Source organism: Balearica regulorum, chromosome 1, assembly GCF_011004875.1.
Source record: "Balearica regulorum gibbericeps isolate bBalReg1 chromosome 1, bBalReg1.pri, whole genome shotgun sequence".
Classification (NCBI taxonomy): Eukaryota; Metazoa; Chordata; class Aves; order Gruiformes; family Gruidae; genus Balearica; species Balearica regulorum.
This window is the reverse complement of record NC_046184.1, coordinates 187043463-187158942: the sequence shown is the minus strand read 5'-3', so window position 1 is coordinate 187158942 and position 115480 is coordinate 187043463. Positions and strand designations below refer to the sequence as shown.

The following is a 115480-nucleotide window of genomic DNA, read 5'->3' as shown; positions in this document are numbered from 1 at the left end:
AAAAATACTTCTGCCTGTTCTGCATCACTGATATCTATTTTGCCTGCCATTTCAAGTGATGGGCCTAAAACGTCATCATTGTTCCTAATAATTGAATCCTTTCATATTGTCCTTGGCTGTCATCTGCAGATTTTTTTTCTGAAATCTTTACTTACCTATTTTCAACACTTCTTCCTTCTATGGATTGTTCTTTTTTGTTCACTATAGAAATTATGTCTTTTCAACAACTGGTTTCCTTCTGCCACTGAATCATGACTAATGTTTAGTCCCTCCTTGAAAAAGGGGGAAATTTGATGTTTTTTCATCTAAATAAACTTCTCTGAAATAAATTCCAATATTTATTTTAATTTTTCTACCTATATTCTACCTCCTATACACTTATCTTGTCATTTACCCCTGCTTCAGGAATGTAATTTTCAGGATAACCAATACACATACACTACCGATGGCCAGCGTACCGTGCTTGCCTATATTGAACATAATCAGATCACGATCACTGGCCCTGAGGCAACCACAGCTTTCCACTGCAGCCATCAATTCTTTTTTATGAACAAAGACTGTAACATAAAGACTGAGCCAACAGCTAAATTAAAGTCACAGAGATTATATTAACTCCAGAAGTTCCTACCTTTTGAATATCTGATTTTGCAACAAAAACCACGATGTTCTTCTAAAATAATGCTTAAGGAAGGAGGTAGGAGAGCAGAGAAATAGTTTTTCTACTTTTCCTTTTTTAAAACTCCTGAACATCTTGATTCCCTGCCCTCTGATTTTACCTTCAGCACCAGGGCTGGAGCTGCCTGGCTTACCAAGGGGCAGAGGTCTGTAGGATGTCGTAGAGTGTTTGGCATGTGGTTGTCTTCTCAGTGGCCCTGGCCTGGAGAGGATGGGCAGGCGAGAGTCAAAACTATCCACGGACTATAAAAAGTCATGGATTTCCCCTGGGCTTTGCAGGGGATCATGTACGAGCAGCCACACGTTTTCCTCCTCAGCCTTTCTCAAATTTGACGACTTCCGCTCTCAGCCCTCCCGGCCTCATCTCTTCCCATTTCTGGTTCCTTATCCGGTCCCAGCCTCCTACATTTTCTCACCCAACCCAAATCTTCGCTCATTTCCGTCATCTTCCCCTTCCCCTATCCTTGTCCTAAATTGCTCCCACATGTCTCCAAGTTCTAGCCCTGATCTTTCCTATATTTAAACCGAACAACTTCTCTCTCCTCACTACCACCAGCCAGAAAAAGAGGAATATTGAGAGGCCAGGAAAAACAGGACCCAAGGCCGTGGTAGCCCAGAGTTGCAATTACACAGTCCAGAAGGAATGGTGTCCGGCTCAGACTCTCCAAGGTATTTAGCTCACAGCTGTGGCAGAGATCTGCAAAGCATATGCTAACTGCTTATTTTTCCCCTAAAAGGTCTATAACTTGGCCATGTTTGGGTTCATTTTTCTGGAGATACAAAATATACAAAAGTCGTCTACGGTTAAGTTTCATGTCCCTCCTATAAAGCAGGGGATCCAACCAGAGTTCCTAAATGAAAGACAGAAATTAATATCATGAAACAATACATATTTTCTAGCCACATTCTTGGAAGTGACTGAACTGTTCTATTTATGCACTTAAATTTCAGTTAAATTAGCAGATGCCCAGAAGGGAAATTTTCATTCCCAATTGTTACCATTTGGCAAAGTTATAAGCAACAGAGAACAGGAGTTCATCATGGAAAGCATTGGACAAGCAACAATAGACAGTGCCACTACTATTACAAATATTTTTATTTTTAGATTTCCTATAAAATCTTTATTAAATATGCAAAAGATTTGTTTTACTTCTATTTTCCACTGCATTTACATAGGACTTTTGACTGAACACTCTGGGGAATCAATGACAGCTAATAGCACCAATAAAGTGCAAACCAGCTGCTGAGATAAATACAAGCCGAGGAGCTTTTGAAGGCAGCTTTATAATAACAGAGAGGATGTTACAAAATGGGACTTACTGATTAAAAATCCTTAAAGAAAAGATAAAATGCACCAGAAAGTTAAGGGAAATAAAGCTTCAATTCCTTTTAGTTGAGTTTATATATCACTCCCCACTACGGTAACCGAGAATCTATTTTAATGCATATAAGAAAATGAGTAACAGTGAGAATACTTTAAGGATGTGAACAAAAAGAGTAAATGGGGAATAGGAAATAAGAGAAACTTGTAGAAATGATCAACCTGGGACAAAGCATTGTACCCTACGATTTATATTAAAGTAATTACACAGATGGACAGAAATCCAGCAGTGAGAAGAAAAGAAGGAATGGGAAGTTGGCTTTCTAGGTTCCAGTAATCACTAAATAATAAAAGCATTAAGTTGCAGCAGATGTGCACCAATACAGCACTCTTACGTGCTCAAGTGCATCGGAGCTGGGCTTCTTCGGCCAACTGAGAATTGCACCGGTCATGGCCAAGTGCAGCCCTGGCCCCATTTTCTGCAAGCTGAGCACAAGCGACTTTGTTTTTCCAGTTGCAGCTCCTCTCTTTCCCAAATCCTAAACAACATCAGTAACAAAAAACTCACACAGTGTCACTGGTTCTTCTGTCCGTCTCTTTGGAAACACTGTTTAGTTCTTTTAAACCTTTCTTCTCATAGAAGCTGTAACTCTTCCAGAAGAGTAAAGGTACTCTCAGCAGATTCTTTCAGTATGAAAATCTGACAATGGTGTATTGAACAAGCTCTCTGATGTAATTTTATCTGAAAATAGCTGGATAAACTCCTGGAAGAGAAATGCACCAATGGTTAGGAAATATATATTTATAATATTTATTTAAAAAGGTTATTATGCATGTAATATATAAAACTTTCCCTTTCAGGAAGTCTCTGAGTTAGAAATAGCCAGATTATTGACAAGAAATATCATTTATGCTTGCCTAGCAGCAAACAGTGAGCATCCTGATTCAGCTTTGTTGTTGTGTTTACAAAGCACCTCGGTCTCCTAAGCAAGGAATCGTCAAGGTTACAGGAATATTTGCCAGTGTGCACAACAGTATTTCCACTATATTTTACTGGAGTTTGAAGTAAAGTTTGTTTCTGCTGTTTGGGCTTGTTGTTATTGTTTTCTAACACCGTATCACACAGGGCGCTCTGCTTCCTCCCATGGTCTGAACCATCAATGAATATATATCTAGACTGGCTATTCAAAAGTACCAGTTTCTGAGCATGTTATTGTGCCTTCCTTGTAAAATCACTTCCTAAGTGGAATACAAATCCAGGGCTAGAGCTGAAGCATCTTTTCAGGCACCCACAATCTCAAGAATACTTAGCAGGTTAGTCTTGTCTGGATTTTATGTACTATATTTATCTACCTCTGGAATTTATCTATCTTTTTCCTTTACCCCACACCATAATATTTGAGTTCTTGACAGCATCTCAGTGAGTACGGGAATTCTCATTTTACAGACAGGAATCTGGAAGAGCAAGACCAAGATACTGTAATAAGAGGCTGTAAGTAGGAATTAGATAATAATTTCTGTATTTTGTTCCATCTGTCCTGAAATGACTTCTCCAAAGACACAGAATAAGTGGCAGAACCCAGCTCTGACATGTTCCACCCTGATGTTGTAGTGACCAGCTTCCCTTAAAGCATATGCAGTTGGCAGTGTCCTAACATTGCATTTCCATGTAGGCTGACAGTGTTTGAGGGTGCTCAGCTTCAGGAATGTTTGGGAAGAAACCTCTTTTGAAAGAGTGTTGATTTGTCAAAACCAAAAAATTTTCCTCAGGAAAGAAAAAAAGGAGTGGGGCAGGAAGAAAATTTGCAATCTGGCCTGCCTCAGAATAGCTGGTCCGAAGTGGTTGAATAATTCAGTTTGGAACAACAGTCGGAACTCTACTGTGCTTGAGTCAGAAGCAAGAGATCTCCCACATCAGCAGTGAGAAGATGCCCTGGGTTTATGAGCATCTTACATGGATGTAGGCATGTTTGAAAGTAAATTCTCTCCTTTGCAGAAGGAGAAAGCTATTCCCTGCCCAACTCTACTGCAGCCACTCAGTAGGATTTGCAAATCCCACTCAAGGATCAAAGTAATTTGACTTGGGCTGGCTGCTGCCGTAGCCGGGCGATTGCAGGCACCTAAGCTATTCTTAGCACTTCAGCACTTCTATTCAAGGTCAATTCGGTGCATCTGCATTGCACTCATGGCTCTGAATGCAGTGTAGGCATATGCTCCAAAAGTGGGTCATAGCAAGATGATGAAAGCTAAATCATACAGCAATTATGCTCAGGATCTAATCTGTCGCGTTAAGACTCTCAGTGCCCTTTGACACTTAATATGAGAATCTTTAAGCACAAACAGGAGGTATTCAAGTATAATAGCAAAGACTGTGCAATACTAGTTCAAAGAGGTTTGTGCTTTATGTAGTCCCAGAGCAATTATTTTTAGGTTAAACTTTGGGAAACAATTCTATCTGCAGCTATTAGCAAAGGCCAAGTGTCTAGTTTGACAAAAAAAAAAAAAAATCATAACTGGGGACAAGTCTGTAGCAACGCTCTGTTTTGCTGAACGTGCCTATACAGATCAGCCCCCTGGCAGAGCCGCTGCTTACCAGGGCTGCAGGACATCCTCTGGTATGAGGTGGTGCCCTTCCACTACTTGGCTACCCCAGCGACACAAGGATGTGATAGTCCACAACATCCCTCCCTGCAATAACAACTCCTTTCTCACTACATTTCCCCCTCCAGGCTCCCGGCAGCGTGGACGTCCACGAGCGGAACGCCTCCTGCAGAAGAGAGAGGTCGGAGAACAGGACTTTGAACGCGGCAGAACTGCAGGGCACAGTTTAGAGCGTACAAGGAGGGAGACATCTAGAGATAGCAGTTTAGCTCTGAGTCATTACTGCCAAAACACATGGAAACAATGTTTAACATTTGTATTTCCATAATATTTAATTGCACTGTCTGGGCCTTTTATCAGTAATGTAGATTATAAATACAGATAGAGTCAGAACAATAGAAATGTGAGGCTGGGTACTGATAATCTCCTGTTAATTTTTAACAGAGACAGCAACATAGCATTTAATTCCTCAATGAAAATGACTCACAACCCATTTGTTTCCAACAAGGCACTTTAAAAGATCTAATAGAAATAGATGTTCCAACATTCAGCATCTTGCGAAAGCTGAATTATGCGCATGCTTGGTCATAGCTGAATGCATTAGAATTTGAAATGCTGGCAGAAATTTGGCAATTTAAAAGCAGTCATTTTCTATCATCCTTTGGATACTTGGATCTATATATTTTTAATAAGTGCTGTTATTGCAAAGTTATGAGGTGGAACTGATTAGGCTCTTCTTTACATGTTACTATTGATAAAAATTTCCTTCGAATGCCAGCTGTCAGGTGCTTTGAGAAAAATACCCAATTTTTGTTTGCCTTCAGTGGAAATATCAGGTAGACACAAGCAAGAAATAGACAGAGAAAATAATGTTGATGTCGTTGCTGGCCAGAATCAACAATATTGCTTCCAGCTCAGAGACCTAGAACATCATTTCCGTATTCCTGTCTATGCAAAAGTTAACAGTGGTTCAATAACCCTTAGTAATAAAGAATGTAATTCCTGTATTGTTTTTTGTACGCCACGCTGTAGGATGGGGAAAGGCCATAAAAGGGTTATTTTCATTATTGCTCAGCACATTTTTTCAAGGTCCAAGACAGCCATAAACTTGCTTGTTGTGATGATCTCCATATTGCACAAAAAGTTTAGCTTGAAACTTAAGCTAAAGCATCCCAGAAGAAATAGTTTCAGTAGTTCAAGGATCTTCGAAACCTTAAGTTAATCAAACATGCAAGGCACATAAAATACTGCCCTACTAGGATCAGATGCAAATAAAGAGATTTAAGGAAGGAAATTATAAATTTAAAGAGAACTAAAGGCTTTATTCATCAAGCAGAAATTTTGGTGAGATTCCACTGCAATACAATGCGTCTGTGGAAAATTTGCCACACACCACATGAATCAAGTACTGCCAGAAAGGAAAAGAGCAGCTTCAAGTCCATCTCGCAGTTGCATGCAGCTTTCCAACTCTTTGTCTTTCTTACAGCAGTACTGTATGCCAACCTCGCATGTCTCCGATGGGCAGCAACAGACCGGTGTTTTATTACCTTCTGAGTCTCGTAAGGCAAGTCAGCTGCAAGGAAAGCAGGACGTGTTGCCCTCTGCGGAGCTGAGCCTGAGCCGCGGTGCACCTCCTCTCCTCTGGGGATTAGGGATTTGCCCCCAGAGTTATCTGTGCAGCCATGAAAGAAAACAGACTGAAGTTTATAGTAATCTTTCTTTCCCTTTCATTTTTTGAGGCAAGGAAGTCAGTATGTGTTTGGACTGGAAGAGAAGACAGGAAAAAAAATGGTTTAGGGAAGAACAAAGAGCTGTCAGGTTAGGGGAGAAAGGTGCCACCTGCTTAGCACCTCCACACACGCCGATGCCACGCGAGGGACCAACATTGCTGGCTGGAATAGCTTGTAGCTCCCCTAACAGATTCATTTCATCAGTGGAGTTTGGGATTTTTTTTTTTTAACCTGGATTTTTATAACACATTAAAATTTCCAAACATGTAGTTAAAACTACCTTAGCTTAGCATTACATATACAGGACAGAAAGAAAGAGAGGAACAGTCTGTGTTGATTAACAACCAGTTTAATGTTTCTTGGACCAAAGGCATTGATCTGTAGTAAACATTGCTGCATTTATAATTCATAAGCACAGGGAGTGCCAAGTGCCACTACGAGGACAGAGGTAAGATTGATTAGGTGCCTTGGCTGTGAGTTTCCATACAGTACCAGGTTTTGTTTAGGTTGTTTTCTGGTAAGTTCTTTACTCTGAATTTTCTTGGTTTGCTGTGTACACTTGTGCCATAAGGAAATTATTTCTGTCTTTCGTTTCAACCCTTGATAACCTATTTGTATTCCCAACCATCACCCCAAATGTCTCTATTCCTTACTTTTATGTTTGGCTTCAGTTTTCAAAGCAATTTTCAGTTTTATGTTCAAATACCAATGACCCTGCTTAGAATAGCTTCAGCAGGCTGAATTTTGGCTACGGACTTCCTCTGGCTGAAGGCTGCCCTGTGAACATTTGCTAGCAGCAGGAGGAAGCATCACCTCCCCTGCACTAAGGATGGCCAGACAGGCCGTGAAAGGCTTTCTGAGCCTTGTTCACCCTTTGGGGTTTTTTCAAAAACATGCAGAAAGTAGGAAAAGTGAACCAGTTGCTTTGTTTTATTGAAACATTTCTGAACTCGAGGAGGTTTACAATTACACATGAGAGCTACCGCCAGCTGGCAGCTCTAGTTTTATCCCAGGGTCTCATGCCTGCGGGAGGAGTGACCCCACGAGAGCTCCCACAGCACTTGGTGGGGCTGAAGGGGGTGAGCAGCGATGCGTGGAGGCAGGGCTATACTTCAACCTCCAGCACCTCCCACCAGAAGATTTCTTGCTAGGCTCCAGGATGTTTCCAGCTCCAAGCACCGAGACCACTTCCAGCAGCAAGTTGTCCCTTGTAGGCAATGCGTTAGCTGGGAAATCAAAGATGGTTCCTTGTAATGTGTTGGCACTGCCAGGAAAAAAAATCCTTCTTGCACTGTGTGTTTCGCATACATAGAAATTTCTATATTATAATTTTATATATATATAATTTATATATTGCATAGCAATAAAATCTCAGAACTGAGAAACTTGAGCTGTAGCTTGATCAAAAAAAAGCTTGAACTTTTCTGAAGCTGCATTTGAACCTGATTTCTTCTTTTTTTTTTTTTTTTCTTTAATTAAGTCTTTCTTGAACCAGAACTGAAACCAGGACTAAAAAATCATGTCTAGATATTGGTTCAAATCACTGGTTCAGTGACGAATGATGTGGTACAACAGATAATTTTGCCTTTTACTTGCCCTTTGCCCCGCCTCTCTAAAGCCAACCACAAGTTAATTCAACAAGCTCAGATGTACTGATACGCTTATTAAATCATTATATGCCCATGTTGAAACAACTTCAGTCACAGCTGAAGCTGAATCGAGGATTCATACCTAAATTTTGCAGGCTGCTATGGGAACATATTATCATCTGCTCAACAAACACATAAAAAGTGAGAATGTGCCATGATACTATTATGCCTTTGTCAGATAAAAGGACTATCTGGATGTCGGATAACTAAAGGGCTCAGTTGTCCCCTCAGTTCCACTAATTAAACTCTACTGACCTCCATGAATTTACATTACTATAGACATAAACTAAACTGGATCTATAATCATTTTAGCAGAGGGGTCGATTGGTTACAACAGGTCATGTCCCAGCTCATCCACTGAAAGCCACCTTTCTCACAGCCTGCATTGCCCGTCATTGCTTCTTCACCCTCAAAAGCTCCACCACTGAAGTGTGCAAGTTTAGAGGCCGCTGAAAACATGCTCCGGTCTATGAGATACAGTGAAAAATGGTATAAAGAAATGCCAGATCATAAATGATAAAGCTAATTTTTGTCCAATCCCTCCTTTTAAAACTCAGTACTTTTGACTGTTTTGGCTTATTTCGTACTAGAATGTTCCTGAAGTTCACTCATCAAGAGCTCCTTTTTTTTCCCTACTGTTAGCTGCATATGGCTAAAGCTCAAGAATTTGGGTCTTTATTTACATTTGTTAAGTGGCAGAACAGCACAGATCTAATCTTATCTAATCTTAGCTCAGTACAAATTAAGATTTTCTTGTTGAAAACCCCTAAATTTTGCAAGCTACTGCAGAAACATATTTTCCTCTGCTTGGCAAAGCCACAAAAAGTGAAAATTGGGCCACTGCTGGAGAATAGGAGCAGAATGCAAAGGCTGGGCTCCCTCATACTACATCATTATATATACACCAAGTGACAGATCCAGAGGAGACACAAATGTCTAAAACTGGCCTTTGGCAGAATTTGTCACCCAAATCTGGAGCAGCAAGGCTGGAAATAACTGGTCAGTCCCCACGCATCCTGGGAGGATCCCAGCCTACAGAGGCTGTCTGCAATTTCAAAACTTCCTTGGCTGACTGAAGTGTTGCATCTGGAGGTGAACAGCAGCTGTGCGTTTTGGTTGGGCTGAACCAAACAGGCCTTTCCTATGGAAGCCTGACACACTTCCCCTGAAAGGGGATTGGGAGTGAATGCACAAGCAGCCAAACCATCTGTCCAGTGATGGCAGGAACGTGGCAGGGACATAGCAGCAGCCAGAAGTCTCTGTCTATGCCGAAAGCAGGGCAGAAGCTTTTGATGGGTCTTTGTTGCAAGACCAGGGCCACATCTACCTCTGTGCTCTGTGCCTGGGAGCGCGCGAGAGACTGGGGACAAATCAATGTCACCTGATTTGACATCTTCATAGAGACGCCTATATCTGAAGTGGCACCTCTATAAGCAAAGGAGAAAATAAAGCACTTCTAAGACACAGGTGATCTCATTTTATATGCTGCCATCTGCTTTGTCCCAGTTCTCTCTCTCTCTCTCTCTCTCTCTGTAGCTTTCACCATCCCTTTAGCTCTGCCTAGCAGGGTAGCCAGAGCTTCAGGGTTTCCCTGCTTTCATAGAGGGCCCAATAGTGATCATGGTAAGAACACAAAATAAATCCTGAAACAACTTCCTTATACCTGTTGCCATTTGAAGGGTCCAGTAATTTATTGATAGCTTCCAGTGCCACCTATCCCACCCCACCATCCTTGTTGTCCTACATCCCTTCACCCTTTGCATTTTTTTATCTGGCTGGAGTTTTTACCTTCTGTAGCTGCCGATGTCTAGTGAGAGCCAGTTGTGATTTAAGCAATTGCTGGCAACCTGGGTTTTATCTTGTGAGGGTGTCTTTTGTTACTCCCTTCCCAGATTATCTCTTCCCCATCTTACATTAATATTGCCTACCTTGAGCAGTGACTTGGATGAAATTGCAAGAAAAGCTCTTGCCTTTGCCTGTTAAACCCACCTCCTCTATTGTGGGTCATTTGTAAATGAGAAATGAGAGATAAGAGAGGTTTGGTGCTCTCTGAAGACCAAGGTACTGCCAGGCTGTTCCTAAAGTGGCCTGGGAAAATGCATGTATGCACGTTTATGGAGGGCTTAGCACGTTGCTGTCCCTACGTTGGCTCCCTCTTCCACCTGGTAATTAATTTCAAGAGCCCAGTAAAGAATTGACACAAAGCCTAAACAGAGTCCATTTTCCCGGTTACCCAATAAACTTGCCCCATATTCTGCTCTGCTCTATGAACCCTCCCCAATCAACCCTTCCATTGCCCTGTGCTGTGCCCCCCACCCCCCCCCCCCCCACCCCCCCCCCCAGCCCTGGCAGCGGCTCCCACACAGCCAGAAGCTCTGTGCAATGTTTTTGCCCCCATATCCCTTTGATTCCCCCATCACATGGGTGCATCCCCATGGCTCCTGGGGCTCTGCACCCTCCACCCCAGGGCTGGCGAAGGGATAGGAGGGCAACCACAGTGTCACAGCCAGCTGCTCCCCCTTCCAACTGAAGAAAGCATCCAAGAGGCATTTTCAGCTCCTCTTCTTCCCAAATGAGGTGATGAAGGGGAAGGGGAGCAATGAGGACCACCTATGAGAGGACAGGGAGGAAGGTTGCTTTTGGCTCCTGGAGGGGTCTCTACTCTCCCTCCTGGTGGGACCCTATGCTTTCTGGCAGGAGAGGGTAGGGACATGGGAGGCTCAGGAGGAGAGCAGGGTGGTGGAAATCTGAGGGAAGAGTCTTTCCTCCAACAGGGTCAAAAATGTATTGACACTAAGTGATCCTCAGACCTATTTAAACATTTTATCTTCCCTCCATCGAGCACTGATACACTGTGGTCTTGTATCAGGTAGAAACGGTGCCTTTTATAGACACGGTTGTGAATTGATGGGAAAAGCTGTGGTCTTCACCAAGCTCTTGGTGGGGCTTGTATGCACTCAGACACCACAGATGTCCCACTGCAAAGGGGTGCAGGATGTGGCCCTTCCCAAGGACCTTTCAGACCCAGCCCTATGGCCATGCCTCATCCTGTACTGGCAGGGTACTGACTTCAGTGGGGTGATGCCGGTGGCTAGAGCACCCCATCGGTCCTTCGCCACAATGAGTGCCTCTACACAGCCATCCTGAGCTGCTGCGGCTGAGAGCTGACATATCAAGCAGCACAAAGGCCAGGTTTGCCCTTGGGGTAGGCACTGAAATCAGGGCACTTCCCCGCTCCCCCTGCCCTTATCCTCCATCAGCTGTACACTCCCTCTCAAGCTGCTTCTCCTCCCATGCTGCACACTCAGAGAGGCTCAGGGCTCCCTGGCACTGGCTGATTTTGATCTGGCTCTTCCAGTTTTGTTACATTCCCACCAGAAGCACAATAATCGCAGCAGGTATTTTAGCAAGATCTGTCGCATAGGTCACATAGGTTGGTGAACCATGCATCTGCAAGTCCTGCTGGGCAGCTACTGCATCTGTAGCAGGGTAGGAGAAAGCCATTCTGGGTCTCACAGCTGCTATGCAATTCATTTGCATACAGCTTTCATTCTCTTTGGACCATACCCTGGTGGCTACACTTAAGCAAAACTTTGTCTGAAGCCGATGGGAGTTTTCCCTGTAGAAAGCAGGATTTTTCCATAGCTTTCTAACCCATTTCAAAGCAAACCTTTATCTAGCCCAGGCTGAACTAGACTGGTCTGGTTAGGGAAATCCTGACTCTATTTGTCCCTCTAAAGAGCATTCCTGCCTACCTTCTCATCCCAGAAAAAAGGTGCTTCCTTCACCTCTGGGCATACAGGAGTGATCTTATGAAACTAACAGCAAAAAACTCCAAAAAGTTGGCTTTGTCTCCCTCTTTTTTTTTTTTTAATTTCTTTCTCCCCAAATAAAGAAAGATGGACTCGTTTGCAGTCATAGGGTTTCCTGGACAAAAACACAAGCACTCCAAGCATGTCCTTGCTGACCCATAGTTGCAGAACCTGCTCCCCTGATCAGATTAGGGCTGTGCTGGCTGCTGGGATGGAGGGCAGGATTAGGACATACTGGAAGGCTTCCAGGCAATGTTCTCTTCTTGGAGACAGGCCACTGTGACTGAGGCACTGCTTGTTTGTCAGAAAGAATCAGCTCTGCAGGCGTCATCCCACAGCAGCCACGGCATAGGTCCTCCACCAAAAGGGATGAAGGTGAAATGGCCTACTTTATCAATCAGGAGAGAAACATGCGTTGCAAATGGCCGTAGCTGCATGGACATGACATCTCAGAAATAGCTCTAGTACACCCAGGCTGCATCTGAACCATGGAGTGGTTGTTCTCTGTGGTGTAGCCTTCAGACCTGCCATGGTTCAGCCTGTTAGCCTGGTTGGAGCCCATCTTCCCCTGCACGCGTGCCCAGCGGAAACCACGACATGGGAGAGGTGGGGCAATAGGGAGAGCAGATGCCCACCCTCACTGCGGCTCACCACGCAGTCAGCAGGCAGGGGCCACCGGGGAGGGATGCTGGATTTGAAGGGCGAAGTCTGAAAGATGATGGTGCACAGAGAGACAAAATGAGCCTGTAGTAATCTGCTACAAGAATAAAAATCATTCCTTCTCCCCCTACCCAGCACACATGCTGCCGAGGGCTCAGGAATAACAGCCTTGCTCCTTCCAGCTCAGGGCTAGAGAGGAGGCCAGGATTGCCATTTAAGGGAGGGTTTTTGGTGCTCCCCGCTAATGCACCTACCAGAATGCCTCTTATCATCTTTTGCTAAGACTGACATAGAGCCCATCTGCTGGCTCTGTCTGTGCAGAAGAGTTTACTTCGACACATCAGAGGTGTTCGACAGCCGGCAACTGCAGAGCTGCCCCCAGGAACCCATCGGTGCCTCGAAGGCCCTCCTCCAGTGCAGCTCCCCAAAGCAGTCCCTACACCGCAAGCCGGCACTGCCGCTTCCCCACCCCCCTCACACACAGCTCCTGATTCACTTGCTCACGAGCGGATTCATGTTTTCCTGCTATTTTTACACACAACAGTCATCCTGGTTGTGTGCTGGGGTGCATGATGCACACTATCATGACCTGACATCTTTCCCCATATATGTGCATACTTGGCTAGACCATGAGTCAAGGCAAGCAAAATCACATGGGATGCTCTTTTGAGTGTCAAGCATGCATTCAACACTCTCATCTATTGGGACGTTCTATTAGGATAAGCTTATGTGTGTGTTCACAAGTCATTATATGATATATTATATCTGGATGAACCAGACATTCAAATTAATTTAAATGAATTTATCCATATGGTACTGCAAACCCCAGTCACAGGAAGAAAACAATGCATAGAAAGATCACATCCAAAGTTTTCAGCAGTGACCCCAGATCTTGGGTGCCTACCATGCAAGTTTTTCCTCTTCTGTTTGATATTTCTTTGTTTCCTTTTTCTGCTTGCATTGAGGACTCTGCTATTTACTGTATTTTGCATATAAAGCTCCAATTCATGTCAGTAGAAGTTCTGCTTGCAGATAAGGGAGGAATATTAAATAGATCTGCAGTGCAGAGAGAGATGATATTTTAGTTCCTTTCATGCATTTTAGTTAGAAAATAATACTGTAGTTGGTTGGTGCCTTTAACTTCCAGAGATTTCGAAATACTCTGCTCCATACCCATGCAGAAAACTTCCCACCACCCAACTGAGGCTCCACTTGGTGTGGCAATCAGCAGCTAAATGACAACCTGCCTTCAGGAAATGACACTGGAAAGAAAAATCAGCACAATACAGGTGAGCTAGAGTCTTACCCAAATATACAAGATCTTCCATGTCTGTATGAAACAGGATTGCTTGGAGCCAGCACTCCCAAGGGCACAGAAGCAGAGTACAACAGTTCATTTCAGGTAGAGGTTTGTAGAGATGATCGAATGCTTTTTGCTATTATGGGCAATAAGCATGGAAGCATTTATCAAATGACTTTTTTTCAGATCTCCAGAGTCCTGCACTGAATATACCAGGGAGTAATTCAGATGTTTTTCAAGTGCTGAAATGGAAATAGCAGTGGACTTCCATTCGAATAGAAGATGAATGTGCATTTCCAACCCCCCTCACTGCTGACTGCTGCCTTAGTGCAATTTATTTGAACTGGACTTTGCCTGGAGCAGTGGGGATGTGCTTTTAAACAGTATCGCCTTAAGACTACCTTCACCTTGGCCTTACAAAATGTACTTTGTATGCCTAGTTGTGGAAATCTTGTGCTAAGAAGCCAGCTCCACCATAATGAGTAGTCAGATCTGGTTTTGTCCTCAAAACTCATTTCAGGAAGTAATCTGGGGTTTTTCATGCCTGCTCCCACTCACAGCAGGACATTCTTGTCCCCTTTGAAAAGCAGAAAATCAGAGGAAAGCAGCGTTTTGGTGATAAGTGTACGCTGGCAGGAACACTGCTGTAAAACTTGCAACAAAGGCTTTAAGAAGCCAGTGCGGTGCCATAGCAATTAGATTCACAGCATCTATCAAATTATAATTCTGGCAGCACTAAGGGTGAGAGCACTTGTCACACAGGGCCAGCACTTCTTCCAACCTCTCTGAACAATTTTTTGCCAGTGCAGTTTGACTGGTTACGGAAAGGGACCTTCATATGGGCAAAGCTACTCCCTTAGAAAGCCAAGACAAATATTTACAGGTGTGCTGCATTAGTTGCCTGCATCTGTCCTTCTGTCCTCCTAACCCTTAGCTTTTATTACTGTCATCGAACAAGAATAGGACACGAAAGCTTGGGAGCCAGAGAGGGGAGAAATGGCACTGTCTGCTGGCGGGGCGAGGAGATGGGCAGTGAGAAGGCAACCATGGCTGTGCAGGAGAAGACGTGATGTAGGCTATAACCTGCGTGGATGCAGAAATGGCAACACAAGAAGGACAGCTGCCACAGCACTGGTTCCCAGGGGGGTCTTCAATGCCCTCGCCCTTCTCCCTGACACACCGACCCCTCCAGCAGCCCGATGGGGCCAGGAGAGCGCTGCCCGCCTTGTCCCTGAGGCCCAGGGGGGCAGGTAACAGTGCAAAGGGCTGAAGAAGAGGAGGAAGCTGTGGCTGCGGCGGGGAAGGAGAAGCTGGTAAGGGTACTGGGGATTGCCAGCAATGCCACAGCAGCTCCCCAGGATCTCTGTGCTGGTGGCTTCTCTTCCCTTTTTGGGCCGCCTTAGCATAGTTCTGCAACTGGCTGTTTCTGTGCAGCTACGTCCTCAAGAGAACTCCGAGCAAACAACAGTGAAAACGAAAAAGCAGGTGCAAAAAAAAAATGGGAAGGAGTTAGGAGTGGTGCAAGTGCTCAGCATCTGACACCACCGGGAAAGAAAAGGGAGCAAGAGGAGAGGAATTGAGAAGAGCATGATGCTGTCACAGGGTGTTGTGACACTTCTGGAAAAAATATGTTGCCCAGCATGGACCAGGCAAGGGCTCGATGAAGGACTACATCGGAAGGTTTCTACTTCTGAGGAGTTTTTTGAGTTTAGCAACGTTGTCAGACTCAGGATTTTAAACCACATGTATCAGATCCTTGAGTAGTAGGAAACTTGCTTGAAAACTGTGAAAGGTTTTTCTTTGTTTTGTTTTTTTTGTTTTGGTTTTTTTTTTAATAAATGGTAGGTTCTTTCCATTTGCCTTCTGGTTTCTGAGCCTTTAGGGCCTATTTAATTTGCATTTTCAAGTCTTCTTGCATAATAGTTCAAGCCTTTTAAAAAGGTCTTTTAAAATAAATCCTCTGATTTTCTCAGAATCAAATCATTCCAGTAGTGGCAAAATGCCAAGCATTGTGATGGTAGTGATAAATTAGGAAGCTGGGGAAAATTAAATTTAATAGGAGTTTTCTGATAAAAACAAGTAATTAACAGAGTAATTACATCAATCATTTTAATATGCTTTTGATCAGGATGCTATTGTATGTGCTGTAAAGTGTGGTCTGGTAATGTTGCAGAAATGGCAATATGCTATCAAGAAAATTGACTGTATTAATGTATGTATAGATGCCTAGTATTCTGAAATTTGGAAGTTAATCATAGGCTGAAGAACATCAGATATACTGATCTGATGAACTTCTCATATGGCCTTTTTTAATTAATTCACTTATTTCAATTTGAGACTCCCTGTAAGAAGGTATCAGGCAGGAGTTGGAGGGTTTATATAGGGAACGGTTGTGTGAACTCAGTCTACATGTCTTACAGACCTCTGAGAAATAATCTAATAAGCAAGCAACCATTCTTGGCTGGTTTGGGTTTGGGGTTTTTTCATTTTTCAGATGAAACATTTTCTTCCCCCCCCCCCCCCCCCCTTTCCTCTCGAAGCAAAGGAAAGCAAACCCCTTTGTTCAACTACAGGACAAGTCTCTGCCCTGGTGCAGTTATCTGAGGATGCTGAAGGAGATAAATTCCAGAATTATGTGGTGTCTTACAGGCAACCATGGGCACAGCCCATTGATTTGGGGGGAATCAGAGAGCTAGAAAGGAGTAGGGGACAAACGCTGTCAGACATGATATCCCCTGACCCTGACTATCAGCTCTAAGCAGAAAATCAGTGGTGGAGTTATTCCATCCCAACAAACAGATACTTCTGCTTTAACTCAGCTCTGGCCACAGCCCCAAATGATGTTGGCACCAGTTTTATCGATTGCAAGCGAAAAAAAAAATAATTCCAGGGAACAGGGAAGGAAAGAGAGAGTAGGGGAAAAGCCAGTGGAGCCACCAGTGTTAGTGGGAGGATGGCAGAGCAGGAGGGCAAACCGGGGCTCACAGAAATCATTTGGGTAAGGGAGGGTGAGCTCCCTCCTACACTGCCTGGGGATGCGAGAGGGCTGGTAACACCCAAAAGAAAGGAGGCACTGGGAGACCTGGACTGCGACGCATGTTTTTAGAGGGATGCCTGGGGGTTAGTGGTGAAGAGGACTCAATGTCACACCTGGAAGTGTGACAGTCTGACTGCCCTTCTTTAAAGCTGGGCTGGCTGGAAAGGAGATAACTGAGTTATGTGGCCTGTTTGCAAAATGAGTGAGATGAATGAGCCTGGGCTGCAGTGGAAAAGGAGATTTAAATAATTTGTGGTAAGATGGAGGTTTTTCCTCCCAGAAGTTCAGGACATAAAGGTAAAACAGGGCCTAGTGTTAAGAGTCACTGGGAAAGCTGGCCATCCATCCGAGCTGCAGTCCAAAAGGGAGTCTTCAATGCCAGTGGGAAGAACGTTTCTCTGCTGGGTTTTGGTGTTGTTGTTGTAGTTGGTTTGTTTGTTTGTTTGTTTGTTTAAAAATAGGGAATTTTTTATGGACTCTATTCTTCACTGACGTCTTTCAGTATCACACAGAAACATATGCAGAATCTAATCCAGGGATATTGTAGATCAAAGTGCTGCCCCAGCTGCTGCATCGTATCAGATACGGCTTTTGTAGCAGGACTCCATTTGGTTTTCCCTTTTTAGATATTCGGCTTCAATAAAAAAAAAGATCAAGAAAAAATAATTGAGTAAAGTGCTGCTATTGAAATGAAAACTTCCTCGTCAGCTCACATGCCAAGAGATACCCAGCAATCAGCATGGGTGAGTGCAGCATCTCTTTACCTTCAGAGAAAAAAAGCACTGCCATCTCTCCCTGCTAACTACCCACATACCTTCCCTCCGACTTTGAGAGCTACCTGTGTAACCATGCTACAGTGTCTGTACCATTTAGCATAACATCAAAGGGGATTTTAGGGATTTGAAAACGTGAGTGTAAGAAATGGTCTATACCTTGTTTGATCATGTTGCTGGTAGGATGCATCATTGGGCCACTGAGCTGTTTGAAACTTCACTGAGAGCAGTTGTATTAATCAGATGATGGAGAATGTCCAATATCTTGGACATTCCTGCAGCTTCCCTGTTTCACTGCAGTTAGTTTAATTCTGGTGTTGCTAGGATATATCATCTTAGAGAACATAAACCCCACAAAGCCCTCGCTGATGAGGATTAGAAGAGCCTGTCTACCAGTGGATTATGTATATGAATGAAGAATAAAATTAAACATAAAATGCTTCATTTCTGGTTAAAGTGATGTAATTCTGTGGATGCAGAGATGAAATGATCAGACTAGCTTTATCTGTTGTTCACCCCCAAATGATAATGCTCTGCTCCAGCTGTTCTCTCAAGACACATCTCTGCAGAAAAGCAGCAGTTGTTTAGGGAACACCACAGACTTCTCCGTCATCTGATTAAATGCAGACAAATCCAAAGTAAATGTAACTAGTCACCACTTCAGCTAGTCACCCTCACTTCCCATTTATTCGGTGGTGAGAACCACATGCTTTTAGAGAGTGAGGCATCTCACCCTAAGATAGGTCAGAAATTGTGCCATCGGAGTGCCCATCACTCTCCACGAGCTGGAAGGGATGCCTGGGAAGCCTAACTCCGATGGAGACATCTGGGTTTTGCCCCATGAGCTTTTTAGAAACAGAGATCACCAGGCCTTTCAGATGCTGCAGCTCGGGGCATGCCTCAGAGGCCGAATCAAACAGATGGGGCTTGACTCGCCTGCACTTGCAGCTGCCCAGCTGCAGGCTGGAGCCACGCTGGAGCGGTCCAGCTTCGTTTGCAGGGCACTCTGCCAACCCCTCCCAGCCCCACAGGGTAGGATGCTGCAGAAGCTGTGCTCACTCACCAGCCCCTACCTAGCAGCATCAGTAGAACAAATACATAGACACTGCCCCATATTTACATATAAACATACACACATATAGACATACATACGTACATACATATATATATAAAACCCAGCAATATAGGACCTGTATGTATTTGTGTGTAGATGCATGCATGTATGTGTATAAACTGGTCCTATATTGTTTTATTCATCAGATTCCGGTATCTGCAATTTTATGATAATTTCTTCTCTAAGCATTAAATATGCCACCAGAGGAAACGTACCTATATCCATTGGGCCTTTTATTTGCTTCCTAATACCACCTAACTGCTCAAACATTAAAATGTTGGATTCCAGCAACCAGCCTTGGACTTGGAATCTGTATATGGATTGATCTAGCTCAAGCAACCAGGGTCCAGCAGGAGTTGAAGCTGCTACTCAGTGGAGTGTAAATGTACACACATAGTCATGCTCATACCAAAGTGAATAGGATTAAATTACTGGATTGCCACACAGATTGGTCAAACCCCATCATATTTAATCCATGAAAAAGTCAAGTAAATTGCTTGTAAACCTAGCAGGAATACTGTGCATATCCAAGTCATGTGTTTAGCCTGGGCTTAACTCCAAATTTTCCTTCCCAGCAAAACTCTCCCATCTGTGGCACTCCTAGTATTTGGGGGCAAAGTCAGAAAGTGAAGTAAACCTTAGTGATAGAGGCCTGATAATATGCTACAGATATTTGTGCCTAAATCCTACACATCCTTGTGTCTAAAACACCACTCACTGAGCAAATCTTAGACACAGGGAGCGAAGAACTGGAAACCCATTAGATTTGGTGACTGAGCACTAACTGAATCCCCAGTTGTTTCTCTGCTGTGCACTGCAATATCTAACTCTGCATCAAAATGATGTGCTGTTTGATTTTGACTTTGATTTCGACTTTGATTTTGGCCTTTGACCTAGACTGTGACCTGGATCATTTCTTTTCCATTTACTGCCTTGACCGTGATCTGTTTGGGAACTGCAGGAATCATGGAATATGCCTAATATTCACCTTTTTATGTGACATATGTGCCCTACTAATTCACTGCCACACTGACGGCCACATGCCTGTGCATGGGCACTCTTCCAAAAGACCATGCATTTGTTCCCTGTGAATGTTCAGGATATTTCAGAGCCTCTAAGATCCCAGATGGCACTTTTTTTTAGCCTGTGCACCAAAAAAACAAATTACAGATACAGAATTCTACTTCTTGTTTTCTTCTGAGCTTCAGTTTTATTTCCTAATTCCTCAAACTCATTAATGTTGCAAGTTTGAGAACTTAATGGTCATGCAACTCTCCATCCCTCTGGTCTTGCCCTACACAGCTACACCAGAAGTCTGCATATTACTTATAGCATTAAATAGCATGAGAATCTCACATGGTTTGGGTTCTTTGGTTCACCCAGTCATTTCTATAGAGCAACCCTCATCTCTTTCACAAGCCCGCATTTCAGTTCTTCCTGAGGACCTTGTACTCTTCAGGCCATTACAGGGAGATACTGGCATGCTGACAGGTTGCAGCAAAGCCCAGTAGTTTTTGGCAAACCTAAACCCAAGTTGAGCTGGCCAAGCCAGAAAAACCTGGTGTGCTTCCTCACACCTCGTCCATGCACACTTATAGTGTGCATCAGGCTTAGCAGCAAGGACCCACATGCAAAAGAGAGCTCAGATTAAGGTATCTACAAATCCTAGCTATGCTTAGCAGGAAATGTCACGATGCTTCCTAGAAAGACCGGGTCTTTCTCATCACCATGTGACAGGCTACCAGGACAGTAATAGGAGTAGCTATTCAGAGCATTCCCAGGGCATCCGTACATGCAGGGGTACACCCTCGTCCGTGTTAAAGGACTTCACAAAGTCCAAGCTTTTTCCATCAAACCAAGCTGAAGATTGTAAGAAATCTGTGCCTGAGTACTACCAACATCTGTCTCTCTTGGGAAAAAGAATAGTGTGAGGTGAGTCTGGCTCTAATGAAGATAGTTTTCACAGATTCACAGATTCGCAGATTGGTAGGAGTTGGAAGGGACCTTTGGAGATCATCTAGTCCAACCCCCCTGCTAAAGCAGGATCACCTACAGGATTGCATCCCGGCGGGTTTTGAATATCTCCATTATGGAGAAGGAGACTCCACAACCTCTCTGGGCAGCCTGGTCCAGTGCTCGGTCACCCTCAAAGTGAAGAAGTTTATCTTCATGTTCAGATGGAACTTCCTGTGTTCCAGTTTGTGCCTGTCGCCCCTTGTCCTGTCACTGGGCACCACTGAAAAGAGTCTGACCCCTTCCTCCGGACATCCACCCTTTAGATATTTATAAACATTGATAAGATCCCATCTCAGTCTTCTCTTCTCCAAGCTAAACAAACCCAGCTCTCTCAGCCTTTCCTCATACGAGAGATGCTCCAGGCCCCTCATCATCTTTGTAGGCCTCCGCTGGACTCTCTCCAGTAGTTCCCTGTCTTTCTTGAACTGGGGAGCCCAGAACTGGACATGATTTGCTGGACAGAGAGCCATTTCCTTTCACAGTAACTGGAGTTTTCAGTCAGGACTGAACTGAAGACAGTTGATGAAATCCTGGGACAAATGGCTCTCTTTTGGACAGGCCAAGTTGGAGACAAGTCTTGCAACACTTGAGAACCTTCGCTGTGGTTATGGCAAATGAAAAACTGTCCTGTGTGCTACTGCACAAACTGGCTTAAGGGTTGCTCGTTCTCATCCATCTAGCTCTGCTCAGCACAGTGAAGGGAAGACTCATTTCAGGCTCATTAGCAGATGTCCTTGAGGTGTTTGAGTCTGGTGCCTCAAGACAAAGGAAGAGGTTTGCAGATCAAAGTAGAGCTTTGATCATCCAGGACATTATTTTTATGAGCTGGGCTAAAAATACCACAAATTCCACAGATTCAAGCATAATGAATAGGACATGGAGCAATAGGTGGCATAGTTCGAGACTCAATTTCTAAATTCAGAGGTGGCTTTCTCAATTTGATGGCTGCTGGGTGGCATGATTTATGGCTTTGCCTGTAGGAGGTAACCCTACTGTTAATAGGAAGTGACCTACTGGTTAAGAGCAGGGTGCCTGTGTCCCATGGTCCTCCTTCCCACATCCTGGCTTTTGCTGCCTGTATTATGTGTCAGATCATGACTTCAAAGGTTAATAGGAAACTCTGTTGGTAGAGCTATGAACCCAGTACTGGCATGAGAGCAATGTATTGTGTTGGGGAGCAACAGGAGTCCGGCTTTCCCCAGTAGATGAAGCCAATGGCACACACGAGATAAGTGATCTCTAGGTGATCCTGCTTTAGCAGGGGGATTGGACTAGATGATCTCCAGAGGTCCCTTCCAACCCCTACCAATCTGTGATTCTGTGATTCCGTGACTGGTTTTCTGCAGGGCGGTCCATGTGGGCTGCCAGAGTTGGCAAAAGGCCATGAGGGAGGTTGTAAAAAGGCAGGTTTTTTTTTTTTCCTTTCCAGGACTGTTTCATGTTACAGAAGATATAATAAGGACACACAGTCTTATTTGGGTGAACTCATTGAATGAGCCAGAACAGAAGGCACACGGGGGAATGGCGTATCATTGATGGACAAACTGATCCCAGTGCTGGTGTGGAACATATATTTTTCCCACACTGCTTTCTTTTTGCCCTAAAATGATACTGTTTTTTGTCGGGGGAAATGCTGACAAATTTCAGCTGTATAGGCTGTGATATACCTGCTGTTATCCTCCAATCATGTTACCAGTTATAGCTATCTCTTCATTAGACAGACACATACATACACATAGACACACACCCTTATGACTTGTTTTTGCAACAGCACTGTTGCTGGGCCGACTTTGTCCTTTGTCAAGTGCTTTTTCTTGTGAATGTTGCCCATCTTTCCTGGGGTGTAATGAGCCCAAAGAGTTTTAACAGGAGTGATCACAGAGAATTATTAACAAGAGAAATACTAACTGCAGTGGAGTGTATTGCTGTAGGAGCCTCACAATACTTCAGCAATGGACTCCAAGGTCATTGAGAGACAAGATCTGTCAGCATGAAGAGATGTTGGCATTTTGTTCTGACCGTTCGCTGGGTTCTGTAAGTACCCATCATTCAGCATTCATAGCTTTGACTATATATATATATTTAAATCACCCTGACAGATGCGAAGACTGGAGGCCAAGCTTTCAGCCATGTCTCAGCAACTTTAGATCAGTAAAAACTATCTGAGTAGTTGCCGAGACAGACGTGTTTGCAGCGTGACTGCTGCTAGTGACAGGGCTATACAGGTCTGATTTGCCACAGTTCTTCCACTTGAAGACAATGAGGGATGTTGAAAAGTTTGGCAGAAATCTAGTAACTGCAAACATAGCTTGGAAAGGGTGGGAACCACTGACCCAGTTTTATGTATGTCCAGATAATTACCCACAGGAAAAATTCACACTGAGAACAAGCTCTTTTTTAAAAAAAGCTTGAGTTACTCTGGAAAACAATTTAAAAAAAAATAATTGAGCGGGATTTCTTTTCCTGACACTCTCAAAAACAATCATTGTTTTCCCTCTTCCTGCACTGCTAAATCACATTGCGAGTCTTATCACGCTTTGGCTAGGTCGGACAAGTCACATGTCAACATCAAGACAAAGTCATACTGAAAACAGCACAGCCCTTGCCTGTAGACAGACCTGTGCTTGCGGCAACGCCAACAACCCACAGTCTCTGCTAAAATATTCGCAGTAGTTGCTTCCTGTCCCTGCAGCCTGAAGTATATTTCCTAAGTCAGAAAAATCATGTAAATATTCTCCTACGAATCAGTGAATTGTCTTTCAAGTTGTAAAATAGAAGTAATCTGTGCTGCAAACCTCCCTTCTTGTCCCCAAATAAACAAAAAAAAGAAGGATGTTTTGGTTGTTCCTACAGAGCCAATAAATGTGCTTCAGGGGTCATTAACTTGAAAACCATTCTTTTGGAAAAAAGATTAAGCGCGGCACTGTACCTTATCCTGAATCCCCTGCCAAGCTTTGTTTAGAAATAGCATTTTACTGATATCTTCTCCCAATCCCCACCCCACCCCCCATGAGAAAAATCTGCTCGCACAGGGCAGAAGCTGACTCCATGCAGCGGAGAACCCAGCTGCATACCAAGTGCCACCCTACACTTGTATAAGCACACTAAAAAAGCCTCGCTTCTCTTTTTATTTCAAGATCCGCTCCGGCAGTGGCAAGCAGTTGAATGGCTGCAGCTCAGCCAGGAGCACGGCATAGGAAGCGAACTGGCGCTCCTGCCAGCCACTTCAAGGTCCCACATCAGCGTCCGGTGGCTTTGGGCCACCCGCATCCTGCCAGAGAGGTTCACCCAACCTTTGCTGCAACCCTTCTCCTCCTTTAACCCTTTCTGATGAGAAACTGCTGTCAAAGTGAGGAGAGAGTGGGGATTAGGGCTTTGCAGGAGGTTTCGGGGCCGGACAGGGTTGGCAGGAGGCAGGTGAGAGGAACAGGGCCATGGTGGGGCAGGACATCTGGGGCTCCATTTGGGACAGGGCTCACCTTTGGGGTGAATGAGTGCAGGTCTTTCACGGCACAGGTGTTGACCTCTTGTGAGTGAACTGTGCCGATATGGGATACTTTAGGGAGGTGATATTTTCCCTTCAATCATGGATGTGTCTCTCAAGCCTTTATTTCAAATACTCTGCAATATCCAACTAAATTACCATGAGCTTTAGGGCATCATTTACTTTGTCATTACTGACAACACATTTTGAGACATTTCAACTTATCCTCTGTGTTATGAAATCAGTTAATACAGTTCTTTCCAGAAAAACTGAAATTACTTGAGTTTGAAGCCTTATGTTAATGTCGTTTTTAACAGGTTTGCTTGCGAAAAATATTCGGCGTGGCTCTGCATCTGAAGTAGGAATGGCATCATGAGATCTGAGAGGTTTAAGATCACAGGAGGAGCAGAATTTAGCCTATTTCCTAATACAGACTCCTGAAACACGTTCAAGCAGCTGCGCTGAGCCTCTTGATATGCAATAAGCCTTATGCAAATATGCCATATCCAGCTTTCCATCAGATTGAAGTCACTCAGGAGAACTTACTGTGTCTTGAAAGTTAGTGGTTTTTTCAGAGAAAGCATCTTAGTCGGGTCGAGGACTGAAATTAAAATGTGAAGTCAAGTATTTGGGCATGTGACAAAATACTTCTTTTTTTTTTTTTTTTTCCTTCACTAAGAAGTGTTTTAGATAAAAGCTATACTTATGACTGAGGAACTACCATTTCTATCTTGTGACTTACCTCTCAATGAATGCATGATATAATTAGCTTCAGCACATGCATCATAAGGTCATTTAATTTTATGGTTATCATAAAAAAAATCTTGTGGCACATTGTGAAAGAAATGTTAAACTTTTGATAATACTCCTCTGGCAACCGTATCTAAGTGATTCTTCAAGAATTTAAAATGCAACTGGGAAATCATTATGTAACATTCAAAAAGATAAAGAATTTCTTTCTTTTTTTTTTTTTAAGAGAGAGAAAAATATTTTTAAAATTCTTTTAATATGTATGGACATAACTATCATCTGGAGATATACCTTGATATTTCCATGTGTCTAAACTTAGCAAAAATGAAATCTCTCCTGCAGTTCTAAAACTCTTGGAACTAAGAAAAGGTCTTTGTAAATGTTGTTAAACCGCTTTTAAAATCAAATTGCTGTATAATATTATATGAGAGGTTTGATCAGTCAGAAGAAAATACAATTTTCTTTTCCGCTAATCTGTAACTAGAGATGCATCTTCCAAATTATCAGAAGCTATTGATGACACTGTCAAAGTTCAAATCATTTAAACTTAGTTAACTTCTGGCATTTTCAGATATTGCTTGAAAATAATAAAAAACATGATAGGTTACTCCCCTTTCATATCTGTGCAATAATGAAATACTATGGAAAACTATTTTACATTTTTCATTGAAAGCATAGAGAAAAATAAGGTGTATTCAATCCCATCTCTACTGTTTCCTCAGTTGAAAAGGAAGCTCAAATCTGTGGACAACACAGAAAACTTTCATCCTACTAAAACATATCATATTAGCTCCTGGCCAGCCTTGGAGCCAATATTATTTAAGTTGCAGTCATGACAGATTGATTTGCCTGGTTAATTATAGCTAATGCTGCTGTAGTAGCAGCAGTACCTACCACACTGTTAGCAACAAAAAGATTTCAAGAATTTTGCCCATTAATAATTCCTCTTGTGATCAGCTCTCCTTGCTCTCAGTCTTCTTTCTCTCTCTGGCTGGTTATAACCACTCTCTGCTCCACACCCTATGCATATCGGTCCAATACCATGTACTGTGCCTTATGCAGCCCAGTATTTATCCCCTAATAACTGCACAGGATAAATTAACTTCAGATACTAAAAGGCAGGCTATGGAGGGTAATCCTACATGTTCTTTCAAGTAAACTAAAGCTTTCCTTGAAATGCATTTCAAACTGATCTTTCCACATTTGTACAGTGCTTCAAAATGCTTCTCTCTGAAGAAAATAGGGATACCTTCCTGGTCTAGTGGTGGGTGTCCCTGCCCGCAGCAGGGGGGTTGGAACTAGATGATCTTTAAGGTCCCTTCCAACCCAAACCATTCTGTGATTTCATGTTTCTGTGAAGACTGGAAAGAAACATAGGACCCTTTGGGTTTATAGGTACTGCTTAAACATGAACTTATGTTTGAGTTAAAATGCACAGAGCTACAACAGGAGAGTTTCGGGGAAATGAGGTGGCCTCCAACAAAGGTAAGTCAGGGTCATTCATTCAAAGTCCTGCTGAAGGAGCAAGTACGCTCGATTCTTCTGTTTGTTTTTCCCAGGTTACCTATCCAGGTCAGGCTTTTCCACCTGCAAATTATAGGGACTGTGGGCATCCCCACTTCAGTTTTTTGGAAAGGTTTTTCCATCTCAGTTCTCCTGTAAAATTCTTACCCAAGCCTCGCCCTAACCTCAGAGGGAAACGCTTGCTTTCCCATGCTGGGATCATCTGGGAGCTTTATTCTTCCACCAACCACCTTAGCACTGCAGAGCCCTTGGCGCAGCACACTCAGTCCCCTGCCTGCTCAAGCTGGATGAGCATTTCCAGGACCTCTGCTGAGACCTCAGCTTTGACATCTCCAGGCCATGCTAGAAAAAAGTATCTTGACACCCTGGTTTAAAGCCCTACCCTGCGCACTCTGCTCACAGGAGAAGCATGTGCTGCTTATACAGCTCACAGTGACCCATCCAAAGCCTTCCCCTGATGGATCATTTCTTTCCTGGGTTACAGATGAAAAAAGAGGAGCATTGCATTTTACCAGGCAATGTGTCTAGCAGGCAGCCTCATCCATGGTTCCCGTTTCACATGCTTCATGCTGCAGTACTGCCTCAGGATAACGTGACAGAAGGAACTTTGGTGGTTATGATTTTTAATGACTAGCTTTCATCGGGGGGACCCCACCTTGTGATACGGCTCAAACAGCAAAGTCACCGAGATATAAATATATATTTATATATTTACAAAAGATATAACTGAGTGTTAAGCTCTGTCAAGGCTCAGTAGATGCAGGCAGCAGAGCAATGAAATCTGGTGTGGTCTCTTGCTGGATGGATGCTCGCCTGAGATGCCCACAGCTGCTCAGAAGCTGTCCCTCAGAAGTGCCAGGGTGTGCTCAGCTGGCTACAAACACAGCTGCAAAGAAGTGCCACTGGCCAGACATGTGGGCTCCAGCCAGATGTGCACCTCCAGCCAGATGTGTGCTGCCTCTGAAGGGGGTGCTTAGCAGACCCCCAGGGTGGAGATGTGAGACCCTCCACAGCCACGGGCAGTACAACTGAAAGGGGCAGGAGGACTGGGTCCATTCCGTAAGCAAACTAGGGACCAGCCTGGGACAGACAAACTGGAGGAAAGCATTCCCACAGCTGCAACGTGACTTGGCTATCTGCCAGCCACATGGATTCCCCCCCCCCCCCCAAAAAAAAAAAAAAAAAAAAAAATCAGCAGGGGCATTTTTGGCTCATCAGTAACACAGACTTGCATGCAAGGCTTGCTGACCAGTGTGCTGCCTCCATGGGACTGTAGCCAAGGGATTAGCCCCATGGATGCTGCCTGGGACCATGAAGGGGTTAGGGCCAGCCCTGGCTCTGGGCTAGATCTGCTGTGCTCGGAGCCAAAGCAGCAGTAGCAAGAAAATGTTGGTTTATACATAACCAGACCATAGGAGAGAAGCCACAAACCTGTGGTGCTGGAAGGAAAAAGAAAGTGGCAGTAAGAATGGAAAGCAATTTCTTACTGCAGGGACTCTCTCATCAAGGAATCTGTGTCTGCTTTCAGCTGCCCTGAATGGCTCTGCAGACCAGGTGATCTCACCAGGTCATTTTGATGATGAGATGATGATCTGTGGTCTGTCCTGAAGGTACACTTACGCATTCGCGTTTCCCTCAGCAGAGCTGTGACTATATAAACTGAGGGCTGAAAACAGCCCATCTGAACCGAGTCAAAGCAGAAGAAACTAGTTCCCCCTTTGGACATGATGTTAAATAGATCTGTCATCCTGATGTTTATTCTGGTGCTATACGAGAAAAATACTCCTCCACCTCGTGGCTAATGCCTGCCTATGTATTTATAAATGCCCTTTGCCTTGGGCAGGTCAAATGCTCAGAGTCCAAACCTAATAAAGCCCACATCTCGCTGATACAACAAAACAACCCCCGACGTCTCATTCAATTTATTACAATAATATTTCTTGCTGTAACTCTGTTACATCAGGATGTAGTTTTCCTCATATTTTTTGTTTTGCTTATATGGCACGATCTATACATAACCAGGATGCTATGAAAATCAAAGGACATATAAATCATTCTAATGCTGGCATGCCTGCTTTAGTATCTCAAGCTACCAGTAAAATACTTGAGAAGCAGTAAGAATTAAAATGCACAGAAAAATCAGTTTCTGTAAGAATCTTAAATTAATCAGGATGATGCTGACACCTTTTGCAGCCTTTTCTGTGGTTGTGGATGTCAATGTGGACCTAGAACATCTACTGTCTTACCTGCTTGTGACTGCACATTAATGCTGGTATAATTAGCTATATATATATAGTCCTGGCACAAAACATACACAAGTTGAAAGATATGCACCTCTTATAAATTATAAACACCCATAGCTAAAGCGATTTTACAGTCAGTTATGTTTTATATTTCAGTCCAGTGAAAGGGCTGGAGAAGCTTCAGTGAAAGCTATTTGAACAGATAGCGATGAGACTACTCTAAATACAGAAATACTGGATTTTGTGCACTGAAGTGACTGGAGCTCCAGAAGCTGCTGCAATTGTAAAATACAATGGGAAAATGGGCAGAGCACCTAAGAGGCGTCCTTGCTTAGTTAAACTAGCCTGGTCTTTGGTTATAGGCTAGGCTAGGATGGAAAACATGGATACTGATTTGGTTTCAGGATTGTCCTGCCTTCTGCACAGTCTCCTCCAGCAGTCCACAGTGGGTGTGTTTCTCAGGGTGGTGGGAGATGCTCTGCTCTTCCATGGGGTGACTCCCCACCAGCTGGCTGGGCTTACCAGTGCCAAAAGGGCTGGTCCTGCTCTCCCTCCCCATTCACCTCGCACACCCATGTGCCTACACACACCAACACGTGCCTACACACACTGCACACACAATGCCTACATGGAATGCGTGCAATGCACGCTCCTGTCCCACCCCTGCATTAGTTCTGCCTCACCCCAAACTCAGACAGTTCAGCTCCCCATTGTAGCAGAAAACTCACCCAGAAGAAATCAGGAAAACCCAGCAGAAAGCAGGAATTGCTTTGGAAGCAGCTTTTCTGGACTTCCACCATCCCAGGTATCTAGGACATTTAAGTACATTGATAAGGGTATGAGCCAGCTGTGCAGCCATCTCACGTCGCACCCCGTCAGGCTCTGGCTCTACTTTCAAGAGCATTGCCAGGAACCAGAATAAAATGCTGATGGAAGAGCCGAGTGCTTTGTATTCTTCACCTGCAGCATTCCATCATTCCAACCTGCAGCATCATCCTCCCATCTGAGAGAAACCCGAAAGAGGGTTTTAAGTTCATTAAAGTGCAAAGATGTGCTGAATATTCTCGGAAAAAGATTTAACCCAGACTTTCTTCCTTCGGTTAGCAAAACGAGAGGACTGCTTTCTTTTAATTGTTTTCAGACGGGAGGAAAGCCCTGTGGAGGGGTTGCCTGGGGAGATCTTCCTGATTATAGATAAACTCTATCAACATGTCTGTCAGAAAGGCTGCTCTGCACTGAGCAGCCCACCAGAGATGATTTATATCTAAGATTTATATCTGTCGAGCCACATATTACACACGTGTGTGTTGCCTCCCCTCAGCCAGGCAGGGCAAATATAATATGCTTCTGACATCATCCTCATTGTATTTCTCCACTTGCTAAAATTATTTGAAGTGATTTAAGCAGAAGTGGTATGATTTACAATTTCCTTTTGCCTTTTTTTTTTTTTTTACATAGCCCTCATAATTTGTAACCTGTTGTTATGCTTCTTAGTACTGCGTGCACAGGAACATGTTTTGGCCTTTCCTTAGCTGTGCAGACTTAGATGGCTCCACCATAGCGGTGAGGGCAGGATCCTGGTTTTGGAAGATGCTTGCGCAAGGTCGGGTCATGCTGCAGCACCACCTTTCCCCAAAGAAACACCACGGATGCGCAGGAGGAGGCATTATGGTAACAACCACAGAAAAGACAGGTTGTCAACACCTGGCAGTAATAACGTTTAAGACCACTGTGACCATTTCTTCTGAATTACGTGGTGTTCCCTGGACCGGTTCTTGTTTCTTATCCACAGACACGTGACTGTGCGTCTGGAGCTGCCCTGCTGGAGTGTGCTCCGAGCACTCTTGGATCAAAATGCACCGCACAAGCACTAAAAACACAAATTCTCCTTCCTCCTTGTCACCACATTAAGTTGGGGTAGCCCAAAAGCTTCCTTCAGTTAGACTGACATTTACTGGCTATTAAAATCAGCCAGGGATTCGTTGTTTCTCAAAAGGGGAACTTTTTTAACAGTTTAGTGCCAACTTACCTTCTACCTGCTGGGCCAAACCAGGCATGGTAATGATCATAGCAGGACCAGTTCAAGGGAAAACAATCTCCCTGCTCCTACGCAACGCTGCCCTAAGTGTATGTACTACGTACATATATCAGGTTTTTTGTTCACAGCATCACACTTCAGTTCAGCTGCTTATTCCCCGTGGTTCCTAGTGTATTTTTAGTTGCACATTTTCCTATGGACTCTTTGCTCTGTGATTGCTGGAGCTTGGCCCCCGCATGACTGCAGAAGGTCAGGGGCTGGTAGGAATACTTTTCTATCTCTGCAGACAAGCTACAGAGCAGGGCTGATCAGTTGGGTCCTGTGGGAAATGGCCTGTCTGTGAAACCACAGCAAGCTGATGGATTACTGCAATTTGAGTCGTCTCCCAGCTGTACAGTTTGTGGATCCTTGTCATTGCAGCTGCCAAAAAGCAACGTTCCTCTTGTAGGCATTGCTCAAGACCTCTTCCAACAAAATTCATCACCTTTCTGCCCCTAAGCATCCTTCTTCCATACTGTCTTTCTGAAGAGGAGGAATTTTTTTGTATCTCAGGAAGGTAATTGAAATAAATATTGCATATTCTCCCTGATTCAAATTCTGCATGACAGAAAGCAGAGAACTTCAGCTGACATTCCACCTTCACGCACTGCAGAATTAGTAGAAACTTCAAACTTCAACCAACCAAGTTGGTTTAGTCAAGCTGTTGAATATAGGTCAGAGACCCAATGTGATTCATCAAGATGCCATTTAGTACACAAATAATAGTTTATAGTAGTGGAAAAACACACAAAACATAAATTATGATAAAATCTGCTTCATTTTGCTTCTTGACTGAAAATCCAAGATGTTGAGATAGGATTATTTCATTAGAGCTGGTTAGGAACATTTCAATGAAGGCTTTGTTTTTGTTTGTTTTTTCATTAAAAAATGTTAATTTGTCTAACATTTTCACAAAAACTTTATGTTTCAGTGAAAGTTCAGTCAGGAAAACCCTTATTTCTAGAATGATCTTTGTAGGTAAAACAAGAAAGAGCTTCCACTGTAAAATAACTCAAAGATCTGTGAGTTAGTGCATGTAACACACTAAAACACAACCATAAAAGACCACTTGTTTGAATCCATTTTAAACTTTATGTTTGACATCCTGGAAAGTGTTTTAGGTGTCATAAAAGACTTACAATTCACACTTTAGACTTCACTTCAAGACCCCAGCGAAGAGGCATCCATCTCTTTTTCCTTCGTGTCTTGTTGCAATAGTGAAAGACTTGGATGTAAAATTCTCTGCTTCATTTTTAAACTTTACTTTTGGTTTAAATGAGTTAAACTACAGCCACTTGTTTCTGTTAAGCCTTGCCCTCCTAAAGAGTCCTGCATCTTCTCTCAGTCAAGGTAATTATGCAGTGAAATGCTCTCATCTCTTAATTCTATTTTTGAGATGCTGTGCTGATTTTGGCTGGGATAGAGTTAATTTTCTTCGTAATAGCTAGTATAGGGCTGTGTTTTGGATTTGTGCTGAAAACAATGTTGATAACACCGGGATGTTTTCGTTATTGCTGAGCAGTGCTTGCACAGAGCCAAGGCCTCTTCTGCTCCTCACACCACCCCACCAGCGAGTGGGCTGGGGGTGCACAAGGATTTGGGAGGGGACACAGCTGGGACAGCTGACCCCAACTGACCAAAGGGATATTAGGGATATTCCATACCATATGACATCATGCTCAGTATACAAAGCTAAGGGAAGAAGCAGGAAGGGGGAGGATGTTCAGAGCAATGGCGTTTGTCTTCCCAAGTCACTGTTACGTGTGATGGAGCCCTGCTTTCCTGGAGATGGCTGAACACCTGCCTGCCCACGGGAAGTGGTGAATGAATTCCTTGTCTTGCTTTGCTTGTGCGCGCGGCTTTTGCTTTACCTATTGAACTGTCTTTATCTCAACCCACAAGTTTTCTCACTTTTACTCTTCCGATTCTCTCCCCCATCCCACCAGGGGGGAGTGAGCGAGCGGCTGCGTGGGGCTTAATTGTCAGCTGGTGTTAAACCACAGCAGATGCTAAAAAAAAGTCTTCTGTTTGCCTTATTTCAGGTTTGGGGTTTTTTTTCAGTACTTTACATTTTCTCTGGCTCTTCTCTCTGCAGTTTTAAACAGTCTTTTTCAAATGAGCCATGCAGATCAGATGCCAGACTGCTTTACTGTGGCCCTCAGCTCTTGGCCCCAGATGCTCCTAACTAGCTGACTCTGTCCCTGGCCATGGTCTGTACTCTTTGTTCTTACTTGGATGTCCTTTCATGTGGCTGGGCCAAAGCAAATCAAAGACTACAATAAGACCTTTCAACAAAATTGTTATTAATATGTATTACAGCAGTGCCTGGAGTTGCCAGTTGAGATGGAGACTCTATGTGCTGTCTAGCTAGACATTGTCTCTGTCCTGAAGTGGAGACAGTCCCTGGATAAAGTCTGCCACACTCCCCTAGCTAGCTCCATTGAATTCAGTGGCACTGTCCATGCATCAAAGTACCATTTTTCATGAATGACAGCAGCAAACAGCCAAAGCGATCTGGTTAAGTTGAGAATTACTCTGTTCCTTGGATGTGTGATGTTTCTTGAATTCATTGTGAAAGACGAGGTGAAGGAGAAATAACACAAAAATCTGTAGAGCTGCTTGCAAATCCTTTGTTAGAATCCTGTTTCTTCTACAAGGGAAATACGAGCCATTTTAAAACTAGGATTTCAGAATGTCAATTCATTAAACTGGTAGGTGAGGACATATTGTGAGTCCATATGCATTTCTGTCTAGTGAGACTTCAAAGGATTCAGCTGATAATGCATAAATTAACTGATCAAAACTTTACTGGAAGACTATCAATTGGAATAGGATCTGGCTATTCCATTTTAGCTTTACTGAACTCCATTATTATCATAGAATCATAGAATGGTTTGGGTTGGAGGGGACCTCAAAGATCACCTAGTTCTAACCCCCCTGCCATGGCCAGGGACACCCTCCACCAGACCAGGTTGCCCAAAGCCCCATCCAACCTGGCCTTGAACACTTCCAGGGATGAGGCATCCACAATCTCTCTGGGCAACCTGTGCCAGTGCCTCACCACCCTCATAGAGAAGAATTTCTTCCTTACAAGAAGATTAATAAGTTCTGGCTATTTCTGGGGTCATATCACTGTGCAGTGAATTCCTGACCTATCAAAGCCTTTAGAGTTTAATTAATGATGATAAATTACTGCATATAAGTCTTTCAGATCAGGTAGTAAATTGTATTTAAAACTATAGCCTGTCCTTGAGCATGAATAAATTATGGATTTCTTCTCATCAGTGATACATCTTCCTCAACAGGGCAAGCCCTTGGTCCATGGTCCTAGGCTGGGCCTTCCAAGCACTTCTGATCTGCTTCAGAAACATGGATGCAGTCACATGGGCCTGGGAGCTAACTTGCAAAACGAAAGAAAGATCATGGAACGTCCTGTGTAACAGTCTAGTTTATAATTCCATTGTCTCTGCATTAAGTCTCATTCAAAATGGGTAGATAATACTGAGCATAAATGAGTCATTAAGTTTAATTTACTCATTTTCAGAAGGGGTTGAGGGCTTCTGATAACATTGCAGCATTCCACACTACTTATTAATCTAGAGCTTTATAAAATTAATTTATACATGAATGTTAAATATAGACAGAATAATAAATATAGAACAATAACAATTTTTGCCTGTTTTAAGACAGTGGCACATTAAATCTTCCTCTTACAGACTTGCTCAACTGCAGATAAGGTGGGAACATCCAGATTTCTTAGCCTAAAAAAATTTCATTTGCTTTGTGCTTTGTCTTTTTCTTTTTTATTTGTAGAAAGGCTCAATTATGATGCAGAATTTTTGGAACTACAGCTTCAAGTAGAAATCATCTCGATTCTTTATCAGATGAAATGGACTCCTGTGTCACTGTGTGCTTTGGGGATTAATTCAGAGAAGACAAAAGAGGAGGATGCCAAAACCCCTACTGACCTGGAGTGAGATCCGCAATGGCCCTTGGACACTCTGATGTTCAGTGCTTCGATGCCTTGTCTGTAGGAGCCTGGGCCTCGGAGAAGAAAGCACAGTCCTGAATTTGGAGCCCAGTCTCCTTCCAGCAGGAGCAGAGCCAGAGGGTTAGACCCACACCTCCCCACCACATCTGGTGGGAAGACCCTGCTTTGGTCTGTCCTACTTTGCAGCAAAGACTAAAAGCTTGAAGGGGACAGCAACAGAGGGCATACAAGAACGAGCTGTAGTCCAAGGATTAAGGGACTCACCCAGGAGGGAAGAAAACTGGTTTAATCCCTACTTCAAGGGCTGTTTATGCAGATTAATGCAAAACAGGTAAGCTGCCTGTGGAACAAGGACTGGCATGCAAGTACCACTCTTCATTCAGGCATGAGCTCTGATGGGGCTGAGGGAGTGAGGATCCCTGAAGGGAGGTCCCCATGGCGATGCTGGGCAGCATGAGGTCTCTCTGTAAGGCTGATGGACAGTCAGTCATAATTTCAGCACTGATTGCAATTGCAACAAGCCTGAGCCCAGGGATTTTGAAGTGTTTTAGGATGAAAGCTGCCGCGAGCAGTCAAACCACTGTGCAATAAGGCATCACTTTAATCCATTAACTCTCCATTATGGGCTAAGTATGTTTCTTAATTACTGAGGGTGACTTTGGAGAGTGGCTTAACCACATGATTCTTGCTAACATGAAAGAAAAGTTTACTGTTGCATCCTAGACTATGCCTAATATCTTAATTTCACCCTCAGAGCTGTGCCTACAGGCAGCAAAGTCAGATGAGATCCATTTAAGGAAAAATGTGTTTAGCGTCACCATTCAGGGTTTAGTGCACATAGCCTGATCCTCTTTTTATTTGTAATTCCCTGCTCAAGCCATTTCCCTTCTACACTGCGAAAGCATCTTATAGCGCTCTGAAAAGGCCAGGCTGAGAGACAACATTTGGTGCAATTCCAGCAGAGTTGCTTTTCCTGAAGTTAAGGAATGTGAACACAAGGCTTCCTGGGCCTGTCTGGTTTTTAAAATCAGATTGTGGTCAAGCATGAAACAGGAGGCAGGGAACAGACAGGACTTTACAGCCTTTTTCTCCTCCCTTGGGCCGCCTCCAATGTCACCGAGTGCACAAGCTAAAATCTCAGCCCTGTGATGATTTGTGTTCAGCTGCAGGGAGCTGCCCCCCCCCCCCCCCCCCCCCCCCCCCCCCCCCCCCCCCCCCCCAGCCCCCTGTCAAGGGCACTGCAACAGCTGAGAATAACAGGAATGCAACAGCTCAGGTCACCTTTCTCTGATCCCCCCTTCAAAATACTCCTCTTGCAGAAAGGAAAGCAATGGCTGCTTCTGATAGCGCTGCACCATTCAGCAAGTCTCCTCAAATTCACAGTAATCAAGGTTGTGGGGGGACAGTTTAGAGGTGTCAGTGCAGAGCAGATAGTTGACCCCTTGGAAGTTAAGGGTCTTGTTCTGGAAACCCACCTCTGCCAGTGGGAAATGGGCTAAAAAAGCTGCTCCTCTCTCCATTTCCACCCCTTCCCTCCCACCCCCACACCACAGCTCACGCTCCCCTCAGTTGTGCCGAGGCAGCTGCTTTGGGGACTGTGCTGCAAACACGATCAGTTCAATGATCTTGGTTTAAAAATAAACCTTTTTTTTTTATTCTTTAGTGTAAGTCATTTCAATAATCCACTTTGCAGCACAGCCACACAAGCTGTTGCATTACTCAGTGGAGGGGGGCAGAGAGACACCGTGTTGGGAAAGGAAATTGCGGCTGAGGAACTGTTTTAAGTACAGTCCTGTTCTCCCACCACATTACAGTAGTATTGGATACTCCATCATGAACGGGGCTCCTTGATCATCAATACTGAGCTGTACACTGCTTGGTCAGGCAGCAGTGTGAATTTATGGACACATCATTGCGCGTTTGCTGAATTTGCGAGATAATGCACTATGGACTGTGTCATCTTTAAATATTTATTTTGGTCTTATCTCATGGGAAGCAAAGCAATACCTTTCCCTATGTAAAGACTGCAAGAACAAAGTTACTTCATCAACACTCCCACGTCTGGAATTAAGTTCAATAAGCAGAATTAAGCACCTAAAACAAGCCCATATTTTGAAAAAGTGTTTTTGAAGGAGACCCTACTGGAAGACCTATGGCTATTCAGCATGGGTGGCTTCTGTTTTGGTGCATCGATAAAGGGGGAGCACCATATGCTTGATTACGCCAGTCTTAGGTTAAAGTGCCTGAGCGTCAGGCCCAGAGCTGCTAATAAGACTTTCTGCTGTATCTAAAGCAGCCTATGGAAATGGCAAGGAGAAGGAGGAGAAGGAGAAGGAGAAGGAGAAGGAGAAGGAGAAGGAGAAGGAGAAGGAGAAGGAGAAGGAGAAGGAGAAGGAGAAGGAGAAGGAGAAGGAGAAGGAGAAGGAGAAGGAGAAGGAGAAGGAGAAGGAGAAGGAGGAGAAGCAGCTCTCACTCAGACCTTCTCTGTGTAATACCATGCTCAGAAGTACTAAACCAGGACTGATCTCAGATGTTGGGACACAGATGGGAAGAGCAGGGGGAGGCAGGACCGGCTTGACAGACCACTGAAAGAAGACAACAGTTCATTTAGGTCACGACTGGAAGGAAATGGTCTGGGGCCCACCAAATGCATGGGTTGAACAGTGTGTGGTACAGAAGGCGCTGGTGGAGAGGAAAACTTGCACATGAAAACAAGCTTGAACTAAAGAAGTGCATATTTAGCTGTTAATTTTAATACTAGAAGTCCTCAGTTGTTATGCGCCCCCGGGTGATTTATCTGTTTCAAGGATTCACTGTGCTTGATTGCATGCATCGACAGCTCAGGTACAGTCTTACTGGTTTAGATGCACAGCAACACCAGCAAATGTAGCTGTTCTTGGATCTGGAAGACGTACAGCTGCTTTAGTGCAAAGCTGAGCTGATAAACCATGCTGCGCTGAGGCTAGCTCTGTGAGAAACGGTACAACACTGCTCAGTCAAGCTCATAAACCTCAGTGCATTGCATGGATCCGCCACTCCTGCTCTCCCCAGCTCCCATACGTTCAGAGACTTCTTGCTGCTCAGCTTCAGCTGTGAAAGCCATGCCAAATGTTCCTCAATTTAGATATCTCGCACAACTTGGCATTTCCATAGATGTCAGCCGAACCATCCAAACGTTAGTCACTACAAGGACAGATGAACATGTGAATAAATGTACTATATGCACACATACACCATCCCATGAAAGCACAGGATGGTTTTGGATTTCTCAGTGGTGGAAACAGGTGTAACTCGAGGCAATGAAATGGAATTAAAGAATGAAATATTTGCATTAAATAAGAACAGTAAAATGTGCTGGATTATGCACGATCTTGCATGAGAAATACCCTGCATTTCTTCTATTCAACAAAGATTTGATTAAATATTCAAAATGCTTTACAGGGAATAATTTTTCGTAGAAGGTAAAATAGACACAGACATAAACCTACTGGTCTTTTTCCCTGTCTGCTCTCCATGAATCTGAGAATGACTAATGGATTTATTTCCCACAGAATATGTAAAAAAGTGCTTTTCTACCAGTCACAACATAACTGAGTTTGTTAAATACTTTATTGAACTCAGCTAATGCTGTTCATATCAACAAGGCAACAAAGATTAACCAAAGGATGACCATTTTCTGATTTGCCTGAAAATGTGATGGCAGCCACTGCCTTTCTGTCGGAGCCTGAGCCAAGGCAAACTTGTAAGTTGGATCTAAAGCGTAGCCTGCTCCACATATAGTTTTTATACTGATTTTAACTGTTTTGACTCAAGGTGTGGCTTACCCTGAGGAAGTCAAGGGACACTGACCTGGGGCAGATGCTTAAACTGCATTTCTACTAGAACTTGTGGCTACCTTAAGGAGGGTGGGCTATTTTAACCACAGTACCATCCAACCCAAGCAAAGGGCTCAGATGTTGTGTGTAAGCAGGTTTAAGGACTGTGTGTAAGCAGTCCTTAAATCATTACTGGCCTGAAGCCAAACTTTTTTTGCCTTTTTTCAGCTGAAGGACCTGAGCTTGGTTGCTCTGCCCTGTTCATTGGGACAACAGCATTAACATGAACATTAGCAGATATCCCTGGGCACTGCATTAAAGCAGGAAGGGAACTTGTTAAAATGGATATTTACTCTTTGACTAGCCAGACAATACCCTCAGTCACCACCTGCATCTCTCTATTTATCTCGCTTTTTTTTTTTTTTAATGAGGAAACCTTCCTCAAAGTGACACCGAAACTTAGATTCTTACATTGCAGAAGGGGGATGTGATGTTTCCTACCAGCCATTCTTTTTCTTTGGGTTCCCTCACATGTGGGCCTTCTAGATATTGCTTCAGGGGTATCTGTTATCCTCCATTAATAGTAAAAGAGAACCTATAAGTCTAAACAAGGAGTTCTGGATCTCCCTGCTGAGGCCAGGTACATTATTTTTAAGCTTAATGCAGGCACCAGATTTGGGAGATCTGAATGTTGCTTATTGAGTTTGTCCTTATAGATCCCCATGAGACAGGGAAATACTATCCTTATTTGACAAAATCTTTTATTACACAATTGTCAGCAAAGTATTTATCTGCCATTTACCTACAGATGTTCTCCTTTACTCCGTTGAATTCTGCCTGATCTTCCCCCCCCCCCCGAAATTCAGTATTGATAACACTGACATCATGAGGCAGTTTAACATTTCTGTGACTGAAACGAAATTTCCTATGTATTTTGGTAAGATATGCGATCTAAATTTGGAGGGAGTAACATTTTCTGCAAACATCCCAGTTTTAAATGTGAACGGCAACTTTAACTGAGAACAGGCAATGATGCCAGCAAGCTGTGCCAGGGCAGGTGAGGTAAGAGAAACAACTGACCTCATTTCTTTCCTACCTGCCAGTAATATCAGCACAATGGCTCATTATTCCTCTGCTTACTTACGGGCTTTTGTATATTCACCCTTCCAGTATCAGACCATATTAGTACTGAATTTCAATCATTGCACCTCCTCCTCTTCTCTAAAGTGGAAAAAGGCAATTAGCTGGCCTTTTAAAAGCACATGTATTACGAGTCTCCCCTTTCTTATCTTGCAGGCGGCAATATTTGGATTCAAAACTTCTGAAGACGGGTGGCTTCGTGCAGACCTTTGCGTGCAATGAAATAGGCTAAACTGGCACGAGGCAATGATGTGGTCTGAGTATGATACTGACTGGCAACGCTGAGGTTGGGCAAACGTATCCTTCTTTCTCACCGATCAGAAAAGGTCTCAACAAAGGTTTAAACAGACCTGTGGGTCTTGCCCCACTGCAGGAGGAGCCTAGGTTCAAGCCCTACATTTTGAGGACAGGCTGATTGGCAGGACGTGACGGAGCGTCACCGACCCCGCCACTTCTGCGCACTTTCTTTACCCGGGTTACCTTTGAAAGAGAAAGACCTGCCTCGAAACGCTGGAGCTGATGAAGACAGTGATGTACTGGGGGAGCTTTGAGGGACTGAAGCTCTCCCCCGGAGCGCAGTCAAGAGAACTCACGCATCCCCGGCCGGGCCAGGCAGCGGGACCGGCCGCGGTTCGGGCGGGCTTTGCCTCCCTCTGCTGGGCGCTCTCCCGGCTGCCACCGTCCCTGGCTAGCGTTTGGTGGCGTAGGAACGACGTCATGGTGTTTATAGTGCGAGTACCCGTTAGCAGCGTGACGTCTCCGGGGACTTGCTAAAGCTGGTAGGTTGCCTCCTCCAGCCGTCCAGTGTGTGGAAGGTGGTGGTTACGCTCCGGTTGTGCGTGTTTCAGGGTGTTCTAACAGGATGTGAGGAAAACACATGCAGTGATGTCGTACGTATTGCATGAGAGCAGTACGAGCTGGTTTTTTTCAATGGCATAGGTCACTGCACTGCCGCCTTCTGTAATTAATTGTGTTGTAAACCCAACGCAGAACTACAGTCTCCAGCATCCCACCCAGCGCGGGTTCATCTGTATACTTGCCAGCGACGGGTGGCTATGTAATACAAGTAATACATGTAATATGTAATACAAGTACAATCAGAATCTTAATTCCAGTAGCCACTGTGGAGAAAATGAATATCCAATATCCATTTTTGAAAAAGCAGAGACCAATATTTTTGATCAAAACAAAAGTTGTCCTCCTAAAATGTAAAGTATGAAATGTAGTACAACAGATAAAATACTGTGAGGTCACAGAGAACTGTATTTGCAGACTGCATGTGCTGCCGGAATTGAAAGCATCTGCCGTTATTTAATAACCTATACACAAGGATGTCTGTATGAGGATTCCTCCATAGACGTTTCCCCTTTCTCAACCTTGCCTTCCAACAACAGACTGAAGTTATCTCAGATAGCCTGTTAAATTGGGGGACTGTAGCAAAAGCAGAGGCATTCTATGACATACAGCAACTGTACTTTTAGCATGAATTACCTGATTTTTTTTCAGGAGCGAGAAACTGGTTTTCTTGCTAACACTGAAAGAAATCAGATTGCACTGGGAGATACCCTCTGGCTCTCCAAAAATAAACACCATGCCCTCCTCAACACCACACAAAAAACCTAAGGAAAATCTCTGCAATGTTTTGACAGTGCTTTGGTACAATTTCATTTTATGCTCTTTCACATGAATGGTCTAATGTTCTCATACTAATCCTATGGATATCAAACATCTGCACCTGCAACCAACTTATCTGCAACCACAGGTAAAGCATTGAACAACACTCCCTTTATGTGCTTTCTGATTAAGTTAGTACTTTTCCTAAATAAAACCAGAAACACCAGTATACCTTCTATTCTCAGGATCCCAGTGCATTTTATTGCACAGATTTATTAGATCACCTAAGTTAATTGAGCTGTACACAGTGGGTCTTGTCTAAAATAGACCAGAGAGCCTTTTGGAGAACTCATTGCCCTTTTTCTGAGAAAGCAGTAATTGGAAATCCTATTTTCAGTAGCTATCTATCTAGTTTGTTTTAATACTCAGAAATTAATTCCTCCTTCCACTGCTACAAATGCTTAAAACCTTAATTATCAACTCCTTAAATCTAGCACATTCTTTCTCAGCTATTAACACATATCTCACTGCTGCTAAGCAATGCTGAAAATTGATGGGGGACTCTGCACACATTTACCTCCACAAGAAGTCCACATTGCTACCAGTGCCTCCATTACTAATTATTCCCAGTGATTTCCTTCATTCAGGGTCTCAGCTGATAATGTGAACCTTTCAGTGTTGCACGATGGCTTTTGTTCCCATAGATGTTAGGAGCCTTTCTGTCAGTAACAACTGATAGGGGTGCAGACGAGATCAGAGAAGGAAGGACTCACGTTGGAGAAGTTGGTGGAGGATGGTCTCCCATGGGAGGGACCCCAGGCTGGAGCAGAGGAAGAGTGTGAGGAGTCCTCCCCCTGAGGAGGAAGGAGCGACAGAGACACCGTGTGATGAACTGACCACAACCCCCATTCCCCGTCCCCCTGTGCCGCTGGGGGGGAGGAGGGAGAGAAATCGGGAGTGAAGTTGAGCCTGGGAAGAAGGGAAGGGTGGGGGGAGGTGTTCTAAGATTTGGGTTTATTTCTCATTACTCAACTCTGATTTGATTGGTAACAAATTAAACTAATTTTCCTGAGTGGAGTCTGTTTTGCCCGTGACAGTAACAGGTGAGTGATCTCTCCCTGTCCTTATCTCGACCCAGGAGCCTTTCATTATATTTTCTCTCCCCTGCCCAGCTGAGGAGGGCAGTGACAGAGCAGCTTTGGGGGGCACCTGGGTCAACCCACCACAGGTACTGGTCATGGAGCCACAAAAGTTGGGTATTTCCACAGGGAAACGAGCCAGGAGCGAGGGATGACATTTGCACAGCCACGAGATTGGTTCTTTTATCTCAATGTACGTCAACTTCATTCCCTGAAATAGTGGTGTGCTGTGACTGGTTCACCACTGCAGAAGTACCAAAGTAGCAGGAAGCCTTGGCCAAGAGCAGGGTTACCAAACTGCCCCACAAGACCAGCCTCGGCAACGCGCTGCAGAATTGTCATTTCATTCAGTACCGCAAGATTTGTAACCCAGGGCTCAGATCCCATAAAGTCAGAGCGACGTTTTTGTATGCTCCCATATATCACTAGCTTTTATAAAAGGAATCAAAATGTCAAGCAAAGGGAGGAAAGAAAACAAATATGAATCATTTAAATATAGAATATAGAATAGAAAGTGAATAGAAAAAATAGGCAAAAGAGGATGTAACAAATACTGTATGCCTGAAGCAAAAGAACAAACCCTGCATTTACCTGTGGTATTCAAACAGAGAAAAAAATTGCACTGATTTCATGAGAGCAGAATCATGCCTTGGCTTAATGCCTGTGAAATTGCAAGAAAGGATATCTATGTTTTCCACCTGAAATAACCCCTCCATACTGAAAATTCACTGCTACTCACTTTCGTAGCTCCTGCCTACTGACAACATTTCTATCATATGGGGGGTCTGTGGTTAATGAATGAATCAATGAATGAAACATCCCTAAAACTTCAAGGCCGTTTGGTGACCTGTTAAATCTTCCCGTGTTTCTGGCACTACCACACCACCTGTCTCTTCAAGCAATACAGCTATCTGCCAGGGCTTCGTCCAGCTTCAAGGACTTCAGTGTTCACTGAAGTCATAACAAAACCCAGTAGCTTCTCTCTTCACAGCTAAGTCAAGTCTTTAGGCTCATTTATGAATATCAAGATCTCTACATTCAAACTAGATCACTAATTTATTTTTTTTTGGGGGGGGGGAGGGGGCGGGGGGAGTCTGTGGACTATTTTAGCCTTGAAAGATAATTAAGAAAAGCAAGGGTATAGACAGCAGGCTTCCATCCACCACATAAGTTTACTTCTCTTCTGAAAAAAAGTGTAGGATGACTGTACGTCAGAACAGTTCAAAAGCACTGCAGATATAATCAGGAAGAAAAAACAAAACAAAACTGGAATGAGAAGGAGAGGGAAAGATGTATGAGGAAAGGGATCTGACCTAACAGGTCAGCATTATAAAGAAGACAGAGGTAGTAGGATATGCCCACATGGGTCCTATCACTGGATTTCACCAAATTCACCAAATTCATTGTCGAATGTTGGATTCATTGTCGGATTAATATCCCCTCAGGTAACCGAGGATGTTTGTTGTCTCTCCTCTGGTCGGTCATCAACACCGCAGAGGCCAGCACATCCCTGACAGAGGATTTCTCGGCAAAAGTACTTTACGCTGCCTATGGTTCAAAGCAAGGGCTGGCTCCCAATATCCCCTCCCTTGTGTGAATGCCCCAACAGCTAAGCTACAGACACAACTTGTTGTGTTCTGGAATTTTTGTTTCACATCTTCATTTAGAAGGATACTGAGCAGGTCAGAGCAACCCAGACCCCGGTGCTGGAGCCCCTCCGCTCAAAGCTAAGTGCAGCGTGTGAGACCTCTCACAAAGAGGAAGGAACTGCACCCACCAAACCCACACCCTTCTCAGTAAGAACCGTACCCGAGAACATGGCCTCTGAAAGAGAGCCCAGCTCTTTGCTTCCCTGTGACTGAAAGGTAGCATTTTATTCAGTTCCCAGAAGGGGGAAAAGCAAAGCAGAACTGAATTATTAACATTTACGATTTTGGCAAGAAGGTACTACTGTTACTCTTGTTTTTTCAGCTGTCCAGATGGGCAGCCAAATAAAAATTCAAATAGCCCTACCCAGGTGTCAATTAGCTGTGAATTTGTAGATTCAAAGGTTTCCGTTATTGACACAAAACCACTTGTGGTTAATAATGCAGTGAATGGGTGTTGCAGTATATTTCTAAGTTCTGATAAAAGACTGCAGATGATACAAAAGGTTGCCTGTTTTCTCTCCAGCTAATGCCAGTTGTCCTAACGGTCCAGGAAACTTGCCCTTCCCTTCAACTCTGCCTCTTCCAAAATTTGAAACTTTTTAGTAGCTGCTAACAGCTCATTTTAGATAATACACTGTTAAGTGTCACATATAACCACACCCTGCAGAGAGAGGTGGTGTCCCCTCCCTCCACAGTAAAGCGCTTCTGTTATCTAGTGCAGTAATTTACCTCCTTTATGAACAGATTTTTAAGAATTATGTGAAAACATCACTAAACTTGATGGATGACAAGGGTTGGGGCAAGGAGTGGGTCTGTGTGAACCTCATGAAGTTCAACAAGGCCAAATGCAAGGTCTTGCACCTGGGTCGGGGCAATCCCCAGTATCAATACAGACTGGAGGATGGGTGGATGGATGGATGGATGGATGGAGAGCAGCCCTGCAGAGAAGGACTTGGGGATGCTGGTGGATGAAAAATCAGATATGACTCAGCAATATGCACAGAAAAGCCAACTATATCCTGGGCTGCAAAACAAGAAGCATGGCCACTGGGTCGAAGGAGGTCATTCTCCCCCTCTACTCTGCTCTGGTGAGACCCCACCTGCAGTACTTTGTCCAGCTCTGGGGTCCTCAACATAAGAAGGACATGGACCTGTTGGAGTGAGTCCAGAGGAAGCCCTGAAGCTGATCAGAGGGCTGGAGCACCTCTCCTATGAACACAGGCTGAAAGAGTTGGGGTTGTTCAGCCTGGAGAAGAGAAGGCTCTGGGGAGACCTTATTGCAGCCTTTCAACATATAAAGGAGACTTATAAGAGAGAAACTTTTCACCAGGGCCTGAAGTGACAGGACAAGGGGCAATGTTTTTAAACCAAAAGAGGTTAGGTTTAGATGGAACATAAGGAAGAAATGTTGTATGACGAGGACAGTGAGACACTGGCACAGGTTGCCCAGAGAAGCTGTGGCTGCCCCCTCCCTGGAAGTGTTCAAGGCCAGGTTGGATGGGGCTTTGGGCAACCTGGTCTGGTGGAGGGTGTCCCTGCCCATGGCAGGGGGGTTGGAACTAGATGATCTTTGAGGTCCCTTTGAACGCAAACTATTCTGTGATTCTATTAAATCCTACCAGTAGCCCAAACTCACACATAATTCACACGTTCTAAATGTTAAATGCTCTGAAAATAATACAACCTCAAGCCCTCCTTCATAAAGCTTTCTTCCCTATTTAGGTGTGTTGCTTTGCAGTACTACAACCCCTACAAGTCTAGCTTTCTCAGTGAACCCATACACGCGTCAAGTTAGTGTAACTAAGGAGACAAGCAGGCTGCAAGACACATATTTTGAATGACATTTCCCCCTGAAGAGCTATCAGCTGCTCCTTATCCATTTTTATTTGCGTGTGTTCCCCAGCCCCCGTAAAATGAAACTCCTCGCAACCCTGACTGCTGGTTGACGCTGTGAAATGAAGAGCTGATTTGGTTTGGCTTTGGGCCATTTGCATAGATCTTATTAATGAGAGTTTGGATCTATTTAAACTCTGTTTCCAGCAGGCTCCAGATCCAGGATAAACTCTGTACTTGCGTGCACATGGTGAAGCTCAGTGACAAGTCTGTACTTGAAAACAACTTAAAGCCTAAACTCATCTGGCAGCCTGGGTGTAACCGATGTGTTTAACTTTTTAACCATGGTGATGGGATCAAGATGAGATTATTAGCAGTAATAAGGAATGAGAAAAACATTTTAGGAATGAGAACCTGAGAGGTTGGAATGTACCATGGAACTGATAAACTGCATGGTTGGTACATGAGCCAAGTAATATTTCATTTTTTGTCAAAATCATGTCCTTTGAGTGAACTTTGTTCATTATAATCTCATTATAATACCAAAACACACCTCCATGCTAAAAGTTACCCACCTCCAAGGTACGACCACCCCTCACTGGGCATGCTCTCTGAATTTCTTTAAGTCTATAGCTTTAAAAGCAAAGCGAGAAAGTTTTACACCAATCATAACGAAGTAACTATGTAACTATGTGATGTAATTGTAACCATGTGTGCATTGAGAATATAAATATGTGCATGTTCGTAGGCTAGGTATGCACGTTGGGTGGAATTATCCCCCGTGCATCCAGCGCTGCAATAAAGAATGCCTGCCTTTTAACACTACATTGGTGTTACGAGGTTTATTCCCGGATTTCGGTGACAGTTTCTGGCGACCCAGATGGGACCCTGCTTTTGAACCTCGACGGATCCGTGGGATCGCAGGATCTCCAGCCGGCACCGGGGACTTCTCGGGGAGAACCTCCGATCCCCGGACCGAAGAGCTCTGAGCAAGACCCCTGGGAGAGGTAAAGGCATTCTTACTTGATTTGAATATTTGTTTTTTGAATATTTGCTCTTACAAGTTGAAGGCCTTATTCAAGGAGCCCCGTGGCTCACCGGGACAGGCCCGCATTGGGACAGGCCCACACTAGGTTCAAGGAGCCCCGTGGCTCACCGGGACAGGCCCACATTGGGACAGGCCCGCACTGGGACAGGCCCGCATTGGGACAGGCCCACACTAGGTTCAAGGAGCCCCGTGGCTCTCCGGGACAGGCCCACATTGGGACAGGCCCGCACCGGGACAGGCCCGCATTGGGACAGGCCCACATTAGGAGCACGGGAGGCCTGCTCGTAAGTCGCGGTGAAAGCTGCGCAGAGTTGGGCTGAGGAGACGTCTCAGGTAAAAGTCTCTGCTAGGCGAAAGCCTGTGGAGCAGGGCCCACTGGGGAGGGGAAGCCTCCAAGGTTGGGATTTCTGGTGGCAGCAGAAATCCCTGGGATTTCCAGTGGCAGGGGAAATCCCTGAGGGAGCTCTAACATGGGTTGGAGTCCCTCTGACTAGTGTTTGTGATGATAGTGCACAATCACAACCACTGAGTCCTTGAGAGATGGGTACTTTTCCGAGTAAGAAATCAATCCCACGAAAAACACCACTGGGATGTATTTTGGAACATTGGAAAGATCTGGGAAACATTGATCCTTTGACTCGGAAACAGTTGATTGAATATTGTAATCACTGGTGGCCACTGTATATTTTAGAGAGTGGGGAAAAGTGGCTGGAAAACGGGAAGTTGCAGTATAACACAATTTTGCAACTAATGTTATTTTGTAAAGGGAAGGTAAATGGAATGAAATGGCATATGTGGATTTGTTTTTCACACTGCAAAATCATCCGGAATGGCAAAGGCAATGTGAATTGGTTCCATCTAGTTCTGCGATAATGGCATTAAAGGGGCAGGAACCCGGTAAAGATTTGAAAACAGGTTGCTCATCTTGTGATATTGGTAAACAATGTTTTAAATGTGAATTTGAAGATGATGATGTTGAATTATTGGTTGCACCTCGCAGGAGGTTAGGAAACGATCAAGGGGATCAAAATCTGGGGGCCAATAATGCTTCCGCCCCTCCTGTGGAAGAGGAGGCGGAAGGATTTATCCCAATTGCTGGGAGAACAAGAGGAAGAGGGGGAGGAAACGGATTAACTCCCCTCCAGGCCCCTCTTCGACAGGCTTTTGGCAACGAGGGTCCGGTAATGGTGAAAGTCCCCTTCTCCATAACCGATTTAAGAGCTTGGAAAGAAACTGCAGGCACCTATCAGGATGACCCAGAAAGAGTTGCCAAAGTAATGGAAACAATAATTAGAACCCAAAACCCTGATTGGGAAGATTTGCAAGTAATATTGGATACATTATTGGAAGACACTGAAAAGAAAATGGTATTAAATACAGCCCGAAAACAAGTAGAAAGTGCCCATGCTAATGGAAATATACAAGGATCGGTGGACCAGAATTTTCCATCCACAAACCCTAAATGGGACCCTAATCAGCTGGGGCCCAGAAGAATGTTGACTAGGTACCAGAAGTGGATTTTGTTTGGCGTTAGACATGCAATGCCAAAAGCAATTAATTGGTCTAAATTATATGAAGTAAGACAAGAATTAAACGAATCCCCTTCGGCCTTTATGGAAAGACTGAAGGTGACTGCTAGAAAATATACTAATTTGGACCCAGAGAAAAACAAAACCAAAAAAAAAACCCCAAAAAACAAACCCTCCAGAAACTGGAAGGGGCTGAGTCCAGAGACTTAGGTAAAATGCTTGAAGTCGCCTGGGCTGTGTATAACAACAGAGAAAAAGAAAAATGTCAGACAAATGCAAAGGGATGGAGAATTCTGGCAATCTTGACCGAGAATAATAAACATGTAAAGCAAAACTCAGCTATAAATCAGCAGAGGGTGTTGGTGCGACAGGGCAAAAAAAGAACTGGCCTTTCTTGAAACTGTTAAAATTTAAGCTGGGAAAACAGTGGGTAACACATCAATTTTTATATATGCCCGAATGTCCATTGCCTTTATTGGGGTGGGATTTATTAAGTAAATTAGAGGCACAAATTATTTTTAAAGATGGAGAAATTAGATTATTGATACCAAAATCAAAAGCCATAGAGGCGAGAGTGTTTATGTTACAGGATTCCCCCAAGGAGGAACAGATTCCAGAAGTAGTGGACAATGCAGTTATCCCCCTGGTATGGGCAAGTGGAGTTCCGGGACGATGCAAACTGGCAGAACCGGTAAAGGTGACTTTAAAACCTGGAGCCAAGCCGGTAAGACAAAAACAGTACCCTCTCAAATGGGAAGCCCGAAAGGGGCTAGAGGAATTAATCACAAAATTCTTAGAATATGGGCTGTTAGTAGAATGTGAATCAGAATATAATACCCCTATATTACCAGTAAGGAAATCAGGAGGCAGGGAATATCGAATAGTTCAGGATCTAAGGGCCATAAATCAGATAGTTCAAGATATACACCCAGTAGTGGCCAATCCATATACCTTGCTGACATCTCTGAGGGAGGAACATAAATGGTTTACTGTGCTGGATTTAAAGGATGCCTTCTTTTGCATACCTCTGGATATGAAAAGTCAAGGCATATTTGCCTTTGAATGGGAGAGTCCCACTACAGGAAGGAAAACACAATTAACATGGACTGTACTTCCACAAGGATTTAAAAATAGCCCTACAATATTTGGAAACTAATTGGCAAAGGAATTAGAAATGTGGAAGAAACAGAATCAAGGAGGAGGCATATTACTACAATATGTGGATGACATCCTAATAGCAGCAGAAAGTAAAAAAACATGTTTTGAAATGACTATCAGTTTATTGAATTTCCTGGGCCAGGGAGGATATAGAGTCTCCAGAAACAAGGCTCAGATAGGGAAAGAAGCAGTGATTTATTTGGGATTTGAGATATCTCAAGGACAAAGACAATTGGGAAACGAAAGGAAAGAAGCCATTTGTCAGATTCCCGAACCTAACAGTCCAAAGGAACTGAGAACCTTTTTGGGAATGATTGGATGGTGCCGACTCTGGATTCTAAATTATGGACTGTATGTGAAATCCCTATATGAAGCCCTGAAAGAATCTAAAGATCAATACCTGACTTGGACACCTGAATGCCATAAATCATTTAAAGAACTCAAAAAGGCATTGATGACGGCCCCTGCACTGGGTCTACCTGATCTAACCAAACCTTTTGAGCTGTTTGTACACGAAAGGCAACATCTGGCCCTTGGAGTGTTGGCGCAACGGCTGGGATCTTGGAAGCGACCGGTGGGGTACTTCTCCAAACAACTTGACACTGTGAGTAAATGATGGCCGGGATGTTTGCGTGCCGTGGCAGCAACGGTGCTGCTGATTCAGGAAGCCCGAAAATTGACTATGGGCCAAAGAATAGTGGTATATGTACCGCATATGGTAATAACTGTCTTCTTAGAACAAAAGGGGAGTCATTGGTTATCCCCTAGCAGAATGTTGAAATATCAGGTTGTCCTATTGGAACAAGATGATGTGGAATTAAAAACCACAGCAATCGTAAATCCAGCAATGTTCCTGTCAACAGAAAATCCTACTGAGAAATTGGAACATGACTGTCTGTTAACCATTGAACAAGTTTATTCCAGCAGACCGGACCTGAAGGACTAACCCTTGGAGAATCCTGATCTGGAACTGTTCACGGATGGAAGCAGTTTTGTGCAAGAAGGAAGGCGAATGGCCGGGTATGCTGTTGTCACCATCGACAAAATATTGGAGTCAGGGACACTACCTGCAAATACATCAGCACAGAAAGCAGAATTGGTGGCGCTGAAGCAGGCCTTACGAATGGCTGAAGGGAAAAGAGTAAACATATGGACTGACTCCAAATATGCATTTGGTGTGATCCATGCTCATGGAGCCATCTGGAAAGAAAGAGGGCTGTTATCAGCCCAAGGATCACCTATAAGACATAAAGAGGAAATTCTTCAACTCCTGCAAGATGTGCAAAAACCAAAGGAAGTGGCCGTAATGCATTGCAAAGCTCATCAATTTGGTCAGACGGCTGTCAATATAGGTAATCGGTTGGCGGATAAAGCTGCAAAAGAGGCTGCAGAACGAGGTATCCTTGCACTGGTACCAGTAAAACAGGTAAAAATTCCAAATGTAAAAGTAAGATATGGTAAATTAGACGAACAATTGGCAGAGCATTTAAAGGCATCCCAAAATGCAGAAGGATGGTGGGTAACACCAGAAAATCAGGTAATAGTGACCCCACAAATTATGTTGAAACTTACAAAAGAGCAACATGAGCAGACGCATTGGGGTGTAGATGCTATGGTTACAAATTTGAAAACATTTATAGTGTGCGTAGGAATGACAGGAATAATTAAGTCAATAATAGCTAAGTGCCCGATCTGTCTTAAAAATAATCCTTTAAACCAGAGGAAAGCACCTTTAGGAGTAACAAAGCAGGGTAATTCCCCAGGAGATTATTGGCAAATCGATTTTTCTGAATTACCCAGACAAAATGGGTATAGATATCTGCTGGTACTGATTGATACGTTTTCTGGATGGCCAGAGGCTTTTCCTTGTCGCACCAACAAAGCGAGAGAAGTGGTTAAAATATTGTTAAAAGATATAGTACCAAGGTTTGGGGTACCATTGGGCATGTCTTCTGATAGAGGACCACATTTTGTAGCAGAAATAGTCCAACAAGTAAGTAAAATTCTGGGGATAAAATGGGACTTACACACTCCCTGGAGACCGCAATCAAGCGGGAAGATTGAAAGAATGAATCAGACCTTGAAAAGACAAATGAGTAAAATTTGCCAAGAAACATCTTTGAAATGGCCACAGGCTTTGCCATTAGCTCTGTTAAGAATAAGAATCCAACCAAGATCTAAAGACGGTGTAAGTCCATATGAAATATTATATGGCAAACCCTACCAAACTCCTTTAATCCCAGGGGACATGAGGGTAACAGGGGAAACAGATTTGAAAACATATCTGATTTCTTTAGGAAAGACCCTCGAAGCGCTCAGAAGATATATTGTGCTGACCAGACTGCTTGCTCTTGATACGCCTGCACACCCATACCAGCCGGGTGACTTTGTGTATATAAGAACATGGAGTTCTGAACCACTCCAAGAAAAGTGGAAGGGACCCTTCCAGGTACTGTTGACAACTTATACCGCAGTTAAGGTAGAAGGAGTGGAGCCGTGGATTCATTATACTCGAGTAAAGAAGGCACCGTCAGAGCAGTGGACATCTATGCAAAAAGGACCTTTGAAACTCAGACTGTGTAGAAAATTTGACAGGGAACTGGAAAGCTAAAAGAACTGTTTCTCAAAATGGAAAATTTATAAAAGGAACTAACCAGTGGCTGTTGTCAAATATATTACCCACATGGGAAAGAATAAATGTAAGGGACCACGAGTTAATTACGGACGCACTTGGGGTGATCCAAAATAACCTCTCCTTGGCTCTCAGTTGTATCCAGGCTCAATTATGGATGCAGTCGGTGGCTGCCTCAATTATAAGAGAAGGCGAAGAAGGCACTCTCCCTACTGAAATTAGGAAAATAATTTGGGACAGTGCTACTGATTTTGAGAAAGAACTCCAGTCCTGGTGGAGCCTGGTAAACTTTACTTATGATCCCGTTATAAACACAGCTACAACTTTTGTGCTCACTATATCTAATGCTACTAAATACTCAATTTATCCCATCATTGCATTAGGGATAAACCATAACGGAACTATACTCTATCCTTCCGAGCATAGAGTATGGGCCCGAAAGATGAATGAAAAATGGCAAACTGTTAATTTGGAATCTTGCATCGTACGAGAACAACAAGGATTTGTCTGTGAAGATAATGCAATTGAGGCACAAGATATTTGTTTGGACACTGAACAAAATATTTGCCATTTTGAGGTTCATCCTAACGAAAACCCTGAAACCATACTTATATATATTGGCAAGGGCTGTGTATGCTTGAGAACTGTTTGTGATTTTTTATATGTAGATGAGGTAGTGGTAGAGATTAAAAATAATTCAAATTTTTGTATTTGTAATTTTACTAAGATTGATGGATGTGACTTTTCTTATTCGACCCCAGTCACATCGCACCAACTTTTGCAGTCTAACTACATGTTGATTCATGAATTATTACCTATCCCCATTGGAATGAATCTCACTTTAGTAAAACAGTTATTACGACGCAAGGATTTGATTGAAATTCTGGAAAAAATTAAGGAAAACGGGCAGAAAACCCTAATAACTGTTCATCACAATGCGAAAGAAATACATCGAGTTTTTGAAAGAGTGCAGAGAGATGCAGAACTTAAATGGTGGGACACACTTTTCGGATGGTCGCCTACTGCTACAGGCATCCTAAACAAGTTGTGTCACCCCATCGTGATTCTTTTAACATTGGTTTTGATCAGTATGACCTTGTCAGTAATATTATATATCATAACTTGGAAAATGATGAATCGGTTAACACATCTGAAAAAAACAAATTATTCGTGAAACTTCTCTCACTCATATGATCATCCAAGCTGTTGCGAAACAGCAAAATAAACAAACAATCCCAGAGTTTCCTCCAACACATAGAAAATAATTAGTATAGTGGAAGTATTGAAAAGGTGATTATTTCAAAACTTCCAAAGGGGGGATTGTAACCGATGTGTTTAACTTTTTAACCATGGTGATGGGATCAAGATGAGATTATTAGCAGTAATAAGGAATGAGAAAAACATTTTAGGAATGAGAACCTGAGAGGTTGGAATGTACCATGGAACTGATAAACTGCATGGTTGGTACATGAGCCAAGTAATATTTCATTTTTTGTCAAAATCATGTCCTTTGAGTGAACTTTGTTCATTATAATCTCATTATAATACCAAAACACACCTCCATGCTAAAAGTTACCCACCTCCAAGGTACGACCACCCCTCACTGGGCATGCTCTCTGAATTTCTTTAAGTCTATAGCTTTAAAAGCAAAGCGAGAAAGTTTTACACCAATCATAACGAAGTAACTATGTAACTATGTGATGTAATTGTAACCATGTGTGCATTGAGAATATAAATATGTGCATGTTCGTAGGCTAGGTATGCACGTTGGGTGGAATTATCCCCCGTGCATCCAGCGCTGCAATAAAGAATGCCTGCCTTTTAACACTACATTGGTGTTACGAGGTTTATTCCCGGATTTCGGTGACATGGGCACACCCGGTATTTTATTCTTCCAACTTCTGCCACCCACCGCCCACTGTGGATTTACAAATTGGTGCCTAATTGACAAATAACTAAGCAGACACCTGGATTCTGTCTTCTGCCTTGTGAAAGAAACTGCCTTTCTCATAATCGGTTGCCCTACATCTTACAGGCACTTTAGATTTTATCTGGACTAAAGGATTTCGCCGGCTGAAGTCCTGCTAGCACAGGTTTCTGCTGGCAGTTTTGAAAAGCTGCCCAGAAAGGTACCCAGAAGCAGCAAAGGGGAGTGGTAGGAGACACTGCAGTTGATAACCCAGCAAGACTCACAGCGTTTAACACACAGAGCGAAAATACACACTAGGGTGGGCTAGGCCGAAACCTTATTTCTTAAATTCTTAAATTTAGTTTGTTCCAGGTCAGTATGTAAACGGTTCTGTAATTTTTAGAGTCTGAAATAGGTGGTGTGTGCTAGGATTTGATTTCCTCGGTATAAGCTACACTCACAGTAGGAAATTTTTTTTCAGTTTAACTGTACCCATCTAATATTTCAGCAAAAATTTTCAGCTATGGACCTGGCCTGCAAAACAGCTGGTTTTAATATCTTGGAAAAGTAACACAGTCTCATGCAATGATATTAGAAACAGCTGATATTTATGCAGTAAAAGAAAAAAAAAAATTTGATGCGGTACTATATCCAGTAGTACCTAATACGCTATCTCAATACTATTAAATTGAAATTTTGACATTACTTATCATTCTTTTTCCTTCAACAAAAAAAGGCAACTAAATTTTTAGCAAAAGTGCCATGATTTCATGGAACTGTCTTTGTTTCGACAGAGGGCATTTTGGAAAGATAATAATACCTATGGAAAATAACTCCGACCAGCTCAAATTATCAACAAACTGGTATTGATATTTAAGGGAGGATGATATACATATTTAAGGGAGAAAGCATAAGGCTGCTGTTGCTAAATATTTATCCACTGACATTAAGCTCTGAATTTAAAGGAGAGTGTTGGTGATACATTAAAAAAATTGATCTACCTTTTACAGGGCATGTGATGATTATGAGTTACAGCTGGGCTCTGCATTGGATTTAATGGGGTTAAACAAGAGTAAATACTAAGACAACAATTATAAACCATGCTGTGGAAGAAGCAGTTGAAACAATAAAGGCTCAGGCACTGGGTTGCTTATGCAAGCGTGTGGCTGCTGCAAAGGTCATTTGCTGTATACCACTACATCCCCTTTTTCCAGAGCCCATGAAGTGGTTTCGTAGCATGCTACGAGGTGGCTGTGTGGTCCCAGGGTTTATTTTAGCATCTGAGCCCTGAGAAGATAGTTACCGTCTGCAAAGTACTGCAAAATCTCAGCTCCTCCGGAAAGCAGCGGGACTGAGAAGCTCAGGAGCTGTGTGTGCTGGGCCAGACCTCTCCAGTGGCACTTCCAGATGTTTGGGAGTTGAAAAACACTGTGCGGGAATAGTATGCAGCACCTGAGAGATGCAAGAACAGGTATGCAGCACCTGAGAGATCTCCCTAACAAGATTTTCTCATTCATTCAAGTTAATTTATGGCCTCGGAGGACATGGTTGCGCAGACATTGTTTTGAATGGCAACAGTGCCTTATGGAGCTCCCATTCCCCTTGCAAATTCTCACGCCTGTGCTATCCCTTTACCGAGGCAAATCAGGTGTGTGTGCAGCTGCGTGGTAAACTGATCTGGCTGGAAAACAACCTTTTTTTTTTTTTTTTTTTCTGAATCATTCCAGGCTGTCCCCGTTCCACCACTTGGTTCACCACCGAGCTGTGCAAACTGCTGCAAGGGTGGTTTGGGGAGGGGATGGGAACAAGTAGTCGTGAACGAGGAGGCGAGAATCGAGCTGGTAAAGCAGCTTAGGCAGCGCTACCACCAAATGTGAAATTAGGGTCTGACGCTGTATGTGTTGCAAGGAAATGAAGGGAGCCACAATTGCGTGTGAACAAGCGCTGGCTTACAAACCCCTGGCGCAGACTCAACCATGTGCAGGACGCTTTAAGGCCAAACCTCAAAGCCCTCGCATAGCTGTTAGAGAAGTCCTTGGGCCAAACAAAGAAAAGTTGGAGGAAATCAGAGCTGTAACTAAATTCGGTGAAGTTAGGTCACCATATATGCGACTTCAGGAAGGGAAGTGGTCGCCATATATGCAACTTCAGGTAAGCGAGAGACAGCATAAAGCCTGAAGCTGACGCACTTCTTGCAATTAACTTTATCCATGCATGACAAGCCAGGCCAGCCTCATTTCTACTTTCCCATTTAGCAAAATGTTTTAAAGAAAGTATTCAATATTTAAAGGCCAGGGCTGGGACCCTAATTTAGATGTCTACAGTGTAGATTTTTTTGATCTTTTTTTAGCTGTCTCCTCTTAGGAGGAACTGAATTGCATTCTAGATGTGCACGAGCAGCAGCCTGGCTGAGGACAACTGGCTCAGAAGCAGGGATGGAGGTGTTAGGTGAAACATCTTGGAGATGGAGGCAATGCCCATGGCCCCCATCTCAGTGCCGTGGAGTGGGTAACAGCCACTGATGTGACAGGATGTGAGTGGGAAAAGCGTGAGTGAACAGACTTCCCAAAAACACCTGCAAGGGTGTTTGCCCCAAAGCGGGTCACGCTAAAGAGGAAAATAACAATAATGAAGTTTGCTTAAGAGATGGCCATCAACTGGATTAAATAGTAACCAGGAAATTACCAAGAGACTTCTGGGGAAAAAAAAAAGAAATCAGCTTCAAAAGAAGTCTAAACAAAGCATGCAAGTTCACGATGAGGGAAGAGAAACCTGGTCTGACAAGGCGAGACATCACCCCATGTGAGTTGTGGCGCCTGTAGCTCTGTGCGTGTGAGAGGGGGATGAAATTTGGGGGATTATTCATAGAAGGGTGTTCAGCTGTTTGTAGGTGTTAACATTCTGGGTTATCTGTCGTATTGCTGATACTGATCCCAAATGTGTAGCACACTGATCATCAGGTGATTATGGGACATTAATAAATCAGTGACCAATTATTAATGAATCCCTGTGCTTGAAACCACGTAGGTGGAGCAGATTTTCTCTGTGATGGGAACTAGCAAATTCTACCCTTCTCCCACTGGCAAAAATACTGACTGGAGTGGAAGTAAGGCTGAAAAATAGTAAATGCAGGTGTATTCATACAGTTCCTCCCTGAGACAACACTTCTGGAATTCTGAATTCCTTGATAATTCTGGATTTTTCTTCTTCTCCTCCTTCAGCAGCATTTTGTGGTCTTCAAGCCAGACAGGAGCACATTCATTAGCCTAGATCATATAAATGTGTCTATCTGGGAGGAATTTAGCTCCATAACAATGCTGATTGATAGTACTCTTTGACTGCATTTTTCCCTGCTATATTTGTAGAAATATAGCTAGGCCTGTTTGGATGCTCTGATGAATTTCCCCATGTAGCAAAGTATCAATACCAGATGTGAACTTCACTAAATGTGCTTCATTTCACACCAAAAACTGTCTTTCTCCATCATTACTAAATTCAGTGATGGTGACAAATCTATTTTTCTATCTCTAGTTAGAACTACAAAATTGCAGCATATTACTGATAGTTTTTTGTTTTGATTTGTTTTGAAACCAGCACTTCACTGAGAGGTATCACAGGATTTCAGTGTGTGTATGTGCACATTTCATCTGTGTTCAGAATGGAAAACCTTTCAGAAATTCCAGGTAATTTAAAACAAGCATTTCTGGTTTAGACTGTGTTTTCTCATTCATTGGTACCAGATTTGTGCTACAGCATCACCTAAGTACAAATTTCAGCCATATGAAGTGTGAGCACACAATGCCACTTCTGTCATGTTAAAGCATAGGAGGTGGTGTTTACATAAGTGTTATGGTCCCTGGGGGCTGGAAGATGATATATGATCCACCATAAAATCTCCTTGGACGAAATTGTCTCTGCAAAATATGTATTACACTTCAGCTGGCATTACGAGTTTGTACCACTTTGTGTCAAGTAACTGCAGTGTTTTTGATCCAGTCCTTTGTGCTCTAGGACCCAGTTTCTAGTCTTGTGGAACAGAAGCCTTGGTTGGAATTCAGGCTCCATGAACTGGGCCACCACCCTCAAGAAGATGAAGGACTTCTTATCTTCATGAAAGCCAGCCTGTTCTTCACCACTGCATCATCTGGTCTAATAAAAGATGTTACCTCTCACTGTAGGCACTGCCTCTCTTTTAAGCACTTGACAGTTCAAAACTTCCCTCTTTGAAAGAGCATCTTGACATTTCTGTGTTCCCTGGCACCAGAACAGTGTATGAAAAGAGTATGTCCACTATAGGAATGAGACCATTCTATCACAAGAAAACTTCTCTGGGAAGGAGCCTTCGACTGGATTCCTCCCACTGGCTTTGCCTGGGTGGACAGTCATGCCTCCATACAGTCCTCACGATTTCCCAGGGACTCTGCGTGCGTGAACGCTATTCCAAAAATGAAACTTTTGGCTCTGCCTGCAATACAAACACCACAACAGTTCATAAGTGAGTCTAATTAAACAAATGCAAGACTGTCCTGGAGATAAAGTTCTACTGCTTTTGCAAGATTTCTTTAGTTAAACAATTTAGTGTTGCAAATACTGAAAAGCAGAAGTTAATAAAATAACCTCAGCACACGGATTGGTTCATGTTACAGTTGAAAGGACAGTGGATGTCTAAATAGCAGAACTCTTGCTTAAAAATGGAAGGCAGAAGTAAGCGAATGACTAGTCATCTGTTTCAAAGATGCTGAACTGCGAACATGTGCATTTCCATCAACATCGTTAACTGCGACGAAATGCACTGACTGCAATTACTTTACCATCTACTGTGAAGACAAAATACTTGGAGGAAAAAAATAACTTTTTTGTTGAACTGGTACACATTTTGTGTACTTTTCCGTGTAGATAATAACCTAGAAGCTTGATGACAGAGGCAACAGCAAGTATCTTGAAGCAACTGAAGACATTTTGTAATCTGATGTCACTTTTCTTGCTTCTGCTGCTTAATCTTTCAGCAGTGATTTTTTTTCATGATGCTTTTATGAATTTTTTTTATTTTCATAACAAACAGCAGATGTCACCAGGACTTATTTTAGAACCTGATCTTTTAAGCAGCACCCTGCAGGCTTAGGAAACAGCATGAGAAGACACTACAGAATGCTCTCCAGCATTATGGTATGGAAGCTTTTGAGGGTCTGCTTCTGATAAGTGGACCTCTCTCAGCAGCCGCTCAAACGTTTCGTGGGGTAAGACATCCTGTGAAAATCTCAGTTCTTCCAGCATGTTGCCTGGGAACTGCTGCTCGCCAGAGCAGATGAAGCATCACTTCCTCATCATGTAGCTCTCTAATGCAGCAGTTACATGGTTCAGAAGTCAGAAGTCAAATTTGTGATTCTGAGAATAAAACATGTACCACTTATCAGTTGGGTGCTGAACACTTGAATAGGAAAGAGCCCTTTTGGTCTGTTTAAATGAAGGAGAGACCCGAATGTAAATTTGGTGCACTGACTTCACATTTTCATTTGACTCACACGGTTTTCCCGAATGTCCCAGCAAAGACTGGAGAAAAAGAAGCTGTGTCAATCAGTCTCATCTACTTTAATGACTTGCAGTGACTAATCCCGCTTGATCTTTTACTTTCTCTTCTTGCAACTACGGTTCTCAGCATTTTTATTTTGGGTGCCCTGCTGCATAATTTAATGCAGGTGAAATGATTTGCTATAGAAATTTTGTCAGAAGAACAAATTCTTTACTGGTAGTAAGTTATTCATCATCTGTGATAGGCAAAACAAAAAAGCAAAAGCCATCTTTCTAGAAGTGACTAGTCTAGTGATATAGCTGTAGCTCCTTGATCCATTTTCTTTGTGACAAAGCTGGTTTAACAAGCAACCAGCCCCATTCTTTGACCCCATCTGCTTTTTCTTCTTGCGCACACTTCCTCATCCATATCAGTCTTGTGGAACTCTGCTGTACATCGGATTGCCAAATAAAGAAATTAAATAATAAGCTATAGTACCTCTTTAGTTTTTTTTTTTCCTTTTAATGCATAGTCTGAATTACAGCCGCACTGACAACTGAAGGAGCAATAAACTGCGGAGTAGATGTAGGAACACGTAGCTATGACACAAAACAGGTGGCAGCAAGGACAAGAACTTCTTAAGCCAGCTTTGCCATTGGGAAAATATATAATGTATCTGCCTAGATGGGATATGGAGAAGTACGGTCCACGTTAACAGTATCTGTTCTCTCTCCGTCCCACATTTATGCCAAGAAACTCCACTGTCATCGTCAAGCAGTGTGTCAGCTTGACTCTCTAACCCACGTAAAGTCTAGCACCGTCGAGCGTTAGCTCTTAAATGTCTCCATTTCCTGTGCCTTTAACCTCCGGTGTGATTCACCCTTCTCCCTTTTTCTACTTATCCACCCTTCCCCACACGCTTCACTTCAGAAATTGCTATGCAAATCATGTTTCTAAATTATTGGGGTTTTTTTTTAGTTGTACTCATAAGGAATAATAATGTCCTGAGCTACGCAACAGGATAAAAACAGAAGTTACTTAAATATGTATGTACATATGGTATTTTACTGATTTTAAAGACACTGTATAATCCTTGCCTCAGCAGTTGTATTGGTACAGAGTTTACTATTAAAAACATCCAAAAGTGATGTTTTTTCAACTGTTTCTGATGTTCAGTTCGTAGCTGTAAGGATTAGCCTTTTCCCAAGATGCCAAGTTTTCCCATCTGCCTTGAAATGGACAAATACTGGAAAGCCTTTGCAACCTGATTTTAACAGAAAACCGCAAGGTCTTTTCCTTTTTCTTCCCTTCACCTCCTGAGTCCAGCTCTATTCCTCCTCAGGTCAGCTCCGCTCTGTCCTTTTCTCCAGTCCATGATTTCCACCGGTTAAAAGGTTGTGTGGACAGACACTGCGTTCTGTCTTCTAATGACAATCCTTTCACTCACTACAGGGTCTTTAAAAAAGGCTTAATCTCATCTAAAACATGAATATGTGTTAATTATAGTACAGTTGCATTGTACCAGTAATGTGCAGAGTTCCTGAACACGAATGGCTAAGGTGCCTTCAGTCTCCTTGTCCTTCCGACTTGGGTGGCTGAGCCACTCGTAAAACAGCTCTCAAACTACTAGAATTAAATGATGCTGTCACAGAAACTATGGTCTTTGGCTGTGTTAGTACATTTACTACATATTTGTAAAGAACTATCCCCCAGAACAAAGCACGATGTGCATTGCTCTGATGGAGATGTGCCACAGCACCGTAAGGTCTACCAGCAAACCGAGGCTATGGGAGCTTGCTCAGGAGCAGCATGGCCAGGCGCTCACAGCTGGGTGGAAAGCTGAGGACACTGTCCAAGCTGTCGTCCTCTGCCAGGGTACCAGCATCCTCAGACATGTTTTGTATTTTGACTGGATACCTGTAAATCAGGATGTTTAGAATTCTTTAGAGGGTCAGTTGACCACCAGTTTCCTGGATGCATGTTTGCCTTGGGATAGTTATTATTTGTAATTATTTTGGGTTTACATGCAATTATTGTTATGCTTCATTCTTTTAGCATGTTGCTGATATTTTTAACTTTAAGCCAGGTAGCTCTTTACTGGAGAATTAGGAATAATGATTATTATTGTTAGATGTTAGAAAGAAATTCTTCACTGTGAGGGTGGTGAGGCACTGGCACAGGCTGCCCAGAGAGGTTGTGGCTGCCCCCTCCCCGGAAGTGTTCCAGGCCAGGCTGGATGGGGCTTTGGGCAACCTGGTCTAGTGGAAGGTGTCCCTGCCCATGGCAGGGGGGTTGGAACTAGATGATCTTTGAGGTACCTTCCAACCCAAACCATTCTATGATTCTATGATTCTTTTTAAAAGGTAAAATTCAGTCATTCTGGAACATTAGTCTTTTTTTTTTTTTTTTTTTAAAAAAAGGTGCCTTTGGGGCTTCTCTGTAGAAGTCTTTCAAGTACTTGCCAAGGTTGAGCTATTTTAGTTGTGTGATTAAAAATACTCCTCTCCCCGATTTAAAAAGCATGTCTATTTCTTTCAGGCAGTTTGATGCAAACATTACTGAGTCAGCACTGTCTTGGGCCCCTGTCAGGAACAATGCCTTGAACACATTTAAATAAACTGTATGAGAGACAGCAGGGCTATCTGCTTTCAGTTCTCTCCAGTGTACCCTTCTGTAGGTCAAAGATCTCACCATGGTATGTATCTTGGCTACTGTTGAAGTTTACAAGCCATCTACTTCCACGCCCAAGATACGGAAAGTAGGAAGATTCCTCTACAAAAGCCCATTGATGCGAGCTCTTAATCCACCATCTCTGCTCCCAACCTCATACTTCTTGCTTTTGACAATCCGCTGGAAGGTTTGGACAGGGTTTTGCTGATGCTTTTCATTTTGGCATATACAGTAGACAAAATAGCTTGGTTTTTTTTCCTCTTCCTAAACCAATGCGGGTCATTAGGTATTAATGCAAGATGCCAGTTGGGTGCACTCTGGTCTTGCTGTGTTTCCACCTTGTCAACTTTAAAAACAGGTGGGCATTTCCTTCCTCTTTTTCCTTGTAATTGTGCATCTGTCTGGTTTTCTAGTATTTCTATTGCTGACATCTGCAAAAGAGTAGAGAGGTTTTTAATTGCATCCCAGGCAAAAGGTCTGACACAATTCAAGGGTTCCTGACAATACACATAGCCATAAAGAGAGCAGCATAGGGAGAAAAAAAAAAAAGCACTGAAAGGCTATGAAAATTCTACCACACTCTTTTTGAGCAGTGTTGTTTTCAGACATATTTAGTATTTTGCATTTGTATCATTCTTTTCATGTAAGGATTTTGGAAAACTTTATGGGAATAAAGCACAATTTTTTTTGCCTGGCTTTGGTAAGAACTACAAATAAATCCTTTTCCACTTTATTACCTGCTCTTCCTCACGTGAATATGTAAGTTTATCAAAAGCAGAATTTATTTTTACAAATAACCATGTAAAATTACCATTTTATAGTTGGGAATTTGAAAGACACACCATAAGATGTGTGGAGGGTGTTCCTGCCCACATCAGAGGGTTGGAACTAGATGATCTTTGAGGTCCCTTCCAACCCAAACCATTCTGTGATTCTATGATAAGATAACATCCAGATCAAGTTCAGACAACAACTGCGCAGCTTGGCCCGTGGCTACCCCGAAGTTTCCGCAGCCCACATCCACTGCCTTATTTACTGGCCAAGTCAGCAACTGAGCTTCAAAAGGGAGGCAATTACTCCAGAGCATCTGAAAGGCACATTTTCAACTGCAGCTCTGTTTTGCATTCTGTTTACTGCCTCTTATTTCTGCATGGTACCATCTGGACTCTACTTCCTCATGGCTTGCAATTTCCTAAGTTCCTCCACACTTTTTTTTTTTTTTTTTTTTTTGCATTTTATGGACAATCAGCAATTTTTTAGCTCCACAAATACAGCTCAGCATTCCTTCGCTTTATTTTTAGCCCACACTGGCTACTAGGAACTGCAGCTTCCTAGCTTTGAGGCCGCTAAGGCAGCTGACTCAGAGACTGGCCTGGCAGATGGCTCAGTTCTTTTCTAAAAGCTAAGCAAGAATGGATCTTTGTCATTTCTAATACACCAGCTGGTTGCAAATCCCTGAATATGGCTGATCCTTGAGGTGTGTCTGCACAGGTTGCCTGCAGGCCTCAGCATCCCACCCCGATTGAGAAAACACTCTCCATTCACTCCCAGTTGACTTACCTTGGGTTTGTTTGGGAACAGAATAGAATACAACAGAACTATTTCAGTTGGAAGGGACCTGAGAGGATCATCTAGTCCAACCGCCTGACTGCTTCAGGGCTGACCAAAAGTTAAAGCCTGTTGTTAAGGGCATTGTCCAAATGCCTCTGAAACACTGACAGGCTTGGGGCATTCACCACCTCTCTAGGAAGCCTGTTCCAGTGTTTGACCACCCTGTCGGTAAAGAAATGCTTCCTAATGTCCGGTCTGAACCTCCCCTGGCGCAGCTTTGAACCATTCCCACGTGTCCCATCAGTGGGTACCAGGGAGAAGAGCTCAGCACCTCCCTCTCCACGTCCCCTCCTCAGGAAGCTGCACAGAGCCATGAGGTCGCCCCTCAGCCTCCTTCTCTCCGAAGTGGCCAACCCCAAAGCCCTCGGCCGCTCCTCGCAGGCGGTGGTGGTCGTTGTTGTTCGGCTGGGGTTGTTTTCTCCAAGCTATGCTGCAGCGCTGAGGACCGGCCTCCAGATACCCGAGAGCCGGGCCGGGACACAACCACCTCCCGCACCGACCCCCGCCCGGCCCGGCCGTACCGCCCCTCGGCCCGGCGGGTGGCCCCGCCCCGGGGCGGTGCTTCCCCCTCAGAACCGGGAGGGCCGGCGGCCGCTGCCGCTGCAGCGCGGAAGGTGGCGGGACCCGCGCTGTGCCCCGGCGGACAGGAGCGCTGCTCGCCCACCGGGAGGAGCCGGGCGCTGCGGCTGCAGGTGGGGACGGGGAGCCGGGGTCGGTGGGTGTTTTGCAGGGCGCATGGTGCGCATTGCTGGGGCGCTCCGGGCGGCGGGATGTTTCGGTGCCTCTCTCCCGGTTAAACGCCTCGCAAAGCTCTCCGGCAGGCTGGGCGCTTCCGTGTGCGGGGCTACGCGGCTTTCCAGGGCCGTGCCGGGAGGGCAGCACCGGGTTTTGGCCAGTGCCGGTGCCTTGCCCTGCCCGGTACCGGTACCGGGGGGAGAGCAGCCTCTCCGAGCACGGGGGGTTCGTTGCCGCCGGCTCCGCTCCGTCTCTTCCTCCTTTTACAACAAACTGCGGGACGCAGCACATCGATGCATTCCTCTTGTGCATGTAGTAGGCATGCCTGTTGTGTTGGGGTTTTCTTTGTTTTGTTTTTGTTTTGGGGTTTTTTTGTTTGTTTTGTTTTTTGTTTTTTATTTTTTACATCTAAATTAGGCTCTTTCTAACACAAATTTCCATTCTTGCTTAGCTCTGCTTTTCGGTAAGCTTACAAGCACGCAAAACCAAGACCGAAAACAGTTCTGAATATTAAACGTAGAGTCTGCAAAACACATGGAGAATCGCGGTTAACGTGGTGGTGACTGTAATTCTTCCTTTATTGCTTCCAGGTACTTAACAGCAACAAAAAATGAATGTTTTCCCATCATGTCTCTCCATGCGGTAGCTTTAGCCAGCTACAGCGGAACACAAGTCTTCAAGCACCCCTGCTCTAAAAAGGTAAGGCGAGGGTGCAATAGAAATGTTGGCTCAGTGTTTTCGTTTGGGCTTTCTATAAAAAAAATAGCTCTTAGTTGTCAGTGGTTGTGGTAAATACTTTATTTTTACATGTTGGTTGTTTTATTACGGAGTTAATTTTGGAAATACAGCCTCAATATTGCGGGGAGGGGAAGGCTGACTCAGTTATACTATGAAAGATGTCAAACTGTCTGTGGGTTTTATTGGTTATGGGAGCGTGTTGTGGTACAGTTCATGCACCTCTGTCATCATACTTTGTTATAAATGCTCTTTAATTGCTTTTTTTTTTTAAGCTTGATATCAAAATACTAAAGGAGCTCTTTCCCAATCTGTAACACAGTTGAAATCATAACATCTTGAAAGTAAATGGAAATCTTTTATCTGAATTCTCAGAACACCGGTTGCTTCTGATAAGATTTAAGAGATGGGAGGGTTGTTTAAAAAAAAAGATAAAATCTTAAAACTTAGCACTCTTAATATTTACACTTACTGATAAAGTACTTGCCTTCATCCTGGTCTCAAGCAGTTCTGATACTTGCTACCTCCTAAGAGGTAGAGTCAATTAATTGCTGATACTAAAACAAAAAAAAAAACCACCCCACAGTTGTTTTTTTTTTAAATCAACATAGTTAATAAAAATGAGTTCCTGTAAGAACTACTTTATCCAGTAATATTGACAATATGATAGTTATATATATATATAAAACCTGCAAACACAACGGTTTTTCTAAATCAGTGCAGAGGGGAAAAAAAAACCCCCACCACTATCAGATACTGAAAAGAGTATTTTTTATAAGCACTGGCATAATCACCCACTAAATATTTGAAATTCAGCATACTATTTCTGGCCTGAAATGTTATTCTTCAGTTAAAAGGGAAATTCTTTGTGGGTTTTAATTTCTTCTGCTTTCCACGAGGCTGAAAGGGTATCTGGACTGGATCTGCTCTCTGAGTCACCTTGCTCTCCCACGGGGAGAACATGGGGAACGTGGAGGTCAACACAGGGCGGCAGAGGACAGCACACCTTTTAACTCGCTTCTCTTTGTATGGGATCACGGGGTGCAGGGGAGGGCGAGAGGCATCCTGGGGATGCTTCTGTGTGGAGATGTCTCACCGAGGTCTGTGAGCGGGGAGAAGGCATGAGGTACGCCTTGGTTAAGAGCCTTTTAGTGGTGTGCCCATCAGAGCAGGACACCCCTTTGATTTCCCCAGTTTCTCTGCAGGTCCATGACATGCTTGAGGCAGTGGAAGGGGAGCGGGAGGCCAATGTGTGACCCTCACAAGGAAGTTGTGAGCTTGGGGAGGACACCTCTTGCTTTGCTGTCCTGAGTGTATCTTACTCCCTTGTTGGAATTAGCCCCTCGGTATTTGTGCTAAACTGCTCGCCCTGGTTCAGCTTCTGCTGGTTTGACAATATGGTAAATCCAGCTTTGGGGTTTGAAATACCAAATTGGAGGCATCATGACCGCACAAAACAAAACGCTGATCTGGTATAAACCTGCGCAGTCAGTTCAAATGCATTCAAAATTTTTGTCAGCTTATACTGGCAGGCTGTATGCCAGGTCAAGTATTACGTATTTGTGTTGCTTCTCGCTTTATGCTGGGTCAACCACGTTGGTGACGTGAACCACATGTACTATGTTGTATCAAATTAGGCAGATGTGATTATGTGACCGTGCTTGCTCCCAGTCGATACAGCTGGGAGATCAAGCAGCACGTGCAGCAGGTGCTTGTGGAGTTGGGGCCTCATAGATTTAGCTCATATGTTGTATACATCTAAACAGGCCTGTGCTTCCAGCAGCAGGTTAGTGGTTCCCTGAATGCTTTTCCACTTCATTGCTGTTGTTTTGACAGATACGTAGACATGTAATTCAGAATTTTATCTCGTATATGCCTTATGCACATGAAGAGTTGCTTTTGGTCACCTGCCTTCTGGAGCGAAACGTGGAGTTGAGATGCCAGCGCTCTTCAGACGATGCATGCTCCTGGGGAGATTTTCAGATGACCAGAAATACAGGCAGTGGTTAGGTGACTGTCGGCAAGCCTTAGCACGGTGTTCTTCCTGCTGGGATGACTGTGAGACTGGGGGTGTATCATTACCAGAGCACTGTTGTCTTATAACCAAATTGTCTGCCCGTGTGTTCTTGTTCTAGTTAAACCATGAAAGCTTAAAGGTGGCTTTCACCGAGTCAGCGTATTCTTCAAATCCCTCAGCGAGGATTAGCTGCCTTGCTCCGACACCTCAAATCTCTGTTCTCTCAGGTATGCCAATTTGTTCTAAAATACCTCCCTCTGGGGAGCTTTTGCTAAAAACCAAAAAGCTATTGATGTTTGTGTGCACTAAACAAGGAGAGTCTGGCTGGAGAAGGAACTTTGCTTGTTGGCTTTGAAGATGGGACAACATCAAAGTATGTTATACACTTCGAAAGTTTTTTTTTTGCCTTTTAAGTGGTATTTTGGCCTTTTTAGTTACACTGGCATTTTGAATGCTCAAGAGTGAAATACTTGAACTGTTCAGATGATTCTTGGCAGCTTAACTTGTTCATTCGAGAAATAGTTTCTCAGATTTTAATAGATTACCATAATTACTCACATGAGTATCAGTTGCAAAACTGAACTTGTGATTTTATGGTTTTTTAATTGAAATTAACCTATTTCTGGTGGCTTGGGCATTTGGTTTGTTTAGGATTGTTTTTTTGTTGTTGAGTGTTGGGGTTTTGTTTGTTTGTTTTAAGCTTAGCAGAGCAGAAGCATGAATTAATTTTTTAAAACTTGTTCTTTTTTTTTCTTACAATCCACTAAGAACAAGTATTTAGAAGAATAAGTCGGCATGGTTATATGATTAGTGCTAGAGATGTTCCATGATGCTGGAGTAGTCAAGATGACAAAGGATGAGTAGGGATGGAAAGGCCAAAGGCAAAGGTCAGGATGCCCTTTGCGATAAGAGAGCAGAACGGAAGAGTTGAAGACAGTAAGGATAAATATTTTGTCTTGCACAAAAAAGATGATGTTTTCAGCCCAGGTTCAGATATCCTGTGCAATTGAAACCTCTAACAGTTAACCAAAATTGCTTTCTTTTCCTGAAAAGATCAAAATATATTTGTTTGACAGTCAGCTTGCTTTTATTTTCCCATTCTTGCCCTTACACTGCCATGGCTAGCTATGTTGGCAAGGTGTTTCTTTGCAAGTGCAGTCAGTAAAATGTGCAGGTTTGCTGCTATTTCTGCAAGAGCTTTGTCCTGATCAGTGGCAGGTGACTGGTCCCAGTCACTGATGAACTCTTGAGCTGATTTTGACCTGGCTTCACTAGGACAACATTGCTAGCAGCTCTTGCAGTATAGCTTATATGTGATGTTCTTATTAATTTTTTTCAGCTTTCTCTTGATAAGGACTGCTTTTCCAAAGTACGTTGCGGTTTTGTTTTGGTTTTGATACCTTTAGTAGTAAACTCTGTTATCGTGCAGTTTGAGTCTGTTCTGTTCTGGCTTCCAGGTGAGGGACTCATGGAGAGGTTTGCTGTTTTCTGCTGACATATATCCAAGGAGAACAACCTCTGGGCAAAGTCTGCAGTCTGCAAGACTAGCTGCTTTTTCCACTAGCAGTGTTTAACATTCCTCCTTGTCCTAAGTAAGAGTTCTCTGCCCTGGAAATGAATCTTCTTGATTGTATCTATTCTTAGAATTTTACAACCAACTTATCTTCCTCAAAGGAGACGGTTGTTAACTTCAGTGTCATGATGTGGTCGATAGTTTCTTCTGTAACACAGACTTTGTGTCTAATCTCCCCATTGCTTGGGTGATGGCAGTTCCTGTGAGGCTTTTTGTTCAAGGTAAAGGACTTCAATTTATTCGTGAATAGCTACTGGTTGCAGTGCTCACTTCTATATGTTTGCCACTAAAATCAAGTTTTCCATTTTCGATTGAACTGCAGTTTTGCAGTAGATCACATAGGACCGACGGTACTTTTCCTTCAGAGGCATTACAGTGAACTCACAGTAAGAGAGCTGATTTTCTTTATGGATTCAGGTAAATGTTGTCACCGTATGAATAATGGACTGAAGGTGACTTTAGCCTTTTTCGCATCAGGAGGAGTGTCTGACTGAACTGAAACACGCAAGCATGTGACCTTTTATTACTAAGTGTATTTTTATTTTTTTTTTCTTCCTGCTGTATTGATACTCCATATGTCCTGCTATAACGTGACCTTCTCTTTTACTGGCAATAGAACCAGTACCTGTACCGGTAACTGTACCTCATCCAGTTTTGTAGTACGTTGATGTTTTTGAGCACGCTGACAATTAGTCACCGTTAAAGGCTTAACTGATTGTGTTTGTCTAGCAGCAGCATACTTTACTGTTGGTTTATTACCTGGCCTTATCAACGAGCTTTCTTGCAGGAAGAGGCAGCAGAGTGGTGTGTGAATTCAGTTCTTCTCTTTCTTCTCACACATGTTAAAACAGTGTGTGTTTTATTCATGTTGTAAATTAAAATTTTTATTTTTTTAAGGATTGTTTCCTAACGTCTCAGTCTCTTCCCTTGTCTGAACAGATGAATACTCCAGGCCAGCAGTGATTGGACATGCCGGAAGTTTTGGATCGTACCCAGACAGTGCTGAAGCTATCAAAGACATTCTCGTGTCTGTTTTAAATGCATCCGGTTTGAAGCCCTCTTTGGTGCCAGAGCAGACCACAATGCAGGGAGACGAACATCCAGACAGTGATGTGGAACGGTGGGAAGAAAGCAGCGATGAGGATAGCCGTGATGACAGCGACAGCGATTCTGCACATCGCAATGCTGCCTGTACACAGACAGACATTCGGTTTATGAGGCACCGGGCGTGTTGGGACAATACGCGCTGTGATTCCTCTAAACCTTCGCTGGATACTTTCTTTAGTCCCCATTGCTCTGACGGGGATCCTGCTGCTTCCTCCTTAAATGGTTTTGCTCTTTCGGACGTGTCCCCTCTGAAGCGGGACTGCTTTACCCAGGTGACGTTAACAGGAGGCACTGTCACATCGGCTGTTGTGCATTCGGGAAAAGAGCGTTATGCCCCTTCCGAACGAGACTTGACTTTCACAAGTTTTCTTCCCGATTCAATTGTTGGTAAGCCAGCAGATCTGTTGAAATACCCTGATGCTTTGGAGCCTGCGCCCGTCAGCAACAGTGACAGCAGTTCTCCCAGCAGTTCTCCCAGCGGACCTTCCCAATCAGAGCCCGTCAATCGAACAGGTAACTTGACAGGTCCGTTTTTCTTAAAAGGTTTCTGAATCAACTGAAGTTGATGCGCCCCTTGTTTATGGGGATTAGGAATGACTAGGCAAGCGCTGTCATAATGTTGATACGAACAGCCTTAGCTACAGCAAGTTTAAACATTTTTATTTTATTTATAAAGGGTGCTATTGGTATCTAAGGGCTTTTTCTTATGAGATACTGAGCTCCAGAAAGACGGTGCAACCACGACCTGATTTTTCTACTGGAAATGAAGGCAAATGGGAGCACTCTGACTGCTTTTGTATTATAAATAAAATGACAAAGGCTGTTGTTAGTTTTCTGGGTTTTTTTTTCCCTTTCGTCAACAGTAGTGCTAGTGGTGACACTCCATTGAGCTCCACGTCCAAGCTGTGGCACTCCCTGGCTGTTCACCCATTGCTCCTCCAAGCGGGATCTCAAATAGGCACGTGCTGCTGCAGGACTGGGAGCTTTTAATAGTAATAACTCTGTCATCTGGGGTACGATGTTGTCAGCAGTTGGTATGGCGATGATTATGGCTGTTTCCTTCTGCTGGGTGTTTTGTTGTCCCTCTGTGTTTGAGTCGTGCCGGCCAGGGAGATGGAAATTGCGGCGGTGGTTGGAGCCGGCTGGGGCCAGTCACACAGGTTTGGGTAGCTGGGTCTGGAAAACGCAGCCCAGGCTCTTGGTGTCAGCGAGGACCGTGAGGCACGTGTGTAAGAACAAATAAATTGTGCGTGACTCGATCTTCTGGCACCCGTAGGATGTGTCACAAGCTTGCGTTGGGTCAGTAATGCAGGCTCTCCAGAAACGGAGGAATACGGCAGCCAGGTGACTGGAGAAGTCGTGTCCTTGATTTTACTGGTAAATAATCCTCACGGGAGCCAGGATCCCGTATGGTACTGTGCAACGAGGTGGGCTCTGACTGCATCAGGCTTTGGTCTGTTCTGTACAAAGTGAAAACTTCTGCATTTTGTCATTCCATGTTGCTTCCAGCCGTTAAACCCACCGCTGGGTAGCCTGGGGTAGGGGGAGCGAGGTCTCGTTCTCCACTGCAATGTGCAGGACGATGAGGACAGGGAAAGCAGATGGCAAACTGAAAAAGAAGAAATAAAACACTTAATTTGAACGCAGGATTTACACAAGAGCGTCTCCTGGCTGGCCTTCCTTTCCACTGCTGTCTCAGAGGTGGTGGTTTCTTACTTCAGTTTCTTGCATGAGAATAAGTGAGGGATGCACAAGACCTAAGAAAATGACATAAGATGACTTCAATCGGAATAAATTTTTCAGTGGTATTAAACATTTTCTTTTTTTCAGTGGGATTTTATGCTGATCCTGTGAGGCTCCTGTTAGGACTTGTTTGTTATTTTTAAGGGTGTCCTGGTGCAACCTTCTGAAAAGGCTTGGTCATTGCCAATGAAGACCCTGCGACTGAATTTGGTGTTTTCTGGGAGCTTTGTTGTGGCTCCTGCATCACTGGCAGTTCAAAGGGCTTGTTCTTGCTTTTAACCTCCACGTACATCAAGGTCACTTCCTTCTGCAGCTCTTGAAGCTCTTTCCCCAGCCTCAGCAGCCTCCAGGCAGCTCCAATGCTCAGGAGCAGAAGTGAAACCAGATCGTTTTTTTGTATCGGACCCAGAGTTGTGTCCCATTGCTGGATGCGCTGGGGTCCTTGCTCATGCTCCCTCCCACTTTACATTCTTTGCACTTAAAGATGCAAGAGGTAAGCAAGAGAGACACCTCCCATTAGATTTCAAAATGATATTTAAGATGACTTGCATCTTATATTTTACAGAAGAAAAATAATTTTCCTGTTTCCTTATTTTTGCTTGTTATTTTTAGTTCAGAGAGTAATGTTTGTTATCTTAACTGATGAGGTTATAGGCTTTTATCAAGCTGTAGAGCCTTCAGCACTTACCTATACTTGCTTTACACCCCTTATCCAGTAAGATGAATCATCGAATAGGCATGAAAATAACTAATTAGATGACGTTGCAGTGATTAAATCTGTTTTGAAAAGTCAGATCGTCAGCCTTCCCATTTTTCCTCCCTGGTATACACAATGGAGGTATTAATAATTCTCTACAAAAACATGACATCTGTCTCGCTATGCTCCAGCACAGTATTGACTTTCCAGCCTGATGTCACCAGTGCTCAGGGCAGCTGTAGCAGGGTTTCTATAAATAAGGCAATATAAAGAATCTAAACTAGGCCTGAGAGTTCAGTGCCCTTTAGTTGGAGAAAATGTTTTCAGAAATTACTCTCACACTTTGTGAGACCTCTTTATCCTTTCTGTGACTTTTAAACAAATCCAGCGGTGGCTTTTTTTTTTTTTTTTTTTAAATTACAAAGACCCTTTGATTACCCCCTCTTATCTGCAGCATCTGCAGATTACCCCCTCTTATCTGCAATTTAAATGGCATCTGTGGTGGTAGCATTTAGATACGGTATATTTTATCCTGGAAACATCAGCACAGAGAAATTGCTTGGTTATAAGGTCAAAGAAGAGGTAGTAAACAAACACCAGTCGGTGTAAAAACCAGGAGTCATTTCCTTTCATATCTCATTAGTGTGTACATCCACAGACATTATATAGGATCTCTGTCATCCTTCCAGCAAATTTCTCGCAACAGTGGTTGTGTGCGCTTTGAAAACAAGAGGGCGTGATCTCACACCTTCAGTTCTCTGGGGAAGAAGATTGTGACTATACATGTTTATGTATAAAAGCAATCCAGGGTACAGCCTACGTCTACAGAAAACCAGGCACGTGCTCTGCTGCATAGTGAAAAGTTCTTAACGGGGAAAAAGAGTTTAATTTAGTTTCACATGCTCATCGTACTCGGCAGCTAATGCCAGGAAAACAGAACTGCTATTCTGGGAAGCAGGGAGTACTGCGCTAACGCCGTCGGCCCCAGTTGGCCATACTGCCATGCAGTACGGGTTGCGCTTGGAAACAGGAGGGAGATTTCCTCGAGGTATGGCAACGGGAGAAGTTTTTTCCAGAGTTGCTGTAGTCACACAGTACCAGCAGTGATTCAGGGGATCTTTTAGACTAATGCATCTCTCTGCATGCCCGGAGCAGCGAGACTTCTTTTTCTTCCTGCTGTTGCGAACGGGCAGAGAGCAGCGTTGGCTGGCCGTGCTGCAAACGGCAGAGCATCGCTGTAATCCCAGCCTGGGGTTCTGGCTGTGGTTGTCCCCAGCAGCTCAGGCTGTAGCTGGGAGAGGGCTGGTTGGTGTTGGGAGCGCAGCGGCGCTGTCACCGCACGGCGTTTAAACTCCGCTTCCCTGGTAGTTGATACTCATGCTTCCAGTTGCCGGGGTAGTTCAGATGCCGACGTGTTCCTCGCGTTTCTCTCTCCTTCTCCTTAACTTCCATCACAACTCCAACGGTGTTCAGTTTTGGGAAAGAAAGTTTGCTTTGCTTTCTGGAAGTCACCCTCCATGCATCTTGGGAGCTGCAGAGGAAAAAAAATTACTAATAAAAGTTCTCGTTGTACCCACAGGTTCTACTCCTTTGAACATAAGCGCTATACCCTTGAATCGTTCGTTGCAGGACATCTGCATGCTTCCAGAAGATGTGGAGAAGGTGAGGACAACAAAGACTTGTCATAATGTTTTTTCCGTTTTACAGTGGCAAAACCAGATGACAGGAGGCATTTCTCAATAACAGAACTTTCTGATAGATGGACTACTCTTTACAAATATTGTATTTTCCCTCTTCTTCCCCTCTGTGGGTGAACCTACAAACCTAAAATGCCTATTTGTTCATTTATTTTTACTCTTAGTCCACTAATTAAATATTTTAATTATTTTAAAATAATGGAAATATTTTAGAACACTGTACACTTCTGCTTTTCATTCCATCATTTTCCCACACGTTCCTTGATACCTTCAAGATTATTATAGTCACCTTAGAGTTAGGTTAGAATATGTTATGCAGAATTTGTTCCAGCTATGTGCATATGGATGGAGTCTACCTCGTGCTTTTAGTATCAAGAGATAGGGAGAGGTTGGGGTTTTTTTTATGTGTGCTTATGATAAGCATATGAGATTGCTGTAAAAAAATTACCGTGTGAATTACAAGCACAGTAACTGTAACATCTGCAGTAATTTAAGCAGTTTTTCATGGCTTCTAATTTGCATAAGGGGCCCAAATGGTCATAGGTGTGTTGCCAGACAGGATGCCTCTATGGGCTTATAAACAGAGATAAAGATGAGAAGATAATGCTGTCACACGTAACTCTGTGTGCTAAATGTTAATCTTTTCTAACAATTGGAAAAGAGGGGTTAAGGTTACAATTACGTTATTGCAATGAGTAGGATTTAAAACAAAAGAGCTTTAAAAATATGCCTGGAAAAGGAGATTTTTTTGCTGGACTGTGGATGCGTGTGTGGTCCCATGTCCCAGGCCGAAGAGGTAAACGCCTTTGTGCATGCTCTGGTTTTGCTGTAGTGGCAAGTTCCCTGTTTGATTTGAAGCTCTCAGCATCCCTAAGATACATTTTAAAAAAACAAGCGCCCCCCCCCATAAATCACACACCAAAACCCAACAAACTTGTGAACTAGCTTCTCACGTTGCTTTTTGCGAAAGGCGTTTCGGAAAGGAGATGATGTTTCCCCATCTGTAACGTGGGAACCAAGACCAATGTAACTTGCTTTCAGTCACCAGGAGACCAGTGAGTAGATACCTGGATTCCACTTGGAATTTGGGAACCATTGCCTCACACAATGGTTCCCAAACCACAGTCTGGGAACCATTGAGTGAGGCAAGATCGCATCGGCTTCTTCTCCTCTGCAGATGGTTGAAGGCTGATGTGATTACAGATTAAAAGATATCAAAAGCTCACTCCATTATGAGTGAGACTGCCTTTAAAAACCAAAAACCAATCAAAACCCCAAAACCTGAAACATTTTGGGTTGTCAAATAATCTCTTTGAAACTTAGGAGACTGAAAACTACGGTACTTGCAGTGTCAGCAAGTCTTGAGAGTTGTAGCTGAGTGCCAGGAAGGAGATGGGCCAGATGATCTAGAGGGACTTTCCTCTGATGCGAGTCGAGGAAAAGAGAAATGAGAAGGTTGGTGTGTCAGAGCTGAGTTGGGATTGCTTCCTGGGGTGATGGACCTAGCAAGAGGCTGAAAGCCGATAGGCATGCTGAGCGCAGGAGTACCTGCATCCTGTTCCATCTTTTTGCAGCTCTCAGATACGCTCCTAATTGTTTTTATCAGCAGGACGTGCTGATGTGCTGTGCTCTGCCACTAACTGGGAGTGAACCAGTGCCACACAGGCTTCCTGAATCTTCAGAGTAGGAGACATCCTCTTCGTCTCCCAAAAGAAAACAGCCCGTTTAATTCTTTCCTTTGCTAATGGTGTGTCCTGAAGTTCACTGAAAGTTGTCTCTGGAGAAACTGTGCACCGAGCAAGTGATGTTAATCGGCGTTAGGGAAAAGATAAAAGTGTTCAAACACCCATGGGGACTTGTGGGCTCTCTCTAATGTTGAGGTTAATCTCTTATAAATGCATTTGGCTGTGAACAATAAGAAACAGTGATGTCTGTTGTAGTCCTGAAGATTTAGCTATTTCTATACAGTGATGTCTTCGTGCTTCCCGTACAGGTTGTAGGGGATATCACGAATACTGCTGTGAGTGGTACAGTGTTCTGAGCATAAGCCACTTTTTTTTTCTAAAAAAGCTTTCATTATTTTGCACTCAGAACCTCTAGCCTTTAGGTACCACCATGGTAATTTAGACAGAGGTTTAGCCTTGCACAATGCAGACGCGTGCGGTTGAGGGGAGATGGGAGAGTATCGCGGGCACCTCTGGAGCGTCCGTCCGCACACCTGAGCGCACCGAACCCTTCACGACGCGTCCCCTTTTGAGCTGAGCCTAGGCTAGGAGGCTGCGCCCAGGCCAGCAGCAGTAGCGCGGGTAGGGCTGGTGGGATGCTGTGTTAGACCATGGGGAGGGCTTGTGTCTGGTCTGGAAATGCCACGGTGAAGCTTTGAAACTGCCTTTTATCTAAAGTGTGAACACCAGGGGAGCGAGGTTCCCGCTTACCCTTATCCCAGACTTGCTGTGCAGCCTTGAGTTGACAGTGTGAGCTATCCCACTGCACATTCCCTACTTCGCTGCCTTAACTCTTAACACATGAAACTATTTTACTACTTCTGTACTACCCACGCTACTGGAAGATCTACAGCCTGTTCAAAACTTGCCATTCTGGCCCCGTCCAAGTTAGCATGCGTGCAAAACTGCTTGTACACACTGACTTGAAATGAAATCCTGTTAATTAGGTTACATGGATTCACACTTGCATACTGAATAATGCAGCGTAACTAGAAAACTATGTCCCTAAAATGCATACATATTCATCAATTAGGCATGTAATCAAGTTTCTTTTTATCTAATAGATGGGTAAGATGAAAGTAAATTCCATGTTTTAATCAAGGGTGAGACAATTATCTGGGCAGTTGCCTTTTGCACGTTGCCTCTGAATTGCCCTTGGGGTGGGTTTTTTTGCTGTTTAAATGAAAGGTGAGATAGCCTTACATTTTCATTTCTTGAGTTGAAGAGGTACAGGGAAAACTTACATATTTTTCACTTAAGTAAATATCAAATGTCCTGTGTACTAACGAGCGTTCCAATCTTGCGTCCAGGAAAACGCGCACTTTTTTGTTGCAGATATGATTATAGCATCGCTAGAAAAAATGAAATGTAATATCCTAAGCCAACAAGTGGAGTCCTGGGGTGTGGAGGAAACAAGTGGATCAGATGGCAGCTATCACACTGATTCGGAGTTATCTTCCTACCCTGGAGTGAAGAAGTCTGATTCTTCTGTGGCTTCTTCAGACAGTGGTTATGAAGGCAAGTTACTTAGTCTATAATGCAAACTTTCCTAACAGCCTTTGCTGTTTATTTTTGTGCAAGAAAATACCAAATGAATTTGGACATCGCTTGGAACCAAATCCTCTGTACCTTCTTTGAGACTCTCGAGAGCTGTGTTCCCCGAGGGTGATCATGCCACTAGTGTTTTCCTTGTGGCTCAAGTTCTTCCTTTTGAGTGCTCACATCTGTGTTTTATTTATTATAATTTATTTTTTGTACATGAAGGGGAAAAAAAAAGAAAAAGGGTAAGGTTGAAGTGCCACGTGCCAAGCACAACTCTCCATAGACTGTGCCTGTAGTTGGTTGGTTTTTTCTTTGCTAAAATCTGGTTTTTGCAGGATTTGAAACCTGGCTCTTTCCTTCTGTGCTTACTTCTGCAGTATGCAGATCAGGCCACGCAACTGATCTTGAGTGAAACTGCCCGGAGTATTCATTCATTCCTGTACAGTTTGAGACAAGATAATAAATACTCCTGGCACTGTAATGCTTGAGTCAGCACATGCATTTTTTAAGTAGATTTCAGTCTCTTGAATAATACAGATCTTAGGGATGGAACTTAAGTCTAAAGCCTAAATGACATAACTTGTGGGGAAAAATGAGTGGTGTGCTTCCACATGAGAAGGGGAGAGACCACTGATGATATAAAACCTTTTGGTTTAGTCTCTAGAAACTGAGGGACATGCTGTGTGAACGACAGACTCCCAAGAACTGACTTTGTGTGTGTATAAAAACAAATAAATAAAACTACTCTATAAATACAGGCTGTGTGCTAAAGTTTTGGTAAGCAAAGAGAAATATAAATACAATTGCAGCTACTCTAGAAATGCTGGAAAAGTTTACCTGGTGTTTGTCTTTGTTCTGGTTAGGCTGTGCTCTGCTGCCTGTCAGCTCCTCAGTGCATCTCCCGTCGCATCATGAGGTTACCAAATTTCATTGCCACAGTGACTCAGAGGATGAATATGTAATTATTGGTAAGACTTCAAAATTATAAGTGCAGAAACAGCTCCATTGTTCAGCTGAATCTATTGCATCGTTTGGAAAGTCTATTGACTTAGTAGGTGTTATTGCAGGAGAAATACCATGACAAAATGGAAAGAGCAATGTAAGCATGACTCCTTACTCGAACACACGCGGAAATACCAGGCTGGCGCAGCGTTTCCTTTCTCAAAAGAATACATTTGCTGGTTTGAGGGACTGAAATTATGCCTAAGGGTAAAACCCCATGAACGTGGGCGAGCAAAGTGTGAAACTGGCACAGCCTCAGCCAACTGTAGCAGCATTGTTTGAGAGAATTTAGGACATGATTATTTCCTGATTAAAGAGGTTGATTAGCAGCCCTCTCTCTGCTTCAGGGCTAGAGCAAACTGTCCCCTTATACTCACCAGTGGTCTGCTTCACTTCAGGACATCCTGAGTATCTTTTGGTTAGCTTCTGGTTTTAACATATATAGAAATAGAAACCCTTAAAAGTAACCTGAGGAACATTTAACGTCTATCTTATTTTTTCCTGTTAACAAATGTGTTGGGGTTTTTTGTTGGTTGTTTTTTTTCCTCCCTTTGGTTTAGAGATTTGCTGCTTTTTTTTTTTTTTTCTTCCTCTTTCCCTAATCTAAGAGTGAAGAATGAGCTCCCAAAACTGCATTTCTAGTAGCAGGGATTATTTTGTTATTTTGACATGTACAAGTGGAGAAGCATTTGTCTTGGGAAGAATATGCATGGCCAAAACTAATGCTACCAATGTGAACACCTTGTCTGCATAAGCATATTTTGTCTGTATAAACAAAACAAAGAAGTATGCTCGAATTCCATTCACCTCACCTGTTACTAACTTGTTTATAGCATTAGCTGACATGTTTGTGATCGCTGTCTCTAAATATCTGTCAGTGTCCAAAAAAATGAATGCATACTTTATCTGTTCTGTATATTATTATTAATGTCTAGTTCCTTCTGGCTGGACTTGGACTACTAGCAGGCACTTAGCGTCTCCTTATCGATTCTCCTGCTCTTGAGGGGAGGCTGATGGTGATGATATGGTGCATAGCTGTTAGGGACTACTCTTCATCAGTGGATGTCAGAGCTCTGCAGAGGAGAGAACCTCAGCCCTGGCTGTAAAACAGGCATAAGGAATCTTATTTCCCACATCCAGCAAGGGTGTTGTAAAGATGAATATATTTGACACTGACACCATAGTAACACAGAAGGTAGATTTAAAACAGTGCTGAGTAACAGAAGCTTTGTTTCTTAGATGACTTGATAAAACTTTCTCCTTTACCGCAGAACTTGAAGACCTTGAAAATCTGTCTGTCATCCCAGATAAAAGGTAATGCTGTGTGTCTTACTGCAATAGCCCAGTGGCACTACCTTTTCTGCTGGACCAGCTTTCTGATGACTCTGCCATCCGGGGCGGGGAGAGGTGTGGGACTGGTACATTTGGTCCTCCCCAGGAAGGGGAGGGAATGCTGCTCGACAGCAAGTGTCTGTGGTGCTTGGCTTAGCAGAGCGCTTCTCTGGTCCCGGAGCATGGCTGGAGGGTGGTGGCTGTGGCTCTGCAAGGGCTTGGGTGTATCAAAGCAAGGGCATAGGAATGAAGGGATGGGAGAAAACTTTTCAGGGATGCAGAAGAGGCAGCGGAGCTGCTGATGACATGTTGCTATTTTTATTGGTGTTTTTTTTCACTGTCTGTATTGCTTAACTTTCAGGTCATCTTTTGAACCAGGCAGCAATTCTGCTGAAGCGACAGCCCAGGAGTTGTGCAGAGCTTTCAGAAAACACTGGTTGCAGACAGGCTATGCAGTTCAACTGTCTGGGTGCCTGAGCTCATCTAAGCAGAGAGTGAGTCTGAGCCGAAAACAGCAGGCTCTTTATTTGGTTCCCCAAATAATCATTGTCTCGCTGCAGCTGCTTCCCTGTTAGGGAAAGGGGGAAGCTGCATTTAAAACCAAAAATAAATACAGACGAGTACTTACAGTTTATTAGTTCGCTTTAGATAAATGTTTAGAATTTTTTTTCTCATTTTAGCAATTTTCAGCTCATTTAGGATGTGTAGTTGTGAACAAAGAGGATGTACTTTCTTCTGAGACCGATACGAGGGAGTTTAACTGAGGGGGACTGCATGAAAACTGAACTTTAAAATCCTGGAGTATAAAGGGAGATGTTTCGTAGCATGTAACATACGTCCAGATGATGGGCTGTTCATCTTCATGAGTTTGTCTTTCCTGGTAGTCTGTGCTGAAAGAAGAGATTCCAAGGGAGCTTGAGTCCAGTTTGACTCTGGCTGAAGAAATAAAGATCATATCCAAATTAAGAGGATCTTCTGGCTGGGCCCCACCGAGATCACAGATCATATTTAATATTCACCCTTCAGTCAAGTAAGTCTAAGGGATCTGAGCGTTGTCGCTTAGTACAGGGTGGGGACTTGTCTAAAACCTGCTGAGGTTGATGGAAGGAGCCTGGGTGATTTAACAGAACCTAGGGTTAGAGCTAGTGCATGGCACAGCCTTCTGCAGTGTCTGTCACCACCTTCGCTAGAAAGCAGATGGCACCTTTTCCCCTTCTGTTGGCATGTCCTGGTTAACGTGGCACGTGCACTTTTACATGTGATAACGCACGTACCGTTGGGTGTTAGGGCGGCAGAGCGCTTAGCTGGACTCCTGGAAATTCCATTTGGTGACATCACTTGGAGAATATTTTTAATTTTCCCCACTTCCTTGCTGATACTTTACGGGTACTAGGTTTTGAGAAAGGGGGGGAGAAAACAGGTCATGGTTGTGGCAACCACAGTCTCACTCTGCATAAAGGGGTGTTAAATGTGCAAAGCAGGCAGACTGGCTAATTGCCTGTGGTGTTGCAGGTCCAGTTGCTTTTTCAGTTGCAAATGTGGATTCCCTGCCCTGCCCCATCCCCTTTGATATTGGTGTCACCTTAAGAAGTGTAAAAGAATTTAATTCTTGCAACAAGCCATATTTAGAAGCAGTAGTTGACAGTATATTTTCCACAGAATAGCTTAGAGACTCCCACTGAAATAATAACCCACATCTCCTCCCAGAACCCCCTCCTTCACCTGAAGGAGTAGAAGTCAGCTCCCAATTTGGATGTTTTCACTGATGCCGGTGTAGCTCTCTTGCACTTTGGGAGAAGGTTAACTAAACTGCGTTTTGGATGGCAAAAGGTGTAATTTTGCTTTTGTATGCAGGAGAGATGCGGTGGTGGCTGCCCAAAACTTTACGTGTGTTGGTTGTGGAACTCCAATAGAAAGCAGTAAGTATTACCAAAAAGTTGAAGAAAAAAAAAAAAATCCGTAACTGGTAAACAGGCTATAGTCTTCACCAACATAATTTTACAATTGTGGTACATTTATCGGAGCTAGAAGGAGGAATCTCATTGCTGGATGTGCCAGGCACTGGGATCCTACCACTGCCTGGAATTTCTCATTGCAGGCAGAATACAAAACTTAATAGATGTCCTTCTTTTCCACAGTAAAAATTAATGATGGTCAACAACAAATCAGGAAAAGCTATTAAAAATCATGCCTCCAGGCTGGAAAGTGCTGGTTTTATGTTTTCCAGTGGTTTCTCTCAATAATTCTTTCTCTGTGCCAATTTACATGTTTCCAACAGTCTCTAAAATTAAGCTCATAGAATCTGTGGTTTTGGTTTTTTGTTTTTTGTTTGGTTGGTTTTGGTTTTTTAACTACTTTTTCTTTAAATCTTGATCACAAAATCCTGCTTGTATTTGAAGAGTATTTGTGAGTACTTAGTGAGAACTTCTGGAAGGGGTGATGATTTACAAGTCTGACAACCAGACCTTGCCTAAGAAATCTTTGAAGTGGCTTTCAAGACTTGTTCTGGGACGGCTCACAAAAGAGCAGCATTTGTGATGGCCTGTAAGGTATCGACAGTCTGTGATGGCACATTAACTCGAGCAAACCGGAGATGCTGAGATAGCTGGGAAAAACACAAACCTCTTTATATAGAAAAAAAGTATTGTACAAATGTGACTCGGAGACCAGCTTGTCTTTCCATTTGGTGGAAGTATTTTGTTGTGTTTTATCTTGTGCCTCTTTTTTGTGGGTAAAGCAACAACGTTTTTTCTTAAGATCTCATGGTGATAAATATAATCAGCTCAGTTTGACAAATGTGGAAGGGAGGAAAGCTTTCCCTTCTAATGCAAAGTACAGACCTTGTGCATGTGTTTACCACAATAATAAAATGCCTTACTTAAAAACAAACAAACAAAACCCCCTCAAAAAACCCCTTGAGACTCACTCCAGTAGATCTGAGTAATTTAGAGAGAAGAGGCATACAGACAAGAGATACGACCCATAAATATTCACAGTTTCATTGCTATCTACCCGCAGAATATATCCGGAGACTCCGCTATTGTGACTACCTGGGCAAATACTTTTGTGACTGCTGCCACAGCTATGCCCAGTCTTCCATTCCTGCCCGAATACTGATGAAGTGGGACTTCAAAAAATACTACGTATGCAACTTTTCCAAACACCTGCTGGACAGTATATGGCAGCATCCAATTTTCAATGTGTCATGTATTAACAAAGTCCTCTATACGAAAAGTAAAGAAATGGACAGGGTGAGGGTAAGTGTGGCCTTTTTTTTGGGTGGGAGGGGAGGGATTCGTGGGTCTGAGACTTTTGGGCAGAACTCCTCAGGGCATGTTGTCCTTTGCCATGCGTGTGGGAAGGAGGCAGAGTCTTTGCACTTAGACTTGTCCCATCACCGCTTCTGGGACTTGCCTTCTGTCCCCTCAGATGAAGGGAGGGGAGGGAGAAGTTCCCAACCTATGCCAGAGGTCTCATTTCTGCCCCCCATGTCTTTGGGAGGCGTTTCCTTATTGGTTTCCAGTTTGAGATTACGGGGTAAGCTGGGCTCCTGCAGTAAATATTTACCTCTGCTTGGCAATTACCTGTTGGGAAGCTTTGGAAGTTTTGAATGACTTAATTTTGTAGACCATTAGAGGAAACACCCTCGTCTCATCTAAGGGCTGCACCTCCGGCAGCTTGAGAAAGGGTGCTCTGCTGAAGGTGACAAGTTGCCATGTGCTCCCTTCTTGGCTGAGGGGACACTTAACCTGTTCTTACACAGGTTTGGGTCTAGCATCTTGGTGTGCTGACACAGAGCCATTTGTAGCGTTAGGAGTTGCTTCCCCTGTCAGTGAACAAAAGTAGATTTTTGCCTTCCCTGGCCTTCCGTGCATTAGAAAATCCGTTTGTTTAATTCTGTGCTGAGTGTGAAGTTCCTATTTTTAGGTGTGGCTTGATGTGCTGACAATGGTTGCTGACTCAAATAGTGGTGTTCCTCACGAATATGTAAATGCAATCACTTTTCATTTAAAAATTGTTTTGTTTTCCTCTTCTTTTTTTAGGAGGCACAAGAACAGCTTTTTCATTTAAAAAAGCTTTTGAAAACCTGCAGGTTTGGTGAAAGGTATGGGCCATGATCATGCATGAAAAATAGCTTATTAAAATGTACCTAAGATGCTTATAGAGCCTTCTTCTCTAGGGACATTTGAGTGCAGTTTTAAATGAGTTAATATGATGATTAGAGAAAATTCTGATAACAAAACTTCCTTCTATTACACTGCAAATGTTGAGTGTTACGTGGTCGCTTTCTGTTTCTTGTAACATACGTAGACATTTGGTTTTAAATGTCAAATTATTTTTGTTAGGTGTATATTTTTCCCTACTCTGTCTCTCTTAGGTTCTCACTCGTTCTTAAAAGGCCAAAGATACTTATGTATATCTCTGAGATGATTTGTCTTTAAAAAAAACCCCAAACCCAGTAGTTTCTTGATGGTTTCAATATTTCTTCCAGAAATTGGTCATAATGCTCAATTCAGTTTATTTTATAAACATATTCAAATGGAAGTAGTAACCAAAAGTGGTAAATACCAAAACATGACCTTGCTTGTTGCTGCAAATTAAAGATTTTTGTTATTCATCATCCCAAACTATGGGCATAACTAACAGGTAGACATGTGAATGATAAAACCTTCTCTGCAGAATTGCTGACCCTTTTAAAAATAGACATAAGCAAAATGAGCTTTAACAGTAGGTTCTGTTCTTTCTTTGGCATGGACCTCTTCTACACATCAGTTGATGTGTCGTTCACCAAAATTAAATAGATATGTATTTTAATTTCTCTCTTCTGGACAACCACCTGTGATTCCATTTGAGAAATTAGTATTAGGATCCTCACTGTACCTTCTGCATCAGTGACGTTTTACAAGTAATAGCTATTTTTTCAGTGTTCACCTGCTCAGTACAAGCATAGTTTCACCCACTAGTGACCTATGCAGGATAAAACCCCTCAAAGTTCTCTTTGCAAAAAAGTGAATAACCCTAGCTTATCGTATTAGATATTATATGGGATTTTACCTACTGTTGCTGAGGTAGGAGAGAGCCCTTCACACAGTATTGAAGAATAGCTGGGATAACCGTGCATGGCAACTCCAGTGCCCAAGGAATGCACATTTATAAGCTGACATTTTATTCTAAATCCCAAACTTCCCAGTTTTTGTTAATGTGATCTCAAATTGGGAGAGGAGAAAGGGTTTAGAATGAACCCGCTTTGCGAGATCCCTGAGTGAATGGAGAAGTGAAAGAAGCTTATTCTTCGAATAGACTATTTAACTTGACGCGGTTTTTCTTTCTCTTTGCAGTGTACTGAAAGAATTTGAACAAGTCCCCAGCCATCTGACAGAGGAGCTGCACCTTTTCTCGCTGGATGATCTGGTAAAGATCAAACGAGGGCAGTTACTGCCCCTTCTTAAAGATATTCTGAAGAGCTCCACCTCCCACGTGGATGGTTGTGAGGTAAGGGAGAGCCAGGACTCAGCGTCCTCGCAGCTGCTAGTGTGAGGAATATCCCTGCTGACGCTCCCAAATATTATTTTTTTTCTTGGATTAAAAGTAAATCCAGTCTCTTTCTGTCATTGTAGCTCTGTCAAGCAAAGGGGTTTATCTGTGAATTCTGTCAGAGCGCAGATCTGCTCTTTCCACATCAGATTGCCAAATGCAAAAGATGCACAGGTATGTTCCAGACCAAACTTTTTTTTTTTTAATCCCTCCACTGGGGGGATGTTCCTGTGTAAAACTGTTCAGCCTTACTTTAGGAAAACCCTGAGAGCTTGCTTCCATGAAAGCACATCTATTCGAAAACCTGCACGTGTATTTATTTGAAACGCGTGGATAGCACGTATCTTTGACAACCAGCCTGTGGCAGCTGTCTTGCATCGGTGAATTCAGAGAGCAAAACCAGGGACTTGCCTAAACATAATTACGGCTGCAAAGGGAGGCTGGTTTTTGGGTCTACACACGAGAGCGAGCGTGGACAGTGCTATACTGCTGCTGTATCAGGTCTTGCCGACATTCATTGTAAATCCTGTGAATCTTACCAAAATGTTTAGTCATAGTTACTACAGCAGTCGTTGTTCTGGCCTTGCGCTGCTTCTGTTTACTATTATACTTGGGTGAACTAGATAGAATGTCCTTCAAGGAACACAGCTATTGATTAATTTTTTGACTTTTTTTTTCTTTTTTTCCCCCTGAATGTTAAACTGCTTGTGTGTATAAACAGAGTGCAAAACATGCTTTCACAAAGCGTGCTTCAAGTCTGGAGGCTGCCCCAAATGCCTGCGGATCGCAGCTCGGAGGATGCTTTCAGAAACTCCCTCACTGGTGTCTCCGTGAAACTGGACTCCTCTGATGACTGCTGATTTCAGAAGATGCTCAAAGCTAAATCTTCCGGTGCCTGACTAAGAAATAATGTTGTTTTAGACATTACTATTTTTAATATGTGTCTCCTTTATGAGGGGTTAAAAAAAAAAAAAGGGCTTTATTATCCTCATTGAAAATTCACCCTAAAGGAGTTTCATCTTAACTGGTGACAGAAAGACTGGATGTTAATTCTGTGAGCAGCCTTTTGTTGTAATGTTTTGTCCTTGTATGTAAGATTTTTAATATTATATTTTTCCATATAAAATTATTCTTCTCTGTAATTCTGCAAATAATGTATAGATAGTAAATGAGTGTTGGAAGTCATTACCTGTGTTGGATTTTGGAAATAAGAAAAAGTGGTAAAATACAAAATCATTCCCTCAAAAGCTCTACAGTAGAAAAAGCTTGTCTGCAAGCCTTAGGCAGATGCTGATCTGAAATTCTGTTCTGGCAAATGCTTAATGTGAGCTAGTGGATTTATTTTTTTTTTAAACAGATGTATGCAACAGCTTCTGGTGGGTTGACCTTGGCCTGCTGCTAGATGCCCACCAAGCTGTTCTCTCACTCCACCTCCTCAGCAGGACAGGGGGAGAAAATAAGATGGAAGAGCTTGTAAGCTGAGAGAAAGACACAGAGATCAGTTACGGACTACTGCCACAGGCAAAACGGACTTGAATTGGGAAAAGTTAAATTTATTGCCATTTAGAAATTGAGTAGGGTGGTGAGAAACAGACAAACTAAAACAACAGCTTCCCCCTACCTCACCCTCTTTCTCAGGCTCAACTTCATTTCTTCATTCCAGCTCTTCTGCCCTCTCCCCTGCCCCAAGTGGCTCAGGGGAAATGGGGGTTGTGGTCAGTCCATAACGGTTCCTCTTGGCTCTCTTTCCTCCTCACGCTGTTCCCCTGCTCCATTGTGGGACCTTCCTGTGGGCTAGAGTCCTTCAGGATAAACCTGTTCCTGTGTGGGCTCTTCCTTGAGGAAATACCCACATGCTCCAGTGGAGTCTTCTCCACGGGCCACAGGGGAATCTCTGCTCTGGTGCCTGGAGCACCTCTTCCTCCTCCTTCACTGACCTGGGTGGTTTAGTACTGCTGTTTCTCTCATGTTGTTGCTCCTGTTTAAATCCACCCTCACGCTTGCAGACTGAGTCCTTGCCTAAAGGTGGAGTGCTGGAAGCTGAAAGCAGTGTTCTTCCCCAGCCCGGCTGGTTACTTCTGATGCAGGTGGCTGAGGAAGCAGCCCATGCCTTCAGAAACCCAGAGCAGCTGCTGTAACCTGTAAAAACCGTTTTTCTGTTTGTGCCACATATGAAGTACCCATGAACAGAGAAACCCAGAAGTTGAAAGCATGTACCAAAGTCTGATCTCTCCAATGGAGTGCTCTTAATATTTTGAATTTGTTGTTCTCATTTTGTACTTTGTTCTTCCTCTTCTCACCTGCTAGCTCCAGCTATTAGAAAGGAAAAGATCAGCTGTCTGTAAGCAGGTTCTGTGTAAGATCACCTCCACACGAATGCTCGTGGTACTAGTAAGTTCACTAACTGTTCCACTTAAGTATTTTTCCTGTGGCCAAAACCAGCTTACCTACTTAGTGCTCAGAAGCAAGATTATCATCTCTTGCTCAAGATCACCAAACGGATACTGACATAGGGTAAGATGTGGTGAGAAAGAGCCTGCTTATGCAGCTGACTGTATTTAATGTTATGCAAGAGTAAATTCTCATTTAAGTTGGGTGCATGACTAACTGAATCACATGAAAGGCCTTGCTGTAGGGATTTTCTGCTTATGAAGGAGCTCACTTCAATAATCCTTCTGTGGGATAACCTGTAGGGCAGCTGAATACATCTATTCATTAATTTAGAGCTGATCTGGTTTCTGGCTGTGCTTTTCACAAACGTTCAAGTCTTGCTAAACAGTAGTGGTATGCAGGAGGGGGAGCATCAGAGTGAGTTGCATGCATAAAGTGTTGGTACTGTACATCCACTACCACCATATATCGCAGCAAGAGAAACGCCTCAATGAGTTTGAGTAGCTGGCGGAAAGTGGAAGACCTAAAAGGAGGATCATGCCTATAATCCAAGTAAAACTGGTTGAAATGTTCTGAAGCTAAAGTAAGAAGGACCAAGTTGTGAGGAGCCAACAGGTTGGTCGCAGGTTGGAAGGAATAACAGTGGCTGCTGTTTGCTGCTTTTGAAGGAGTGGACTGTTAGGCCTGGAGGAGGGTCATACCAAAACCACAGTCTTGCGTGCTGGTGACAACATGAGATACCACAGGAATATGCTGAAGCCATTCACCCTGAGCCTTTTCTCTGATGAGAAGCAAGTCACGGGTGGCTAGACCTGTAGCCACAAGGTGTTCTCAGGGTTGCTGAGGTTAGAGTGTCTTCTTATCACCTGCTGTCCTGGGATGGCATAAAGCAACCACAGTAAAACTGAAAGCATGCACTGTATCTTTCTGTATTTGGTGACAAAATGGCTTGGACGAGAAGGGGTGACTTCTGTGCTACAAACTCTAGGTGTCTATAGGGTGTAGCTGTGTTCTCTGAATCAAGTTGTGAGATTCAGTATTGATCTGAGAAGCTTAATATGCTTTTCCTGAGCCTCTCTCTGTCAGTAAGTACTGAGTTTGATCATTTCTGAGGTTAAACCAGATGATAAGCCAGATCCAGATAAGAACTTACTAAGAAACAAGGCTTTATGGCTACAGTGAAATTCTTTGCAGGAAGTAAAATCCTGCACGCGGAAATCTCTGAGTTCTTTGAGTGGAATCCCTTGATGCCATGTAGATGCAACAGGAGCACTTCGGAGGACCCTACTGGAAGAACACTCTCAGGGATGTAAGAGTCAAAGAAACCTACTCCTAGTTCACTGCCTGCCTCACGCCATGGGCGGAATTCAACACAAGGCAGTTTTATTACTAATTCCCATCGGAGCAGGTTTTCAAAAGAACACAGTACAAATATCTCGCTCTTGCTGCTAACAATTTTAACTGCTTTTCTACCAGTTACTTGTTTATACCGATTTGTTGGGTTTTTTTCTCTTAGTTTCAGTTGTGAGTTGTCTGAAGCTGGAAGTGCTTTGCTAAGGCTTTGTACAGTGCGTTGCAGCCAGGATCTTTCATGATACATCATACAGCTGTTACTGTAAATAATACAATAATGCTAATTGCCAGGCATAGCATGGACTCACAAATACAGGTCTTGTTGCAATTGTAAGCAAGTACATCAAGTAATTAAATGGTTTTATGGGGCCATTTAATTCCAGGGATGTCCGTCACACCCATTCACTTTAAGAGAAGAAATTAGCTGTATGTTTTATTATTCTCTGGTTTTGCATACAGAGTAAGCAACTCCTTCAGCAGAAGTCTTTCACCTCTTGATGTGCCTATTTTTATGGGTTGTGCTTTGTTATGTGGTTTTTTTCTTAAGGAAATTTATCACTATTTCTCTATATTTGCTGGGTGAGTGCTGTCTGAGGACTGCCTGTTGCAACTTAATATAGTTTCCTTTTAGACCAGCAATCTGAATGCTCTGAAAAACAGCTTAAGTCTTCTCTCTGAGATACCAGTTGTACCTCTGTGGTTCAGCATTGACATAATCACTGGTATCCTTTGATTTAGAGTATTTGCTCTCCCTCACAATTCTGAACAAAGCTACGAGACCCTTTCATTTTGTACGTGTAAGTGCCATATTTGATCCCGTTGTATATCTGTCTGACCATAGAATGGTAAGTCTTCCAAAGATCGCAAAACCAGGAGGTCATTTAAGGAAATGTAATCATTAAAAGAGGGAGAGGGGAGGTACGGAATATATTGACAAGAAAGGCTTGGGTAGTGTGTTCTCTAGTGGAGTGTGGAGAGAGCTGAGCCAGACTAGCAGGAGTAAAAGCACCAAATCCAAGGTGCCTTTTATGAATGGCCCCATGCCCATGCTAAATCCTGATCAGCATTTGCTGTCATGGGCCAGAATTGTGCTACATTTAGTCATCCATGCTGCGTTGCTCAGAATAGCTGCTTAATTTACTGGTTATAGACACAACCAGAGTCCAATGAGCACAGAGCAGCACCCAGGGCTCTTTCCTTCCAGCCAAGTGCTTGGGCCCCAATGCAAGAGTCCTCTTCCTCTCTGCTCTCCTGGCTCTGTGGCAGAGCGATCCAGCTCTCTTGGAAGTGCACGATGCCCTATGTCGTCATGAGGGCAGCTTTATCTGGGGACGTGAGATCCAAAACCCCTTGTGCTGAGGGGGCCTGAGACATGGAGTCCTCATCATCTATTCTGTGCAGATGATTATTATGCAGATGAGAGCTGCTGTGGGGTTTGCGTGATCGTAGGCGGTATCTGGCTTCAGGCACTGATTGGATTATCAGCGTGGGTTGAATGTAGCTGGGGAGCAGAAAATCTAGGACCCAGATTTTTAAGCTGTGATCAATACTAGTTTTTCACATCAGCAAACAGGGACATGACTGAAATAACTTTTGCCATGTTGCCTATTTACAAATTAATGATTTAATTAGAAAAAACCCTCTATGGCTGTCATTGGTTGGTGTAACTAGTTGTATGCTCTAGTAAGTTTACAGCTTGGTAGCTGCCATTTGCTTACCTTCCATAGAATGATGGCATCTCCCTAAATGTATTTTCCCCTACTAAAGTGCCGAAGGTTTTTTTTTATTTGGGAGCTTTTGACAGAGTACGTCTTAAGGAGAAAAAAAATAAAATAGTACTTTTCCTTCATCCCCAGCATGCAGGCTTCCCCTCAGTGTGTCATTTAAGGTTCACTTATTTGCAATCAAACCAAACCCCACGCAAGTCTAGTAACAATAGCTCTAAGTGGGGGGGCTGGACAGCAGAGGGGATTTGGGGGCCAAATAAGTTCCCTGAGTGTGCTGGATATACAGGGGTTAGAGTACCAGAGCACCTTCTGACTGAAAAACCAGCTGGTTTATACGGAAGAATCATAAGCAGTTGAGGAATTGCCCAGCTGGGTCTGGCGGGCAAGAGCCAGATTCTCTACAACCTTCATGGGTCTAAGGGTGAGTACCTGTAGAAATACCATGGGGGATCTGATATTTCTGATGGACAGATTCCTGGTGTAAGAGAGAGCTCAGGGAACAAGATGAAATGCTCATGGAGCATCTTTCAGTCTCGGCTCTTCACCGTAAGCATAATTTTATTCAAGTGCCTGTCTTCTGCCCCAGCGCTGTGTTGCTGATGCTGCAGATGGTCCAGGATCTGGATGCACCCAGAGCTGTTTGGATAACAGATGTTTGTAGGAGCTGAGCTCCTCTGATTTTTGACAGCTGCTCCCGCTGACCCTCTGTCACTTGTCTTCAATCATCTGACTCGCTTTACCTCCCCAAGCAGCAGCAGCAGCTCCTCTTGGATTCCTTCCTCTGCTAGTTCAGTCAAGAAATTTCCAGTTGTCCAGAGAGGCAAAATGAAACAGAGCGGTAAACCTCCACTATTACCAGCCCGTCTTCTCCTATGCCTGTTTTATTTACTTTCTACACAGTTTTTACCTCTTTACAGCCCAGATTAATTTCTCTGAGATGTGCTCCTTATGATAAAACAATATAATAAAATTCTTTTGCTATTCCATAACCTAAGGATGACACTGAGGAAGATGTTATCAAAGAAAAGGGAAGCAAATTCATTGAGATGTTGTCAGCCTGAAGAAAAGAAAAAGCGCTGTAGAGTAGCACTGACCAGTCCCTGGAAAGACCTGCCTGCTGCCTGAGGAAACAACACTGAGAAGCATTCCCTGGGAGAAGTCACAGTGCCTCACGTAAAGCAGAAGGAATGCAGTGTTGTGGTCGCTTCAAAGCAAGTCAGTGACTGCTGAAATGCTGCTATTGTGCATCAAGGAGCATGGTGTGGGAAAGGAGAATTTATTTGTCTCACCTGGAACCGGGAGCCATTTTACTGTGCTCTCATCTCGGTCCAACAACAGTTACCATAAATCAAGTTCCTTCTCCCTGGGTTCTCTAAAGGTGAAATTAAATCAAAGCAGGAATGGTTTTACTGGAATAGGGTACATTTTCAGGCCTCCTACACATTGCATGGATGAGACAAAAGAATGTAAGGAGTAGTTTATTTGCTAACACAGCACGTTCCTCATCTAACAGAAGATTTCCTAAGCTAACTCAGACCACAGTAACATCTGGCTGCAACAGCAATGTTCCTCTTGCAGGAAAACACCTTGGCACAGTGCTGTTATGCTAGAAAAAAGTTTGTGAGTCTGTGACTGAAGCAGATCCCCAGTGTAACAAAAGAGTGAGAAGTCACTGAAGTAGGAAAATACGATATGATGAGCAATTGGAGAAAAGCGTTTGCATTGTTTTGTGGATAGCAAAGTGCAGTCGAGGCTGAAACAGCCACGAGGAAGTTGATGGTACAGATGGAAGCACACCCCAAATCTGGACCTGCATCCTGAGCAGAAGAGCATCTTTCTTCTCTAACCTTAAGAGGCCCTGTCTGTTCCCCCTAGTGAAGAAAAATTTGATTCTCTTATGTTTCATTTATTTACTATTTCAACATGTTAACAGGTCCACTCATCAACCTTTCCTCTCAGAGTCTGCTTAACATGGAGGGTCTGGTTGCCCCAGACTCCCCTCTAAATGCCTTCGGAGACATGTAGCACTCTCTCCTTGTTGAGTAGCACTGCAGTCACTGTAGTAGGTCCCAGCAGTCAGGCGTAAGGCCTGTACCAGAGTTAGAAAGGCTTGACCCACCCCCCAACCCTGATCCTCAGTCTGTATTTGACAGACTGATGGGAAAGCAGAAATAACTATGAGCATATCCTACACACTTCCTATTTTGAAACTGCTTTCTGACTACTTAACACACGCACTTCCCCTTTTATGGAGCGAATGTGCACAACTGCTGCCGCCGCAGCAGGTGCTGGCTGGAGATGGCCATGAGCTTCCCCAAGTCAACCTTCCAGCTGCTCCTGCCAGGTAAATCCACAAACAGCCCATCTACTCGTTCTGGATCTGGCCTCCAGTGCAGGGTCCAGGGCCTGTCTCCAGGACGGTCTTGTCCCAGCACCGTGCTGAGTGCTCACCAAAGGAGTATGATGACCTTATTTTAATACTTTCCCAGCAATATTCCTCACTGTTTTGTCATCCCAGACCTCCTTTCCACTGGCAAACTCTTCAGGCCATCCTTTCCTCCTTTCCATTCCTGCAGATGCATCATTCACTCCTACCTTCCCAAGGGTTCCTAGCTTCCACAGCCACACCTTTTCCCTCTAGCATTTCCTCCCCTCTTCCTCTAGCATCTGCCACCAGTGGTCCGGAGGTTTAAGCATTCCTTCCTTCACACCTTACCTGCCACCCAGGAGCACCTTGGTGCCTGCAGCTTATTGCCTCCGGCCCCTGTCTCTCCTGGGCACTCATCTCAGGCCCAAGCACTCCCCTGCTCCCTATCCCTGTTCCTTCTCCAGAGAGGCAGCCTGAAGAACTCTGTTTTTCCCGGTGCTTATGACATGAATTAGCCTTTGACTATTACTAAGAGACTTCATTTTCTCCATGACTGAAATCCCCACTGCTCTTTGCCAGGTACCTTTTCACTACTCATCCTTTCTTCCAACTTGACCTGACTGCCAGTGAAACCTGAAAAACCTTTTGACAACTTAACCATGACTCTGTTTCCCATTGACCCTTGTTCACCTACATAACTTCTCAGTCCAAGGAATTCAGAATTCCAGTCAAGCTTACAGGAATAAAACCTCCTTCTGAAGCTGTAAGACTGAGCTAGCTCACACTTTTGCTTCCCACATCCTATTGAAGACAGAACACAAGCACATGCTTTTTTTTCTCAGAAAAAGGAATTGATTGTAAATCCTCAGATCTTGTGATCCAGGGAGTCACACCTGCTCTAGATCTAGAAATACCATTTACCATGCAGCATTAAAAAAATGACACTTCTTTGTCTCCAAGGCTGGGCTGTGACCACATGTGCTGCAGTATCCGAGCGTTCTTAGGGCGCTGTTTGCCAAGTCAGCAAGTCCATAGGTGTTTCCAGTCTTGTACGGGCACTGGGTCTTACCAGGGAAACAAATGCTGAAATCGTGCCAGTGCCTAAGGGCAGATTTCTCAAACAAAACCTATTGTCCAAATTTGACAGCAGGTGGCATAAAACTTACCTGCTGGTCCTGCCACTCTGCTGTGCCATAGATCGTTTCAAGCACTGCTCACGTAGGGACGAGGGGCAGCTGGTATTTACTGTTTGCTGCTAACTCATCCTGACTGACCAAGGATGTTGTACAAAACACTAATGAATAGATGACTTGTGGCTACACCACACTTCTCTCCGGAGTTCTGCCCGAGTCAGGGGAAGAAGGAACAAGAGGAAAGTTACTGACACTGAATCATTTCTCTTTGTATCCCAGTGAAATAAAAGCTGAACCAGAAATTTCCTCCTTTTTGCAAAAACATCTGTGTCCTTTCCCTCCTCTCTGCTAAGCAGGCAGCAGAAGGGGGGTGGGTGGGTGGGTGGGTGGTGTGTGTATGTGATCCTTGGATTTGCACTATGTATGTCATGCAGTGCTACAGAATTTGGCACCTGGGGGTCACAGAGTGAGACAGGTCCCAGGGTCGCGCTTAGGCTGAGCAGTGGGGGTGTCAGGGTGCCAAGGCTCTGGCATGGCACATTGACCCACCGTGTGGCAGTTCATGCATTGGGGCTGCAGGAAATTGTGACGTTTATGCATAAGCTTGAGCTTCTAGTTATGTGTGATGGTTGTAAGCTGCTCGTAGAAATGCCAAGTGGCCGGTCTGATATTTAATGTTCAGCTACATGCCTGCACAAGAAGGTATGTCGTCGTGCCTGGTCCTGGGGTCCTCAGCCACAGGCAACTGGATACTGAAAAATAAGACATCACTTAAATTTTACACTGTACACTGCCCGAGGACTTTTCCCTGAGCTAAGATGAAGGGCAAGAAAGGAATGAAGAGGGATGTGTTTCACATTCGATCAGAAAAATGTGCTTTGCTCTCCAAAGCGATTTGGCACAGTCCGGGGGCAGGAAGCTGGGCAGCAGAACAGACGGAGGAGAGCAGTGACTTGTAGCTGTTCACCACCTCCTTCCCCCCAGCCTCAATCAGCGCAGCAGAAACCTCATTTCTCTCCTCATTGTGAGAGGTGTGAGTTGCTTGGTCAGCTGGACTCCAAGAGATGGCGCAGTGCAGATGGCACAGGAGGTGAGGCTGTTGCAGGCGGCAAGAATAGCCAGGGAAGTATCAAAGTGTGCTGAGATGAGTGAGAGAGGACAAAACAGGAGGAGCAGGTAAGAGTGAAAAGCAAGAGCCCAGAACAGCAGAAGCCGTTGGAAGTTTTGTAAATCGGATGGGGCAACAGTACAGTGCTGTTAAGCACGGATCGTTGCAATTTTTCCTGTTGTAAGCTTCACTTTGCTCCCCCTGAACAGACATCTTTCCTGTGCTTGCCTAATGCACAACTGGGCTGCAGCACCCGGTTGCTTCCTGGGAGGAAAACACACTCCAGCATGGACCAGGCAACCGCACTGCTTGCTCCAGCTGGTCCAGCAGCCAGCCCTGTGTGTTATGTTGGCCTAGAAACATGTCTGTATTTTACAGGTACGGGTACAAAATGCCATGGGTGTAGCCACACAACCAAGGAATGCAATACACAGTCTTCAGTCATTGGCTTTTCCTCCATAAGCAATGTGAGAGGACGTGCCAGTCAGCCATAATCTGTGGCCCAAATCCTCCCCGCTAGCTGTGCAAAATCACTGCATGGGTGTACATCGCTCACAGCTACGTTACCCTCTGCGTGCAAAGGGAAATGCTCTCGGAGTCTCTCTCTACACCGTCCATATTACCTGCACCCTTAAGCTGCCTTCCAGCTGACTGCAGCAGTGAACTGAGAAAGGACTTGCAATAAAAAGGTTCCTTCCCCTCTGACCCTGCCTGCCTGTACGGGTATGTCCACACACATCTCCCTGTACACGTGCCCATATGAATGTGTGTATGCACAGACAGACACACACCTTTAAAGGAGCAGGGCCCAATGCAAAACCATCAAGAAATGCCAAGTTGAACTTTTGCTTAATTATAACTTCTTGTTTCCAGCTGGGGCCACATCTGAGAATCAGGAATGCCATGTGTTGATCAGCCAGTAATAAGCCATTGCTGCACTAGCTAAACATGATGTGAAAGTCAGAGTTATATTTTTAATGATCTTTCGATAAAATAAGGTAATGATTTTTCTTCTGACCTCACCAAAGCTTTGTCCTCTGCCTCCAGGGTACACAGTTTCAAAATCCCAAGTTAGTGGGAAGATCAAACTGAGGCCCCTGCAGCACAAGCTGTCTGTAATTTTAAGCTTTTCCAGTCCTCTCTGAGGAACTGTGTAAGCATGAGCTCTGTATGTACCCCATCACACGTAAAATATGATGCCTATGCTCCAGCATGTGGGTCAGATGCCTTAAGTTACACTGCAATAAATACTGCTAGTAAAATTCTCAAGTATAGTTTTAGGGGGTGCTTTACATTTAAAGATGTGTTTGGAAGTGCCCTGGGTGAGGAGGAAGGGAAATGAGGCTTGAAGATTTTCGCAGAGGAGATGAGAGAAGTGTTAGTGTTGAACTGAAAAGTTGTGTAATCCCAAGCAGCAGCTTCATTCATGCTTGAAAGGTTTGATCATAATTTCATTTCACTCTGTCACAGAGACTTCAGGTGACTTGCTCCATATGTCTTACTCTGCAGGATAAGAGAGACTGTAAGCGATTTAAACAGTTTAAACCTCGATTATGTTACTGTCTCATCACACCATATGTATAAAATAAATGAAAAAGCCAATCCAGTTTCACAAAGCATTAAAACATCACGTGGAAAAGTGCCACTAGAGGGGGCTGGTTGTACATAACTCAATTTAGGTTTCTGCACTGCAGGAGAAGGTACAGCGATCGCTGTCTTGGTGCCTCAATACCGCTGCAGGCATGCGGCCGGTGCAGCCCTAATGGACACCACCAGCCTGTGCAAACACCCCTCAGTGTAGCTGTAGCCACACAAACTGCAAAACCTGCCCAGAACCAGGGGCAGAACCCAGAGTGCTAACCTCAGCAGCATTGGATTGCTGTGTTCTTGCAGCTCTCTACTCCAAAGGTGTGTCTGCAGAGCCACCCCAAAGCTGGAGGTAAGCAAATGTTCATCCTGGGGGAGCAATGCCCACAGGCACCAGCGGTTCTAGTGTCTGCAGAACACAACTGCACCGAGTGGTCACTTCAAGCTCTAGCTCCTCATTCTCACATCTCCAAACTTGGCCACCTCTATTCCTATAATCCCTTAACTGCTTTTACTATTCACATTTTGTGAAAGACACACTGAGTGCCGACTCTCTCTACTGCTGCCAAGTTAGCAATGCAGAGAGTACAGCCCTCTGCCCCTGGAGCCTGGCAGAGAGGCTGTGAGTCTGGGCCAAAAATCCTGAATGCATTTGGAGCTCTTTCAGTCTGGAGACGCTTTCTATTAATTAGTCCTGGGAAGCTGTACAGCCACTCCTAAAATAATGGAAGAAATTGCTTAAAGATATCCCTAGAGCAGCTCAATGTTAACAAATGTTTTTTTCTTTGGAAGACAGGACTACTGTTCCTTAAAGATGTATCTATTCAGGCAGGAGCTGACACATACCATGTCCTCCATGCTAGCCTGGCACAGTCCAGCTCTCACTTGGAAGCCAGTACTGCACTTGACATGATGATGATGATGATGAGGATGATGGTGATAATATCTTCATCATCACCAATTTGCATGGAAGATGGCTCACAGCTCCTCCTCTGCCAGCCAACTCCAAGCACAGAGCACAGGAGGTCATATGTGTCCATGTTTATCTGTGCCAGCACCTCTCCTCGCAGAAGTACCCAGGGTACTCTGCAGTGCCAGAGCTCATTTTCTTCACCATGAGCAGCCAGGAACAGGTGAGAGAAAGCCAAATGCTGCTGGTAAGTTTACTGGGGATCTTGCTACTTCCTGGATTTGGTGATGCTTTGAAATTACATTGAATTTCAGCCATGTGCTTTTCAGTGTGCACAAATCCTCTGGACTACAACAGTCCCAAACCACTTCAAAGAAAAATAAAAATCTCCCTTCCTTCTGTACCATGGAGCTTTTTCCTTCCTGCTCCTCTCAAAATCATAGAGTGGTTGTTCAGACTACCTGCTCTATGGTAGGCATTGAAACCGCTGTGGTGTCTAAATCAATTTTTGACTCTGTATGTAAAGGTTTAACTTAGCAAATGGCAATCTTCATGCAAGTGACACTTTTCTCTGTTTTCTGTGTTTGAATAATGCTTATTATCATTTGCATAAACTCCTTCAGATCTTCCCTTTCTTCAGGGAAACTCTGACTGCACGGTAATGACCATGCGTTCTACTAATCCTCTGAACTCACTCTTTCAGTTCTCTGCTGCATCCATTTCTGCTTCTGCATTTAAATTTCTCTAACTCTGCTCCCAGTCCACACTGCTGCCTATCCCCATTTCTGGCAGCCTGTATCTGGGTACCTCCACTGAGAGAACGTTCAGCCGAATTAACTGACCAGTGAGAATCCCAGCAGAGACAAAGCGGTTTGAGGTTTTTTTGCTCTAATTAGTATAGCAAGTGGAGAAAGACTCACAAAGTTACTTTTATCCTTCAGCTCCGCAGAAACCAGATTTCAGGTGTGTTGAGCTAACAGAGTGAAGCCTACCTGCATCCTTGGTTCAGCCTTTGTCCACGGGCACCTAAATTCTCCGTGCAGCTCCCTGAGGCACTGGAAGACTCAGGGCTGCACACACTCAGATGGGTTACCATGTAGGAACCACACAAAGACAACACTGATTTCACTTGAAATTGCTGAGGAGGAGGGGAGGAGGGAAACTCTGACTGCACAACCGTGCAGAGGTTGGAGCACTTTCCAGGAGGCAAAAAGCATTCCTCCTTCGGCTGAGGTAGTTTCACCTCTTTGTAACCATATCGCAGCAGAGCTCACCAGCCATGAGTCAATAGGAATAAAAAGTGATGTGTGGTAGAAAGCAGAAGGGATGATGGGGAGGGAAAGGGGAACTACTTTTCTTCCCATGTACTGATGCTATATAGTTGTCATCAGACATGAAAGATTCATGGGGCCAAAGCGAGAAGTCAGCAGAATGCTCCTGCCTTTGTGGCCAAATGCTGAAAACATGCTCTTAGGAGCAGGAGACCTATGTGTTGGGCCCTGCCCCTTGATGTTACTGATGCATTTAATCCAACAATTATTACGGGACAAATTCTGTAAACTAATCACTGGAGCAGAGGTGTACCTCTGTCCACAGGAGTGCTCGTGTACAAAGGTGGCCTGTGTCATCAGGTTGTCATCTCTCCCTTAGCATTTCCCTTTTCTGTCTCTGTGTCCCAACTGCCTTTATAATGTCGTGTTTACGACTTCTGTGAGGAGCCATTACCAGCCGTTCCAACCTCAAGCCACACAATACTGCACGGCTCCTCAGACACACCACAAATCCGAGGCACTTCCAGCTGAGGGCTGTGAAAACACTGGGGTTTGGGCAAGTCCCATGGGGTCACACCAGGAAGGGGCAACAGCCCCTTTCCCTTGTTCGGCCCCGGTCGTAGCCACAGGCATTTCAAAGTCAGGGAAGACTCAGGCACTGACATCAGTGCATCAGGGTCCAAAGTCTGTTACAGACTCATGATAAAAATCCTTAAACATAAAAAAATGTTTGACTTGGAATAGGCACAGGTACGATGGTTGTTACAGAGATCAGAACAAAACCCTTGAAGTGTAGCCATGAAACAAGGCTGGATTTTTGTCATGTAACCAAAAAATATTCAAATCAGTTGCACTTCATAATTCTGCATCTGTCCTGTTAACTGAATGATAATAAAATCAGGGGGTTGGGTTCTTGAGTTTTGTTTATTAAAATGGCAGTTGAGTTTCACTATTTTTGTGTATTGTATTGTATCCCTTGCACTGACACAATGTGGGAAGCAAAGCATCGACTAAGCCCTTACTGAACAATTCTGTGATTAAGGGGCACCAAATCAGAAGTCAGAGCTCCGATCCCAGTTGTGTTGCAGGTTTTCTTCATCATCAAGCCACTTAGGCAAGGGTTTTTGTTTGGTTGGGGATTTTTTTATGTTTAGAAAAACATCAGGCATTTCAGATTTGGGGACTGGAACTCATTAAAAATACTTTTTCCTATAGTAAACAAAATGCCTATAAACCAAAAAGTATTTACGAGATCTTCTATAGCTTGGAAAAATGTTGCAGTTTTGACAAATTGGTCCTAGATGTAATTTGTTGACCAGGAATAAAGTTCTCCTTTTTTTTTTTAAAAGCAATGACAAGTATTATGATGTAAAATGACATAGTGCTAGCAGTGGGGAAGAATCTGATACCTAGCCAGATATCACTGGAGGAAACACAGGGTCAGCATATAACTTCATTGCTTTTACAGAGGGCTGAGTCTGCCTTTCAGTTTGATTCAACTATATATTCATTGATATGAAACAGAGTGTTCAGAGTTGACAGCACTTTAAGAAAGATATGGCAACAGTAAACAGCAAGTGATCCCATCACTCCAGCTGAGTCCCAGGTTGTTGGACAGAATAAGATAACATGAGATCTTGTATTTCTTAACTATTTGCAGTTCCTCTGCTATAATCCAGATCCCTTTTCACAAAGTGCTGGAGTCAAGCCTTAGTCTGAGACATGAAGTTTCTATGGCATGATGATGAGCAGGCATGGAAGTAAAAGGGAAGCCTTCCAAATCTGAATATGCTCCTCTAAAGTTGGACAAGACAAAATCTTTTGTCCACTGCAGCAATCACAGACAGTAAAACTACAATGGGGAAGAAACTGAGTCAAAAACTTTGTGTTATCCTTCTCAATACCCACAGCAGCTCAACTTCACCTCACAAATGCAAATTAAAGAAATTATCATCTGGCCTCCAAATGACTATGGTTCATCGCTGGAGAAGGTGCTTAAACTTCCTCAGCTTTATTTTAGCAAAGGCCCACACTGTTGCAAAGAAGTAATTAGCCTTAATGCACAGTCTGCATGGCTCCCATGGGGAAGGAGACAGACACGTCAAAAATAGAAAGATGTACTGCACAGTGGAGTGGAGTGGAGAGGGAGGGAAGAAAATGATTCTGCAATTCCCAGAAATGGAGCTGACATTTTTGTCTCAGCTGTAAGCGTCAGGTCCATCTCCCATCTGAACAGACTGGCTTGATGCAAAGCCACAACATGAAGCTGCAACATACATTTTGTCTGGAGGACAGGTGGCAGTGTAAAACCTTAAATAGAAGAAAGTATTTGCATGCCTGATAAATCTCCCTTAAATGTAGTTTCACATTCACTCAGACATACTCAAAATTTGAATTGAGCATACCTGCATGGAAATCATTATATACCCCACATTATAGAATAGAATATCTTTGATCAACATTAATTTCATATGAAAGAGTGGACCAAGTATGAACTTCCACTTTCCTAATATTTGTAGATTTATTGATTCGGGGGCAACCATGCATATTTCTTGCACACAATACTCCTCTGGGGGGGCAAGGGAACAGGACATATTTCTGTACTACTTACCCATCCAATATATTTATAATATCTTCTGTGATGTCTGTGCATCTTTCCTTTAGGTTATTTCTGGAGAAGCAAAGGGTAGCCAGATGTGTGAGCTTCTGAGGTTGATTCTGAATTTTAATTCCATACCAAGAAGTGTATGAATTTATTTTCTATTCTGAGGAGTTCTTGTGGAAGATTCAAAGCCCCAGATAGCAAAGCAGAGAGCTGTTTCTCTTCAATGTTCAAATGTTTGAGCTTTCTGTAATTTTAAGATGACCAGGCATTTATAGGCTGTTCACACCATATCCTATCTTGACCATGGTTATATAATGTCCTAATTCCCATTTGATTAATTATTAAACCAAGATAGCATGTATGCATAAAATGCTATGTGTTTTTTAGAGTGCACTTTACGTACTAGAAACAATTGTGCATACAATACTTTTCTAATTATAATTTAAATACCTGGGTTATCTTGATAGACAGGGATGGATGTATCTGAAGGCATTAGACATGTACACCAAGAACATCAACATTAAGGGCAACAAAGAGCAACACAGTCTCATGTATGAATAATTCTTTTTCTACAGCTTCTACTGGGTGGGTTCCGTAGAGCTACATTTAATTAGTACCTCACCAACACTTCACACTGCTTGAAAACAACTATACATGGTTTAGAAATACATTTTCTCTTTCCTTATCATACCAATCATACAGATCTGGTTTCATTTTGTGTTGCTTATATACCTGAGGTTCTTGATGTCACTGGGAATAAAGCTAAGATTGTTATATGCAACATCCAGATACTGGAGATCTTCTAATAAAAACAACCTACAATGAAAGAAAACAGAATCAGGAATTAGAAACGCAAATGACAGAAAATCAAGGAGTCAGAATAATTTAGGTTGAAGGGAATGTCTGGAGGTTACCTAGTCCAACCCTGCAGCTCAGACCATTCCTGACTCCTACACAAAGTGTAGGCCTCTCTCTTTTTTTTTTTTTTCCACCTAATATGAAAAAGTATAATTGCTTAGCCTCTTTTCAGCATCCAAAATGATGTTTCAGCTCTTACGTGAGCTGAGATGACCTCTAGAGGTATTCTGTCCACTCAATGTACATGTTGAGATGGGTACCTCAATTAAAAATCTAAAGCCAGGGGGATGAAGCTGAGTCTTAGCATTCCAAAATACTCTAGAAAGGGACTTTTGCTTCTGTACTCCAGAACCTCCACTGGACATTTGTATTTTAATGTATTGACTAAGTTTTAAAATGCTACCTGTTTTTACTGCTACACAGACAGTACAGCTAAGAATGGAAGCCACCAGACCATTCTTTCTCAAAAAGTTTCCAGCTAGAATGTCTATTTACTGAAAATGAGCCACAGCTGACCAATACATCTATGCAGTAAGGACTAAATATGGCAAGGTATTTTAGCAAGCATTACAACTAACTTTCAGTACTTCTGTCTTCTACCACAATGAGAAAGTCTTTTTTGTTTGGGTTAAATGCATGGCTAGAATGGAAATTAGTGAATGATTATAATGTAGGTCAAGACAGAAATCCTTGTTTGTGCTTATAAATGCTGCAATCCTCTTAGTTAATAAAAAAATATCTTACCCGGATGGAAGATGTGATAGCAAATTGAAGGAAATTGTAAATTTCTTCAGTGACTTCAGTCTGTGAATGTCATTAGAGATTTCTCTGATGGGGTTGTTCCAGAGTACCAGGACTTGTAGGGTTTTAATATTAAACACCTGAGGAGGAAAGTGACAGTGAGTGGAAAAAACAACGGCTGTACATCACAAAGCATGTCACAGTTCTGTGGTAACTATTCTGTATTTCTAGTATCAGTAAACTATGCTGGAAGAACTGAGAAATAAATATTGTAAGATTAGCTAGTACAAGTACCGTATACGTAGATATAGCTAACTACTGTAAGCATTACTGCAGATACAGTGTGAGATACAATTGCCAAACACTTACTGTATCAATTACAACACTGTGATTGGAGTTGCTATTGCTGCTGGGTGTAAAGATTGTCCAGCACTTCCCTTTATGAGCCTTGGTTTTGGGCCTGGTGTCACATCCTAACTTTTTGAGATTAAATTCTCCATTTCTATACTGTCTGCTTGAAGAATGTTTTTGCTAAAACCATATGAAAGGAAATCAGAAAAATATTTTGTTTGGTCTGCATTTAAAAAGATCATAAACAAACCCACCCTGATAAATATTCCTGCTTTTGAAAGGGCAGTGTTTTTCAAATCATGGTTCAAAACCACAAAAGGAGTAGTGAAAATTTTCAGAAGAGAGGATGGACTATTAGAAGCACCTTCATTTAAGTTACTCATCTGACTTTTTAAGGTTTTATGGTAGGCTGCATACAGATGGTAAGTCACAGAGGCAGGGAGGGAGAGGATCAAGTTTTAGAGAAGTTTGAAAAATTCTGTTTTAGCTCCTTAGCTTAAGAGCCCTGTGCTCTTGAGGAAGACATCTGAAGGTCTAAACTGGTGTTGAGTGGAGGTTTGGACCAGACAACCTCCAGAGCTCCCTTCCAGCCTGCATCTATATCTGTAAGCTGTCCAAGGACAGCCTTTGCCAAGGCAGACACAGCCCCAGGCCTGAGCAGGGGAGAGACCATGTAACCACGTAGCTACCACTGCATGGGGTAGCATGGCAGTGCCTCTGCTGTCGCAGGCAGCGCTTGTAAAAACAAGGAGCGGGGAAATGTCCACAGTGCCCTAAGATGGACACATTTGTTGGAATTTGCTCAAAGTGCAACTGTTTGCAATTTATAGATTCTACATATGTTCACTAAAGCTTTTCTTGATTTTAGTAGCTACTCATTTCTAGTGATTCTGTTCCCACTAAGCTTGCTTTAACTTAGATTTTCCCAGTAACTGCCAATTTTTAGCTGCTGCAGATCACGTCTGGGTATCGTAAATGAGTTGGGCAGACTGAGACCACTGGGACTTGTAGCTACAGGTTGCTCAGTTTGGGAGGAAGATGGTGGGTAAGGGACAAGAAGACCCATGCAAGCAGCCAGCCAGCCATGAAGACTTCTGTGATTCTTCCCATGATTCTTCCTGAATTCCAAATAACTAAAAATGTATAAAAGGTGAATATTGTAAATTATTATTTTTCATTTGTTTTAAGTATCTCTGCTATGCCATTTGTCTCACTGATTAAATCATGAGTCTTTTTATATCTAAACTGTAAAACTTCAGCCTTATGTCATTTTAGTGAAGTCATAAGCAGCACATACCTTTGTAGGAAAGAAGAGTAAATTATTGCACAAGAAGTTAAGGTAGACCAAAGTGTCCATTAAAGGGGTCAGCTCTAGAAGGTGAAACAAAAAGTAGGCCTAAAAGATATATAAAAAAATGAGTCAGCTGCATAAAGAAACCTCTCAGCCTTTTCATTTAAATGCAAAAAAGTAACCTCCTTAAGAACAAGTCCTCCGGGCTCGCAGATTTATCATGCAACAAAGCCAGAAATACCACAGTTTGATCCCCCTGTGGATGGAGTCAGTTTAAGTAGTGTCAAAGATATGCCTGAAGGCCATATTAGCGTGTCAAAGCCCAGCCCACCTTGCCCCTCGATCCTTCACTGCCATTCCTTCTCCCTTCCATCAAGTCCAAATAACCTGTATGTAGCCCATGGTATCCTCTCTGCTTTCATGCATAATTATTATTTTGCAAGGTTTGGGGTTTTTTTTTCTTCCAAATTGCAGAGTCTAAAATAAAGTGAGGATGCTTCCTGAAGCCTACCATATTGTTGTCTTTATAGTACGTACAATAGCATACAGGAAGGTAGAGGGTGACAAGGCCTAAAGCATTCAATTAATGTGGAAAAGGGGGACAAATCATGTACAGCCTTGTCCGTACAGCCTTGTCCATACAGCTTGCTAGTTTCGGCCCCTGCAATGAACCCCCCGCAGCACTACAGTAGGGTTGTGCTATAAAGGAAGCTGTTTGCTCACACCAAAAAAACCTGGGGGTGAATGACTATTTTTGCCAACATGTAATAGAGCACAAATGTTGACACACAAGATCTACACCTCAAATCACTGAGAGCAGCAAGGTCTTCTCTCTTACCAGTGCCCTGGTTCAGGCTGCTTTCTGAATTGTGAGATGAAATAAGTGGCCCAGTTCAGTGGCTGCCTCTAAGCTCTATCATGTTAGGCTTGCATTTTCTTTTTATCCTGCTCTCCCATGTTGTTCAAACTGTATGAGACTTCCCTTTGTGACCTTCCTAAGGCATAGTGAATATATTAGCTCAGGCAGCCCAGTCAAGTTCTGGAATATACTCATCCTCTAGAGAGGATCCGAAATATCCAAACATGCAATTCAAAACATCTCCAGTGCCCAGGTGGTGAAACTCTTTATTTTGTTGCTCCTTTATTAAACTCTCTTTCGCTTCTAAACTAGGAAATTTTCTACAAACTCTGCTAGGAGAACACTGTGTCTGCATTATTATGACTACTCAGGAAAGTAGACAGTTGTTACACACACTGCCTCAAACTACATAGATGCTGAGATAATATTTAACTGGTATCACATATAATCTCAAATACACATTAATGTATACAATCTAGCATCTTGTTCCTTGTAAGCCAGACTTAGCTTATGACAAATACACAGTAAAGTGTTATCTATATAACATATACTACCTATTAAATTGCCTGCAGTCATACAAAATCTAAATCTAAGTGTTACGACACAATAGGATAAAATCTAAGTTGTAATAAATAGATACATGAATGTAAATAATGAAGATTATTATAATGAACCAGGATTTATATACTGCATTGAAGTTCAGAATTTTCTTAGATTCCTGGAATCTGTTTTGCAAAAAAACCAATGCTTCGGTGCTGAATATTTCCCAGGGCAGCAGCAGATAACTGTAGTTAGCATCATCTATATTTCATTAACATTAAAAACCAAAATGAAAATTCTTCTGGATGTAAAGAAAAATCTACAAAATGCAGTTATAAAGATGAAAAATAGTTCCAGCAAAAATGAAAATCCATTGCAGATGTTCTTATCGGTAGTTGCGAAACTTTCAGGAGATGTAGTATGGACAAGACAGTCTGCGATACTTGAAAGATTTTGTCATGGAGTTCAAATTTGTTATGCTGATGAATTGTTTCAAACTGTGTAATTCATGAACAACAGATAAGAGCTCTCAAGTATCTGTTCCTCATATGGAACAAAGTTCACTAATTTAGCAAACAGCTGCAACAATTCCTTCTGCTTTTAAAGAACTACCTTTGAGGATGTAGAAGCAAAACCAGAAGCACTTCATCTTCTAAGCAATATGATAAACCTGAGAACAAGTATCTTGACATTTACTGAACTGTGTAAATTGTGGTGACTCTGCTCCATGTGCAATTCCTTGGTGGGCCTAGGCAGGAGGGCTCTCAGGCAGTGCCTCTGGAAAAGAGGTGCATCTCTGGCCTTCCTCCCTTCTCCAGAGAGTGCTCTGGAGGCAGCAGCTCCTGGACCCTGTGTAAAAGAGGGAGTTTGGCTATTCGGTCACATTCCCCATTCAGAAAAAGACATTTCTTTGACTCCACCAGGGACAAGATAGTGGGCTAAGTACTTATGGTTTCATAGGATCATAAAAGCTTAAAAGCAGGGCAAATTTAATGTGGTTTTTCTCCAACAACAACAAACTATGGCTGCTCATGGCTTGGACAGGCATACTCTTTGCTGGGTAAAAAACTGGCTGGATGGCCAGGCCCAAAGAGTTGTGGTGAATGCAGTTAAATTCCAGTTGGTGGCCAGTCACAAGTGGTGTTCCCCAGGGCTCAATACTGGGGCCAGGTCTCTCTAATATCTATCAATGATCTGCACGAGGGAATCGAGTGCACCCTCAGTATGTTTGCAGACCACACCAAGTTGGGTGTGAGTGTTGATCTGTTGGAGGGCAAGAAGGCTCTACAGAGGGGTCTGAACATGCTGGATTGATGGGCCAAGGCCAACTGTATGAGGTTCAACAAGGTTCACTGCTGGGTCCTGCACTTGGTCATAACAACCCCCTGCTACAGGCTTTGGGAAGAGTGGCTGGAAAGCTGCCTGGCAGAAAAGGACCTGGGGGTGTTGGTCGACAGCCGGCTGAATATGAGCCAGCAGGGTGCCCGGGTGGCCAAGAAGGCCAACAGCATCCTGGCTTGTATCACAAACTAGCATGGCCAGCAGGACTAGGGAAGTGATCGTCCCCCTGTACTCGGCACTGGTGAGGTCGCACCTTGAGTACTGTGTTCAGTTTTGGGCCCCTCACTACAAGAAGGACATTGAGGTGCTGGAGCATGTCCAGAGGAGGGCAACGAAGCTGGTGAAGGGTCTGGAGCACAAGTCTGATGAGGAGTGGCTGAGGGAACTGGGGTTGTTTAGCCTGGAGAAAAGGAGGCTGAGGGGAGACCTTATTGCTCTCTACAACTACCTGAAAGGAGGTTGTAGCCAGGTGGGTGTGGGTCTCTTCTCCCAAGTAACAAGTGATAGGACAAGAGGAAATGGTCTCCAGTTGTGCCAGGGGAGGTTTAGATTGAATATTAGGAAAAATTTCTTCACCAAAAGGGTTGTCAATCACTGGAAGAGGCTGCCCAGGGAAGTGGTTGAGTCACCATCCCTGGAGGTATTTAGGAGACGTGTAGATGTGGTGTTTAGGGACATGGTTTAGTGGTGGAGTTGGCAGTGCTAGGTTAATGGTTGAACTTGATGATCTTAAAGGTCTCTTCCAACCTAAATGATGCTATGAATCTATATATTACTGAGTTAAAGTACTGCTTTTGCTGGAGTTCGTAATTACATCTTTAAGCACAAAAGCAAAACTTACTGTAGAGTTGCATGGAAACCTGTTTTCATATCTGACATGGTTCTAAGATGCTGAAAAATATTTCCTGTTCCCAAAAGAAAGCAATGTCAATGACATTTAGGTTTGGTTTGTATTGAGCAAATGGAAATGTCTTGATGACTTAGGAAGATATTGTTACTATTTAATTCTTTTATGAATCTGCTTTAGTAAATAAGCTGACATTTCAAAGGAAATGTGCCTCAGACAAATACAAAATTTGTTTTGCAAAATAGAAATAAAGACATTTAAAAGAAAATTGAAAGTGTTGACCATTCTTGTAATTCAATTTCACTGGAAAATTTTAGACTAATTTTTAATGGTGGCCAAGAAGTATCTAGAACACCAGAATACTTACTCTGAAATGAGGCCCCTCCCTAATTTTCATTCTGCTATTAATATTTGGCATGAGTCTGCATATTGATCTTTCTTACAATTTCTTTACACACAGATCTTCACTGCTGTACAGCAGACCAACACAGTGACCCAGACTTCTGGATTTTCTGGAAATGGTGAATTTTCAGGAACAGAACCCCAGCCTCAGCAAAGCATCAGGTCTCTCAGTTCTCCCATAGACAAAAAAAAAAAAAAGCGCAATATGACAAATCTTTATTTCCCTTATTGGAAGCCTCAGTAAAGCTGCAGAGATCATTGCATTTAGATGCTGCATAAAGTTATATACATATATACTGTATAATAAGGTGTTTCAGACCTCAGACAGCAGTGGGGAGACTCTAGGAATAACTGAAACCAACCTGCTCCAGAAAAGCAGCAGCACAACCGCGGCAGTGCATTGCTGTGCATGAGGGAAGAGGCAGGGCTGCCCTGGCTCTCCCCTCTGCACTGGCTGTCCTGCAGACCCAGCCTGTGTCCCTGCACGTAACTCCACCTCACTGTGTGGATGTGTCAGCCCACCCAAGGCTAGCCTGGAGCTCTCTGCAACATGCAAAAGATGAATAGGGTCTCACAATGCTGTGGTATTTAAGTATTTTTAAGTAATTAAAAATAATTTAAGTAGCTCGCCTGAAAAGAAGAACAGATGCAGCACAGCAAAGAAGATTTCACCAGTGGTAACTGTGAATCGAGAATCTTTTTAGTATGTGGCAAGACCTGACAAGAGTCTTTCCCCTCTCAAAAAGTCAGCAGAATGATAGTAGTGTTAGCAAATAGTTCTCTTAATAAACCCTAGGCAAAGTGTAGATAAGTTGAATAGAATAAGGAAAGGGGGGAATCATATGAGGATCTCAGCTGTCAGCTGGTAAAGTGGGGAGTAGCTCCATTGATTTGGATGCTTCAGAGATGATTTATACAGCTGAGGAATGTCTACACTGTACACATTTCAACAAAGAGAAAAAAGATCTATAAATACTTTTCTGTACACCCCCATAAGGGTATTGCTGGCAAGAATGTGAAAAATCAATAATTGTTTTTTATAGTACCAAGAAAGAGAACTCCCAGCATTGTTTGCTTGTGATACTGGTTCTGGTATTTCCATCTCTGTCATTGAGACAGTTTCCACACTTGCTGAAATGGACAATAAAGTGACATAATCTGTTTGATTTTATAATTAAACTTCTTACACATATGGTACCGAAGAACCTCAAAATAAGTAGGTATCAGACAAAATTTGTACCATATTGCTACAACAACACAGGATACTTCTTATCACATCTTCTAAGCACAACCATATCACAGCGTAACATTTTCAGGCACCAAGCAAGTGCACTGTGAATACTGACATTTCAACAGGTTTTCTAGATGATCGAACAGGAAAGGGAACAATTATACCAATTCTTTCAAGGACTTGGAAAAAGGAATGGAATATTTACAGTTTATTTACACAGAGCATTTGCTCAAGACTGAGGTTCACTTAAAGCAGAATGTATCCAGCTAGAATTATTCTCAAAATCCCTAATCAATTATTCCTGATCCACCCTCTCACTAGATATATTTATTCTGACATATTAAAGTCCATACCTGAAATCCACTATTTATCTCCAAGGAGGAGCTTGCTTATCCAGACAGCAACTCCTGTTCCAGTGGCAGCCTGCAGCAGACAGTTGGGTGAAGCCTACAAACCACTAGATAAGGTGGCTTAGAAAATGATTTCCTCATGTCAAGTGCCATGGATTTGTGTCCTCTGTGAAGGCAGAAACATAAATTCTGGCAGAGTATCCCACACAGGAGTTTGGGTGAAGCTTCCTCTGGCTTGTTCAGCTAGGAGACTAAACTGCTGGTTCAGACCCATCAACGGACAAAGTTTAGATCAGCAGGCAAATTCCCAGAAACCATGAAATACTAAATCTCTGGTTCCTTACCAAAAGCAAGAGGCACCTTCTCTCATTTTCCACATCTGACAGCTACTTTGCATGGTGCTGACATAACTTGGGTTGAATTACACTTTGGCAATAGGTACAGTGCTGAGCAAGTGCCATGAAAATTATGCAGGATGCATCAGAAAGAAAATGAGACACAGTAGAAGTACAGAGGAAATGGCAAAAGAAGGTGAGACAAAAGAAAAGAAGAAATAAACATTTCTTCTTCTAAATAAAAGAATTTAAGGCAAGAGAACTATAGAAGAAAAGCATGTAAATCAGTTATCCCTACAGCTATTCTAATGTTAACAAAAGAGTTTTAAATCATTCCAAGCACTTCTTTTTCATGCAGTGGTACTGTAAAAAATTTAAGATAATTTTTCTGTGAATGAGGTTACAAAGCCAAAAGATACTTTGAATGAAAGCTGCTGTTGACTATTAAATACAGCAACATAAGTGATGCATCTTTAAAGGATACACCTGAAGGGTAAGAGCAATCTTCTGGTACAAGAAGCAACATAATACTTCCACTTGCAACCTAGATATTAATTTTTCCTCTTCATCTTGCTTGCTTGCTATAAAATGGAAATTAGTTTCCTAAACATCCTCTACACTATTGCCATCAGGGGCATAGTTAGAGTCTATAATATAAAAAAAGGATGGCAGGCATTACAGAACTTCTTAGGGGAAAGCAAACACTAGAAAATAAAGACAGAATGAAAAGTGTTCTGCAAACCTCCTACATCTAATCCTTGAGATCCTCTGTTGCCATACTCACACAAAGGCCTCACACAGTAATCAATTAACTCATGAATACCTGCATAAAGATATAAAGACTGCAGGTTCTTTACAAACACTTCCTTTCTTTTTCCTTTGATGGGAGAACAATAACTCTTCATGTACAGAAAAAAGGGGCCTGTGAGTAGAATTGGGTTATGGCCTACAGCAATGGCAGTCGTTTGCCTTCCTCCATGGACACCATTTCCAGTTACAGAAACCACAGGCTTCTCATTGTGCTGGAGTGCATGCAACCCAAAACAGTTCAGAAGTGGCATCCCTCTCCTGAGTGCTTTAGGTCTTGTACTTTCAACCTCACTGTCACTTCAATGCCAAATGCAGATTAATTTGTTACGCTATAATTCCACTATTTCGCTAATGCAATAAGATGTAGCAGTTGCAGTCCTCCAGAGTCTACAAGTGGCATGCTGCATTTCTGAGAGTCTCATTTCCCATAATACCATTTTATGACTGTCAACATATGTCATCCATCTAGTTTCTCTCTCAAAAGTGCCATATACTTCTTGATCTTACCTATAAAGAGTCCTTCTTCTCTTTCAGGTTCAGGCAGTTTTAAACAATGTATAGTATATGCTTTTTCTTTCTTTTCCTCTTGCAAAAGTTGTTCTGGTGACCCAGACTTTCTCATTTTTTCTTCCAAGGCCATTTGTAAAGAGAAGTGCAAAATAATAGTGAAAGACACGTTGCATGACAAGAAATAGATTACTTTATACATATCGTTCAGAATCCTCATATCTAACTGGAATTTCCCATTTTCCAACTTGTGTCATTTGCCTTTTCTGCTGTCCTGAGAAGAGTTTGACTCTAGCTGAAGACAGCAGTAGGATCTCCCTTTAAGCATCTCCTCTAAACGCTGAACAAATCCAGCTCTCTCAGTCTCTCCTTACATGTCATGTGCTCCAGCCCCCTGACCATCTTGGTGGGCCTCTGTTGGAGTGTGTAAATATCTGTGTCATATTGGGAAGTCCCAAAAAAGACACAGTACTCCAGATGTGGTTTTACAAGTTCTGACTATGGTGTTATAATCACTGCCCTCAACCTTCTGTCTATGAGGTTGTTAATATGCCAGCATCCGGTTGGCCTTCTTTACCACAAGGGCAGGATGCTGGCTCATGTTCCACTTGTCATCCATCAGGACCTCTGGTCCTTTTCTACAAAGCCACTTTCCAGTCAGTTGGCCCCAGCCTGTACTGGATCATGAGGGGTAATTACATCCTGGGAAATCTGAGCCTAAGATTTTGTAGTTTATTGTTGTATTGGGTGCACGTGGCAAGGTTTTGGTAGTGGGGAACTGCAGGGGTGGCTTCCGTGCGAAGAGGTCAGGGGCTGTCCCCATGTCAGACACAGCCAGTTCCAACTGGCTCCAGTGGACCCACCACACAGCACAGCTGAGATTGTTAGCCAAGATGGTGGTGAATAAATTTTCCTTGGGGAAAATGTATTTTAAAAAGGGCAAAACACAGCACTGCAGCTGTGACAGAGAGGAATGAGAACGTGAGAGAAACAGCCCTGCAACACCAGGGCCAGTGAAGAAGGAGGGGGAGGAGGTGCTGCAGGTGCCAGAGCAGAGATTCCCCTGCAGCCCATGGAGAAGACCACGGTGACCCATGTTGTCCCCCTGCGGCCCATGGAGGACCATGTTGAAGCAGATGCCCACCCTGCAGCACATGGACAGCCAATGCAGGAGCAGGTTTTGTGGCAGGAACTGCAGCCCATGCAACCCATGCTGGAGCAGTCTGTTCCTGAAGGACTGTACCCTGTGGAAAGGATTTGTGCTGGAGCAGTTCTTGAAGGACTGCATCCCACAGGAGGGACTCTACACTGGAACAGAGGAAAGTCTAAGGAAGGAGTAGCAGAGAAGAACTGTTATGGACTGATCACAACCCCCATTCCCCATCCCTTGGAGCGGGGGGCATTCGTGGTTAAAGTGTTTGTCTTCTGAAGTAACTGCTACATGGCCTAAGGGCCATGAAGTGGCTGGACATCACCTGCTGATGGGTAGTGAATAAATCTCTTTTTGCTTTGCTTCTGTGTGTGGCCTTTGCTTTTCTCATTAAATTGCCTTTATCTGAACTCACAAGCATGTCCATCTTATTTTCTCCTCCGTCCTGTTGAGGAAGGGGAGTGAGAGAGCGGCTGGGTGGGGGTCTGGCAGCCAGCCAAGGTCAACCCATCACAACCATAAAATTGTTTATGCTGTACTGCAGATATTATGAAATAATTTAATTAAAAAAAAAAAAAAACAAAACATTCTCGGCTTCAAAAATTGAGATTAAATACTAACATTCCTGACCAGACCCAGCCGGTGAACAAATATATAACTTAACGGCCATGTACACTCAACTTACTGTTTCTCACAAGCAGTCTCAGGTACCTCCCTCCTCTCAGCCACAATCACCATACCTGCGTCTGCAGTGTAAGCAACCGGTACAGACCTCTGCATTGGCTACAGTGAACAGCTACAAGTTTCTGTGCTTAAAATACAACTAATATGGTTTGCTGCTTTTTATGCAGTTTTACAGCTGACCACGGGTATATAACATCAAGTGTCAGCCAGGGACACCGTAAGACTGTATTTTACTATAAATGGTCAAAAAGCAGATACCTAGTTTGTGCTTGATTCAGTTCACCCATTTTAGATGTTTACTGTGGGGCAGTAAAAATTTCCTTCTGGAAGTTTCTGTCCCTCTCTCCATGGGTTAAAGAAGAAGCATGCATTCCTAGCTGTGATTAAGTGATTAACTTCAGGGAAAGTTAGGTGAGATGACCTCTCTCCTTGAGGTTTCAGTTAGATTTGATGGAGTCTGCCCCACTATCATGGAAGGAAGCAGTGGTTTGCCAACTTCACAGAATTTTTTAGAAACAGTTTTGGACAACAGACAGACTTAGAAATAAGAAAGGGTGCACCTGCCTGAGAAAGAGACGGAGAAGGGGACACACAGCATCAGCTATTCCCAACTCTGATGGCCTCCCTGAACGGGACAGGAGAGGCTGAGACAAGGCCTTAGAAAACGCTTGGGGTCTATTATGTTTTTCTTCTTTCAACGCTGCTGAAAAGAAACACCAGAGTATGCCTCTAACAAAACATCTTTTCAGTAGGATGAAACCTCCATGCGTTATCAGCCATTTCCTCAAAACCACTCTTCTAGTCCCTGGTGACACAGCAACTGTATTCCTACCCATGCAAAGAGTTTGGATCAAACTACAGTCAGCAGAAAAATCTGTGGCAACCATACAACGCTGCTTTTAGCCTTTCACAGGTTTGGGTAGACTGGATACAACTAGGAACATGAACATTACAGCAAAGTGTCTGTCAGAAAATCTCTGAGTGCTGCTTTTTCCTTCCAAGATGCAGCACACCTCTCAAACTCCAAGCACAGCAGAGTTCCTGCCAGTGGAATGGCTGCCCTCTTGAAGCTCTGCCCATGCAATCTGTGCTACAAAACCACACTTCAGCAGTGAGAACTACCATAGGATCACATCCTCTGTGCCAAAGCACAAGCAAAACCAGAGTCTGACAATTACTTGAGAGGCTGCATTTTCACCTTTCATATCATTACCACACATCAAAACGCCATTTCCACCATGTGAATGATTTATAGTAGAAGTACAGAAATAGCTGTAC

At 43.3% G+C, this 115480-nt stretch overlaps 1 protein-coding gene across 2 annotated transcripts; it reads left to right on the top strand.

Moving 5' to 3' along the window:
• Positions 1-64589: 64589 nt before the first annotated feature.
• RUBCNL (rubicon like autophagy enhancer) lies at positions 64590-86786 on the top strand. 2 transcript variants are annotated; one of them, XM_075741829.1, is made up of 16 exons: positions 64590-64705; positions 65330-65447; positions 67619-67727; positions 70013-70693; positions 74200-74282; positions 77352-77559; positions 78447-78551; positions 79857-79899; positions 80279-80411; positions 80802-80947; positions 81772-81836; positions 82936-83174; positions 83961-84022; positions 85257-85410; positions 85536-85626; positions 86174-86786. In XM_075741829.1, the coding sequence occupies exons 2-16, from the start codon at positions 65376-65378 to the stop codon at positions 86284-86286; spliced, it is 2304 nt and encodes a 767-aa protein (XP_075597944.1). In that variant the 5' UTR covers positions 64590-64705; positions 65330-65375; the 3' UTR covers positions 86287-86786. The 2 variants fall into 2 exon arrangements, with proteins under 2 accessions (XP_075597944.1, XP_075597945.1); XM_075741830.1 differs by having other exon boundaries at positions 64595-64705; positions 65339-65447.
• Positions 86787-115480: the final 28694 nt, after the last annotated feature.

Coding starts and splice junctions, on each gene's coding strand:
- RUBCNL (XM_075741829.1), top strand. CDS start 65,376: ATGTCTCTCCATGCGGTAGCTTTAGCCAGCTACAGCGGAACACAAGTC. Junction 81,837..82,935: donor TGGAACTCCAATAGAAAGCA/GTAAGTATTACC, acceptor ATCTACCCGCAG/AATATATCCGGAGACTCCGC. Junction 85,627..86,173: donor CAAATGCAAAAGATGCACAG/GTATGTTCCAGA, acceptor GTGTATAAACAG/AGTGCAAAACATGCTTTCAC.